The following is a 144179-nucleotide window of genomic DNA, read 5'->3' as shown; positions in this document are numbered from 1 at the left end:
TTTCTAATTGCTGTTTGGACTGCTATAGGGGGTTCCTTGCATCCATTTGTTATTTCCAGAATACATTTTATACATCATAGAAGAAAGGAAAGATTCTCTGCTATATTTTTTGTGTATGTTTTTACTACTATATTTATTGTGTGTTTTTTTTTATGCTACACAGAAGGGTTTTATTAAATGTGTACTGAATAATTAAACAAACATGTGATACCTTTTAGGTTAAGGCAGTGTTAATGGGTGGAAAGAGCTCTGCTCAGAATTATACTAAAATGTGCGTTGGTATCTTTCCCTGGTGACTCCCAGGCACAGAATTTAATGAGAATTTCTTTCTTGCCCTAGTAATAACTTATTTTGCATAAAATCCTAATTAGCAAGTATAGGGTGGTTTAGGCCTTGGGGGTCACTGAGATTATTAATTTTCTTCTATTTTATATTCATATTTTATTTCACTATATTCTCTGCTTCAGAAATTTTAACACTGTGAAGTTTCTAGACACTGGGTTTAATTTGTTGTAATAGAATCTGTAAATTAAAATTAAAATATAATTTGTGAAATTTCCTTTTTGTATTATATAAAATTATATATACACACACACACACACACACACACACACACACACACATTTTGTCATGATCTTTACTGATTTTAGCATTAATACATATTAAACTATTGTGTGTGTATTAGTGACAAAACTAATTTCCCATTACTTTATACAACTCTGTTTTTGTAAAAAAGAAAAAAGTTACTAATGATTTTACAACAAGCTTTCTCCTTGGGGTATTTTCTGAAGAAAATGGGTTCATTATATGAAGCATTCTCCAAGAAATAAAGGAAAGGTCATGCAGAATTCCCACTCCTGCCACTGCCTCCCCTTTGTGTGTGTGTGTGTGTGTGTGTGTGTGTGTGTGTGTTTCTGTATGTAGTGGGAACACATGCACATATGTATGCAGGTGAATGTGCAGAAGCCAGAATACCTATCACTTTCTGTTTTACTTCTTTGATACTTGGTCTCTTACTTTACCTGTATCCAGGTTTTCAGCCAGCAAGTCCTGTTGTCCTGTCTCTGAATCTAGTAGCTCTGAGATAAGATACTCAGAAGACACACAAACTTTTTACATGAATGCTGTGGATTCTTTTGTCAGGCAGTAATGTTTGTAAAACAAGTGTTTTTCCTGGTTGAGTCATCTCCTCAGCCAATACCCCCATTTTATTTTCCTTAATTAAAAAATCATCTTAAATTGTGGGGGGAGGGGTGTACATGTTTAGAGACCACAAATGTTAGACCACTTTGTAATCAGAGATATAAGAGTATAAGAGCCAACCAGCATGAATTCTGGGAATTTGACTCAGATCCTCTGAACAAACAGAAAGTAATCTTGACCACTGAGCCATCTCTCCAGGTTCTGCATTTTACTGAAGGTATTAAGAGCCTTCATATACATGAATATTAGTCCTTAAGCATTGGGTATAATCTGTCCTTTCAGTTGTAACTGGTATCTCTTTTCTACAAAACCTGTTTCTTTGGTATTGCACCCTTGTTGATAATTTGGGCTCCTCATTTGGTACTATATTGAATTCCTATTTATAGCCAGCATCAAGTATTCTGTTAAGTCTTACTGGAAACATATTGGTAGTTACAGTTATTTGTATGAAAATGGTTATAGATTTCTTAAGCTCTTCATATTTCTTTACTTTAAACAGTGAGTAAAATGACTCAGAATAATACGAGGTTCTCTAGAAGTATTAGAAATTAAAAGGCAGAATATGCTAAGTGAATACTAGAGTGTGCTATCATTATATTTTGAAATAAATTCTATAATTACATTAATATTGACTTTTTATTTAAGATCATCGAAGAGCTCTTTTAATATGCCTTTCAATTTAATAATTATACAATTTGAAAAATCTATATATCTTATAGTCCTATAAGGGTACATATAAAAGAAATAGAAATATTTGGGGTTTTCAAGTTGACCTTCAAATTACAAGTTAGGTTTAAGAAATAAAGCATTCTTCTCATTTTCTATGAATCCAGAATAAAGGATATAAAAAAATTGATTCAGGAATTGCCAAAATACTAGCTCTAGATCTCCTGATAACTAGAAAAATCTAACAAAAGGATATTGAATGGGGTTTGGTTTATTGTGATTGTTTTTGTTTTCCACCTGTTAACTAAAGACATATACTTACTACACAGAGAAGTAAAAACACTAGTAGTAAGGCTAAAACCTATCATTAGGGGATTCTTAAGAATTGAAAAGTTTCAACTCCCTAAAATGTTTTTCGAGTCACCTGTCTTGTGCATCTCAAGAACAGAAGGTAAAATTGGAGAGAATAGTTACTTGAAATTCTTTACCCTTTAATTTTCTGAATGATTCATAATACTTTCTAAGGTCAATTCCACTGTCTACTGCAAATGAGAGATATGTGAACATTTCTGCACCAGTGTTGGATAGATTTGAAAATACTGCAGGTGAGCTGTGGGAACCCAGATTCCCTTTTCTTAAATTTGGACTCCTCAAGAATATAACCACATTTCATTTTAAGTAGCTGAGCTAGATCTGACCTGCTGACATTTGACCCATTTGAGGCCAAAACAGGCTGTGGATGATGTTGTAGTAGCAAAGAACAGTAGTAGCAACTGGAGGGTCAGGAGGTGGGGCTGTAGCTTATTCAATACAAGAGCTGGGTTAGAAGAGTTTGTGCTGATTTTAAATTTTTCTTGGGGGCTGGAGAGATGGCTCAGCAGTTAAGAGCATTGGCTGCTCTTACAGAGGTCCTGAGTTCAATTCCCAGCAACCACATGGTGGCTCACAACCATCTGTAATGAGATCTGATGCCCTCTTCTGTCTACTATGTCTGAAGACAGCAACAGTGTACTCATATATAATAAAAATTAAATTTTTCTTGGGAAAAGTAAAAGAGAGTAAGTTTTTGTTCTGTTCTGGTTTTTTTTTTTTTTTTTGTTATTTTGTTTTTTTTTTTTTTTTGTTTTATTTTGTTTTTTTTTTTTTTTTTTTTTTTTTTTCTTTTTTTTTTCCATTTCAGTTCTTTCCACTCACAGGCATGGCCAAAAATGAGGAAAGAGGGCATTTCAAATTAGACTGAGTTTTACTGGTAGATCACTGCTTCTGGAATAATAGGCTATTGTAGAGAAATTCGAAGAGGACTTTTACAAAAAATAGTATGGGAAGATAAACATGGTGGGGCCCCTGTGTCAGTAATAAAAGCTAGACTGGATCTTTCTAAAAGCTTCCTATTTTATTGGGGCAGAATTAGACCCCCATGTTCACTTTTTTTTCTTTTTTTTTCTTTTATTTCTTTCTTTCTTTTTTTTTTTTTTTTTTTTTTTTTTTTTTGCTAGCTGTTTATAGACTGAGGGATTAGAAAGGAGAATCTAGAGACCAGCATAATACCCAGTAGTTTGAGAGCTAAGAATGGGAGCATTTCTTGTTAGGCATTTTTAATGTGCACAGTTGCAATGGTGTATAGAGTACAGTCATCTAGAGTTTTTCTCAGCTAGAATATGTTCAAAGCTGTGGCTGACAACTGACACTTGCTCTCAGTTGGGAGGTCAACTGGGCCTTCTGACCACAGCATCTTGCTGTGACAACTTCCTAACAAAATCTCAGGGTAGTCAAATTTCATCTTTTACTCCCAGCCTGCTTTAGAGAAAGCCCCTTAAGAAAATTAGGAAGAGGTAGCATTCTTTCAAAATTCCTTTTTCATAGTACATGTTTACCTTAAAAAAATCTAACCACATAATTCCCTTCCTGTCTTTTTCTTCCAACCTTTCCCCTGTTCCCCTTACTCTTTTGAAAGTTCATGGCCTATTTCTTCTTCTTCATATTATTACTATTATTATTGTTGTTGTTGTTATTTTGATTATTAAGGCCAAATTGGATATTTGAAAAGAGACATAGATATCATCATTTTGGTGGAATATGTCAAAGAGTCTGTTTTAAATGTTTCACACTACAAAAAGCCAGGGTCACCTCTTTAGTTTTATCAAAATAATTCACATTTTGACATAAGTATCACTTTCAAAGGATCATAGAAGGAATGGGGGAAGGAAAAGCTATTTCTTTCAATCCCAATATTGACCCCTGGATTTGGACAAGTTGTTTTTACCTTGATTTCAATTCACCTGTAAGTGACCACACATGCACATGATTTTTGTATTACTGAGACTTTAAGTGAGATGCCCAGTGAAAAGCATGTAGTACCTCCTAGGATGTTTTGCTAATAAGTAACAATAGCAATTAAATAATAAAAAATTATGTAATAACTCATACATCAATTTAATTAGCAAAAGGCTCATTTCTAATCTTATGTGGAAAAATAAACACCAAAAACCTTTTCAAGGTCTATTCTTAGGGTTAACCCTTACCCTACATACACAGAGATCAGCTCCTCAGAAGAAAAAATGAAAGGGGTGGCATATTGAGAGTAATAATCGGTGAGGCTCAGGAAAACTGCCAGCAGCTTGTAAATGGGAATGGTATGTTGCAGTAATAGAAATCTAGGTACACAGGCTGAGAATGTGGACATTTTCAAGCTAAGCTTTGGAAACAAGGAAATGTGTGATATGGTTATCTCACAAATAGCTTCAGAGAGGCTGTAGAGGGGAGCAGGAAATCAAAGTGAGCACTGATAAATACAGGCAGGACTATGTGTTGGGAAGCATTGTCATTCTTCCATTTAATATGAGTGCTGTGTCTGAAGCACTCTTATGAAAAGCCATCTTTTATGTTGAGAGGAGATCATGTTTTTGTGACATTCCTACTTGGTAGTCATATTTCCAGCTATTAAAAGCTGCATTGTGATAAAACAGTATTTTGATACACACAGCCAGTGAGGCCATGGGAATAGACATTTCCCACAACGTACTAGGGATTTTAGCATCCGAGATTCCTCTATTACTGAACAAAAAATATGAATGACCCTAATAATGTTACGAATACATGCCATTTAACTATTATTTAAGCCATTTGCATAGTCACTGTATGCTTGACGGTCACATTGCTGTTGTGATTCAAAGCATGGCATTCACACAAGCACATGTAACTATGACAGATAATAGTAAGACATTGTTTATTTAAAACTTTGAAATGTTTACATTCAATGATTCGGTGGCTTAACTTTTATCATTGTCTTTTCTTTGTGATTTGTCTGGACCCTGTTGTCTCCTTCTGACTCTTAGCTGTAGTGCAAACATCTTTATCATTTTGTTTATGTTGATCATATTATTGTGCTATTCTTTGGTGTGTTGCATAGAGCATAGAGCTTTGTTCCAAGTTTAGATTTGGTAATTTGGATATATTCATATAATATATTATATTGTATTTATTTGTTTGTTTATATAATATGTGTGCACTAAAGGGCATTAGTTCATGTGGCAGGGAATATTTGGATGTCAGAGGACAAGCTCTTCTTTGAGTTTGTGGGTTCCATGGATCAAATTGAAGTCATCAGACTGACAGTATACACTTTTTCACAATGAGCCATCTTTCTGGCCCTTACAGTAATTTTGTAGAAGTATAGATACATTTCTACTATATAAATTTCAAGCCTTATTTTATTAAACATTTATCTTTACATCTTAGACTTTGCTCAAAAATAAAACACCCTCCTTTACAAAATAATATATTTTGCTCTTTTGAATATTAAAAATAAATAAAAGAATTAGATTTGGTGTCTGCCCTCAGGGGTTTAAACAGTTAATATATTAGCTAAGACTTTTTAAGTGAGAAGAAGCCTACAGCAAAATTCATTTGATGTCTTATCACTAAGAATGCTATGAAGCCACTACAATCAGCAAAAAAGTGTGAATAACAAAGAGGAGTTTATGAGCACATCAGTCAAAGCAGTGGTCCACAGTTGTTTGAATAAAAGTTTCATCTATAACGCTAAAAATTATTGTTTGACAGGTACTTATATCTCCAATATTTATACTCTCAGTCATTCCCTCTTGCTTTCCCCCTTTTAATCCATATAATTTCCAGGCTTTTAGTACAGAGGGCATAGAAGTGAAAATGGCCAAGTTCTTTATTTATTAAAATTCAGTTTAATCATTGCAGGGGGGGTTGTAAATGAAGAGATAAAATAGCATTAAATGACAATATTTCTCAGTAGCTAAAGTGAGCCAGGTCATTAATTGGTTTCAGTTTGATGATGTATAATTTTTTTTTTTTTTGAGAGATGAGAACAATCGTCTCTTTGCCTCATGTAAGGCAGAGAAGACAGACCTGAATCCTGACTCCATTGAAGGCTAGCTTGGCAAACCAGGGTGTTTTGGGGTAACTTCCAGAAGGAGGACTAAGGAAAGAGTAACAGGATCATGGGTGATTCTAAATCAGCTCTGACACCAAAAACCTACTCTAGACTGACTATTAGCAGTCACTGCCAACAAGGATCCTCCAGCAGCTGCACAGGTTGGAGAGACCGCACTGCCCTACCAGTTGTCTGCTGCTTCTGTAACCTTCATAACCTGTTAAACTGGCAAATTTCAGCTTTCCCAGACTCTTTAGTGTGTTGCTTTCCTGAAGCTATTGGGCATTCCTTCTCTTTCCTTGAGGGAATGTTTCAGTTCAATTTGGATAAAACTGACAAACATCAATGGGTCCAGGAAAAGCACTTTGATGTACTTTTAAACCATGGTTGACAACCAGGTCTGTCTCTGGTACACAGTTGTCCCAGAGAAAGGAAGACCTAGGGAAATGTGGGAATGTGGGAAGATAACATTGTGTCAAGAACTGTGGTAATGGGAAAGTAATTAAGTTCCTTGTGAAGCCAATACATTCTCTGGTCTCATTACTGTGTAAACACAACTAAAAGTGTTCACTATAGGTTCCACGACCAGAATAATTTATCCCACTCCTGACCACTTTATTACATCTTCCCAAGGTACTTTGCCTATTCCAGGCCAAGAGAAGTTTCATCATCCAAATACCTGGATCAATATGGCTTAGTTTAACTGTTCCCCCCCACACTCATAAATACTTAAGCTCTTTAATTCTATAACAATAATTGTCACTCCCACATGTAATAATTTCCCCTTAGCCTCTGCATTATCTCCTTTAATCTTATTCATTACCTGATTTCTAAAGGCTTTTATTGCTTTACCATTAGGTCTCATCAATATTTGCTTGAAGCTGAATTTAGTGCATCCACATTTTTCTTTCTCTGTCCCTCTTCCTTGTGTAAGGACAAAGTGTTATGAAACCATGAGCAACTGGATGGTGATGAAGAACCATGGGCTTTTTATTTGTATGTTTGTTTTATGAGTTCTTTCACAGACGAATTAGTCATACAGGCCTTAGTTGCTGTTCTGATTGCTCTGAGTAATTACCCAAAAAAGTCAAGTTAAGGAAGGATGAATTTACTTTGTCTCTGGTTTCAATCTGCGGTGAAAGAGGCCTGATGAAAGGGCACACCAGTCTGTGCTGGCAGGAGATTGAAGTATCGGGTCCCATTGATGTGACTAGGAAGTAGAAAGTTTGAGCTAGAAAATGAAGTGGATGTAACTTTGTAGACACTCCCTCAGTGACCCACTTCTACGCGTTAGGTAGTCTAAGGTCCTCCACAACTTTCCAGTTCAGAATCATCATCTGGTGTGCAGGTGTTCAAACACATGATTCTCCCAGAAGATTTCACATTAAATCCAGATAAAAATCTATACTACTTGTTTTTATATTATAACATTCATTGCTTTATTTAAATGAGACAATGGAAGGGCAGTAAAACATTCAACAAATTTAGTGGTAGCATAGATGTATTCCTTGTCTATTCTAGTCTGGTGAGTTTCAACCCCATGCCTAGAAAGTACTTCCTGAAATACAAATCTAACTTCAGACTGTTCTGCTTAAAATGTAATGGTTTTCCATTTCTCTGGTAAATGTTAGGTCCTCAATTGTGACCAAGAGAATGAAAGAATTGTACCCAATAATTTGTAGGATCGACTCTGAACAAATTACTTTTCAGTGTTCTGCCTCCTCACTTATATATTTTATTTCATCTGAATATTCTTCTGGTTTTCTGATGGTGAACCTTCCACATATGCCTAGCCATGGGCTTCACTATCTTTTTTCTTCTTACCTTTTTTCTTTTTTTGCAAAATATTTTTATTGGATATTCTCTATATTTACATTTCAAATGTTATTCCCTTTAGCTTATTGATTACTCCCTGAGACTTGCCTCCTCTGGGTAGACTGCTCAAAACATTTTTAAAACCAAGATTTCTATATGGTTTCTCTCTCTCTCTCTCTCTCTCTCTCTCTCTCTCTCTCTCTCTCTCTCTCTCTCTCTCTGTGTGTGTGTGTGTGTGTGTGTGTGTCTGTGTGTGTGTCTGTGACTTTTTCTGTATCTATCTTTCTCTCTCTGTTGGAATGATATTTGAACCTTGCTGTTTCAATGTAAATCTATTTGACTAAGGGAAATCATGTTTAAATTAATACATTTAAAACCAATAAGCTGACTAAACTTATTTTTGGATAAACAGGATAAATATACCTAATATTCAGATTAGATACTGAAGAAAGAATTGCTTTTCAAGGTCATTAAAGCCTAACATTTTAGATCCAGGTAATGTGCTTTTCTGGTGTATTCATTCATTGTTCCATTGTTTTTACTCCAGAGAGATAAATGGAAGCTGATAACTTCCAACTAATCACTCTTATTTTCATTTCAATCACCAGTTTGCTCCAGAGCATTCTAATTTAATGCTCAAGATATTAAAAAAAAACAGCATTACAGCTATTTCTGGAGCATGCCAGGCATAATCGAATGGGCTATCCCTTAGCATAACTTATAATGTACACATTTATCTATTAAAATCAATAAACAAATATCTCTGATTCATTTGCACCATCATTGACTCAACCTGTCATTTGCAAGAAACATGAACACTTTCCTTCTCTTTTCTACATATTCTGCTGTAACCCTGGTGGCATATTTGTTTCTCATACTAGTGGACTTTATGACATGTTCTCAGCAACTTCATAAAGGAAGAAGCAATGTTTTCCTTTTGTAACAAAGCAAAATAGGCAAGTCATTGTCTTAGTGGGGATCACTGCTCTTCCCAGCACTGTGTTTTTCTTTCCTAGTGTGGTATTTAATTCTTATAATAGCCTGTGGGCTAATATTAATTAGTGTACCTATTTACTAGTGATAAAACAACTACTTTTATGAAGTACATTCTGATTGTTTAAATTCACACAGCTGCTTAATGGAAAGCTCGTCAGCATTCTGACTGTCATTACATAGCTTCATGCTCACCATTTTATTAAAACATCTTCTGTTGTAGTCATTTATATAAAACTCCTACTTTTTGATCTGACTTTCATTGTTAGGTTGATAAAACAAATCAATTCTTTGAAGGACAGAAGCAAATGTTCTATTTGTTTTGGGGTTGTATGTGGATGCTTTTTAATGTCCACAATATACTTGCTTGCTTTTATTATTAAGTATCAATTGAAATATTTTGTCTGCGTTTCCTCCTTTATATAAAAATTTTTTCTTGCATTGTTTTACTGTTATATGATATGACCCAATTATGTCATTTGTAGCAAAATATCCCTAACCAGAACAAAGCAAGGTAGCAGATGTTTTTCAGTCATCACTGGAAGGGATAAGTAAACTTGTTAGGACAAATGTGGCCTTGGTGGTCTATCTTATTAAGTATACTTGAGAATGGTGAATGAGGAATTTAAAAAACCTATTACTTTTCAACTGTGAGAAATAATTTATTTGATGAGATTTAAAAAAAGCCATTATTGTGAGTTGTAAAAATAGTTCTTACTTTTGATTAAAAAGTATATGTATATACATAGTTTTAAATAAAAGGGAAATAAGTGTAACTTGAACATTACTTTATTCATATTAATATTTGAGTATGTATTATATGCCAGATTATTTGCTAAGAATTTAAAAATGTATTCCATTTTATCACCAAAGTCAATTTAATGTGTGGAAACACAGAATGTGAGTGATTGGATTTTAATAATCATCTTTAAAAATAAATAATGGAAGGAATTGGATTACATATCTGTGGGTCTAAGTACAATGTACCAGTTTCTGTTTTTCTTCTAAAATTATGTCCAGTCATTATTTCTTTTAGTTCTCGTACATCTTCTAACGCTCTGGGAACAGCATTTATCATACTTTATATTTAGCATTCCATTATGCAAAATTATATAATATAAATGATAGGTATATATTGCAGATATACTGCCTGAATCATCTTGGTCTTTAAAGGCTTTAATAGATAATGAACATTCCTTTATCAACTGATTGAAAAGACTTCTCTTTCATTTATGGACACTTATGGAAACTTCAGGTATTCATAGCACCTGCTTCACTGAATAATGATTAGAATGATTAAATTAATTAAATTAATTACTTATTAAACTCCTGTAATAATGCCTCCCTCATGGTTTATGCCTAAATTAATATTAGGCTATAACTTATACCCATTAAATGTATAGAGTATATAGTTCTTAAAAATGTGTCCATCTTCTTGGGAATAGAAGAATTTAATTAGATAAGATATTGAGGAAGTCCATGTGAAATAATTGAAGTGCTTACATCAATAAGTCTTGGGATCATGTATGAACTCTCATGCAAAATATGAATGCAGAACTTTATGTTGTAAAAGGCCAAAAAATACAAAAAAGCAGGAGTGAGAAATTTAGCATAACATGGTGAGGATACAGTACACTCGAGTCTGCATTTAGGATTTGGAATATCTGATTTTGTCCTAGTCAGGATAACATAGCATTGGGTCTGCTGTGTTTTGTTATCCTTGACTCTACTGCATTTATTTTGTAGTGTTACTTTTGTCTTTTTCAGAACCCTAAATTGATTTTATTTCCAAATTATCATATTGTATTTATAAGCTATGTCTTATAAGTTTTTCTTTCCTTATGTTGAAAAATATGTTTCAACAGTGACATTTAGGACTTAATTTATATTTTGAAAATACGTTTTTTAAAACAAATTCATTTTCCATACTTTCTGGCTTCTTCTGTCTTCTTTGACATGACCCTGGACTTGAGAGAAAGCTGTGAGACCTTTATCACATGGTAAAGATGCTTTGCTTTCCCCTGTCATCTCTCTTTCTGCAGTCAGTAGTTTAACAATCACGTAGTATACATCCATGCTTGCTATGTAACTATAAAGCTTTGAGATTCAGCATGTGTGTCTCATTGTGCTCGGCAAAGACATGGACTGTGTAAGCTCTTCTGTATGTGTTGGTGGGGAGGAAGTAGAGAATCCTAGCTCCTTCCTCAGCTCCTGACTGAAACTCTTGTTCCAGTTTAAGAAGAGATAAAGAGCTCTTCAACATATTATGCTGAACACTTTATTCATTGGCTCTATGGAAATTAGGCTAGGGAGCAAATTAAAATTACATGACTCTATCCACCCCAAACAAGAAATACTTTGCTTACTGAATATGTATTTGGCTACTGCCTTCTGCAATTTTAACAATTTATATATTCTTCTTTTTAGTACATTTTCCTTAGGACTCATATAAAATTATTTTGAATTTACATACTGCATGTGTTAATTCTTCTCCCCAATTCCCACTGTGATGAGTGGCAGTGGATCTGGGAGCTGTCACGTTTGGAAAATACCAAGATGCCATGAGTTAATCCTGTACCTGTCAGGAGATACTGTGTGAGATCCCAGGGGCCCTTTTTCCATGTCACAGTCCCTCAAGCATCCTTTAGCTGCTTTCAAAGCAATGACCCATGGCTAGGAGATCTTGTTGTAACATATGGAGACACCTGTCAGCAGGCTTTGTTTTTTACATAAAATTAGCTTTTAAAAAAAAGAAATACAGTATCCACAAAATAAATGCACAGAAATTATATTCGGAAGTTTCCGACATTTAAAACTTCGTTGGTCTATTTGGTGTACTGGGCTTACCATTTTGTCTACAGGCCACACGCTGATATTTACTAAATGAGGTAGTTTGTGCATCTTAATGGCTATCTGGAAATCTTACACTGGAGGTAATGTTTTCATATCTGAACCCTCTTAAGATTAGAAGAATGCAAGAAAATATGCACATTTTTGTCTTTTCCTCTCTCTCTCTCTCTCTCTCTCTCTCTCTCTCTCTCTCTCTCTCTCTCTCTCTCTCTCTCTCTCTCTCTCTTTCTCTCTCTCTCTCTGCTTTTCTTCTCTGAGACAGAATCTTATATAATCCAGGATGTCCTTGAACTTCTTCTGATTCTCATGCCCCCATGCTCACAGTGTTGAGATTACAAGTGAGCTCTACTATTTCAAGCTTTAAATATGTGTGTGTGTGTGTATGCATGTACATATACATATTTTGAATCCTACAGAAGGAAGATCCAGTATGTTTGTGATTCACACATCAATTTGTATCAAACATTTGTTGGTTTTAAGACAAAGAGAACATCATTTTATCTCTTTTTTTCTGATGCTTCCATCTTAGCATTATTATAGGAGAAAGTAAAAGAGTGATTTATAAACAAAGGCACTCAAACAAATTACAAAAATGAGAAAGGCAGATTACAGAAATGTTAAAATCCTAAGCTACTTAGGGAATACTTTGAATCATAAATCGGAAAAAAGCTTTGTATTCTCAGCTTTCTACCTCAGTGTAATAATATATTTTATCAAAGTTACTTAACAATTGAGAAGGTAACTAGGTCCTCACATTCATATATTGATTTTAGATCATTTGCTTATCTTTTTGCATATTAGCAGCATCCTACGATGTTTATTTCAATTAAAGAGAGAGTTCTTTTCTACAGCTCTTCTCATCTTCAATGTCTCTTAGCTTCTGGGAATTCTGATATCCAAATACAGTGCAGAACAAGATGAATGTAGTTGTCTTTTCCCCTTTTCTCTCACCAATTCTACGGCTAAATGGTGTTGTTCTTCTCCAATCTGAGCTGGTTGTTCTGACTCTGGGAGTAATCAATTTCTCCTGGCATTTCTTAAATGGTCTTTATTATTCAGTGAATTCCCTGGGGGGAGTCTGAACATTTGTCCTTGTTCCGTGGTTTCAGATATTGATGGCCACCGCTCTCAAAGGATGACGGCTTTGGGATGATTGAAGGAACAGGGCACAGAGAAGGCTAAGTTAAAACAATGAAGGCCAAGGAAGATAGCACCAGAAACAGTGAGGGAGGTGGACAGCCATTGTTGGAAAATCAGGAGTAGGAACTGAAGACTTTAAGGCCTGCTCAGATTTGATTAATAGAAGCTATAAAAATGAAATGCTGAGCCAGGGGAAAATAAAATTGCACTTGAGAAGTTACTTGAAAATGTGTTAATGTCTTTAACTTACCATGCTCTTTTTTTTTTCTTTTAGCATAGATGTAAAAATCTCTGCATGAAAATGGAGATATCTCTCTTTTTAAAATACAATCTTTTTTTTTTTTTTAAACTAATGATCCTGGTTAGATGTAGAATAAAATCTGATTTTTATCAGCCAAAGTGTAAAGGAAAAAAAAAAGCAAATAAAAACATGGATGTAAGAATGCTATGTTCTGTCTGTATTTTGGGCCAGAGCCCTTTAATATATTTGCTAATATAAAACACATTTGTGAATGTGCCTAGTAGACTGAAGACATTTACTTGAATGCTAGCAATAGTGATGACAGTTGTGTTAATGACTTTTGCTGTAAAGATATAATCCAAATCTCCACTGCTCCCAGAAATGGAACCTAGAACACACCAAAGTATTGATTGCATCGAAGCCTGGCATCATAGCTAGTAAGGGTTACTCTCAGGCATATGGTGAGATGTTACTCACAGTGGCACAAATGCTTTGAATGCAGTTACATCACTTAGAAGCCCTCCCTAACACCAGGAGAACTCCTGGAGGCTGATTTTCAGGAACCCTCTTCATAGCTTACAGAGAATGGAAAACATCAGAGACATTGCTTTTTAAATTTGGGCTGCTCAGCATCCTCTGAAGCACTTGCTTGGTGTTTCTGTGAAGCGGGGAGAAGACTTGCATAATCTCCCACATTTCCTTCTTTTCATGCACATGGTATTTTTTATGATCTCTTGGGTCTCAGGATGCTCCCTCTGCCATCAAGAAGGAATATTACAATTTGGATGAAAGAGTCATAATACATGAAATTAGTGTTTAAACAGACTAACTGGGATTTAGAGGTCTCCATGAGACTGGTGTTGACATGGACAACATTAGGTATGGTTTGAATTTGTGTCTCTCAAAAGCCAATGCATAAAATATTTAATTTCCTGTATGTGACTATTAAGAGGCAATAGACCCTCTGAGGGGAAGGGGCTAATGGGAGTGAGTCAGTTCTTGGACAAGATTTCAGCACTTCTTAGTCTATGTCCTGGTTCATGTTGTAAACAACTTATTTGAAAATAGACTACCAAACATTGCCATCTGATGCCTCCATAAGATCCTTCCAAAGTAAATTCCTCAATTTTGGTCATAAACTTCTATATCCATTTGCTAAATAAACATTTTCATTAAGAAATTTATTTCACTTATTTGATTATAACTAAGCAATTTTGCTAAGTATCTAGTCATTTTAAAATAAGAAAACATAAAAAGCCAGTAGTTTTATGTTTAGTATTTTGAAAATTTCACACCATGAAATTTGTCCATATTTTAAGTAGCTTCTTGCCTGGGAGTTGGACTGTTTAGCCAGATCTCTTTTTGAGCTAGTGGTTTTTTTGTTTGTTTTTTTTTTTTTTTTTTCTGTCTTGTGACTTCCCAAATTTTAGGCATGTTGTTATAGTCACTGTGAATTCATATAACTGTTCTAATGTTTCCTAAAATGGTCGTTAACTTATAGCCTTCCATCTCTTCTAGTTCTTACAATCTTTCTGCCTGTCTACTGTCCTTAGTCTTACAAAGATGCTGTACTATTTTGTCATAGTTTTTCTTGTTTTCTGGACCCTTACCAATTGTAGATCTCTGTGTTAATTGCCATCAATTGCAAGTAAAAGCTTCTCTGATGAGGGTTGAGATACATACTATGAACATAGTGATAAGTTATTAGGACTTTGTTTAATTCTATGCTCTGTAGGAAGGCAATAGTAGTAAATTCCCCCTGTAGGTCTTGTGACAGGCCTAGGCATAGATTCTTGGCCATGACCATGGATCAGATGTACTTAATGTAAATTAGCCCTTATTTATAAGGAAAAAGTACTTGCTTCCTCCCACGATGGGAAAGTTACTTTTGGGTAAGTAAGTATTGCTTGTGTACCCAGGTAGATCATCACTGTATATCCCTCACAAATGGGGACAATTAGGGATTACCTTTTTGAAAAACTTTGGTAATGCTCATAGCAGTTTTAAGAACTATGACATGTAGACAGAAGGACTGGTGCTTTTAGGTGAGTATCAACTTGATACTTCCATATTTTATGACTCAAGTATGTGATGTCCTCAGTTATAGAGTTTTATACTAAAGTTATGTTGTGTAACCTAGATTAATGGCAATAACCTATATTGTTTCAGAACTTCAGTATTTCACTGGCCAACTACAAAATATTTCCCAAATCTATTCAAGACTCTGTGCTTTATCTTTGTTATTCTTTAGTACTGTGTAGGATAGTTGCTGAAGTGGTATAGGGTATTTCCATTTTGATTAATTTAAATATGTGTATGTCTATATTTTAGGAAGGTTCTACTAAAATTTTTCTGGCAAATTATTATTGTCAGCAAAACGAAAACATAAAATCTTGATAGAAATCAATTAATAAACTTTATTATTATTTTATGGTGTATATGTATTTTTGAGAAAAAGACAGAGAAAGAGACAGAGAGTGAGACAGAGAGAGAATAGTATATACACAAAGTTGGAGGCCAGAGTCAAAATTGGATATTTTCTTTAATATTTTTTTCTCCATTTTGCTTTAGTTTTCTTTTGAAACAGGGTTCAAGTTTTGGTGAAGCTTAAAAGAAAGGGAACAAGGAACAAGTAACTCAAAAAAAACATTCACTCTATTGTTCATTATTAGGTGGAGTTTCGAGGGAAAGATAGGAAGGTGTCTTGTTACTAGACAAGGCAGGGCTTTCAATGATGACATTAACCCAGAGCTGAATAATGATGGAGAAGCAAAGAAAGCAAAGATGGGAATGAATTATTCACTCATATTGACTTATTTATTATGGAATGCAAACAATTCATTTTAGGTGTGCATAGAAGGTCCCAGAGCATATCAACCTACTATGTACTTAAGCTTGTGAAAAAACACCACAGCACTGTATGGCCAGCACTTGTTCATCAACGGGTCTATCTAACCTTTTCAATGACTGTGTCATCTTAACGACATGTAGGTCTCTGGGCCAGTGAAAATCAAATATGCATAACTCAAAAAATTCTCTATAGCAAGAACCAGGAGGTGTTCAAATGACAAGGTAAATATGATTACAGTTTTCACAGCATGCAATGGCATTTGGGAAAATGGCAGTAGCTAGAGAAAACTGTTCACAGGACAACTCTAGTCTGATGTTTTGGAAAGAAACCAGAACAGCAGTGATTATCATTATTTTCCTTTTCCAATCTTAGTAGATCCACGGGCATTACTCAGGACTCCTCAACTCTTCCATAATTTTAAATAGGGCCGAGATACACTTTCAGAACATCTAGGCTGAGTGAATTAATTGTATTGTGTTTTAGATTATTACATGCTGCACATGGAAGACTAAAATCTTGTGCGTTTTCTGCAAATTTATAATCCTGCTGGAACTAGTTAAGAGTACTAAGTGCTCAGTACCACAGAATCTGTTTTAGCCTTCCTGAATTAACAAAATAAAGCATTATAGATGTTCATGTTTGGAATTTCTAGGGTAAATAGAAATGCCTTGTGTATGGTTGCCTTTAAAAATAGTTTTACCTTTTGTGGGTAAGAAGCTGTTTGATAGCATGATTGAAATGTTAACTTGAGCAATGGCTAGATCATAGCTTCATCTTTTATGGTATGTAACAGAACAAATCAAAACCAGAGTTGCAAGCTAGCCATCTTGATGAAGAGATGGATTTATAAAACAAAATAGTTCATTCTTAAGGAAGGCAGATGAAGTATGGAAAATGCCTTCCATGCTTTTTCTCTGAAAATTCCACTGGCATTTCAAAGTAGGATCACCAAAGAGAAGCTAATGTATATTTTTAGACTGTGTTTGAGTGCTTGAGTACAGAAGGCACATACTCAATTAAAGGGTGATCAAAGGGATGAAAGGAGTCCAGAGTAAATAATACTTTGTTTTTTTAATATTCTTATATACTAATTTAAAGTCAGTATTTACAAATCTCATTGTGTTCTTGATGGAAAGTAGACTACCTTACAGCTGTGTGACTGCATAAATGATTTACATGCTACCTCTATTTTACTTATCTGTAAAATGGGCATAGCAGTGTGCTTTAAAAAAAATGAGCTTGGCAAGATGAGTGCCCCAAAAATAATATTTTTATTCAATAATGATTACTTATCCCAAAAGGGATTAAACAGGAGATATCAAGGATAATATTCTAGTGTTTTCATTGCTAATTATGAACAATTTGGAATGTACATTGGTGTTTAAAATAGATTTAAAAAAGAGGTGGATGTTTCTAGCCTTGTGATGATTTATTTACTTTTTAAAGAAGCATTAGGTTTCTTTCTGGCCAACGTTTCTCATTATTATAAATTATACTAGTAAAGAATAAACTGATATCATCAATATAAACATGATTTAAAGTGCATTTAAAGTGTCTACAATCCTAATTCAACTTACATATCTCCTCGCGATGAAAATCAATGAAAAAGATCCAGTTGTGATCTGGGCTCTGGATGACGGGACACAATTCTTTCACATTCTTCACAACCATTAGTTGTTTTATTTTTCTTCCCATCATCATATTGGAAATTTCCAGTGGGTTGGTGCTGCTGTGTCCAGCTCATCACTGTGTGTATAGACACTAGCACAGGTAGATTTCCAGACTCATCCTGTGATAGTCTTCCTGCTTTCAGTACTCACCAGATAAGAAACAGGATAACTCTTTCATGTACAGGTGCCTTCTAGTATCTTTCATTCATAAAAGCTCCAGTATCCAACCTTTTGGACTCCATCCAGATTGTGCTATGTAACCCTTATCATTCCCCCAACATCTGACTTTTAATCTCTCTAGCCAGACTAAATATCCACTTGTTATTTTTTAAATATTTTATTTATGTGACTTGATTATACAGAACGATGGATTGCAGTAAGGTATATACACGAGTGTATGTAAGAGTTGTGATGAACCACTCTTTCCCTTCTTGCTGCTCTTTCCTCCACTCCTTTGTTGGACTTCTTCCTAACAGACTTCCTTCTGTCTCTAGAATCTAATTTCTACACTGGAGAGAAAACGAGGTGTTTCTTCTGGTGTTCTCTATGCCTACCACTGGGCATTGCGCTTACCAAGACTTTTCATAGCAATGGATGATATTGGATTCAGAGCAGGACTGGTTCACTGTTCCTTCAAACAGCACTGAAACTGCACTGTGGGCCAGGCCAATGCAGCCAACTGTTTTCTCACCTTCTTGAACATGAGTGTGTTCTGAGATCTAAGGGAACTCATGATTTTACGGTTGTTGGTCCAGAATTGTGCTTTGGAAAGGAGATTGAACTGCCTCTATGAAACTGTAAAATTTAGTAGGAAAAATTTCTCCTACATAGATTTTGAACACTGGTCTTCAGCTTGGGGTACTCAATGATTAAGTAACTAGATTTTAAAAGGAAGTACTTGGTTTAGTGATTGCATCCTACTTTCTAATATATATTTCAGGTTTTCTTTAAAACATTGGCTCTTAACATTCCTAATGCTGTGACCCTTTAGTAAAGATTTTTCTGTTGTTGTGAGTTCCCAGCCATAAAAAATATTTTCTTTGCTTATTTAACTATAACTTTTCCACTGTTACCAGTAATAATTTAAATATGTGGGTTTTTTTTCTTTTTTTTCTTAATTATTTTTAATCTTTTTCCCTTGTTTTAAAGTTTAGTCCTTATTTCCCTCCTAGCCTGCCATTCAACACTTCTTCATCCCATTCCTCCTGCTATCTCCAAGAGGATGTCCCCACCCGACCTCCTAACACCCTACCACACTCTAACCCTCCAGGTCTCCCCACTCCTCAAGCTCTCAAGTCTCTCAAGGGTTAGTTGCATTTTTTTCTCACTGAGGCCATATCAGACAGTCTTCTGTTCTATTTGTGTATGGGAGCTGGGGAACTTGTACCAGCCAGTGTATGCTGCCTGGTTGGTGGCTTGGTCTCTAAGAGATCTCAGGTGTTCAGGTTAGTTGAGACTGCTGGTCGTCCCATGGGTTTTCCCTCCTTCCCAGCTTCTTCCAATCTTTTCCCAATTCAACCACAGGGATCCCCGACATCAGTCCATTGGTTGGGTGTAAGTATCTACCTCTGTCTTGGTCAACTGCTTTCTCTGACCCAGAATTGTTCCTTGCCTGAAAGATCTGCAGGGACCAAAATGGAAAAGAAACCGAGGGAAAGGAGGTCTAGTGACAGGCCCAAATTGTGATCCATCTAAAGGGGAGGATCAAAGAGCTGACACTATTACTGATGCTATGGTGAGCTTACAGAAGGAGCCTAGCATATCTGGGTATTTTGGTGGTCTTAGTTGACTCCGGTGATAGTCATTTAAACCCTCAAAGGTGTCACAACTAATAGGCTGAGAAGCCCTGCTTTAAAGAGAAGCTTATACTGTTTCTGGTAGTGTATAGATATAGTGTTGAACTTATTCTTCAATAATCTTTGTTTTATGTGAATCTTGATTTAAATAACTCTGAAAGCATGACACAAATTAATAAAGGTCAAACAAAATATACCTCATGGTTACTACTTAATATTTGTGTCTTTATTTTCTATTGGAGGATATGCATTTGAGACTCTACTTTCTATAACTCTTACACTTGCATAAAATCTTTGCAAATTCAGGTACCAAACACCAAAAGAATTTGCATGCACACATGCACAATTTACATACACCCATGCAATTTACAATGCTGCCATAAGGTAATTAGCAATTGGTTACAGTTTGCTGCTAATGAGGTCAAGGTTACAGATTTACTGTTCCACTGAGTTTGTCTTTTGGCTCAGAGCCATTGCTTCTGTTTTTCCCTGGACCCCTGGGCTGCTATTTCACAAATGCTTTTTGTCACAGGAATGGCCTGTGTAGAGAGTATACAAGTGTTTTGTGGCCAAACTGCAGTCTAGTAGTTAAGGCTCAGCATTTTTCTGACAAGTGGCATATGTGGAGTGCACTCTATCTTTACATTCTGTGCGCCAGGTTTTGTCCACACAAGTTCTAAGTAAAGGATATAAACCCACACTATCAGAACACCCATCTTTATATGGTATACTGGCTGGTTTTATGTGTCAACCTGACATAAGCTGGAGTTACCACAGAGAAGGGAGTCTCAGTTGAGGAAATACCTCCATGAGATTCAGCTGTAGGCCATTTTCTCAACTAGTGATCAATGAAAGAGGGCCAGCCCACTGTGGGCAGTGCCATCCCTGGGCTGGTAGTCATGGGTTTTATTTAAAAGCAGGCTGAGCAAGCCAGGGGAAGCAAGGCAGTAAGTAACATCCCTCCATGGTCTTTGCATCAGCTCCTGCCTCATGTTCCAGCCCTGCTTGAGTTCCTGCCCTAATTTCTTTCAGTGATTGATTGTGATCAGGTCAGGAAGTGTAATCCAAATAAACCCTTTTGTTGGTAACTTGCTTTGTGGTCATGGTATGCGGTGATTCCCCGTGGGCTATAGAGCCGGCAGCTAAAAAAATATATGACAGTTGACTCAGCCCAATTTTATTTTAACCAGCAGTAGTCCAAGATTTCTAGAGTCTGGCCCAGATCATTTTTCTTTAGTCATATTTAAGCACAGCACAACTTTTAGGGAAGAATATATTCAGATTACAATTCCAGGTACACAACAATTTAAGACACATCTACATTAATAGTTTTTTTCTTCTTATCTTTCTTTTATTTTATTAAGATAATTATATTTATTTACATTTCAAAAGTCATCCCTTTCCTGGTTTCCCCTCCACAAAACCCACATTCCTTTGCCCCTTCCCCCTTGCTCCTATAAGGGAGCTCCCCTACCCACCCACCCACTCCAGCCTCACTCCCCTAGCATTTCCCAAAGCTGGGTGATCAAGGTTCCACAGGACCAAGGGCCTCCCCATCCATCAATCTGTCTTCTTTCACAAGAACGAGTGCAGTTGTTTTGGAGCTAGTGCCCAAGGTTTAGGGTCTATGGAGCTTGACTGAGGTCAACAACACACTTGTGGGGGGGTTGGGATTGCCCAGACCCTAACATAACACAGAATTCACTTAGGCATTGTAAACATGGCAAACATCATCCCTAAGAATGAGTTTACAGTCTAAAGCAATACTCATCGTTAAGGAGGAAAGAGTCTGGGATAAGTAAAAACATAAATTCTGGGAGACATGGGTAGACCCTGTCTCATCAGATAGCAAAGGATCGACCATGTTGTAAAATCCCATCTTTCTTGGCACTCCAGAAAGGGCAGTGGCACATGCAGGGGTAGGCTTTATATTTTAACTTTCCTGGAAGTTCCAGTGCACAGGGCATTGTATGCCCTCTACACAGAGAAAGCATGAAAATTAGACAAATTAAATACACTTTTCAAGGGCAACTGTTCACAGTGTAGGAGCTGGAATGAGAAGCCATCATAGCTTTCTTCATCTTCTGGGAATGTGTATTACACAGTGTAAAGTTCTGGGCTCTGAGTGTATGTGGAAATGGATGTAAACATGTTTAGGAAACCTGCTATGATGCCGACCCCTCTCTGTGCTTTTCAGGCTAAAGGAGAGGAAACACATTCCTGGTGTCACACAGGAAGCCAAAGGATAACCTTGGTTTTGTATTTCTTTTCATGTCTTGAATTTATTTGTTTAATTGAGTGACAAATTTTAATTAGTCGTGCCTGACTAGTATAATTAAGAAAAGTGTCCTGTCTTCATTTTTCTCCACTTCTTATCTCTCCTTCTATTTCTGGAGTAAGCCTGGGGTTTAAGGCTTTCCCAAGGAAGTGACTGAACTTTTCTCTCATCTGGTACTTTATGAAACTGGAAACATCATATTCCACAAAAGTGAATATGGTTAAAATCAGATGTAAAATATTCTGATGATGCCTTTATTTTTCTCGATAATATAACTGACATCATGAATAACACTCTATCGATTAAAAAGATTAATGTAGATCTTATTGCTACAAAACAAGTGTATTATATATATGTGTGTATGTCCATGTGTATGTATCTGTGTACTTTTATGGAGGCATGTATATATAAATTTGTGTGTATACATATGTGTATTCATTATATACATGTATATAGGTATTCATGTGTGTTGAATTTAAATGTAAATAATAAATTAGCAATTATTTTAATTCAAGTGCATGAAGAAGAATTTAGTTAACAAAAGAAATTGTATTAATTTTGCAATTAATAAATTAAAAGAATTTTACTTTTATCCCCAGGAAATATGTAACATATACACAACATGGTATTACACATATTGGATATATATACTTCCCTTATTACTATATTCATATTTTACTTATGACTTATTATTGTTACAGTCAACTACAGAATAAATCACATAAATCAATTCCCAGTATTCCTTGTGTTTATTTTAGTTTCAACTTTATGCTTTCTTTCTTAGAGGTGATCAAATATTTAGCATAAATAACCTTTGTACTTGTAAATATACACTTACTTTCATCATGACAATATTTTGGGGAATAATGGATTAAACTTCCAAATTAAGTAATATTAGTTTACTAAAAATATGTAAGTAATAGAACATATTAGTATTAATATTTAACAGAGTGCTGAGCTACAAATAAAATGATAACAAGTCACATTCTCATTCTCTCTCTCTCTCTCTCTCTCTCTCTCTCTCTCTGTTTTTAAAATAAATATTAGCTAATACATACTTGTACTGTGTTTGATCTGTAACTTTCTTTTCAAATGATTGTCAGTAGATATAATGAGTCTTGAGCCAGTCTGGCATCTTCTGACACATTTTACAGCAGTGGGAATTTTTTAACATCCTGCTGATTTGGCTGGTCCAGCAGAGTGTCACAGCTGGAAAACTGTCTTTTGCAGTTCCTTGCTTAACTGTAACCTTTGCATGTCTGGAAATGTCCTGAGACAGGACTTAAGTTCTTCTTTGAATTCAAATGGTCGTTTTAGTCCTAGTGCTGAGCAAGAATAGAAATAAGTCAGAAATGATTCGTCTTGCACTTTTTTAAGAGTTAGGAAATGGCTATTATTTCCGTCTCAGGCTTTATTGCATTTTCTGCCTGTGCACAGGCTTTGGAAAGCATAAATGTGCTGCAGACACATTGACACTCTGGAAATGCTGACTCTGTGTTTTAAGACCTGTGAAAATATCCAAGTGACAGATACATTGTTTCCATTAAAGATACTTAAGTCAAGACTGTGGGCACTTATGTTGTCCTCACAGAGGGACTGTTGCTTGAATCAGGCTTGATCTATGTAGGTACTGAGGAGCAGTCTGGGTTATCTATATTTTATTTAATCAAGAAGTTCAGCTTGGCTTTGCCATATATATGCTTGATGCTATTTTATTTGTGAAAACAGAGTCATTTGCTACAGGCATTCATTAAATCTTTTTAAAAACAAATAATTTCTTCTAATTTTTATTTTATCAAAAATAGTAATCATAAGATCACAGTGAAAATTAACATGTAGCACATAATTGGTAAATTTGGCTTGCTACATCATTTGAGATAAATGCTATTGGGAGAGAAAATTGATGTTTTACCTAAATTAAGTTTCAGTGGTTATTGTCAATAATTTTTAATCAACCTGATTCATGCATTTGCAGTAAAATCAAATGTCTATTGACTGGCTGTTTGGATATATGCATAGATATATTGGCATTTATGATTATTTAATACAATAAATACTGTTTTTATAAAATAATGATGGGTTTTATGCATGTATTAAATTTTCTAGATGATGTTACAAAGTAATAAGAAAATTCCTTAGCTGAAAGATAAATAGCCTGAATTTAAGACTGTGAATCTTTTCTCTTTTCCTGAAACAAAAAAGAAATGGAAATACATTGGAATATGCCCTCAAGAACCAAAGAACTAGCTGTGTAAATGCTAGTTTGTTGAGACTCTGTCCACTCCCCGATTCCTTTACTTCCCTTTTCCTATCATAGAATCCACAGGAGGATTCTGAGCCACTAAGACTTGAAGATATTCCTGAATATACTTTGCATATTAAATTGCAGTCTGTAAAGTAAGTGACTGATACGTGATAATGGATTTTCATCGATTTGATTGAAAATGCTCTGGAGACCCTGTGTATGTGTTAGGGTAGAGTGGGGGGGGGGTGTGGAAAGCCTTCCAAAGAGGATGCAGGTAATGCCATCCCAAGGAGAAATGTGCAGGGCGGTGTGAAAGGTGAAAAGGGAGATATCCAGATAGGATAAGCATTCTCTTTGTCTCTGCTAACACTCCATAATCTCCTAAGATAGTTTCTACAGTATTTTTCATAGCAGTGGAGAGACCCATGCAAAGCTATTTTGCATTGTTTTTTCTTAGATGTATAAAATATATAGTACAATGAGTAACCACGTAGCAGTTACCTTGTATTATAGATTATGAGTACCACAGCGAGAGCTGGAGATGGACAGAAGAAAAGCAAAGGTTATATGCATATATTATGGAGACAGAGGAAATAAAAAGGTTATATGAATGTATTATGTAAATTTACAGAAGAAATGCACTGGGGTCTTGGTCCCAATTCTCAGTGGATACATGAAGGATGGCTGTGTTTAATTATATGAGCTTTATAAACTACTCTAATTACATTGAGACTATGATACTAAAATTAGACACAATAACATTTCTTCATTTTCTTCTCTTTTTTTGGATTCACTATTTTTAGTAGCTGTAGAGGGTAGACATATTCCAAATCATGTTTAAAATAGAGTCATTATTTCACTGTTCCTATAAGATTTGTTTCAGGAATCCTTCATTATACAAAACACAAAAATGGCATAGTATTTACATATTGTATATGCCCATGTTCTAAAATTTCAGCAATCTCGAAGTTCCTTATAGAAGTTCCTAAAAGAATGAAACTTCTATGAAAGTAATGGATATTCTATATTTAAAACATTAGGCACAAAATGTATATTTTTAGTATACATACAATTTTCATTTCCCTCCAGTACATTTTATTTTTAGTTAGATATTGCACTAGTTTGCTTTTTGTTGCTGTGTTAAACACCATGATCGAAAGCAAGTAGAATGGTAACCTTTATTTTAACTTCTATTCCTCAGTCTTTCATTAAGGGAAATAGCAGAAATTTTTGGGATTGGGGGAGGCGTACAGCAGAACTTTATTGATGGTATTCAAGAGAATAGGGATGACTCCTTAGGCCTCTCCTCTTATTACGAAGGTGTGGGATGGAAATTGTGAGGGAGATGCTCAGTGTTGGGAGCCAAGTTGGGATGGGACACCTCAGCAACTGAGGGCCTCTCTCTCTTTCTCTCATTGTCTTTGCTGGGAGATAAGTGATCCAAAGTTTCTTACTTCTCAGAGGCCATATAGGACATGAGGTCCACTACCCCACCCTGTTGCTGTAGTTGTATGCATTGTTATACCAGTAAACGAGATTTAAAAAGTTGTCATTGAGAGTAATGCCAGATCCGGCATCAAAGGTGGAAGAGTGGGAGTTGCTTTTGAAGTCGCAGGAGACAACCTGGTCCTCAGTGTAGCCAACGATGCCCTTAAGTGGGCCTTCGGCTGCCTGCTACACCACCTTCTTGATGTCAACATACTTCTCCAGGCGGCATGTCAGATCCACAACAGATGCACTGGCAATAGGAACACGGAAGGTTATGTCAGTGAGCTTCCCATTCAGCTCTGGGATGCCCTTGCCCACAGCCTTGGCAGCACCAGTGGATGATGACCATTTTGACCCCACCCTTCAAGTGGGCCCCGGCCTTCTCCATGGTGGTGAAGATGTCAGTAGACTTCACAACATACTCAGCACCAGCATCAGCCCATTTGATATTAGCGGGATTTCACTCCTGGAAGATGGTGCTGGGCTTCTCATTGATGACAAGCTTCCCATTCTCAGCTTTGACTTTGCTATTGAATTTGCCATGGGTAGAGTCATACTAGAACATGTAGACCATGTAGTTGAGGTTAATGAAGGTGTCATTGATGGCTTCAGTCTCCACGTTGCCATATCCTGAGCAGATTGCAGCTCTGGTAACCAGGCACCCAATATGGCCAAATCTGTTCATAGAGACCTTCACCACTTTGTCTAAGGGACGAGGCTGGCACTGCACCAATTCACAGTTTGTTTGTTTATTTGCTTATTACTACTTAGGACCATCGTCCCAAGAATAATACCATCTACAATGGTCTGCACTCTCTTACATCAGTCACTAGTCAAGTAGACACACTTGCAAATTTGCCTACAGACCAGTCTTATGAAGGCGAGTTCTCAACAGATTTTCACTCTTCTTAAATGACTCTAGCTTATGTCAAGTGTTATTTTTAGTTTTTTTTCTTATTTCTTCTTGTGTGTGTGTGTGTGTGTGTGTGTGTGTGTGTGTGTGTGTGTGTGTGGAGAGAGGGGTATTTACACATTTTCCTGGATATGAATATGTAGAGATCTGTGTAGATCTTGTCAGAAGATATTTTTCTTTGTTGGTCTCTACCTTATTTTGATTTTATATAATCTCTCTCACTGAATCTATAGCATAAATTAAGCTAGACTAGCTGTCCAATAATCCTAGACCTTCTCCTTATGTCTGTCTTCCCGAAACTGAGGTTATGAAGATATTAACTGGGGTTACCCTTACATCTGGCATTTACATTGGTGCTGAGGCTCTGAAGTAATGTTCTCATGCCTGTATGGTAATTAGTTTATCCTCTGAACTATCTCCCTATCCAAAGCCCACTCTGTCTAAATGGAAAAAAACAAACAAAAAACAAAACAAAACAAAACAAAACAAAAAAACAGTGTGTTTGCAACACTATGTGTGAGGGCAAACCAAAACTGAATCAGGTAACATAACTGGGAATTCACTTTCATTCCAGGATGGAACATGTTTTTACGTCCAGAGTAAGCACAGAATAGTATATTAAGCTTTCAAGTTATTTATTAGTGAGCAAGCAGGGATCTTTATGCCTACATGGATAGCATGGTTACACCTCACTATTTTATCATATCTTATCAGTAAATGAATATTTATTTGGTGCCCACATAGTCATAACCTTCATGTTATAGGATGTGTTAGATTATTTAAAGATGTTTGCTGAGATGAGGATAATTTGTAGAGTTTAACTATTTACTCTTACCTCTACCTTTTCTTCCTTCACTTTATTCCCAATTCTCTTCCTTATTATGTACATAAATATGTTTCTACCTCCTGTTTCAATTTTATAGGATACACTTTATCTTCTATTCCCCTATCTCCCTCTTTAACACCTCAAATCGAACAGGGTTTAGGAAGGGAGCTAACTTGGCAGTTCTTGAGAAAGAAATGGTGAGGCGATGAAGATTTATAGAGGTTTGTTTCTTACATGAACAGTCACCATGCTCCAAAAGCTAAGCATGAGGCTAAAAAGTATATAATATTTAACTCTGGGAGTTCCTAGTGCCCCAGTGGCCTGGAAGGAGCAGCTGCTTAAACATTGCTTGCCCTTTAACTAATGGGTAAAAGCATCGACTAGGAAGACAAACAGAGATTAATGTATAATACTTAAGGAACAGAAAAACTATCATCTTAGAAACTACTACCAAAAGGACATCAGAAAGAAGGAAGGGGTCCTGTTGAGAAGAGGTGGTAGATGCAAAAATGATAATGTTTTAGTATTTGCAAGCAATTCACACAAAGATATAATCATCCATCTTTAGATTAGTTCCAATAAGGAATATATACAAAGTCAAGTGTTAGCATCATAAAATACTTAAAGATCAATTCTGTGCCTTTGTATATTTAGTTTGAACTGTAAGCATCAAGATACCAATTAAACACTTTTCAAAGAAGATAAAGTCTGATGAAGGCAAGCAAAGGCTGATTTTTCCTTCTGTATTTCATTTATTATTAACCCTTTGCTCTGGACATTGGCTGGATGATACTTATATCTGAAAGGGTGATGCTGTATTCTACACATTTCAGAATTACGTTTGTCTGAGCATCTATACTGTAAAAGGTTCCAACTATATTTGTGTCATTTTTTTGTGTTTAGAATTTGAAGAAATGTGAAATTGGCATACAATTCCTCACCAACGTAATAGTCTTTGTAACTTGCATTCCAACTACTGACCCATTTATTTTTTAATTGATGTGAGAAGTCAGGTTCCCTCTTTATAATAGTTGTGATTCATGTGCCATGTTCATTAGAAGGCAGAACGTGGCAATAGATTTTGCCTCCTCATCCCATGATATAATTGGTTATTAATTGGTATATGCTTATTGATATTTCTTCCTGCCTTAGCACTTATTAAGTTTATATCTCTATTTCTGTATAGTATACCTAGTCTCATATCTTTTACAAATTTAAAACTTTTGTTGTAAAGTGACAAAATCTATGTCAGTTTAATTAGTAAAAATAGGACTTATTTCACATATGAAAATTGTGCAAGCTATGGGTGATTCTAGCTTTGGAGAAGCTGATAGAAGATAAATCTTGCCTTTCATACCCTTCCCCCTCCCTCTTTCTTGTGTTTCTTTGTTTCTCTTTGTGGATATATCAGCTTATTTTTCACTGTTCCAGGGATCTAGATTCATAGTCACTGGGAAATTCTGACTCATGATTATGTAATTTCATGACCACAAAGCAAAAAGAGGCTTTAGAAATTCTCAAAGAGTGACTGTGGTTTCCCACATGAGTCCAAGCTAATCTATTGAAGCCATCTTAGTTTCTGAGAAAGGTTAAACACAACAAATGCCTGATTAGAATCATAAGCTCCCATCTGGAATAAAGTAGGTGGAAGAAGGGATAAAGTTGGAGGAAACAAAAGATGTGAGAGACAGAGGAAATTAGATGTACTTAGTTAATCTTTATATCATAGTCTACATATTATGTAAATATAACAATAAATTGAAGGTCTATATTTAAATCAGAGATTCGGTAACTAATAAAAATATATTTAACCATATAATTTTGTCAACAATGTAGGCAAGGAAGTCAGGATGATACCAATAAGACACAGGAATGGTGAGCAAGAAATGTGAGGGTCAGAGGTGGTGTGGACAATCTGAAGTGTTTGAGGATGATGCAGATAATAATGTCTAGCATAGGCCCCTGCGTAGGGATAAATTGTCATATATCAAAGCAAGGGAAGTGAACTTGGGACTGCTCAAAAGGAAAGTGCTGGCTTAGCATGCCCAAATTGCTGCCTTTCATCTCCAACCACATGTGCATATATATATATATATATATATATATATATATATATATACATATATATATATATATATATATATATATATATATATATATATATATCCATGCATATGCATATACACACAAACCCACACACTGAAAAAAAAGACAACGACATTAAGAGAAAGTCTGATGAACAATACAGGGAAAAGAACAGAGAAAAATAAGGGGTAGAAAGTGTAACTTTTTAACTTGAGAGAAAAAAAAAATGGAAGGGCCAATATTGTTACCTTTGCATTCAGTCTTTTCAAACTGCTAGGATGGTTTAGGGTTATTAGGAGCCATCAGGTAAAATGAAAATTGTGGGTAAAATGGATGCCTGGCTTAAAATGGATTTCAGTTTGGTCTGAACAAACAGAATAACAATTTTCGAAGAACAGTGCTATTTAAATCAATGGGAGAAAGAAGATATTACGCTTTATAATCACTGTGCTTCAAACACAGTGGCCAGAACAGAGGCTCTATCGAATAATGAATGTACTACAGAAGTGCTTCTCCACTCAAGCACTTCAAATACTATTTAGCTGCTCCTTCTGTTTGGGTTTGCTTTGTATCCCATGGAGATGATCTGACCTTAAGCTTTTGTTAACTTCAAAGAGAGCTCCAGTTTTTTTGCCACATCTCTGCGGGGCTGAAGAAACAGACCTTGGTTAACTACAGGAAGCCAAATTGATTTTAATATTGTGAATTCTTTACTCTGATGTTGGGAATGTTATCTGGGCAATCTCAGTGGGCTAGTGATTATAGAGCTGGAATGGAGTGCAGTTTGCTGACCAACTGCCTAGGTCTGGTGTAGCTTTCAGGTTTACCACAAGGGTTTCCAGTAGTCAGGCTATGCTGATGTATTCCTAAGTTCACCCCACTTCCTCCTGAGTATACATAGCTATTCTGCCCACTTCTCCATGCTATTCTCTAGAGAGTGATCATGTGTCAATGTGTGGATGTTGGTTGGCATGTTAATTCTTCGTTACTATAGCAAAATACCTGAGATGATTAATGGATTACATAACAGTTTTATTTTGACTTGTGGTTTGAGGGACTCAATCAATGCTGTACGGAGCATACCCTCTGCTTTGGTCCTTTCATGGACACTGGAGCTGGGGTGAGACTACAGAATTGGAAATCAACACAAGAGGATAAATTATGGTAGCTTTGCTCGTTGTGAGTTAAAGGGCTTGACTGTTAAAGATTATTATTCAGATTCATTTTAGAAAGTAGACACAAACAAATCGATCTGGTCCAATTAAAAAATTGGACAAAAGTCATGGATTAGGATTATTTATGTTTAAGAATTTGTGTTAGAAAACATCTTGAATAACAAGGATTTTGCATGTACTTGGAACACATTGCCGCTCATGTTTTATTGTCACTGTTTAATCATATTTTTCTCACATAGATTCTGTGCATGTACAGCAAACATATTCCATGTTCTGTTTCACATCAGTAGCACTGCAGACTTAAAGATTCCTAATTTTGAGATAGCATGTTTTCATGTCAAGGTAGCAGTGGCATATCTTGCACAGAGAGCTTGTTCTAAATACAAATTCATTTTTTGATTTGGGCCGATCTTTTCTTCATAGTCTGGAGCTACTTATCTGGGCCACTTTAATGTGCTTATACTGTACACAAGTTCAGTTGAGGCCAGGTATAGAATTTTCCACTAGTGACATTATATCAGTGCCAAAGATTATTTAATTCTGTAATCTATGATTTTTCTGTAAGGGGCATCCCAACTGACTGTGACCTTAGTTATGAGTACATAGTGCAAGGCAGCACCTACTAGCTTTTGCTATCATGGGTGTATAGTACAAAAAAAAAGATGGGCAGTTAGTAGGGATTTATAATGCCAACTGTAGATAATTCCTTTCACAAGACTAGTCTTATTTTATCCAGAAAACATTAAGAGACTGATAGAAAGGCTGGCTAAGGAAGTGGAGGAAAATTGGGACCTGAAGGATAAAGGAGTTGTTATCAAGTTGTAAATAGACAAAAGGAGAAATGATGGGACAAGGTATATGACAACACATTGCTCAGAGTAGTTGGGAAGTATATGATGGGTAGTTGGAACTCCAGGGTAAGGGATGGGTAGGGGTTAGAGATGTGTCCTTGGAACCACTGAAACCTAGTACATATTCTGATCAGTGTACTTATGAGAAATGAGATACTGTTGTACACTGTTATTTTAAAATGATTATTCAAATAGATCTTTGTCTAGATGATAACAGCCAGAAACCGGAGTGATAAAAATTAGGACAAAATAGGAAAAGATGCATTATCTCCATGAAAGTCTTTGTTGCAACAGATGCAAGCCTCACCAATCTTTTTCCTTACTAATTTCTTCATGCAAAGATACACACATCCTGTTTTACATGTACTTTTTGCTCATTGTAACTAGTAAGACCTTAATGGAGAGTATCAAACCTTAAAAAAAAAAAAAAGAAAAAAAAGCCAAGCACTGACACAATTGTATTTGCATACATTTATGCAAAAATGTTTAAATTTTTTTCTTTTATCTTTGTTTTTTAAAATAAAGTTTTAAAAAAAGATACACAGTGTGCAGACCACAAATTTGGAGACAAAATACTTCAATATGTATGTAACAAACACATCTGTGGGATAAAAACAGATACCTCTGTTCCTAATGAAGAAAAACACAATAAGATGGAAAAGAACAACACCAACAAAAGCTTACCAGTTTTCACTGCCAAACCCCCAAACAACCAATAGAGATTTGCTTGAGTCAGCAGCTCCTGCTCAAATAACTTCAGCCTCCACTTAAAGAAAAAATGATCCCATCAGTGAGAGTGATTTTTTGGTTGTTGAGAAAATGAAGTCCTTTTGCAATTATGCACACCCTTGCTGAGATTCAACCCTATCTGGCTGAATGTCTGAGGACAAATGTAAAAATCTTGCTGCGAGAATGACTTTTCTTCAAAAGAAGGTGATCTATTGTACATAGTTGTTGCTTTTGCACAATTACTGTATGGAAATTGTCTCCCTGGCTATAGCTCTTCCTTCATAAAGAAGTTATTCTTTAAGTGACCAAGAGAGCATTCTTTTCCTTTGTCAATTACCACTTAATAAATTATACTGCAATCTTGTCTGGTCATGGATAAAATTTATTCATTTTTTTTGACTGTGTTAGCTTCGTTGAATTTAAATTACATGACACACCACAATACTCATGAAAACATCAGCTCTCAGTACTATAATTTATTAGTGCTAATGGCATGCTAGTAGCAAAAAATGATAATTTGAGTGCTTCCATTTAAGGGGAAGATCCCAATTTCAACACCACAATTACCAGGATAAACGTTATTTTGCTCTACCGATGGTCTCATGAAAATATTTCTGGAACACTTTGTACCCTGTCACTGACTAATTTCAGTGACTGTGGTATCCTTTTCCTATTCATATAGATTAAAGAGAAATCTTCCAACAATAAGGCTGAATGATCGTTGTTCTTAAACATCAAATGAGGAATTAATCCTGGTAAATATAGATAAACTCTAAGAGAACTCACAATATTTCAGTGACCTCTCTTTTAAGTTTAAGTTTTAACTATAGAAGCTATATAACTACAGAACTAAGATTCTTGACAATGTTCTTCTCAGCCATTCTTTTCTTAAGTAACAAATAACTCTGAATTTCCAAAGAAAAGCCCCCCGCGATCATTATCTGCTTGTTCTGTGTCCACCACAGCTGGCTTTTCTCCCTTAATAAAATACCATAGATATATGTAGCTTACTATAAAATACACTATCCCTTGTGTATAATATTATAGATATTATAATATTTAAAAATACTCTGTAACTTCTTGCATTTTCTTGTTAGAAATGGGAGGAAAGGTGTGCTTTCTTTCAACTTGTTCTTAACTTCCTTTGACAAGATTTTTTTTTACAATATTCTACTTTATTTTGAAATTAAAACAGATTAAAATGAGATATGATATAAAAGAAATAATCTTAGCAGTGGAATCAAAAGCCAGGGATCATTAGACCTATGCAATTTTGTAAGTGGTTATGTTCTAGCCGAGAATGTTGTATGTGTCATCACTGAAATAAAAGAGGGTGTTGATTTTAAATGACATATAAGCTGGTATTGCTTTCCAGTTGTTATTTCTTATGCATTAGAAGAGAGCACAAGATACAGAGCATTTGGGGCTCTAGGTCATACCCCACAATTCCACAATAATTCCCCTCATAAAGGAACTCAGGATGATCAATCAACTTTGTCAGCTCTGATTTCATCAGCCAAGCAGAAGATGAGCCAACTGAAATGGTAAAGTCTTTATAAATTTCTTATAGGTTCCTGAAAATCATACTTTGTCATATGGGGCTTGAAAAGGATAGCCCTCCTTGACCATTTCTAAAAAGACAGGATAAAAATTATTTAAAACATATCTTAGCATTTGGCTACTGAATATAGAGTATGCAAAACAAAATTTTACACCTTCTGTATAAATTTGCAAAACTAAATCCTATTCAGACACCTCTGGCATGTGGTTATGCATAGATATTATTTATTTAATGTTCTCCAAATCAATTTGATCACAGTTGATTTACTTCACCATGAGTCTCCTGGAGGTTTGAAAGTGACAAGAGGAATATATTTATAGATTATGACTATTAAACTTTAATTAACTTATATTTAATTGATAAGTAATAACTCTACATATTTAGGGAGTATACTGTAATACCGCAGTAGATTATGCTGCATGATTATCAACTGAAGCAAAGTCAACCTTCATCTCAAACACTTGCCATTTATTTTCTCATTGTAATTCAAACATTCCAAATCCTCCATTCGGGTTATTTTTAATCTGTAATATTTGCAATCATTCTTTGATAGAACAATACACTAGAACTTATGCCCGCTAGTTATTTTTGTTCTCATAAACACATCAATCCATATTTTCCTTACCTCTCCAGTCTTTAATAAATACAAATCTCTTCTCTAAACATTGTTTTATTTTAATGAGAGTAAATTGTAATAGGTCTGACAAAATTAAAGATATTCTAAAGATACACTTGTGTCTCTTAGTCTGACTATCAAACTATCGAAACAACTAGCTGCAAAAAATAGTATTTCACTTATTCATAATTCTAAAAATAACATTTCAAAGTTTTATTTCTCTAAATTCTTACCATGTTTTCTTTTGTTGATGTAGTCCTTACAATAGTCATTCTTACTTGTATGATAAAACTTCTAATGAACACTTCATGTGGGTTTTATTTCGGTTTCCTGGTGATCACTGGTATCAACATATTGTATGTTCTTATTAGCCACTTAATACATGACTTCTTGTTTATCCTTTCAACTTTTCTTTTCTTTTTGTTAATTTAAATTTTTATTGGATGTTTTATGTATATACATTTCAAGTGTTATCTCCTTTCCTATTACTTTCATCTCCCCTCTCCCTCTACTTGCTTCCATGAAGGCTCTCCCTCTCCCAGACACCCTCTCCACCTCCATGCCTTGACCTTCCCCTACACTGGGAAAACATGCCTTCACTGGACCAATGGCCTCTGATGCCAGACAATGCTATCCTCTGCTACATATGCTGGAGATATGAGTCTCTCCATGTGTGCTCAAGGGTTGATGTCTTAGTCCCTGGGAGATCTGGGCAGTTTGGTGGGTTGATAATGTTGTTTTCCCCATGATCTACTTTTCTTTTTAAACCATTTTCCATTTGGATTGTTGAAGTGATGAAGTACCAGTTATAGGAGAATATAAGTCTAAAGACTTTCCTATTAATAGTTTAAAATTATTTCAGAGTTTGAAAACAAGAAAGTTCTTTTAGTACTTTTGCTTTGGAGAAAAAAAACAACAACCCAAAGGAAAACAAAACAAAAAGAAACAAAAAACAAACAACCCCCTTAAAAATGTGATTTCAGCTCGCTGCACTGACGACAGGCAAGCAAAGGCGATTACCAGTTAACTGATCAGCAGGCAGGCATGGTCAGGTCATCATTGGGTGAAGAGTTCAGAGGTTAGAAGGTCATAGGTTAGTTGCCGGTGGCGGCTCGGTCTGCGGTCACAATCCTTTGGTAAGGATGGACACGCATATCGTGCCTTCGAACTTTAGTAGCCACCGCACCTAACACACCACTGGGTTCAATGGGGTACTCAAGGATTGATGTAGCTGGTGCCAACGTGTAGGGGTATTCATAGGGTGTGTAGATTAACCCAGCTTCAGGCCCTGGAGGGACTATTGCAGCAGTTGGGTGAGGAGTTCCGTTTGGCATGACAGCGGTCTGTATTTGTCTGATCAAAGGCATTATGGTAGGGCCAGCTGGCGTAGGTGTACGCAGAGCAGCTGGTGGGAGGACAGGCGCGGGCCCAGTGATGATCCTTGGAGCAGCCTGGGCAGTTGGTGATTTAATGTTGGCGTCTCTGTAGGTGCCATTCAGAATTGCAAGCTCCATCAGCTGCATCTTCTTCAGGCTGTCTTCTCCTTCAGCTGCAGGTACCAGTAACTTCTTCACTTCTTCAACTGCTCTCTTCAGCTTTATTTCTGCTCTGTTCTGAGCATCTTCCACAGTGATTAGTACATGTAAATCTTCATTTAGATGCTCCCAATTGGGCTTGCCTCTATTTTGCTCCTCCTTCTTTTTATCCCTCATTGAACCTTTGCCTCGGACCATTATTTTACATCCTGTTTCTGCTTCAAGTTGTTTAGCTGTAAGTCCTCTAGGTCCAAGGATTCTCCCAACAAAATTAAAATCAGGATATTCTTTTACAGGCACATAAAGTTTCTCTTGTAACTGAACAATGGGTCCCACCGCATCAGGCAATTCTGCACTCCTTTTCTCTGTACTGCCGTTTAATGTGTCATTGTACATGTCTTTCCGTACTCTGCTAATTTCTTCGTCCAGCAGCCGCTCCAGGTGGTTGAAGATCCCGCAGAAGTTGGGCAGGCTGCTCATGAGCTTTTTGTCGTTCATCAGCTGCATCAAGTAATCTGGGGTGGGCTTCGGCTTCTCCTTCGTTTCCATTTCCCCGACCATATTCCAGGCTCCGCAGCTCACTCCACCCGCCGAACTTGTCCATTCGTCTTACCATCTAACCAAACAAAAGACAAAGAAATTGTCCTCCAACTCAGCTTTTCCCCCCCTGTTTGGGTGAAAGTGGTTCTAGAACCTGCACTGAATAGTAGTAAAGCAATAAGGCCCGATTCATCCCACAGCACTGATCATCTCTCAATGCCCCGCCCCCAAGCGAACGGTAAGAAGGGGAGACAGATGGCCCTAACTACTCAGTGACAGAGGCAGTTACTGTGAGAGACTTGTAGGAATCTTTTTCTTCTCCTAGCGAAGTCAAAGCTCTCTCTCTGAATGTACTGTGTGACAATGCATCATGCATGAACCTTCGGTCAGGGATGTCATTGGGGAAGTGACTTCAAAAGTATTCAAAATTTGACATGCTGTTTGTTTAGTCACTACAGTGCCCTCAAAGGGCAGACATTGCAGCCTTTTTATATTGCCTGCCAAAATTTGAAGTATTAGAACAAAGTGTGCCATGAGAGAAAAACTTAAGGAGTTTTGAAAAGTAATGCAAAGAACAAAACTACAACACTATTTTTAAAAAGTTGAGTATCTGAGTTAAAATTTCCAAATCTTTATTTTACACCACCTTAAAATTATATGAGAACAAGGTACATGCATTATGTGTCACATTACTGGGCAAACTGTTCAAATATTTTTTTTTAAACCTCCCTGTATAGAAAATATCATTAAGGATGTAAAAGCCATGCTTGCCTATTTGCTGTATACATGTAATGAAATTGTAGATAAAGTGTAGTGCATTGAAACAAATGAACAAAAAGTAGATACTTTTACTATACAAGGGTGCTGGTGCAGAAAAAAAAATATATATTTTTGGAAATGTAGCATTTTATACTTTCAAGTGTTATAAAAAAAAAAAGAAAAAGAACAAAGAAACCCTTTATTTCATTAAATGATTTTTTCTGGTGGTTGTCAAGAAACAAAAGACCAAAAGAGCCTTTTTGTCTTTCTTTTATTTTTTAAGTATTGGAATAAGTCTAAAGAAAAAGAAAGTGCCTTATTTTCCTTCATGGTCATTTAGTCAAGTGTCCTGTAAGATCAGCTCCTCCCTCAGAATAAAGTTACTGCATGTTCCTCCCTCGCCCAGTATGTGAAAGGAGATATGAGGAGAGATGAATGAGTTGATGGTCTATAAGATTTGTGTCACGTTATCTTGATGCCAGTTTGCCAAATCTGATACTGTGAAAAAAATTTGATAGCTTTTCTAATGTCTGACTAGTAAATTTTAAAATGTCATTCTTTTACAAATCATAATTGAGTACTTTTGGTTATTACTGTCTTCAGTGTTAGCCCAAGGAATTCTGAGGTTTAGAAAAAAATTATGTGAGATCTGAACATCAGTTTACAGAGAAAATTAAATTAGAGCTTTATTTTATTTGGAGAAGAGGGATACAATGGATTTTTTTCTTACCAATTAGAAATAATCGTCATGCCTAAAACTTTTCCACAAAAATGAATCTTTGAAATTTTTTATTGTTGGAAAAGTGTAAGTAACCTAAATGTAATCAGCTCTCTTACGTAGTCCATCTCTGCTGGCGTTATTAACTGTTCCTAAACACACCCTTTTAACAAAGGAATGAGGAAAGCCTGCGTCACAGTCACAGTGAATGCTCAGCTCCATTCCTTTCCTCTTCAGTTTCTCGAAAGTCAAATAGTTTTGTAGTTGAAGCAGTTTATATGCAAAGCCTGAGTTTAATAAGCCATTAAACTCAGTACCAGATGTGGCAAATCTCCAGTGATTGTGAACTCCTGGCCCATCAACTCATGCCCTCTTCCATACCTTCATGGCTTCACAGTCAAGGTCAGCAGGAAGCTCATTGGTCACCTTCATGGTGACCTCCCCATTATTCTGTCTCACTCGGAACCATTTTCAGTTTATTTACTATGCAATAGACAGTCCTTGTTTTGTACTCAGCTAGCTTTGGTTAATGTACCACTGCTTTGTCTTTCTGTTACACATGTGGTGGTTTTGATTTATTTACAATATATGCTGTGCCATTTTGATTTCTGATTTTGGTTGGTTGGTTAAATAAATATGCGACACTCAGAACACTTGAGGTGATAGTTTAAAAAACATGAAACAGTACCAGTATTTGATCCAGTCTCATCTCAGCTGTGTTATACCTGGACATTTTAGATGTTTATCAAAGGTCTTTTATGGGGAAGAAAGTAAATGTGTAAACCAATAGACGTGTGACGTTTATGAGTAATGCTGGCTCTGAACAAACTTTTGAAAACTTAGTTGACAGTGTTTTGAGTCAACTGAAAAAAAGCATGACTTTTGGAATCTCTGAATGCCTTGGTTCTCAGTATTATCACTCTATTGAATTTTTTTTTCTTATTAAAGTATGTAGTTTTTAAGACTTTTTTCCTGACAGTATTATGTAATTTTTTAGCGTGGGTAGATGGGAGTGTCGCTTGTATGTTACCATACAGCTGACATGTATTTTTTGTCTATTCTTTATTATCTTAGTAGTTTCATGCTATGTATGTACCATAACCAACCTATTGCCTATGAGAAACATGTAAGATAATGTATTTACAGCCATTGTTACAAGTTTATAATGTATTTTTCTATCTTGTTTTATATGTATGTTATATAACATTCAAAAGAATTTTTTTCTTGATTGAGAAAAGGATACAAAATGCAAAATCCACAATTTTGATAACTGAAAATTGCCAATTGTTTTGCAGTACTTTATTATATTGGGTGTCTTGTCTTTCTTGGGCTTTTAGTTAGCTGATGAATGAATACATTAGACACTTCTGGGTTTTAGTTGGGATTAAACATAGCTTGCATTTTAATTCTTTGGTTCTTTGCTGTTTCTATTAACCCATAGCATTATTTTAATAAATGTTATAATACCAACCTAAAAAAAAAAAATGTGATTTCAAAATGAAAGTGATTGCAACAACATGCTATCTATAAAATAGCATACATACGGAGAAATTGAAGTTATAGGTGCCCACTCAAGTTGACACATACAGACTCAAACCCAAGCACACAAACACACATTTATGCTGGTGGATAAGATATAAGCTTTCTTTTACAATTCCAGCTCCATGCCACGGTATTCATGAGTTCACTCCCTGAATCTCTAACTCCTAATAAACTTCTCCTATAAGTTTCATAGTCCATGGTGTCTCTTTATCACAACAGGAAAGTATCAAAGACAATGATGTATAGCTATTTCACATTTATAAGTTTTAATTCTGATGATGACTCTTCTGTAGTTTTATTATAGCTTATCACGATTTATTCATATGAATATCTTGCTCTTATACGACTTCTTCATTTTTCTGTTTAAGCTCTTTCGGCAGGTGTTGGCCATTCCTATTTATCTTATCAGCGGACCACCCATTTTAACATTTTCCAAAACAAAAAACAAAACAAAGCAACCCCCAAAACTTGTGTTAGCCATCATATGTTCATGTGTGCCTAAGTACACATATGTATTTTGGGGTACACACATGCCCATAACACTACAACAAATCCCATATCTCAGTGGACTGCAGCTGTTAAATCATTGCAGCTTTGTGACAGAGCCTTGGAAGGCCACTGCTTTAGGGGTAGAACAGATAATGTCTGGCACCAACTACTCTCTAAATAGAGTCAGAAAGCTAAGTACTCAATGAAGGTCCAAGTAGAATCAGAAATAAAACTAAATCATTTTCAGTTTGTATACTCTTTTTTGTCATTCTTCATACATTAAACATTTATAATCCACTCTGAAACCCTCTTCTAACACCTGTTATCACTACCAAGCCACCCAATATTTTTAAAATTAAATCATGTAGTTATACTAAATATATGCTGATTCTGCTATATTTAATGGATGATTATGAAAGTTTAAACTGACTCCTTTCAGATTTCATATCATTCTACTTATGAGGTAGATTAAAGTGCAGTACCATCCACATAAGTATTCCTTCTATGTTAAAGTATTTGAAAGCAAATCTAAGAAAATTTAATACTTTGAGATTGTTGGCACTTGTCAGAATGACTAAATTCTATGAATATTGTTAACCTTAACTAGATACTGATAAAACTAATGAGATTCATTGAATTCTATTTCTGCTAGCTTTTATGAAATTATTGCTTCAAACAAAGCAATGTGTAGCTCAAATATTTTAGTCATTCGAAGTCATACTTTAACAAGGATTTTAAGAGAAACATTTTGAAGTTATTTTTTGTGTGAGTGCAGAAAATATTAAAAAATTAATTGATATTCTCTATGAAGAATATATATATTTAAATTGAATAACTTTATTTTAAAAAGCAAAGAAAAATATCTATTGCATGTCATATTATGGCAGATACAGTAATGATGGGTAGATACCAGCCCTAGAAAATGTCCCATGTTTCACAAATATGTGAATTGATTAGATGCAAATTTATCTATGAGAGCTTGTTTAAACTGAATCTTTTTATTGAACATTTCGTAGAATGAAATTCTGTCAAAGAACCACACTTTCATCTAAATTTTATATTTATGAGTACAGTATGCCCATTACAAAATTTCATTTATGCAAAGACATGGAAAAATATTAAACTGCCATAACTTAAGTGAAGATTGTCTGATCACTGTGCTAGTACTATTTGTGACATTTAATTAGAACCAATTGTTGTATGAAATCTACTACAATTTTTTTCAAGTTTCAAATTTATCTGTGATTAGTTATATGATTATGTTTCAGACATAATAAACATTTTGATATTTATCAATAATCAAAACAACTTTTTCCTATATACAGTATTCTTTAAGTTTCTTGCATGATATTAAGCAAAGTTCAAAAGTAAGGGAGAACAGCGAAATAGGACAACAAAAAAGACTACTTAAGAAAATAAAAAATTATTCAACATGAATAATAATGCACGCAAAACTTGTGTGATGAGTTTTCTGTGATACATTTTGGCATGACTCTAGATCTAGAAAGTCTTTAATTTAATAATGTATTTTCTGAGCATGGCTTATTTGCAATATAATTGAAATCGGATAGAATTGTTAGGATTGTTATTCCCTATACATTACAAAGCTTTTAAAATAGATTTCACTTTAGAAAAGCTTTTAGACTAACAGAAAAATTGAACAACAGGTAAAATGTGATCTCTGCCCCCACCCTCCACCACATACAAAGCACTCCCCTATTAACAGCCCTGTAAGAGTGATACTCCTGTTGTAGTTGAAGAGCTAATCTTAATCATCATCATTGTTACCCATAAACAGATATGTATGATGTGCTCTTGGTGGCCTTCAGTTATATATAGTGGGTTCTGTTTACTACTGTATTTTCTCTGCCCTTCTTTTCTCTCAACTCCTAATCTCTGGAAATGATTGATGTGTGACTATCTTCCAAAATATCCCACAATTAAAAGTATAATCTAAAACCATACAAAAAAAGTCTATAGTACATAGTCTCCTTGTCCCCAGTTGGCTTCCTTCACTAAATAAAATGCACTTACCTTTTTATCATATTTTTATTTTTCTTTTTAGCTTGATCATTTATTTCTTCATAGCAACAATATTCTACACAATGGGTGTACCATAATGTGTTTGATTTTCATTTACCCACTTCACTGATTAGTGTTAACCTCACAGAAGCTAAAATCTTCTAGGAAGAGGAAAGTTGGTTTGAGCGAGAAATGTGTCAATAAGTTTGGCCTATCGGTCGTTCTATGGAAAGTTTCTTGATTGATGACTCATGTGGGACAACCAACCCACTGTGCATGGTGCCACCTCTGGGATACAAATTGGGTCATATATATATACAGACACACACAAGCTGAAGGAGCTTGGAAAAGAAGCTGGTAAGCAGCTTTGGTCTGTAGGTTCTGCCTTTGTTCCTGCTTCAGTTTATTCTTAGTTTAGCCTTAATTGTCAACTGTGATTAGGTCTTCTAAGCTAAATAAACCCCCTTTTCTCCCAAGTTGCTTTTAATTATGTTACAATAACATAAAACAACCAAGAAATCCACCTTTGTTGGCTATACGAAGTAGCTGTTTGGTCTACTGCTTTTTTTTTTATTTGTTTATTTTATAAAATATTGTTATAGCCCACAAAAGTTGTTATATAATAATATATGATGAATATAAGTTTTTTTTCTAAAAAGGAATGAGGCTCCTTAACATTGAGAAGTTGTATGCATATGGCCCTGGTAAACTTCATGTGCTGTATGAGTTGGATGTTTTCAAGGTCCTGTAGTGAAAATTAATGAGTACAAACTCTGGATTGTGTAGTCAGAAATGAGTTTTATAAGAATCCCCAAATGCTTTCAAAAATGAGTTAATAGCAATGCATATGCAACATCATTATTTATTACACAACTATTGAACCAAGTAAATTAGAGCACAAGCAGATTTATACATCTGGAAATATTTATGAGCTGTGCACTTATGTTTAACAATTACATATTCCTATTAAAAATACCCTGTAGATGGTTACCAAGACTACATAAAATATTTTGTAAAAAATACTAGGAAGATAACTTTCATTTTGGGAAGTTCAATTATTTTCTATGTCCCTGTATTACTTTGATTTGGAATAGTTTTTTTCCTAATATCCCATGAAATAAAATACAGACAGCTTTATAGAATGCTTTTTTTGTTGGATCTATAGGAAACTAGCTTGTATTTGTTTTGCGTATTATATTCCAAGGTATGCTTATCAAAGCTAAACCACATTATTTGGCTACTTAAAATAATTTATTAATGGATCTCACATAATTATGAACTATGACTGACATTTTTTTCAATAAAATCAATTGGTTTGTAATAGAATCTGCATTTTTCCTCCACTGTATGAAAACATGCCACCTCCATAGGAAGGATGAAATAACAACACTTCGAGCAATTCCTTTGTCTTGTCACTTTAGTGACATGAAATGCAGTCTGAACGGAGACAGCTTTAATGTTCAGTATTCCCTTTGTTTTCCCAGAGAAAAGCCATTAACAGTTATTTCAGGATTCCTCTGTTTATGGCACGTGTAAATTGATTCATGATATGAGCCAAGCAAGTGACTGAACAAAAGCCTTTTTAATTTTCTGTGTGTTTATCCTTTCTCGCTTTCAAAGCGTTGGATGATTCCAATCACACGTCAGTCTTATGGAAATTGCTGGACCTCCTACCCCAAATATGACCTGATTTCAAACCAGGGGAATCTTTTACTGCAGACTGAAAATTGCATAAAAAGAAATCTCATAAAGGAGCATTTGAGGTCAGAGGGAAGTGAAGGTGACTTCCCCTTTATCATGGATGTGTCAAATGGTTTTGTCTACAACAGCTTGCTAGATGCAGTTTGGTGATTTTTAAGTGCTTTTTATGTGCAGGGAGAGTAAAATGCACTCAATTACAAGTTATAGCAGTGGCTCATACTATAATCCAAAACTATTGTGTTCTTTATTTGGATACCAGTACCATGTTATGTTTACTTCTGCTGGCTTTGAAAAAATATTGTGTTGTATTTCAAACATCCTGAATAGAAAAATATTTAATAATTTAGAATATACAAAGTTATTTCCAGTGTCTGGAATTCTTGGTGTCAGTGACAACTGGGTGCTGGTCCTTGGAGAAAATTTTAGTGTCATACAGTTCCCCCCCACACACACACACTTTTTGGTTGTGTTGTCTTCAAGATAAAGGGCAGATGGAGTGTCATTGATGTTTTCAGCATTGTGTCCCAGGCCTTTTTGTGGTAGCCACATATCCTTTTTCAGAAGGATCATAATAGTTTTGCTTTTCTTTTGATACACCTTATTCTATTTTCTCTTTAGAAATTTGTTCTGAATAGGTTTGTGAATAATTGCAAATAGAAAATGGGAAAGGTATAATGAAAGTATCCTTGAGGCTAAACACGTGGTCTCAGTCTTGCTTGTTTTCTAAGGTGGCTAGTTATTACTCCCTTCTTAAGGATGAAGTAAAAGCTTTCTGTCTTTTAAATTCTAGCATACCAGTTTCAATAGGTTTTATTTTCTAAGTGAAAAAAGAGTGCATTTACAATTCATGAGGAACATTAGAGGACTCACAAGCCTCAGGTCAACAGTTCTTAGTAAACATGACACCATTATTGTTAAGTGAAGAAATACAAGATTATTAGGGAATGGTCATTATTCATAATACATCGACAGCAGCCAGAGATGTTGAGATTCATTAGAAATGCTTTTCTCTTATATTGGATTTATAATGATAAAAATGGGTGTGTTTATGCAAACTGGAAATTCTTTATCTTTTCATCTTTGTTTCTATTGTGTTATAAAATTTAAAACAGACTCCAATAAAAACCATTGCTGAATTAATAAGTAAAATACAAAATAAAGATGAAAATGTATCCTGAGTGTATTCAAAGCTGTCAGGACTTAAATGATTACTGTGAATTGGACTTATATTTCCCTTTACTCTGCGGCTTTCAAACATCTTAAACCAATAGAAAATGCATTGCCTCACAGTATTTCCTAGCTTTGTAAGTGATGCTGAATGAGTCCTTTGATGTCCAATGGGATTAAGTAAGAGATGAACTGCATGGCAACCTTAGAGTGCCTGCCTTTTTGTTCTTTTTGTTTGTTCTGTTTATTTCCTTGTTCATTTAAATAAATGCCTCTGGGCTTTAAGATTTACAAATTTGTCTAATGTATGTCTAAGAATATTGACTTACTACTACCAAAATATTTTAGGCTGATTTTGACTATTCAGGGTATAAATGAACTTTGGGAAGTGATCATTATTAGCCAAACTCAGAAACAGTAAAAATGACTTGGTCACAGAAACATCAATGTATATACCCTAACGAAAGGGACAAAATTAGACACATTTTCTACCTTTAGCACTTATCAATATTACACCAGTTTGTTTGTGCTTTTCAATTTGGATAACACAAAATAGCTATTTCTACATAGCAAGCCAGCCTAAGGCCAATGGAGTTGTCAGTAAGAATAGTATATCATTATTCCATAGTCTATTTTTCTTTGGAAGAATCTCTTGTCCTCTGTTAGCCATAACTACTAATGACAGAGCTTTTCTAATGACCAGTGGCTATTTTAGATGTCTTTACTTTTACTGTTTGTCTGGGTGTTAGCTAGTGTATTCATCAAGGTTCTCTAGAGTAATAGATCTTATAGATTAGATCTCTTTCCATCTATGAAACGGAAATTTATCGGATGGCTCACAAGCTGCAAACCAACAACTTCAATAATGTCTAGCCATAAACGCAAAGTTTAAGCATACAGTAGTTGCTCATTCTGCAAGTTCAGAGTCTCAGATGGCCTTTTGTATATGCTGGAATAAAAAGAAAAAGACTCCCATGCCAGTGAAGGAATGGATGAGCTAGAGTTAACAAGGCAAGGGCAAGTAGACAAAGAATAACAACTTCTTCCTTCTATGTCCTTATATAGGAGTATAGCAGAAGGCATGGTCCAGATTAAAAGTTTGTGCTTTCCTAATTCAAAGGTCAGGACTAGAAGCAGATTCACCACTTCAAACCAGGCAACAATAATCTTTCACAGGTGTGTCATCCATATCTGCATTGTTGTTCATTCCAGATGTTGTCAAGCAGAAAACCAAGAATAACTATTGCAGCTCAGATTGTTTTCATAATACATACAAAGGCTGCTAGAGAACAGATCTACATTGCTTCCTAAGACCTTGACTCAGAAGTCATCCAATGGGCCAAAAGCCTACAACATTCCAGTTGTAAGAAGGGGACTTCTCAGACAGTGATCAAAGCTAAACTGGAGGTGTAAGAATGCAAAAACAGAGATGACTTTCTTTATCATTTTCTTTTCTATAATATTTCAAATCAACTGATAGTCATATGTCAGTAATGTTTTAGAGCTTATATTTTTATATTTGAAGGTGTGATATAAATAATTCTATAGCTCCAAGAGAAACTGGCTGTAATCTTTAATTCTTGTTAGTATTAATAAAATAATGCCTTCACTGGCTTTGGAGCCCACTTTTAGTAAGTAGAGATAACTGATCCTAACCCTTGCAGTAACACCGTGCCCACCATTATCAATAGTGTTAAAGTTGGTTGTCCTTTCTAAAGGTATAAGGTCAACTTAAATTAAGAGCATAATTGTTGTTTAGATTTTTTACCTTAGAATTTCTAAACATGTCAGAGGAAACTGAAGATGTAGCTCTGTTGCAGGGCTCTTGTCTACCATGTAGGAGTTCCTAGCTTTGGTCTGTAGAACTATAATCAAACAAAACATGCCCATATAGATCAGTGAAATCTCCTTGTAGTTGGTACATTGGAAGTAACATTTTGGCAAGACTCTGCTTGACCTTGTCTAAGCTAATACCTCTAAACTAACCTGTTCAGAATTCTTACCCAACTAGTTGTTCAAGACATGGTTAGCCAATTTGAGGAGTCAAATGTATAATGTGATTTCTAGGTCTCTGCTTTCTTCTATTCTGTCATAGAGAAATAAATCTATTTTTTAATAGAAAGAAATATATTTGCAAAAAATGTGCTTGAATTATAAGAGAGTTTTATCCAACTTTGGTACCACAACATTGAATTGATTTGTCTTGTATTATATTCAATGTCATAAAGCTAAGCTATTAGAACCTGTCTTTATGTAACTAGATCTCAAAATACCTTTGTAGATCTTACACTTGTTTTATATGTCAGTTCTACCCTGAGCTTGAATAATTGCTTTTATCTTGGAGGTCTGGCATGAGTCATTAAATTCAAATTCTTTTAAGAAAGATAAATAGGATTTAACTCTATTGCTGTTTTCTATTTCAAAATAGAATTATCTAAAAATGAAATTAAGTTTTATATTCTTTCTCAGTCTGGTAGCTATTTGTGGATTCCGACTTTGCTATTAATGGCTTGCTTAAAACCTGTCACATATTTTACCTTTTAAAAATTTTGATGTCAAACCTTATGAGCATGAAAACTTCAGGTAAATGGAAGGCATTTCTATAGAAGATATGAAGAATGAACAACATTCTGGAATTTGATCTGCATCAGAGCATGTAGTTTTATTGTAAGACTAACATTTCATGTACTACCATTTTTGTTTATTTGTTTTGTAATATTATCTATGTAGCTGTGACTTGGTTGGAACTTACTACGGACACTAATTTGGACTATAATCATTTTTCCTATGCCTCTAGCATGCGAGGTTTACAAACATACAATATCATAATTCTTCCATATCCTTTTATGGTATAGGATGTCTTGGTTGACCATTAAACTTCCAAGTCAGATAGATGCTTCTGAGTAATAGGCTTTTATGAACTACTCTACTGGAGTAATTAGAGAGCATTCAATTCATTAATCTAAATCAGGAGAATCAATAAATGAGTTCTGGCTTAGTTGGCTGGCCTTAATTCTGCCCTTAATTTTGCTTGTGATGATATATTAGATACTAAACTGGAAATGTGACCTCTTATCATCATGGCTTAAAAAGCTTTGCTCCTAACAAATAGAGGGCAATTCATTTAGCACATATGTGAGACGCCATTGAAGCATTTAGTAATGGTATAATTATTAAGTACTAAATTAAATATTAAATTAATGAATGATATTAAATATTAATGTACTGAGCACCAAATAAAATAATCTAAGAGTGGTATGTCACTATAAGTAGTAGTAAGTTCAGATTATTATCATCTACTCTCTAAGATGGAAGGAAAGGAAAATTCAAAGGGAAAATGTTAAAATTTAAACAAAACTTGAAGTAGATGGAGTTTCTTAAAACTTTATGGTAAAGTGTGGAACTCAGATGTTTTTCTAATAAAAGTAATGTTCTTATTTAGTCATTTCACAAGGAAAATAGCTCTCATTAAAGTGATATTTCTGTAAGTTGTTATACTAGTAAATATTCTTAAGCAAGGATAACTAGTTTTTAGAGTCCCATTTTTTCAGATGGGCAATTAAATCTGACAATATTGTTTTGCAGTCTGTGGTTGCCATTTTGTCCTATTGACAGTGTCTTTTGCTTTACAGAAGCTTTTCAATTTTATAAGGTTCTATTTGTTAATAAGTCATTGGTGGTTTGTTCAGGAAGTTTTCCCCTGTACGCAAGTATTCAATAACCCCGCATTCTTTTCTATTAGATTCAGCCTATCTGGTTCTATATTTAGGTCTTTGATCAACTTGAACTAAAACTTTGTACAGGGAGATACAGATGGATCAATTTGCATTCTTCTACATGTAGATCACCAGATGAACCAGAATTATTTGTTGAAATGCTATGTCCCCCACCCTGTGGATGGTTTTATCTTATTTGTCAAAGATGAAGTGACCATAGATGTGTGGGTTCATTGTTGGGCCTTTAATTCTATTCCATTGATCTACTTGCATGTCTCTGAATATTACCATGCATTTTTTATCACTATTGCTCTATAGTAGAGTTTGAGGTCAGGGATGATGATTGCCCCAGAATGACTTTTATTGTTGAGAATAGTTTTTGATATCTTGACTTTTTTGTTTGTTTGTCTTGTGTTTGTTTGTTTTGTTTTTTGTTATTCCAAATGCCTTTGCAAGTTGCTCTTTCCAACTCTATGGAGAGATGAGTTGGTGAGTTGGGAATTTGATGGGAATTGTACTGAATCTGCTGATTCCTCTTGTCCAGACGGACATTTTTAATATATTAAGCCTGCCAATCCATGAACAAGAAAGATCTTTTCATTTTGTGAGAGTTTCTTTGATTTCTTTCTTCGGACACTTGAAATTCTTGACATACAGATCATTTACTTGCTTGGTTACAGTCACACCAAGGTATTATATACTATTTGTAACTATTTTGAAGGGTCTTGTTTCCCTACCTTTTTTCTCAGCCCTTTTATTTTTTGAGGAGAGTATGACTATTGATTTGTTTGAATTAATTTTATATTCAGCCACTTTGCTGAAGTTGTTTTTCAAATGCAGGAGCTCTCTGATATAAATTTTGGAGTCATTTAAGTATACTTTCATAGCTTCTGCAAATAGTGACATCTTGACTTTGGCTCTCCCAATTTGTATCTGTTTGATCATTTTGTTTTTGTCTAATTGCTCTTGCTAAAACTTCAAGTACTATATTGAATAGGTAGAGAAATAGAATAGGGAACCTTGTCCTTGATTTTAATGGGATTTCTTTGAGTTTATCTCCTTTTAGTTTGATGTTGTCTATTGGTTTGCTTTATGTTGCTTTTATTACATTTAGGTATGCACCTTGAATTCCTTATCTCTCTAATACTTTTAACATGAATGGGTATTGTATATTGTCAAAAGCTTTTCTCCACATCTAATGAGATTAGTCATGTGTTTTTTTAAATTTGTTTTTATACTGAATTACATTAATGGATTTTCATATATTGAAACATCTCTGCATTCCTGAGATGAAGCCTACTTGATCATGATGAATGATCGGTTTGATGTGTTCTTGGATTCAATTTGCAAGAATTTCAGGTTTTCGTCAATATTCATAAGGGAAATTGATCTGTACTTCTCTTTCATTGATGATTCTTTATGTGGCTTATGTAACTGTGGCTTCATAGAAAAAAATGGGTAGTGATCCTTCTGTCCAGTTTTTCAGTTTTGTTCAGTATAGTCCTTTGTAATAGGATCTGATAATGTTTTGAATTTCCCCAGTTTCTGTTGTTATATGTCTCCCTTTTCCTTTCTTATTTTCATAATTGGATACTGTTCCTGTGCTCTATAGTTTGTCTGGTTAAGGATTTATCTATCTTGTTGATTTTCTCAAAGAACCAACTCCCATTTTTTTTTTGTTTTGTTGTGTTTTTGATTCTTTGTATAGTTCTTTTCGTTGCTACTTAGTTGATTTTGGCCCTAAGTTTGATTATTTCCTGTTTTCTACTCATCTTGTATGTATTTGCTTTTATTGGTTCTAGAGCTTTAAGGTGTTCTATCAATCTGCTAGTGTGTGATTTTTTTCAGTTTCTTTATGGAGACACTCAGAGCTAAGAGTATTATCATTGCTTTCATTGTGTCCCATGAGTTTGGATATGTTATGCCTTCATATTCATTGAAAACTGTTTATGTATTCAGTATATTAGTCTATCTCTTTTTATTGGGAAATTGAGTCCATTGACATTGAGAGATATTAAGGAATAGTGATGCTTCCTGTTATTTTTGTTGTTAAAGGTAAATTTATTTTTGTGTTTTTTTTTTTTTTTTTTTTTTTTTGTTTTGTTGTGAAAAGATTTGATTCTTGCTTTTCTTAGATGTAGTTTCCCTCCTTGTGATGGACTTTTTCTTTTATTATCTTCTGTAGGGTTGGATTAGTGAAAAGATATTGTTTAAATTTGGTTTTGTCTTGGAATATCTTGGTAATTGAGAGCTTTTCAGGGTATAGTAGCCTGGGCTGGCATTTTTGCTTTCTTAGGGTCTATATGACATCTACTCAGGATCTTAAGGCTTTTAGAGTCTCTGTTGAGAAGTCTGGTGTGATTCTGGTAGGTCTGCCTTTATATGTTACTTGTCTTTTATTCCCTTAGTATTTTCAATATTTTTTCTTTGTTATATGCATTTGTTTTTTTTTTTACAACTTTATTTTAAAAAGAGAGATACATGTATAGATTTTTTAAAAGCATTTTGGCATAAAACTATATTAATATATTTTTGTCAGTACTTGATTCTTTTAGAGGTTTGATAATATGCATTGAAATCTTACTAGTTACTATAAGCATAAAATACATGTAGAACAGAATGTATCATGAAAACAGTCAGAGTTTTCTTGGTTTATATAGATTAAACATAATGATTTTTGAGTACCAAATATTGCCACAAGGCTATATTCCAAGCTCTTGAATTTTTAATGGTTCAAGGTCCAGATGTACCACACTTTGAGAGGGTGCTATATACTTTTTTCCCCCTAAAGACTGAGGTTTTCACTTTTTGCCCATTTTTTTGAGCTTCATATGGCCTGTGAGTGTTTCTGGGACTAGTATCCAGTTATTAGTGTTACCTCACTCAGGATGATATTCTCTAGATGCATCCATTTTCCTAGAAATTTTGTAAAGTCATTGTTTCTAATTTGGTGTTTTAATTTTTATGTGATGAGAGAAATTTCTTTTCTGGTTCCATCTGTCTGGTGTTTTATAAGCTTCTTGTGATGTTTATGGGCATTTCTTTCTTTAGGCTACGAAAGTTTTCTACTATAATTCTGTTGAAGATTTTTGATGACCCTTTGATTTGGGAATCTTCACTCTCTCTATTCCTATTATTCTCAGGTTTAGTCTTTTTATTGTGTCCTGGATGTCTTGAATGTTTTGAGATAGAAGCTTTTTGCTTTTTTATTTTTATTTGACTTAGTCAATGGCCTCTATTCTATCTTCTGCCAGAGATCCTTACGTCCAACCTTTGTATTCTGGTGATAATGCTTGCATCTATGATTCTTGATTTCTTTTCTAGGCTTTTTATTTGCAGGGCTGTCTCCCTTTTAGTTTTTTTTAATGATTCTATTTCCACTTTTAGCTCCTGGACAGTTTTGTTCAATTCCTTCACCTGTTTGATTGTGTTCTCCTGTACTTCTTTAAGGGATTTGTGCATTTCTGATTTTAGGACTTCTATTTGCTGTGTTCTCCTTTATTTTCTTAAGGAAGTTATTTATGTCCTTCTTAAAATAGTCTATCATCTTCATGAAGTGAGAGTTTAAATCTGAATCTTGCTTTAAAGGTTTGTTGTGGTATCCAGGACTTGCTATGGTGGGAGAACTGGATTTTGATGTTGCCAAGTCAAATTGGTTTCTGTTGCTTATGTTCTTATACTTGCCTGTTGCTGTCTGGTTATCTCTGGTGTTATCTGGTGTCCCGTCTTTGACTGGGGCCTATCCTTCCTGTGAGACTGTGGTCCTGGATGTATCAGAATATCTGCAGAGTCGAGCTGCAACGTGTGGTTTCAGTTCCTGTGCAGTACCTCTGCACCTGGCATAGGTGTGAACTGAGAGGCATATGGGTCTCTGGCTGGGTGGGGAATCTGCTTACTTGGGAAACAGGGGTCCCAGGATGCTGTGTTTAGGGGCTGGGTTTGCGGTCCCCCTTGTGAACCTGGATGTGTCAGAATACCTGGGGAGAAGAGCTGCAATTAGGGTGTGGGCTGTATGAGAACAGGTCCAACACAATGTCTCTGATCCTGGCACAGGTTGGAACTGGAAGGCCCTAATTTATTTTTAAATGGAAATAAACTGATGAATTTGTTTCTGCTTGAAACAACAACATATTTGTAAATTTAACTTAAAATATATTGCTTTTCTCCATTTGGTGTGTGTTTATGTGTGTTTGTGTGCTTAAATATGTATAGATGTGTGTACATGTGTTTTACATGCATGTGAATAGGTGGAAAAGAATGCTTGTATATGTCCATGACTGATTGTTTTTTAACATGTGTGCATATGAAAGAGTCAACACTAGATATCTTCCTTCATCACTCTCTATGTTGAAAGTTTTTATATTTTATGATTTGATAATTTTGGATATGAACACAATAAATTTCCTATGTTTCACCCCATTTAGATATACCTAATCTTGCCAATGTTACTTTTAGAGACAGAACCTCTCATATAAGTAACTGATCTGCTGGACTAGCTAGTCAGTGAGCTCCAGGAACCCTCTTTCTGCTCCCTAGCATTGGTTTTGTAACCAGGCCCAGCCACACCTGCATGTTCCTTTGCTTCTTGAGATTTACAAGCAGAGCCTCATGCTTGTATAATTAACTCTTTGCTGACTGATTTTAATCTCCTTAAGCCACTACACTATATTCTTACTTTTCCTTCTCTTTTTTCTAGAAATACCATCTGATTTTGTAAAATTTTAAAAATAAAAAATACTTTGCAAGAAGAGTCCAAGATTTGTCTTTATAATCTTTGGTACTAACCAAAAGAATTGTGACAAAACTACTTTATGCTTAAAATTAATGAAATTATCTCCATGGCGATTGACTCACTGAAGTGTAAGAAACAGCTTTCTTTGTAAATCTTAATCAGACTTGCAAATAGGATTCATTGGGATAGCTCATGGTTTACAATATATCATAAATTAGCTATTTTTTCTTATGAATTGTTGTGCTATAAGATAATAGGTTCATTAACTTGTTAATAACTAGTGTGTTGAATTTCTGCTGCATTCACATTTTTGGTAGATTAATAAATATCCTGTTTACTTGTCTTTTTCTCACAGGTTTCTCCATTTTCCCAGTGAAAAGAAATTATTAGAGATCTTTTTCAATCTTTGCACATTGCGTCCTTTCCAAGGAACAATGGGGTTGCTGCTACCTGGAAGAGGACTGATCCTGAGCCTAATTTTCCTCCTGTTAAAGTTGTCAAAAGCTGAAATACCACTCTCAGGTAAAAGCACAAATTCCCTGTTATGAAAGTTTGTGTCTGTGCTTTTAGTAGAACATATGTGGATTGAAGATATAGTTTTTCTATGTAACATATGAATTATCATAAAGGTTTGGGCTATAATATTTAACTTCACTCATAACTTTTCAACTAAGTTATTTTGCTTTTCAAACAACCTTAGTCAGTTACAAAAAATATAATGTAGATAACAAATATTTGTCATATGTCTAAGCTTTCACTTTTATGCATTTAGGTTAGTTTATTTTAAGGTGAAACATTATCCAGAAATTACTAACATTAAAAGTATATAACAAAAATGAATCAATTACAGTTTTTAAATCTTTGATTTATTTTCAATTATTTACATGTGTATTCAGGTGGGGGTATATGCATATGAGCGAATGTACCCTCAGAAGCTAGAAGAGGGAGTCAGATCCTCCCAGAGCAGAGATAATAGGCCTGACACTGGAGCTGGAAACTGATTTGGTCCCACTGCAAGGGTCGTAGTACATAGTAATAACTGTTAAGCCATCTCTGCGGCCCCAGAAACCTCAAATTCTTTCCTGCCCCCCAAAAATTTAATTTAAAATATAGTAACACTGATTTATGAAAATCACTTAGAGTTCAAAATCTTTTTATTCATATTGCCTTCCAATCCAGTGCATTCTAGAATATAAATTATTTTAAGTCATTCATCAGTAGTCTAATGAATATATATTTATAATACCTTGGTAAAACTGCATACAATAGGTTTATCATATATTTCAACAAATTATAGTGGTATTAGTTCTAAAATAATGCAACTGTAAACATGATTTGTGCAATGGTCTATAAATGGTAGAATATAGATAATTTGAGGATTCCCTACCTATAAAAGGCCTTTGAGATGTGCATCTATTAAGGTGAAATTTTTCTTTTGAAGTACTTAAAGTCATTGTGACTAGAAAGCAGGAGAATCACTTGTGATGTGTTTTAAAATCCTCTCTGAATGTCACTCTTAATTACTTTGAATAAGCTTTTTAACAGCACACAATGTCCTGGTAGTCAGGTGAAAGTCCACTCTGTTCTATTCATACCAGATGATTTAGCCCCCTGTTTTTGTATTTTCTTCTACTAAGGAAGTTCACTACCCTGTTTTGTATACACATGCACTGATGTATACATTTACAATTCTTTTCACATTTAGCTGAAACCTTACAACTGGTACAAGCATATCAAAATTCACATTGAACATTTGTGAATATAATATACCTTCACATTGACTACATTCCCACTTTAAAAGAAATGATGTCATGTTTACTGGGGGGGAAGGTGCTGTTTGTTTTGGCTGTATGTGTGTCTGTACACCATGTACATGTGTGGTGCCAAGTGAGGCCTAAAATGGCACTGAATACATGGTGCAAAGGCACACATGCAGGTGCCCTGGAAAAGAGCAAGAGCTTTGAACTGCTGACACAAGGCTCCATTGCCTTTAGATTCTCTTGTATGAGAGTGCAGGTCCAAGTTAAGGATGGGAAAGATGCATGTGGCATTCCAGAGTGCAGCCTCTGACCTCACTCTCTAACAAACACATTCATATTCTGTGGTTTTTCAGTCATTATTCAGTAATAAAGGATGTGAAATTTTGTATCACTTCATGGCAGTTATTATTATTCTGAAAGTCTCTGTTACTTATAAATGGCCATGGTGTAATGTCCTCAGACAATTGTTATAAAATATTAATAGCATGTTTTCATAGCAGCTGAATATTGCCCATTTATTTTGGCACTCTGGAGCACTCGCTAGTAAATGCGACCAAGGCAGGTATCCAATTTGAATGTCAACGAGTCTGGTTTCTCTGTAATTGGCCTAATTATAGAGGAAAGGATTTGTAATGTGGAATATATATTCATACAAACACCCAAAGGTTATTAGCTCCTTTCCCTGAATAATTAGTTATTGCAGAACCTTTACAACCTTAGCAAATTTAAGAAAGAATAATGTTCTAATAAACAAGTTGTTCTCAAGTTATTAGCTGGTATCTGTGAGATTTCTGTTGTTCTCTCTCTCTCTCTCTCTCTCTCTCTCTCTCTCTCTCTCTCTCTCTCTCTCTCTCTCTCTCACACACACACACACACACACACACACACACACTTACCAGTTTTAAATGCAATAGAATTAGAGCAACATGAACTTGCAACAAACTCAATACCCACTCTGTTTAGAAATGGCATTAATCAGAAATAAGGCAACGGCCAATGAGCATGTGGATGCTCTTAGCAATTACTAAAGTGATGATCGACATCTACTAGATAATAACAGAATTTGAGTCACTATGGACAATGTTGTGACAATGGCTTATTTCATTTATTAAACAAAAAGAAAATGAATGCATTTTTTTAATTGAGAACTTTGGGTTATTAAGTCTAAGCTGGGTTTTGACTCTTAAATGTGGCTGGTGGACACTTCAAGATACATTTAAACGATGTGTGAGATCCAAATATTGTGAAAAATAATACCCTAGTGCCTGTTCCTCCGCTCTACACTGCTATTGTCATCTGTGCTGACTGAGATATGTACTAGGACAATTTCTGTTTTCCAACATGGAAGATTACATGAACACTTAGCTGTCCAGCACAGGTGTATTTCATGCGCAAGCACTTATAATCTATATACCCCCAAACCAAAACAGTTTTAATTATGCTTAAAATAGTTGAATCCATAGAATTGAATCAGTTTCTGCCTCTGAACAACTCCAATCAAGACATGATTGACAGACAAATTATGGTTGGCTAGATGGTGATATGCAGATATTTTATCATAGAATGAACCAAATCATTCTGAAACTTCAAGATAAACTGGCAATATAAATGAAAGCTGTCAATGACAAAAATTGAGTGTTCAAGCAAAAATTAGTCTTATATAAGACTTGTGTCCTTTACTATAAGCCTGAAAAAAATAGCTCTTAAACATCAATGACTTTCCCAATTGTAACAATTCTAAGTTTAAGTAGAAGAAAAATTTGATTGTTTGTTGCAAAATGTACAAACATTTGTCAGATATACATTGCTCAAAAATCCTGTATATTTCTAAAGAGTACATAAAAATCTTACATAAGCCAAAATTAAGTAAAATTGTACAATGTAGAAAAATATTTCAGGTTTTAGATTTCATATTGGAGCATTTTAAGAAAATAAAGCAAATCATCTGATTGAAATATATAATTTCCTATTTTTTTTATTTAAATATTTATGGGAAACTGGATTAGTGTTGGGTTAGGGTTAAGGTTATAATAATGCAATTCTTCCTCTAATGTTCGGGGTTTTTCTTGAGGTGCTATTCATTTCAATATATTATGGAATTGACTTTAATATTTTTTAAGTAAATAGATTAAGTTTTAACTTTTGATGTTTTTAATGTTACTTATAGTCCAGTTGAACAGGAGCATTTTGGTTGGCTAGTAATTTTTAAGAAGGCAAAAAAGTCCAGATTGGCCAGTGTCACAAGGTTGCAACTCATGTCTATACCTTTATAGTTTAATTGTAATCAGTAATCACTTCCTTGTCTACAAATTGCATTTTACAAAAGCATTATGTCCAAGTCAGTTAGTACTAATGAGTGATTTGCGTTTTCTTACAAACCAATACTATAAATAAACAATTGTCAGAATTGTACTAAAGAATGATTTAATGTTAGGATTTACTGCTCATCTGCAGTACAGCATTATGTACATCATTATCTGTGATGGTCATCAGCATTCTGATATCTTGTGTTCTCTAATTTTAAGTTGATTAATAATTCAAAGTGGAATAAGAATTCAAGTGGAGAACAAAAAAACAAATCAACTCATGAGCGGGAAATGTCAAATATTTAGGAAGAGTGGAAAAATGTTTTTCTCAAAATGAAGCAATAAATAAAAATCAAATAAACATCTTTTGCAATAAATATGGATTTTTAACAGGTTTAAAGAAGCCATTGATCCTATTTAGCTATGAAATCCACTATAATAATGCACTGGTTGTGAAATAATTTTAGCTTTTATTTAGAGTCAGTCCCATTATAACCATATCTGCAAATTTATCATACACTGATAATCTGATAATAAAAAGTTTGTGATGTGGAGGATACTTAGTGAAACATATTAAGTGGAAAGAGAATAGAAAACAAGCATGCCCTGTAATAGAAGAACTATCAAAAGACACATAGGATATCATTTGGGTGAGTGATGCTAAATTAGTATACTATAATGTTTAAATAGAAACAAGTAAGGTGACAAAGATACATTTTCAAGTGACAGAAACTTGTAGAAAAGATTACAACATGCCAGCATAAATGCAATGCCAATCATTTTTTAAAATAGATGCTTTAAAGTTTCAATAAGTTGGTTTTCTTCTGTTAAAAATTGTCACATATTTCTGTGGTTTATTGAAATTTATATGTGAAGCAACATAAAATGATGGTAAGGAGTGTTTTATCTAGATAAAAATATATGTTACAAAGAAGTCAAATTCTTTGATTAGTCTTTTACTTACTGTCATAGTTTCTCTCCTCAATACTATGGTAGAGTACTGCTAAAAAAGCACCAACCCGAGGGAGGGATATTTCTGGTTCACGATTTGATTGGATGGACTCCACTGTGGCAGGGAAGGCAGTGAGAGGCTGATGTAGTCAGTTCATAGTCAGAGTCAATCCATAGTCAGGAAGTAGAAAGGGATGAATGGTGTTCAGTGGGTTACTCCATTTTCCTCAATTCAGGTCTCCAGGGCCTTGGATGGTGCTGTTCTTTTACATTCTGGATGACTCTTTTTTTTTCCAGTTAACCCTTTAGGAAAATACCCAGATAGATGCTCTCAATCATGTCTCTTGGGTGACCCCAAAGGCAGTCAAGTTGACTCTGAAGATAAACCATCCCACTTACCAGTATAGAAAACACATGTTCTTTAAACATGTGTCAGGTTGAAAACCTCATTACTCAAGTATACTGTATTGACTTTCAGTTCAACAGGTTCCAACAATCGTAAAGCAGTCATATGTGCAAGTGGCTTTTCCCTTTGATGAATATTTTCAAATTGAATGTGAAGCAAAAGGAAACCCTGAACCAAAGTAAGTGTATATTAGTGAATACATATTGGATAGAATTTTAATTTTAATGCTACCTAATGAATCATTAGGTCTAATACAAAGCTGCATGTGACTGAAGCCCTGATTTTCTAAGTAAATGGTAGTTAAGTCTAAATAATTTAAATGTATTTATTTCATACAGGCCACAACAATATGGTTACATTATTATCATGAAAGATTGATACTTGGGCAGAACTTAACTGTGTACTTTTTTCCCTCAAATACAGCTCTAAAATATTTTTCAAAAACTAAAACCTCTTTTTATCTACTAATGTATTTTTAATATTTACAAGGAATTTCTCTGCAGAAAAAAATGAAAAATAAATTTATCATCATTTATAATAGGAAAGACATTGAAATGGAGAACAATAACAGCAAATGTGACAGATCATCATAAAATTATTTTAATGCTATTGTAATACTGACAACATTAATCTGGAAAGTCTATACTTAACATGTTATCAAATATGTCATATAGTTAAAACAGTTAAAAATTCAGATAAAAGGGGATTAACAAAATTCACTTGAGTGTGTATATGCTGTGTTTGTGTGCTTTCTATGCACAGACATACACACAGAGTTTCACCTTCTATGTTTATCTTACATTATGTGCTAAAATATAGTGATTGTCTAATTATATCTCTAATGGAAAACATTTTTAAAATAACTTCAATTTAAAAGAGAATAAGATTACTTTCCACACCTTTTGCTTTTCATGCATTGTCTTAAAAACTTTTAAAATAAGAAATGTCACCAACACTTACGTTGAACTTTACTTTATCATCTAGATTTTCATGGACTAAGGATGATAAGCCTTTTGATCTTTCTGACCCTCGGATAATTGCATCTAACGATTCAGGCACATTCAAGATCCCAAATGAGGGCCACATCTCTCACTTTCAAGGAAAATACCGCTGCTTTGCCTCTAATAGACTAGGAACTGCGATCTCAGAAGAAATAGAGTTCATAGTCCCAGGTAAGTGTTCAGGTAGAGATTGTATTGACGGTTGGTCCCATGAAGTGGTAATTGGACATAAAGGCATCTAAGTCGGTGTATATTACATTTACTGTAAAATTCTCATCTGACTCTTGATATTCACATTCTAGATTTTGTGAGAAAGCAGCATAACCTTCGACCTAACATGGGAAAAGTAACTAGTCTCCATATATGATGATGGGTAAATCTATGGTTAGATAACCGCACCTCAGTTTCAGTAACATATAATCTGGAAACATCTTCATCAACACAAAAACACTCTTTGATAGTGCAGTTTAGTCTAGTTCTGCCAGCTCTCCTGAACTCATAGTCTTCATGAAGGTTTCTCGTGGATAGAGTGATACTATATGCTGCTACACTCAGGTAGTATAAAACATAAGCATATGTCGTTGTTGATAGCCTTTTAAATGCTTTGAGAAAAAGAGTGTAGGCATTCAGCTACTGTCACATGGAGAAATGCCAGCTGGATAATTCCAGTTAGACAGTCATTTCTCTGTAGGAGGGTATAACCAGCCACTGGCAGTGTAGACAATAAGTGGAAGTCATGATGGACTATAAACTTGTTGCAGTAAAAATTGTCATTTTTCTAAAATAATCACTGATTTCTGATTATGGAAGGATTAACATACTCTACCCATGTGCCTGAAATACCCACTCATGTATTTTACCTGACCTATGGTTTCTAACTGCACAGAACGCTGACCCAAAGTTTCACATGGTAAACTCTAACATGGAAAAATACCAGTCAGCCTCCAATAGACAGTTTCTTATTGTAGAATCTTATGAAGGTAAAGAATTCAAGGAATGTTCTAGTCCCGTTAGAATTTGGAGGTTTGCTAGGACTGTAGGGAGGACAAAACTTACAGAAATGTTAAAGAAACAAATAATGGTGAATTCCTTATTTTAAAGTTGAAGGAGAGATAACTGTAAATTGTTGTTTACTTTTTATTACATTCTAGAGCAATGAATATTAAGCAAATTTATACTCTTATAATTAAGGTATGTTCCTTTAAATTTATAATAATCCTGGAAGTACATAAGAACAACTACCTGAATATGTGGTATACAGAAAGAAAAAAAAAATGAAAAAGCAAAAAAGGAAAGATATGAAAAAGATTTGAAATAAGACAAACACAAAAATTAAATCTAAATAATCCCAAATTAAAGATTAGAGTGTGGGGCTGGAGAGATGTCTCAGCGGTTAAGAGCACTGACTGCTCTTCCAGAAGTCCTGAGTTCAAATCCCAGCAACCACATGGTGGCTCACGACCATCTGTAATGGGATCCAATGCCCTCTCCTGGTGTGTCTGAAGTCAGCTACAGTGTACTTATATGCAATAAATAAATAAATCTTTTAATAAAATGATTAGAGTAATAAAATGAAAAGTAATAAATGCTATAAAATATGTAAATTATAATTATATGTAGTAATAATATGAAATATATAAACCCTAAAAATTGTACCTGTTAAACCAACATTTGAAGATTTACTATAAATAAGGTATTTGAATGAATATGCTAATAGCAGTCAAAACTTACTTTGATACTCTAGAAATTAAGTAATAAATCATGTTTGATATTGAAGCAATTATATTTGATGATGGGACACAATAATAATGGAACTGACAAGAATAGATAATTACATCATAATAATATCATTCAAGCAGAACAGAACGTTACTCAGGACATGCGAGACTTAAGTCAGAGAGATGCAAACTGAAGCTGAAGTATTGTATTGGATATCATGTCTAAACTGTAGAATGAACTATTGTGTGTGTGTGAACTACGTGTATGTGAAGAAAAGGCACATTTGCTGATTTCTTGAGCTATAAAGAAAATATGAACAAAATGTAACTGAACTAAAAATCCATTGCAAAAGTTTAATTGAAATCTATCTTTTAACCTATTTGGGAACAACCAGATCAAGAGAAAGTTGTAATTCATTATAATATTCACATCAAAATAAAAAGTTATCTCAATAAAAAATCTATTTTGAAAACTAAATAGTGTATTTCTAACTCACAGGTAAAATAAGAAATGGTAGAGAAAATAGTGAAAAATACTGATTTGAAAAGTTTACCTGATTAGATATACTTGCTCCCATGAGAGCATTATTGAGAGGAATATTCAACATCTTATAAACCAATCAATATGAGAAGAATGAACAATAATGATAAAGACTTATTTTGTAACATAAACATAAGATAAAAATTTATGAGATAAGGTAATAGAAGGTTGATAAGAGTTAAGAATCTTTAGGGTTTAAATGTATATGTGTATAGTATACAATTGGAAAACTAAATCCAACACTGTATAACCTTTACTATGAGACCTATACATCTCACTAAAGAGGAAAATAGGGATTGCCTGGTTGTAGAAGATGGCCAGTTCCAGCTCTGTATTCCCCATTGGTAGGAGAGTTTACTAGGATCAGTTTCATATATTCTAAGGAGTTTCCACTGCAGTAAGTTTCTACGTTGCTCCCCAAGAGCTCCCAACTCTATGCATCTCTCCCAGTACACTCTCCCTATATCTTTCTCAACCCTATCCACACCTGATACCTCCTGTTCCCATCCCCACCCACCCCAAGGCTACCTGCAAAATCTTTTTCCCAGGGAGATGCATGCCTTCTTTCTTGTTGCTTGGGAGCCCACATCTAACAATACCTAACTGATTAGGTACCAGAGGCAGGACAGCGCAGAGACACAAGATAGAATCACAACTGTCAAAAAAAATGTCAATTATTTTCCACCAGCCGATGGGAACAGATGCAGAGACCCACAGCCGAGCACTAAGCAGAGCAGAAGAAGGCGGAAAAGAGGAGCTAGCATGGCTAAGGTCACCGGGGGAACATGGATAACCCCCAGAATCAAAGCATCTTACAGAAACTAAAGCAACAAAAATGTGGATCTGACCTAGGTCACTTGCGTATACCTTATGGCTGTGTACCTTGGTGTTCTTGTTAGATTTGAACGATAAATGAAGTGGAAAGTGTCTCCGACTATTTTGCCTCATCTTCCAACCCTTTTTCTTCTACCAGCCAGCAGTGATGCATTTGTGTTCAGTTGTGATATATCTTGTTCGGCCATGTTCACATGTTCGGCCTGATCATCTTTTTCCCCTTGAAGGGAAACAGAGGAAGAGTAAATCTGGGGGATGGGGTAAGGGAAGGGAAACCGTGGTCAGAATGTAATGTATGATAGAAGAACAAATGAGAGAGAGAGAGAGAGAGAGAGAGAGAGAGAGAGAGAGAGAGAGAGAGAGAGAGAGAGAGAGAGAGAGAGAGAGAGAGAGAGAGAGAGAGAGGCTGAAACAGAGAAAGGAAAACAGGGCCAGAAGAGATGCCGATTCAGTACTGTGCTTGCCATGCAAGCTTTAGAACTGACGGAGCCCCCACCATGAAGAAAGCTGCCACCAGACTGCCTTGTGCCTCTGGTGTCAGTGTTCTATTTTGGAGGAAAAGACAGACAGACCCCTGGAGCTCACAGCCCAGCCACTCTAGTGCAGTGAGATAGCCTGTCTCAAAGCATATGGTAGAGAAATATAGAAGAAGGAACTATATCAATTTTTAAAAAGGGAAAAAAGAGAAGCTCAATAATCTTTACTGCTTGCGCGCGCGCGCACACACACACACACACACACACACACACACACACACACATACACCATATAAACAAAATTTTTGAAATTACTGAGTAATCAACTTTGTGTTTTAGAATTTCAACAGAGTTAAAGTCTATTTATCCTTAATTGACACTGAGTTATTTTGCTCAGAATTCTTATTTGCCTGTTCTTTTATGGCAAATGACCAGATGAATGATAAATATACAGACTAGAAAGCACAGTTTAAAATGGGTGGGAGGGGGAATATTCTCATAGAGGGAGGGGAGGGGGAATGGGAGGGGGACCTGGAAACAGAGATAACAGTTGAAATGTAAATACACAAACTATCCAATAAAAAAGAAAAGAAAATTCTAAAAGTTGAAATATATAGACTTGGCTGATCTGATTTCGAGTTCCAATAAAACCACGAATGAATAGGTAAGTGTGTGGTTTTGCATGGGGTTAGACCAGGTGGATTAACTATGTGGACGTTTAGTAACCCAGAGGCAAACCCTGCTTACTCTAGTGAAGACACTGAAGAAGTTGAGTTTCTCCAACTCAGTCTTTCCCCACACCTTCATCCCTCCTGATTCTCCTCACCTTTTTCTTTTTCTTCTTTATGCCCTTTCTTTGCCCTCCCTTTCTTGCTCCCTCTCCCTCTCTCTCTCTGCACCTCTTTCACTTTCCCCTCCTTCTCATTGCCGTTTCTCCCGCCTTCATTTTCTTCCTTCCTTCCCCACTGCAACACTGGCTTCTATGAAACACTTCCTAAAGGACCTACACTGTCTTCCATCTGACATTCTACATCCTCACAGTGTAGCTTAATTCTTCTACATGTTCTAGATGCATTTATGAATTAACTGTTATGAGGAAAATATCTTAATATATTCTGAAATGATAAATAAATTTTCAAAATTAGAGAGCATGTATTTATTGCTTTAATCGGTAGCTTTTATTCAGTTTGAAATAATGAAACCCGAGGCTTTAACGTACTCCAAATTTAAAAGAGAAAATAAAATGAACTGGTTAGTGGAGGTAAGAATCCACCAATCTGGGCCTGTATGGGTTTCAGCTTCATTCCTCTGATAGGTATATGTGGTATGGTACCTTTCTTCCTTCTTCCCTCTCCTCTCCTCTCTTCTCCTCTCCTCTCCTCTCCTCTCCTCTCCTCTTCTCTTCTCTTCTCTCTGGTCTTTTCCACCCTCCATTCTCTCCCCTACCTCCCCTCTGATGTCCTCATTCATTCATGTCTTTTCATCAGTATTAGCTTCAGTTCAGAGGTTTGTGTTGTTGTTAAACTCACTAAGTTTACAAGTGGAGAAAACACAACACTGTAACAACAAAAGTGAAGGGTCCAAGAGTCTCTCTTTAGTTTCCTCTTTCCTTTATCATAGGTTCTTTTGTCCCCACTTTCTTAAAGATTCCCACACTTAAGATCCCACATTGTTTATTTATTTTCTTGGCCAGGTATATGCAATTCTGTTTTTGCTTAACAGGAATTATTTTGGGCACTAGCATCTATGTGTTTTCTTTATATGTATATATTTATTTGTACATGTATATAGTGCACGTATGTGGCAAATTTAACAATTGACTTACAGTGGAACATACTGTTTCAAAGGCTTGGCTTTTGTATCACAGGGAGAGTTTGTTCTAGGGTCAGTTATGACTGGCAGTAACTTGACAGCACAGATTCAGGTTGCCCCAAATTCCACATTCTAGCTTGCCAAAAGTTCATGACATTATTTATAGCAAAGAAAGTCATAAATCAAAAATAAACTTTAAAAATATGCTAGTGGGCATATCAGAAAGATAGATTAAAGTTCAGTGAGGAAATCTCTGCTACAAGCATCAGATGCTGTCTGATGATGACATTCATAATCTTTGGTTTGAAGAAAGATAAGGATCTTTTTGCATAACTTACACAAATGTTCCTGATAATCACAAAGGTGCTAGAGGAAACACAGAATTGGAGGATAAAGTGGTGTAGCTCTGGACTTGCAATGCCCCCCTCTCCAAAGTTCTGAAGTTCTAGTAAGCCATTCTTTCAGAAACTTTAGCATACTTTTAACTTCTTTTTGAGGGGAGGATTCAGTGTATAATATGATTAAATTATCATATAATCATTCAAAATATTTTTCAGAAGCATAGAATCAGGAATACTAGAAGTTAGAAAAGTAAATCTTACAAAAATGCATATGGTATGATTTTACTTCAGTTTAAAGTTTTTAAACACACATGAGACATTGATTAAGAATATAATTTTGCTTGGGAAATTTTTAATGAAAAACAAAAAAAAATACTAAACGTTAATGGAGGGGTACATGCAGGAGTCAGCATCCGGAAGATAGTACTGTTCTCGGTTGAGTGGACAATATTTAAAGGATTTCCATTGTCTTTCTGTCTTCCTTTGTAGCATCTAAATTAATTTCACTAATGATCTCTTTATGTATTCAAAGCAAAGCCATGTAGCAGGGTAATCCTGCTGAACGGGCTCCTGGATTGAGGTGATCAGCAAAAGTAATGGGTAGAACAATGACACATATATTTCAGAACTGCATTTAAATGTTACAATTTAAAATGACATTTGGCTATAAATGTCTATAAATGTTGGATCAGAGAGTATTGCCAAAAACTCTGTGCCTGAGCTTCATGTAAACATTTAATATAGATACAGCTATCTCTTATCTTGGCTTCTGCTCCAATGGATCCAGAAAACCTCAGAAAGAATCTATTCAAAATTAAAATTTGCATTTACATTTTTCCAAACATGTAGTTATTCTTTGCTGAAGACTATGTGTGTGTTTTCATATATCTAATGTTGCTATTATACACATTTTAACTAAATAAGGTTAGAAATATAGGATGAAAGACAGTAAATGTACATTGTAAAAGACAAGGCATTTGGGTAATCCTTAACCTGAATTTGAGTGGTTGCTACGGAAACGAAGGACGAGGCAGTAGCTATACCTACTGCAGAAAAAGAAATGGGACAGTTGCATGGAAGATATAACAATTAATAGGTTTTGAAAATATTTTCTGTTATTAACTAGGCATTATCAGTGACATCATTATTTTATGAAGATAATTTAGGCCACAATACAGCAGTGTTGCAGTTAAGTGATAGTGGATCAAAGATCAGCGCTTTCATGTAGGTAATTGTTCTCTTTCTCAGCTACTGTAGAATGAATAAAATGCATTAGATGTCTCACACATTGTTCCAGGCTGTTGTGAAAATACTTCATGATCCAGTTCCCATTCTGGTTCTTTGGAGTTCATGAATAAGAGCATTTTAAGAATATTCATTTAACAGATCTTAAGATCTAAAGAGTTCTCTTTATTTTTATATTTATAGAAACTGGGTGGTTCTAGTTTTAGAGATTTTATCTCTCAGTTATCAAGTTGTTACCTAGTATAATGGAAAGTTTTTTTTTAATTTCTAATGCTTAGATTTATTATGATTATTTTTATAATATCCTAGTTGAGATAGGTAGGGAAAGGATAAAAGAAACAGCCCAAAAAATAGATTCACTGCATCCATTATGAATGCAGACTAAGTCCAATAACTAAATGAGATATCTATGGCACTGGGTTTTTGTCAGTGAATTAGTCACCAAGCCATAATTAGGCTCTTTCCTTATGCTAGCGCTAGCCATTTTCCTAGTTGTACTCATCAGATTTCCAGCACTGTGACAAAACCCCTGAGATAACCAATTTACAAAATGCAAAAGGTTAATTTGGTTCACAGTTTTCTTTGCCCAGCCATGATGGGTTGTCACTATTGCTTTGAGCTAGCATTATAGGAATAATTTGTGATAAGAACCTGTGGGAGAGTAAACCCTGCCTGCTTTGTGAACTAGGGAGCAAGGAGCAAGAATGACAGTCCTGCATTTCCCTTGAAGATCACGTTCCCATAACCTGAAGACTAAGAATTAGAGACCATGGAGACTTAGAATTGAACAGTGGACATATGGCGATATTTCCCCACAACTCAGCATTAGTAATCGGGGATAGTATTAAAAACACACTAAAATTGGCTTTATCCCTTGACTACTGTGACTAGGGTGTTTGTGTGTGTGTGTGTGTGTGTGTGTGTGTGTGTGTGTGTGTGTGTGTAGATAAAAATGCTTTTCTTATACTTTTTCATCACTGAAGATATAAACGCCTATACTTTGGCTCTCTAATACTAATCATCCTTCAGGTTGCTGATGAACTTTATCCAAGTATGTTCCTGTACTATACTGAATATATATCACCTATACTGAATTTCTGCTTTAATTAAAAAAATTAAGATATCAAATTTACATATGATTCAAGCATTTTAAATGTAAAATCATTATCTAATAGAATAGTTCCAATTTATTCTTCAGTTAGTCCTAGAGGAACCCTTAGATCAGTGAGTGGTTCTCAATCTCCTTAATACTTTGACACTTTAATACATTTCTTTATGTTGTGGTGATGACAATCATAAAATTATTTTTTGGTACTTTATATCTTTAATTTTGTAATTATGAATCATAATGTAAATATCTGTTAGGTAGGTGAGCTATCTGACATGTGACGCCAGGGTGGGTCATGACACATCGGTTGAGAACTACTGTTCCAGATAAAATATTTTTTGTCAGATATTTTCTTATTTAAGTAAGAAGAGTGTTTTTTTCTGAACATGGAGAGAATGTAGTGAGGTATTTTCAAACCTTGCTGGCAGTACCTAAAGTTGCAAGGCTCCAGCAAAGAGTTTCCGTTTCTAGGTTAGCTGTAACTTGAATCAAATGGGTAAGTTAGTTTTTGTTCAACATACCTCTGGGAAAGGTTTTTCATAGAAACCTTATGACTTCAAGAAACCATTCATGAACTCACATTCTTAAGTAAGCACTATATATTGATCCACTGTGCAGAACAATAGACACAAAGAGGATCCTTCAGAGAACCGTGAAGAGGAGGACATTGTCAGCTGCATTACTGCAAATAGATCTGTAGCATCATTGCATACATAAAAGGTTGACTTCCTCTAGACGATGATAATAAGATTTCTGGACATGCTTGAAGCCCCACTTAAGTACACAGGGATGAATGCGTGCGTACTGATTCCTTTATAGTAAGACTACACAGAGTCAAGCCCACATGACTGAGGTTCTGTGATGATGGGAAGATCGTTGGAAATGTAAGACAAAGGAGTAGAATTGTCTAACATGAGCATGAGCTGTTGCTTAAGACTAACCATGTTGTATCTTTCTTCAATAAATAATGCTATAGGTCAATCAAAACCAATCAGTCACTTTCAGGGTTGTTCAAAAGTAGCCATTTCTTTGTGAGTTAATTGTCTCCATGACTGCTATTATTTTGTTAAATTTAATTTAATATTGTACTCATTTGTTTTCTTGATACACTTGATACAACCTAGAATCATCTGGGAAAAAAGAACTTCAACTGAGCAAGTGCCTAGGTCATATTGGCCTGTGGCCATGTCTGTGAAACATTGTTTTGAATGGTGATTGATGCAGAGAGGTGTATTCCTACTGTGGGCAGCACCACAGGTAGCCAGGTCTAGGCTATAAGAGAAAGCCAGCAGAGCATGAGCCAGAGATAAGCCAATCAATAGCATCCCTCCATAATCTCCACTTCACGTCCTGCTTGACTTCCTGTTCACACTTCTTTCAATAACAGATTCTGACCTGAATGTAGAAGCCCAAGAAACTCTCTTCACCAAATTGTTCATATTGATGTTTTTATAGTAACATAAAGCAAACGATAACATTTATCATATGCATAAAAGTGGTCTTGCTCTCCATAGAGAAGACTAGAAATTTAGGGTCATCAAATAATAATGAAAAGATCCATATTAATTAATTTTTCTCTAATATTCCTAATATTCCTCTGAGACCTTAAATTAGGAGATACATAAGCTTCCCTGTTTCCTGATACTTGTTTCATTAGTAACAATTTCTTTGAAGATTTGCAGTGTGTGTTTAAGTGTTTAGTAGACTTGTGAATTGTCTTTTCTTTTTCTTTATATGATGGATGGATTAGATGCCCACTGAACTAACTACTTGGAAATGGCATTTCATAATGTAGACTTAATTAATGTAAGGATTCTAGTACTTCCCTGGCTGTATTATCTGTCTGAATCATTATACTTTTATACACACTTTGAGAGAACAGATTTCCAACTAATGATTCATATATCTTATTAATTTTCTACTTTCAAGCAAGCTGGATGCTCACATTAAGCACAACATTTTCCCCATATGAGATAGAGAATCATATACCCTTTCATTTTTCTCATGTGTGCTTCTCCACCCATGTTGTCCTTTGGTTCTGATTGTAAACAGATTCATTAAAGTGCAAGCGTACTGCTAACTTTCATACTAGTGCACACTGGTTCTCAGTCAGGAAAGTGGTAATAAATAACAGGTTTGAGTATGTAACACATTTATTAATTTTGCATATGGGTAAGGACTACTTTCTGTCAATCAATGCCAGGCATTAGCTGGCATATTATTTTACCCTTGACATGTTAACAGTGAAGGTATGAAACAACTTTCCTCTCTAAGATGTCATGCTACCTGTAATAAATGCATGTTTCAAGGATGACTAGAATTCATATATCCAGCCATGTCAAATAACAAAATATTGCAGGAATGTGAGGACCCAGAGGAAACCACCAATGGCTGAAAGGATAAAGAAATTGAAGCTTCCCTCCCCTGCATCTGTGTTCCTCTAACAGTCCATCCCCCCTAGAATGCTCACCATAGAAAAGTCCTTGAATTTGGACAAAACGCAATTCCTTGTAAACAGCTAGAAAATGACTATGACAAAATGTCAGCAAATTATCCCCGAAGCCTGAGGGTGGGGCTGGGAACAAAGGACTTCACAATAATACAGAGAAAATGGACAGAAGTTCTCATTATAAATCTTGTAATGACTGGCCAGACATGTGCAAAATTGAGATTAAAAAAGAAGATACTTCACTTTCCTAAAAATACAGTAATTGCTTATGAATCGCTGCTTAAACATAAAAAAGTAGAAAACTCATTTAAAAGTCCCAGAAGGCCAGGGCTGTTTGGTAGATGTCATCCTCCAACCATCATCTAGAATCAGAACGTGTGTGATTCCACAGTGCATGTCTGAAAATTCCCCAGAAAAAATGTAAGGCAGCCATATAACGTTCAGGAAAAATACAGCTTGAATATTCATACATATGTAATTTTTATATGAAACACTGCTGTTGGCTGCCAGTCCTTGCAGTTCTGACTTGTATTCTTCTCATACTTGCTCCTTGGGGAAACCATTCCAGTGTGAGGAGGAGACAATAGGATGAAATATTGGCAACCTCCCATTCCAGTATTGTTTTCACTTCATTTAAAGGGAACTTAATGGATTGATCCCAAGGTGGAAGTTCTTTTTGAAACTTGGAGTGATCAAATTTGTTCTTCCTTGTCTGTTTCCCACTGCTTCCTGTGTGCTCTGATATTTCTGTTTGGTTGTTTAGCATAGCAAGTGACCTGAATAGGGTATTTTCCAGTAATATTCAAAGAGTTGGCAATAAAGCCAGGGGTAGGCAACATCAGACTAAAAGAAGAAATCACAGTGTTTGGAGAAAGATGATTTTATGTCTGTGGGAAATAAAATGAGCAAATCCTGTGGTTTGCAATGCATCTCAGAGAAACATGCATGGCACCGAGCAGCAATATCTTGGTTCAGAAATATCTTTCAATGATTCACTTTTTTACATTGGGGGTGGGGGTAGGGGGGTCAGGCTCTGGCTCAGAGAACAACTTCAGAAATCAGTTTTATTCTTCTATCAAACGTATTCCAGGGAATGAATTCAAGTTGTCAGGCTTACCCAATGAACCATATAACATGTTCACAAATTATCTTGGAAGTATACAAAAACTCATGCAAATTTTTTTCTCTAATGAAAACAAATTCTTTTCACAATCACTGTATCTCCTATTTTTTTATTTCTCTACCCCCTCTAGTTTCCCTATGTTCTCTCCTCTCCTGGATACACAATCTTTCTCCTTTGTAATAAATAATGTAATTATTAGCTAAAAAAAAGAAAACAACAAAAACAAAAACAGGCTGGTAATAGATAACAACCAAACATGACAAAATAAAGTATAACAAGATAAAGCAAAACCTATCATATAAAAGTTGGGCACAGCAACACCACAGGATTAAGAGTCCTTAGCACAGGGACAAGAATGTGTGCCATACTCATTCTCATATTGAAGAATCTTATAAAAACATAGGTATATGACACACACAGAAAAGAACCAGGTGCAGACTAATGTAGCCCCAGTGATTGCTGCCAAACTCCTTCTGATCTAATATGAACATTGATTTGTTGACTCAGATGGTTTTGTTCTCCTGATAGCCTCCTCATTTCCTCTGGCCCGTACAATTCTTCCTGTCTCCTCTTCCACAGGATTCTCTGATCTCTGAGAGAAGAGATTTGATGGAGACCTCTCTTTAAGACTTTCTTTATATATAATGTCTGGCTATGGGTCTCTGCATATTTTCCCAGCTCCTGGTGGAGTAAGCCTTGCCGATGATGACTGGAACAGGCAGTGATCTATGAGTAGAGCAGAATATCATTAGAAATCATTTTAATGAGATTGGAGGAAGATGATTTCATGTGTGTGGGAACTAAGATGAACAAAACCCATGGTTTTCATTGCATCTCAGAAAAACATTTACAAGTGTTTCCATTCCTTATTCATAGCACATAGCAACAATATTTTTATTCAGGATTTTAGAACAATAGTATTTGGTGTTACCCTAAATCTCTAGGATGTCTAGTCCCTGCTTCACAATTACACAAATAATATTGAGTATGAGTTACTTCTGAAGTGGGCATTAGCTATAATCAGACATTGGTTGGCTATTCTCACAAGTTCTGTGCCAATGTTGTCCTAGTATGTTTAGCAGGCAGAACCCGTTGTAGGTCATCAGTTTTGTTCTTTAGTTGCTTTCCACAATTCTCTTTTGGAAGCCTGCAGAGTACCTCCTCACACAAAAGAAACTAGAATATAGGCATTTTGTGTAGGCACAAGCTCCACTACTACATGATAATTAAATGAAGTAGGCATTATCCTTGGCAAGGGGGCCTCTCTGTCATTTTCCAGAGAACAATATTTTAGCTTAGCAAAAGCCTGAGTTGTTTTACCTTAAGATGAAATCAAGCTGGTTCACCAATATCTTTCTTTAGTTAAGGGTAACTTCCTTTAATTATTTTGTTGAAAATGTTTTATGGGCCTTTGAGCTGGAAACCTTCCTCTTTTACTATTCCTCATATTTTTAGCTTTTGTCTCTTCATGGTATTCCAGAGTTCCTATATGTTTTGTGTCAAGAGTTTTTTTAGATTAATATTTTTTATCTCTACTGCCTGACTTTCTTTCTACCATATCTTGCATTATGTTGGAAATATTTTTCTCTAAAACTTCTGTTCAAAATCCTGAGGTTTTTCTCTTCAGAATTCCCTTTGTTTATGTTTTCTTTATTGATTTTATTTCTATTTTTATGTCTTGAAAAGGTTTATTCATTTTCTTCAACCATTTGCTTGTGGGTTGTGTTTTTAGTTTTTGTTTGTTGATGTTGCTGTTGTTTTTATTTCTGTAAGGGGTTTATTGATTTATTCATTTCTACCAGTATTTTGTTTCCATGTCTTTCTTTAAGGAATATATTTAGTCATATCCTCAAACTTTGTGTTTTTCTAGATTTCTTTAAGGGACTTACTAATGTCCTCTTTAAGGATCTCTATTGTAGTCATGTAGTTAGTTTATGATATTTTACATGTGTTTCAGCTTTGCTGAAATATTCATGGCCTAATGTGGCAGGGTACCTGAGCTCTAGTGGAGACATATTGCTTTGGCTGGTCGTGATAGTGTTTTTATGCTGTTGTCTAGGCATCTAGATCTAGGATGATTATAGGTCTAGCTGATTTCTGAATTTGTCTTAGTTGGGTATGTATCTGGTTTCTTGTCTTCTGTTTCCTCCCTGGATTTTCAGTGAGTATGATGGCACATATTTATTGTTTTTCTGTCCTGCTCAGATGTTATATGCACAGGACATGGCTGTTGGTGTTGGAGGTTGCGGTACTGGGTGAGTTTAGAGAAGGAAGGTTGGAGTAGAAGATATTGTGATTCCTTGGAGATGGGATCAGATAAAAAAGGGAAACCAAAACAAGTAGCCTACTAAAGAGCTGGAGGTGAACCTGGGGTCCGGATCTCAGGAGTTATAGAAGAGTTATGGATTTGCCTTCAGTCTTCAGCCTAGTGGCCCTAGGCTTAGCATGACATGCCTTCCAGAGTTCCAGTCTAGGACAAAGCAAGGAGTTGGGGGAAGAAGATTTGAAGGAGAAGATCTGTGGGATCCATAGGAGATGAGAGAAGGGAAGAAGCAACTGTTTTCTGCTTCAGAGCCAGGGGATTGGAATGGGAGAACCCAAGGGAGAAGAGAAGGTCTTCAGGAAGCCCTATCATGCCAGATTCTGTATTTTCTTCTGTAGGGTAGATGGGGGAACAACACCATGGGATTCTCAATTTCCTAGTTGCTCATGTTTTTTTATAAGAAGAGAAAAGCCATTAGTTATTTGTAACATAGACCATATTAAGGTTACATTACAAGTAAATGTTTCACGGTGATCATTTTAACAGGTGTTCCAAAGTTTCCAAAAGAAAAGATTGAACCCATTGATGTAGAAGAAGGGGATTCCATTGTCCTACCCTGCAACCCTCCCAAGGGCCTTCCACCTTTGCACATCTATTGGATGAATATTGGTAAGTAGTATTCTGTTCCATCAACCAAGATCACTTTAATTCAATGAACTATGTATATGACATAGTGAAACCAATGAAAGCAACCATTCATATATGATTGATTATCCGGTAGCATGAAATAGACTTCAAATTAAATATGTTCATAATTCTACTCTTACTCCTAAGCACAACTGGAGTGTCTATGTGAAGGCAACAGAAGATCATCATATCTCTTGACTGTACAGTATTTGAAGAGGAGGAGAGTAGTCGTATGTTAAAGCATGCTGGCAAAAAAACAAAAAACAAAAAACAAAAAACAAAAAAACTGTCTTCTGCAGTCTTTACCTTTGGCACAAAGGCTTGGTCAGTGTTGAAGTAATTTGGGTTATATTTTTGGTTTAGTATTAATATTTCAACTTAATTTTTACTGCTAAAATCAATGACCTACAAAATGTTCATGGTAGTCTTTGTGTTTACTTTTCTTGCTTTGGTGATTTCTAACATAAAGCCTCTTCTTGAAAAGCCTATTCTATCACATAATTTCTCGCTGACCTCTGGATGTTTTCTCACTGCATTACATAAGAAAATAATATCTATGAAGTATCTAAAGGAGAAAGGGTGAAGCCGCTTTGGCTGCAACCAAAATAAAAAGCTTTAGCACATCTTAGAAGTACATAGCTGCACCCAATGCAGGGTGATCAATGATGCAGGCATCAATTTTGAGGAACCCAGTTTAAAGAAAGAATCATCCATAGAAAATAAGAGCTGAGCATGGGGTCCCCAATGGAGGAGTTAGAGAAAGGACTGAAGAATATGAAGGAGTTTGCAACCCCATAGGAAAAACAACAATATCAACTAACTAGAATGTGCAGAACTTTCAGGGACTACGCCACCAATAAAAAAAAATACACATGAAGGGACTTATGGCTTCAGCCACATATATAGCACAGGAGAGCCTTGTCGGACTTCAATGGGAGTAGAGGCCCTTGGTCATGGGAAGGCTCCATTCCCCAGAGTGTGGGAATGCCAAGGCATGGAGGCAGGAGTGGGTAGGTAGGTGGGGGAGCACCCTCATAAAAGCAGGGGGAGGGAGGATAGGATAAGGGGTTCCAGATAGGAAACCAGGAAAGGGGATAACATTTCAAATGTAAGTAAATAAAATATACAATAAAAAGAGAAGTAATTGGTATGTGAACTGAACACTTTTTAGATAAGCAAAAGTAAAGAAAGAGACCAGTTGATAAGGAGAGATGACTATCAGACTGGCAGTCTGTCAGTGAGATACCCAGCCTCCCAATGATTTCAATGTTGCTTTTTTTTCTGACTGCTTGCCCACAGCAGGAAGAGCAGACAGGAAACATCACAATACAAATCACATAAAAGAAATAACAATGAAACAGTCTGATGCAGCACCTTAAGGAGAGGGATGCCATCTCAGTGACAAGTTGTGTTTTCTCCTTTGCAGAATTAGAACACATTGAACAAAATGAAAGAGTGTACATGAGCCAAAAAGGAGATCTATACTTTGCAAATGTGGAAGAAAAAGACAGTCGAAATGATTACTGTTGTTTCGCTGCATTTCCAAAATTAAGAACGATTGTACAAAAGATGCCAATGAAACTAACTGTGAATAGTTGTAAGTCCAAATAATTCATTCTTCTTTCAGTCATGCTGAATGCAAATCTGTGTGTCATTTCATTCTTCCCTCTGAAGCCATGTAAAGCTGGTTGGTACTTTCCATCATTGTTTCAGTTTAACTCTAGAGATTTCAGACAGATGATCTAGAGACATCTGCAGCTGCAGATCCACAGTAGCTTGTCTCTGGCAGCCAGAAAACCAAATCTCAATTCACAGTACAAATGTGTTTTCATTTCATGTCTGCAGGATCTACTCATTTTCAGTGATCTTTTAAAGCACAAACTGTGCACGGGCTCACCATGACCTTGGATAAATCAGCAGGCTGAAAATGAAGGGGACCAAAATTGAGTCAAAGGAAAATTGCCATTTATATTCTTTTTCTTTTTAAACCACATCAAGGTTTCTTTGTTCTTCCCAAATTGGCAAAGTTATCTGAATTGATTTTCTGTGTCCTTCTCCATGCTGTAAATGCATATCTGGGTTCCCAAAAGGGAAGGAGTAATTAGTGAGAGACAACATCATAAGATTCAAAGTCAAAGGATAAGCCCAGTAACTCTCAGACTTAGTAATTGACCTTGGTAAACCAGAAGGTTGGCATGATCATTTCATTGTCTAATTTGTTCCATTATTTGTGTGCATATGATGTGTGGGGTCTATTTTATGAAGCCTTTAAGTAGCCTGAATATATATATATATATATATATATATATATATATATATATATATATATATATATATTCCATAGACAGTACTCAAATGGGCATGGCTATATTTCATCTTGTAATTTTTTTCAGAAAAACATGGATTTTCATACTTTATTGATCAGCATCTACCATTATGTTTGTATTAGTTTCTCCATCTTTTTTATTTCAGTAAAGCATGCTAATGATTCAAGTTCATCCACAAAAATTAGTTCCCAGGGTAAGTTGGCCATATATAGAATTTGAGCATATAGTTTTAGCTTTAGTCATTTATGGTCATTTCATTTTATTAGAGTAATTATTAGAAAGAATTGCAGTATTTCTATTAAGTAGTATTTTAGCGTAGAAGGTTTTATGATTTGTAGTCATTTAGAGTTTATGCAAATGGATATGTGTACGCGTATGTGTATGTGTATGTATTTATATATGTATGTGATTTGTAATTGTAACATACAATTATATCTAATTAACACACATATAAAAGTAGCGTAGTTAATTAAGCATCTATAATTAACATATAAATGTATATCTCTAGTTTTACATACAGCTATAAATATATGTATGTAATAGTGTATTACTTTGATTTTTCTAATAGCTCCTACATAGCATAAGGAAAAAGAAAATAAATGGTTAATATAACGAAAAGTAGAAAAACTCTGGGTTTAAAAGACATAAGTAAATCGTTTTTACTTGCAAGCTTTGTCAGAATAGTTTGTAACACTATGCAATCTGACTGAGAAAGAATGCAGTTTTTAGTATATCTCCAATACTTTTGTCTATGGAACCCTTTAAATTTTATTTAGTTTTTGTATGAAGCATATATCAGAGTTTGCCCCATATATATAATGTTTCAGTTTTATCCTGAATTACATAGTTGGCTTGTTTTCTATATTACAAACCACACTCAAATAAAATAAATACTCCTTACATTATGTGGGCCAGGGGCTACACTTCAGTTTCTAATATACTGGTGATCTCATCAGAAGGGAATGAAGCACTCCACTTGCCAGCTGTCTCATGTATGCTGTCTCATTCCCAACATCATTTTCTGTAACATTAATAATCTACATATATGTCTTCAAGTACTTAAAAGAAATGTGGCATATGCAGTATATATTTAAAAATAATTTCTAATATATAAATACAAGCAAGAAAATGGAGAGCAGACTGAACATATATTTTATACTCCTGTCTTCTGATAAGAGAAAGTAAACTATTTATTTGATTTCATAAATAGATAAAATCACATTGGTACTGATTTTGAAAAACAATTTATGTTCACATTTGGAAATAAAATCAAAATATAGTGTGAATTTAGTGTCCTAATTTGCCATTGTGTTTTAAAATTACTAAATAAAAGAATAAATAAAACTTTCCAATCTATACCTTCCAAACTTAGATATATAATGAATCAATTTTTAAAACATTAGTTATCTTTAAGGATCTGAGACTAGAAGAAATTTACTGAAGAACTAAATAAATTTATGGCTGCCTAGTATCTAGAACAATTTTCCTCAGTCTGAATTCTCAATAAGTACCTGAGAATGAAAGATGTATTTTTACAATACTCTGATCTAACTAATACTTTGATCAATAAATTAAATAAACATCTAATCATTAAAAATGGCAGTTATGGTAAAACAATAGAATACAAAGTCAGACTATCAGTTAACTTGAGGGTGTGTCATAAAATCCCCTTGAGTAAGGCTTCATGTTCTAAAACGGACAGGTGATGAACATCCTGACATTTAAATACATTGTTAGAGAAACTGAGAGAATCATGTTTCTTTGGATGAGAGAAGTCTGCTTAAGAAACACACCAAAGTATGTGAAAAGGATGTGAAATCATGCTTTGAAAATGACCTGATAACAGAGACATTTTACAATTTTTGTTGGGGAGGAGACTGACTCTTCTTTTTTCTTTTCTAGCAAATTCCATCAAGCAAAGGAAACCCAAACTTCTGTTGCCTCCTGCACAAATTGGCAGTTCATCCACGCAGACTGTACTCAAAGGGAATACCTTGTTGCTCGAGTGTTTTGCAGAGGGCCTGTGAGTACTTTGGCCTCTGCCCAGTCCTTATCCCATCTAGTGTTTCAAAGACTGAGAAGTAAAGACTTTAATGCATGCCTGCTCATCACTTACTACTTTTGTAAATATATAAATACCATTCATGTTTCTCTGGAGAATCACATTTTTCTTCCTTGTACCAAAAGAAGGTTACAACTGAAATTGATTTAGAGGTTCTTGTCTTCATTGTGCACAGGCAGTGCAGGGACCAAGGCCAACCTTAGTGAAGTGGATGGTCTACTGCTATTCTTAGAGATGTGCATTAGTAGCCACTCATCTACTATAAGCCATGCTTTTTTTCCTCTACTCTTTTGTACCACCCTGCTTTGGGGGTGCTAGCCCCACTGTTACAGTACTAGGAAGGTTACAGCCTATGCCCCAAGCGAGGTCCAGCCACTTATACTCAATGAGTATAGAAGAGTCAAATTTAAAAACTAAAACAGGTAAAATTTAATTCAAAATGTTTATATTGGGCAGAGGGATAAAACAATCTGGAGACCTCCTCCAAGGTCTGCTTTCTGACACTGGAGTAAGGTTAAAGTTTAAGTGGAGGTCTAAGAATTTGCACAGTAAAGAAACCCCAGAAAGGTGTGTTCCCACATCCCTTTGCCTTATCCCTCATTGCCTGGACTTCAGTTTCTTCCAGTAAAGCTATGGCATGACAGGTTGTTAAACTGTGTGAGATCTCTTTCCAGAGAACACAAGCTTCACCTCTGCCTGGAATCTTTCTCTTTTCCCAGCATAAGATTCCTGGAAAAATTTCTAGTTCTTTGGGCTCCACTGTTTTGCTGGTCTGATAGCCTTATTAGAATCTGTTCTTTTACACTACCCTCCTTTTAATTTCCAATGGTCTCTATTGTATGGGACCAGCAGTTCCTGAACACAGAACATGGAGACTTATATTTATTATGAATACCTAAGATTTACAGCTAGGATTGTTATCAACTAGCTCATAACTTATGACCTATTAATTCTTTTTTTATAGTTTATATATTTACATTTCAAATGCTAGCCTGTTTCCCTTTCCTCCCCTCTCATTTCACCTCCCCCAACATCTATGAGAATGTTCCCCCTTCTACCCACCCACTCTCACCTCAACATACTGCATTCCCTACTTTGGGAAAAGGAGTCTTTACAGGACCATGGGCTTCTCCTCCTATTGATGCCAGAAAATGCCATCCTCTGCTACATATGCTGCTGGAGCCATAGGTCCCTCAGTGTGTACTTCTAAACCATGTGGTTTGTTCCCTGGAAGTTCTGTGGGGTCTGGTTGGTTGATATTATTTTTCTTCCTCTGAGGTTGCTTTTTTAGTCCTTTATCTAACTCCTCAATTGGGGTCCCAATACTCAGTCTGATGGCTAGCTGCAGGCATCTTAATCTGGACCAGTAAGGCTCTAGTAGAGCCTCTCAAGAGACATCCATGTCAGACTCCTGTTAGCAAGCACTTTTTGGCATCAGCAATAGTAACTGGGTTTGGTGGCTGCATAGGGGATGGTTTAGGTAAATGGATGGAACTAGGAAATATCATCCTGAGTGAGGTAACCCAGACACAAAAGAATGCACATGTTATACACTCACTGATAAGTGGATATTAGCCCAAAAGCTCAGAACATCCAAGATATAATTCACAGACTATGTGGAGCTCAAGAAAAAGAAAGACCAAAATGGGGATGCTTCAGTCCTTCTTAGAAGGGGAAACAAAATACGGGAGGAAATACAAGGGCTAAGAGTGGAACAAAGACTGAAGGAAAGGCCTTCCAGAGACCTATTTATTCTATTCTAAGTTCTTTTACCTGCTTGTTAACTTTCATTAAGTTTCCTGGCTGCTTTTTCTTTCTCTCCCAGGCAATCCCACCTTACTCCCCAACACACACTCTCTCTGTCTCACTTTTTCCAGATTTCCTACTTTCTCTCAGAAGTCATATTTTCTACTTCCTCTCTTTGCTATTGGCCATCATATTTTTATTTTACCAATCAGAAAGGGAGAGAGGGAGTGTTTAAAAAAAAAAAAAAAACATTTAAACAGGTGATGCTTAACAGTACCAAAGTTCAGCTTGCAATCAAATATCTATCTGCTGATTGAGAAATCAGCATTAATATAATAAAAATTCTTTACACAGCAAATTAAAACATCACTTCAACACTCTATTTTTATTAAATAAAATACATTTTAGTGCAAATGTATGTCTAGATTATATTTAGGGAAAGCACGCATAAAAAGCTGGTCCACTGAACCTTCGTCACATCTCCAATAGCAGAGTCCTGCTACAGTTCTCTGACCTAAGGGTTGACATTTTATCACTTTTGAAAATACTTGCCTTTGCTTCATGCCTTGTATATTCATGTAACTGGGGCTATGGTCATACAAGTTCAGTGTTTCTACAAATACTCCTGCTGACTTGACAGTCTCCCATCAGTGAAGCTGTGCCCAAAGGCATTCCATCTCCCAGTTGATTCATTTGGGAAGCAGATATTTTTATAAGTAATGGGAGTCTTTTTAATCATCTATATCTTGAAATGTATTAAAGAGAAATTAAGAGTAAAAATAAAAAATAAACACCTTTGTTCATAATTCAGTGAAAAGTTTAAATGAATTGTTTTCAAATTAGATTGTAAAGGAAAGGAGAGGCTTTAATTATTGTACAACTTCTATATTTGCCCATTTCTCTTTTTATTCAGGTTGTTTATCAGTTTTAAAACCCAATGTTCAGTGATAAATTATGTCAATATGTTGTCACATGACCTTTATAGAAAGAGTTTGGTGTCTGTGTGCTTTTTTAAGATCTATTTTTATTTTATGTTCATGAGTATTTTGACTGCAGTTATGCCTGTGCACTTGTTGTGTGCAATGCTCACAGAAACAAAAGGAGGCATTGGAATTTTAGAGTGCTGGAAGCCACTATGTGCATGCTGAGAATTAACCAAGGTCATATGCCAGAAGAGCAAGTGCTCTTACCTGACAAGTTTTCTCTCTAGTCCCGATCTGTCTTCTTATATGAGAAGGTCAAACCCTTGCCATCTGCTATAACTCATGAATAACCAACTGGTATCATCATGAATTTGTAGTAGTGGACATTAAATTCTTTCACGCTTTTTCACTGTTCAGATTAACTCTTCAAGTCTGTCAATTCTTGAAAGAATTTTCCAGTTACTTACTGCTAGTGCTGTCATTTACTTCTGGAAGTGACTGCCATCTGTTTAAGACTGTCCTCAACTTACAAAGATACCCCCACATGACTTGTAGAGACTAGAATGTTAGGGAAGGCACACAGTTAAATGAAAACCAGCATCTACAGAGTTGTTCTTCTATTAGACACAAGATTCCTGATACTCTGATAGAAGAAGAAATTTGACCACTGCCCCCTCATAATTAGATTGAGTTGGGTTATTCATTCTGTCTAGTTCCTCTTTGAATTTTCATTGTTGAACACCCAACGATATTGTTGAAAATGTTTTTGAAAGGGCTTCACATATACTTCAAGGACGTTTATAAAGTAAAACATCACTAATTATATTGGTGTTCTTCTTTAATCATTACAAAACATCAATATTATGTCATTTTCCACATCATTAACTCATTTCCCTTCTGACATTCCCTGGCTTTAAGTATTTTCACACGTAGGTTAGGCAAATGAAACCCACAGAGCTCACATGTAAGCACAGGTGCTTTTCCAAGTATAATTGAAGCTGAAGCCCATTCATCCCATTCTGTTCCCAAACATTAAAGTCCTCTAAGTTTAACTCACATCAACATTATATTATGCAAATGGACCACGTCAGTTTAACCTGGGAAAACTGTGAGGAGTTTGCAGATATCTGCTCTAAGGTGGTTCCATTTATCATACATTTGAGTAAATATGATAATCCAAAAAAAAATGTTTGGGCTGTTTGCTAAGTATATTTTCTGTGGAAGCTTGAAGACTTCAGTTTTTTTTTAATTGAACAACTTTATTTTAAAAAACAAAGATAAATGTACAGATTTTAAGCACTATTGTATAAAAGTATATGAATACCTTTTTGTCAGTGCTTGGTTTTTTTAAAAAAGTTTGATAGTGTGCGTTAAGATCTTACTAGTTACAATGAGCAAAAAGTACATGTAAAACAGGATGTAACCTGAAATTAGTCAAAGTTTTCTTGGTGTGTAAGGATTAAGCATAGTGGTTTTTAATTTTCTTTTTTTTTTTTCTTGAACTTAATATAGTCTGAGAATTGTTTCTGGGGTGTTCAGAGCTTTCTCAGGTTAATATCCAATTATCAGTGACTGCATATTATGTCTGTTATTTTGTGACTGGGTTATCTCACTCAGGATGATATTCTCTAGATGCATCTATTTTCTTAAGAATTTCATAAAGTCATTGTTTCTGATAGCTGAGCAGTACTCCATTGTATAAATGTACCACAGTTTTTGTACCCATTCATCTACTGAAGGACATCTGAGTTCTTTCCAGCTTCTGGCTATTATAAAGCGGGCTGCTATGAACATAGTGGAGCATGTGTCTTTGTTGTCTGTTGGAGCTTCTCTGGGGAATATGCTCAAGTGGAATAACTAGGTCTTCATGTAGTATTATGTCCAATTTTCTGAGGTATCGCCAGACTGATTTCCAGAGTAGTTGTACAAGTTTACAACCTCACCAACAGTGGAGAAGTGTTTCTCTTTCTCCACATCCTCGCCAGCATCTGTTGTCCTCTGAATTTTTGATCTTGGCCAATCTGACTGGTGTGAGGTGAAATCTCAGGGTTGTTTTGATTTGCATTTCCCTGATGACTAAGAATGACTAAGCACTTCCTTAGAAGCTTCTCAGCCATTTGATATTTCTCAACTGAGAACTTTTTATTAGCTCTGTACCCCATTTTTAATAGGGTTGTTTGATTCTCTGGTGTCTAGCTTCTTGAGTTCTTTATATACCTTGGATATTAGGCCTCTATCTGATGTGGGATTGGTAAAGATCTTTTTCCCACTCTGTTGGCTGCTGTTTTGTTTTCTTGACAGTGTCCTTAGCCTTACAGAAACTTTGCAATCTCATTAAGTAACATTTGTCAATTTTTGACCTTAGAGCACAAACCATTGGTGTTCTGTTCAGGAAATTTTCTCCTGTGCCTATGTGTTCTAAGGTTTTCCCTGCTTTCTCATCTAATAGTTCCAGTGTATCTGGTTTAATGTGGAGATCTTTGATCCACCTACACTTGAGCTTTGTACAAGGAGATAAGAAAGAATCTATTTTCATTCTTCTGCATGCTGAGTGCCAGTTGGACCAACACCATTTGTTGAAGAGGCTATCATTTTCCCACTGAATGTTTACAGGTCCTTTGTCAAAAATCGAGTGACCATATATGTGAGGGCTCGTTTCTGGATCTTCTATTCTATTCCATTGATCCACATTCCCATCTCTGTACCAGTACCATGTAGTTTTTAGCACAATTGCCTTGAAATATAGCTTGAGGTCGGGGATAATGATTCCTGAAGATGTTTTCTTGTTGTTGAGGATGGATTTCGCAATTCTAGGTCTTTTGTTATTCCAGATGAAATTGCACATTGCTCTTTCCAACTCTATGAAGAACTGGGTTGGTATTTTGATGGGGATTAAATTGAATCTGTAGATTGATTTTAGTAAGATGGCCATTTTTATAATGTTGATCCTTCCAATCCAAGGACTTCAGTTTGAAGTCTGAAAACCCTAAAAAGCTTGACAGGATGCAAACCCATCTAGCAGTGGGCAGGATTATGGTGGGGTGGAATATGGTGGAGTAGCAAGTGAAAAAGCAGAAGACAAGACGCAGATGTCCTTCTCTGACCTCTGCTTTTATACAAATATGCTCATGCTAACACATACAACCCTGCATACACACACATACTCATATACACACACATGCACACACACACTCATACACACACACATACATATGCTCATTCACACACACATGCACACACACTCATACACACACTCATACACACATACACACTCATATACACACTCACACACGCCACACACAGCCATACACACACATACACACACATGCACACGCTCATACATATGCACACATACACTCATGCACACTCATGCATTTATTCATACACACACTCACACATGCTCATACAAATCCATACACACTCATACACATACATACATGCACATACACGCACACATGTACAACCACACACACACACACCAATGCTAATACTATTACTTAAGTCAGAGAAGCTTCCAGAGACATAAGCATATTGGAAAGCTTAGAGCTTATGGATTCCCTGAAAACAAGAGTTAAATGACATTTTGACTCTCATTAGGCAAAAAATATACTCACATTCCATTCATCTTATTGATAGCAAGAACATGCTGTTTTAAAAATTCACACTCACACAGTGTGGAATGAAAGCAGGATGAATTTAAGGATATTTGCTTCCTATAGATCCTACCTTTTAAACCAAGAATCAGAAGAAAATTACTCACATAAGAACTAAAGAAATATTTGCAGTTATGAAAACAAAAGAAAATCATTAAATAACACTATTATTCCCCAGCCCATCATTTGTTCAGATTCTGTTAGCAAGCACTCCTTAAGAATAAACCACAGAAGCAAGTGAAATTGAACTGTCCAGAATAAAAGAGACATTAACCTAGCTGAATAAACCATCCCTACATGTGATTTTGTGTTAATCTGATTTATATCATCTGTTTATAAGAAGCGAAGAGTGTTAGACAAATGATTTCATTCAAGAACAGAAGCAAAAAAGAAACTGAGGAAAGTAAGGTGCTTGCTTTGCTGAAGCACAGACTTGTGAAAATCTGTGTGGGAGGAACTGAGGTCCAGGGCAGTCATTTGGCAGATTGCCATTTTGACAGATGGTATAAAAAGCAAGCAGGTAGGAAATTTGGATTCCAAACACCGCTTGGTGTCACATTCTTTAGAGTTCAACAGCTAGTCAATATATTCTCATATGTGTCTGTCTGTGGTGACCATTTCTGAAGGATGTCAGCCATGTTTGCTGGCCTTGGTTAAGAAGAAGGTTGTTTTTACAAATCTTTGAGGTTAATCCATTTAGCCTTGAGACAAAATAGCAAATATTTGTAAAAAGAACTTTATATTTACCTGCAATGTAATTATTCCTAATAACTGAGCCATTTTATTCATTTTCAGTGTGAACAAGTAACTTGAAATAATGAAAACAAACAATTGGAGACATTTATTTAATTACAGAGGCTGAGCAGATATGATAGTTCAGCGGCCAAGATCACTTGTAGATGACATGATTTGATTCCCAGTACCTACGTGGGGATTCACTACCATCTGGAACTCCAATTCTAGGGGAAAACATGCCTTCTTCTGGCCCCATGGTCGTAAGACATGTATGTAGTACATGTACATACATGCAGACAAAACACTCATAAACATAAAATAATAATATATCTGGAAAAATGATTATATACTTGATGCCCAAGAGAAAGTTTGACCACAAGCTTAAAACTATGCAGTAAGGAAAGATGGACTCCTAAGAAAAGCAGACATCAAATAGATCTCACTAAGAAAAAGTGTAAATTCGAATCTGATAAGTTTTATTCACTTAGCTTCTTGGAGCATCAGTTTTGATAGTGATAATATTATAACAGTAATTCATGTCACCCTTAAATCATTCTTGGAGCAGTGACTAAAAAACAGAAATAGAATAAGTACCAGAATTATGTGTTTTCCAATCTTGTAGGAGAGAAAGAAGAAGAAGCTGTCCTCACAGCTGTTTACCAACAACACTATGAGGTCAGTGTAGTCATAAGATATCATTTTCCACCCACATTTTTAAGAGAAGGGATTTTTTTTTCTCACATGTTGTCCCTAGATTCTGTTTTCCTTCGTTGTAAGGCATGTGTCAAAGTTATCACTGTGTCTTGTTTTGCTTTTGTTTGTTTTGATCTTGTTAACCTATCTCTGGAATGCTCCGGAATCAGGGAGATTCCGGGGCCTCTGTTCCCTACAGAGCAGGAAAGAAGGTCTCTGCTGGGCACTCCAAGCTGCCCTGGAATAAAAGAACTGCTCCTCCATCCAGCCCACACACTTGGCTCCACTCCTCAGCCACTTTATCCAAAATTGGCTTCATTTGCATTCAAGGGGAAGTTGTTGCCTGCCTCGATACTGGCTGCTGGGCCACGTTGTTCAAAGTCACACAGGGAAAGGAGCTGTTTATCTCTGACCATGGGGAGATTTTCACACTTGACAAATGCATCGCAATAGTATATCTCTGGACTTTAGTTATCCATTGAGCCTGCAGTTTCATTGACTCAGCACTCACGTGGAGTTAGCCTAGTTTACAGAAAAGAATAGGATTCCTAGGGAGTAGGCCATTCAAGGAACTTATGATAAAACACGCTTGTTAACATGATGCTTAATATGATGATGTGTCCATTGGTAAGGCTGATAAAACTTGGTGAATATATAAGGTCAGCATGATAATAGCTGTACTATGAGAGATTTGTTTTTATAATTGATAGTTATTTTTCTATGTATTCATTCTATTTCTCACAGACCGACTCCAGAGATCGAATGGAGCAAACGGGGTAGTGAATTACCAGAGGGAATTGAAACTCATAAAAAGACACTGAAGATAGAAAACGTCTCCTACCAGGACAGAGGAAACTATCGCTGCACAGCCAACAATTTGTTGGGAAAAGCCAGTCATGATTTTCATGTCGTGGTAGAAGGTATGTCCCCAATAGGATGTGAGGTTTTACTTTTAAGACAAAAAAAAAAAAAAAAAATCTGTACCATTATAGACTTTTGCCTCAACAATGAACTCATCAAAGGTGATTAGTTTATACTTTTTGTTGTAGTGTAGGCACTAAATAACAGTATACTTAATTAATCAGTCTTGTAATTTATCTCACAAAACCATATGGAAGGCATAAATGTCAAGAGGAGACCTCACGTAAGGCACTAAACATACACCACTTCTTTGGACAGTTTAAATTGTCATTAAACCTACCCTCCTGTAAGGATTTATTGCATGGAATGATTTTTATTATAATGCAACATGATACTCATAAATAAGGTCATGTTCATGGAATTAAACATTATTGCAAGAAGCCTGGAAGGGTGTGTGGAGTGCTTGCTAATCTTGTCACTCAGCTTCTGTGTCTGTGATCACAGTCAGATGGATTGTCTCACATTATTCCTCATTCTAAGCCTCTTTTGTTCTGTAACCTGGTATTCGGTATATCACCCAGGATGAAATACAAAGAGACAATATGGTGCAAATGCTAATATTTCTATCAAAGAGTACCAAAACAAACTACTTCATCTGTCCATAAAATCTACACTCTTTTGATCAACTGAGATTTTCTGCCCCCTCCCCTTTTTGTAATTAAGAAATTTGATAATGACATCATTACTCTCATGAGTAGTATTCACAGTAATTAGATATCCAGGCTGTGGCTGCAGGGCTGGAGTTGAGGTTGCTTGATCCTGCTGTAAATTTTAATTGGTACAGCCTCCTTCCTGAGGATCCAGTCGCAACCAGGCTTTTTCTCTAGGGTTGAAGTAACTGTGTCATTCAAATACATGCAATAGTCAATATCTTGTACCTTAATATTTACTTAGCACTGTGTTGGCTTACCTATGGAGGGGAATCATCTCTCCCGGGCTGCCAGTTCATGAACTGAAGCTGTAAGGTCTCCGTTAATATTCTGATAAAGGTCTCTTTTAAAGCTTCACTTTGTGTAAGGAGCATGTTCGTGGTGGCCTTTTGTTTTAATTAGTGGAAAAAATAAGAATCTCAAACACAAATTTTACTCACAAGTAAATGTTCCAATCATTGACTGAGTCAAATATCTGGACTGACACAATTTCTCAACCCTTTCTATACTATTTTCTTAGCTAAGGAGAGAACAGGAAAATTAATAAGAGGGAATTCATTTTGTTTGGATCTACAAAGCAAATCTTTATAGAAGAGAATGCAATGTTAGACATTAACATGAACATATATCAATAATAATCTATACTTCTGATAATAAGTTATTCAAAAAGGCACTTGGAGAAGAAGTTTGAAAGATGTGGTTATAATTTTAGACATTATTTGACACTTGTCTCTAATTTGATTACATCTGTTGATGGGGATATTTTTTAGCCTCTGGTGCCTTTCAAGCACACACACAAACACACACACACACACACACACACACACACACATGCACACACAAACACACAAACACACACACACAAACACACACACACTTGAACCAGACATAAATACTTATTAGCTGATTCTACTCTGAGTTGCTGACTGCTAGAAATTTTTTCCAGATGGTGGCTGTGTTGTTACGGTAGCTGAATATATTAACAATCTGGCTTCAGTTTTTTGACTATTAAAACCAAAGTGTTCAAAAAATGCAAATGGTGCAAAAATATTATACCAGTAAAATTAATTATGCAACTTAAAATGTTGACTGTAGGATTCCAAAGGGATATAGGTTTCTGAAACAAATCATCTCCAATATTTGTTAAATAGTTGTTAGTGGTTCTGAGATGTAAATATTATTTTTATGAAGAATATTGAATTATTTTGCTTTTTTGAGAATACAGTAAATATATACTCAGAAGCATATTTCAGCTTCTCCTCATACCTTCATGGAATCAGTGGAACATCATCAAGAAGTGTTTGTCTTGCTAAAGGGTGAAAGTATAAGCTATAAACATCACTAATTATCAGGAGATTGAAGGTTGTATTTATTATGTTTTCTTTGCCTCCTTGGATCTTCCTCTTCCTTTCCTTCTTTTATTTAAAAACCCAAATTAAATCAGGACTGTCATGTGGCAGACAAACAGCTCTCTCATGTATTTTGATCTTCTAGTTCATTGTGAAAATATCCTGTGTGACTATGCACAAGCCTTAGTAACCTATCCTGGCATATTTCTTCTCTATTCTGAAACTCAGGTTTCATGAACTTGTACTTTAAAATAAAATAACCTAAATTTGTAATCAGATTGTAACTCAAATACTATATTTTACATGAGGAAAACAGCTGATATAATTATTAGATGTTACCATATTTTCCTGGCAACTAAAATATGCATTATTATATATACAGTAACAACTAAGATCCAGTGAATATAGCCCAGTGGCTAAAGGGGCTTTCAGCAAAGCTCAATTATTTGGAATCTACATAAAAATTAAAGAAGAGAACTGACTCTCTAAAGTTGTCTGCTACAGGTTCACTGTGGTATGGATAGACACTCAAATAATAATAATAATAATAACAATAACAATAATAATAATAATAATAATACATAAGAGTATCCCATAAAACATAATTTTAGACATCAGTATATCAGTACCATTTAAAGTGATAAGAAAAGAAAAACATGTCCCATGAAAAATTTTATGTTGTCCACATTAGAATCATTTCAGGCTGTTCAATTTCAAAAATACAATATGAATCATTTTTTATGCCTATGCAGTCTTTAATATTATCCAAAGTACCCTACAGTATCTAAATGCCACATGCTGAAACTCAGTCCAATCATTGAAAGCATGAATACCTTATTTTGAATTAATAAATTGGTAGAATGCTTACATAGTGTGCACAAGACCCTTAGTTCAATCCCCTGCATCACATAGACTGGGTCTGGTGATGTACATCTGTCACTCAGCACTTGGGAGGTAGAGGAATGAGGATCACCAGTTCATGACTACACTGGAAGCAGAAGCCTGCCTAATGTAATGAAATCTTATTCCATGAAAATCAAGAATGCAAATTTGAAGTAGATCTTTGTGATTTAAAAAAATTACCAAAAATGATCACTGTGCTGCATGTTTCATAGATACCAAACTTCTTTTTATATTTGGGTTTTGGTTTCATAGTAAACATTTTTAGTTTGCTTATAATGTCAGAATTCATGCACTGCCATCTCCAGTTTTGGATACTATAATTTAACTTATCATTTTGTTTTTTTATTGTGACAAATTGGGTGAAGTTTTAGAATAAGCATCTTTTATTAGCTATCACATATCTCAGGCATGTGTAGAAAAAAATGGGACCCTATTGCTTCTTCTATATTTCCAGGCTTTCCCATCCTCTCTTTTATGTTTGGTCTCTTCTCTAATCCTTGACATCTGCTTTCTTTCTTATACTAAAATAATTTTAAAGATATTTTCACTTTTTACATGTACATATCTTTTAAAATTTTCTTTTTTTAAAAAAACAACACAAAAACCCACCATTTTCTGGGTGAACAGAATAAGGTAAAGTTTATGGGAATTACCACTTTACATTTTCAGTAATGCTACTTCTGTGATTAATCATCAACTATGCACATGTTTCTGGAGAAATGGCTCAGTGGTTGGAGAGCACTGGCTGCTATTTTAAAGGGCCTTGGCTTAGTTCACAGATTTTACATGGTAATTCAAAACTCTCTGTAACTCCCACCCAGGTGTCTGATATCTTCTTCTGTCCTCGATGGGCACAAGGTATTCAGGGAGTGGTGCAAAGCTCTGAATGCTGGCAAACAACAACAACAATAATAATATTCATGCACACTTCTAGTCTTCACTGTTGTCATAGTGCTACCCCGATGGTGACAAGATGTGACAGTAATGTTTGCGGTGAAGACACTTGTCTTCCTCTGTTCTGAGACTCCAATTAGAGTTACACATTTGAAGTTCTGTGCATCAAAAGAAGATAATGTGTTCCTGGTTTTTCTGCTTTGTTTCCAAAGATAAAAGTCAAACGTTCTTAGGTTCCCTTTCTGCCCCTTTGCAAGAATATCTCTTGCATATTATGTTTTCCAAGTGGGTAAGTTATGCAAATTGCTATACGTACTACAAATAAATGTTAGACCCACTAATCCAGGAACAAGGTCTTATTTAAAAAGCTCTCTGAATCTATGTCCTACATATCCACATTTTCAGCTACTTTGCTGCAGCTTGAGTAGAAACAGTAGCCACCCCTCAATGAGTTACCATCTGCTTAGCCCTCCCTCGTGTTTCAGTAAGAGGAATGTATACAGCTAAGTCGGCTGTGTATTTTTAGTATGTGAATCTATATACGTATCCAGAGTGTAATGTAAGTGCTCTCTCTCTCTCTTTCTCTCTCTTTCACACACACACACACACACACACACACACAAAATGGGAGAGAGAGAGCGAGAGAGAGAGAGAGAGTGAGAGAGAGAGAGAGAGAGAGAGAGAGAGAGAGAGAGAGAGAGAGAGAGAGAGAGAGAGAGAGAGAGAGAGAGAGAGAGAGAGAGAGAGAGAGAGCTGCTATGGAATCCTTTGTAGTGTCTGCCCTCTGCTGGTTCATGGTAGAAATGCAGACCTGTTACAGCAGTTGCATCTTTTACTGTGCATACCAGGTCTGGAAATGTCTTTGTTTTGTTTTCAGAACCTCCACGCTGGAAAAAGAAACCCCAGAGTGCCGTGTACAGCACAGGAGGCAGTGGCATCCTGTTGTGTGAAGCAGAGGGAGAGCCTCAACCCACAATCAAATGGAGAGTCAATGGCTTGCCAATTGAAAGTGAGTTAAAAACAACCTAAGCAAACACCTGAAAGTGACATGGGAGGAAGTAGAGCAATGGGATGGGATAGCATATGGTCAGACAGTTTGGTGATGTATGACATCGATGGCATGGGCTGTGTTACTGTAATGCATTGCCGGAAAATTATACGGTGCTTCCTTACGTGCAGTTTGATTGATGACAACCAACAGAGTGGAAGAGTCATGGATAGTGTTTATGCATATACTAACTTAATTATACATGTCATGTTACATACATTTATTTAATTAATAAGGCAAATAATGACCTAATGACTGAATTAGGAATCGGATTAATTGATTAACAAATCAACCCTTGCTTCTGCCCTTGAGAAGGAATGATAGAGTAAACAAGTAGATAAATGAATAAGTTGGAAGTTGATATTTCTTGCACCCATGCAACATCCTCAATCCATGGCTCTCCTCCTTCCCAGAATATCTGTTGGTCACACTTTACCTCCATGCTAAGGCAGGGCACACATGTGATGCCCAAAACTCTGCATCACACAATAGCTCCCAAGCTGCTGTTGACAACATTAGAACATCCTCTTGAGTTTTGTCCACATTGGTTGGCCATAGAAAAAAGGAAATGGAACAGACATGGGGGCCAGTTTTCTTACTGCACCAGTCTCCAAACCCCAGAGCTTTTCATTTGAACCCAGATCAAAGGGAATTCTGAAAATATTTGTTCAGAAAGGAGGACAGAACGTATGTTGTACTCCTTTTCCTGGTTCCCCATATTAGTCATGTCTCCTTGTGGTTCACAAACCAAAGCCATCCCAGTGCTGTGGCCTCAAGCTGGTCCCAGGATCATCTTAGCTTCAGTTTCCCAAGCAGAAGACTGGAAGCTGGGTAGTTTTTAGTGTTAGAAGGAGGTTAATGAGCCAGCTATCTAAGGTCCTCATTTATCTCTAGAGTCCTTGGATGGTTTATGAACTCTGGAGCCACACTGCCTGTGTTTGCATGGTCATCCTAACACTGGGAGCAGTGGGACTGAGAATGCAATGGAGCCTCTTAAAACCTGTTTAGTTTTTTTTTTCTTTTTCATAAGCAAAACAGAGATGAAAATAGCTGTGACTTGTGGGTATTTTATGTGGCTGGAGAAGAACACCATTCAGAGAATGTTTGGCACAGGAACTGGCATGAAACAGCAATCGTGGAGGATGGATACAGGAGAGCGAGGAGTCCAAGCCCTGCTTCTTGTATCACTGACCTGATAGTGAAGTGCCATAAGGGTGGGCCAAGGATGCCACATTATGAACCTGCCAGATTAGGGGTGCTCTCTGGCTTGGTCAGAGAAGTTTCTGTTTGCTGTGACAGTGGTTAATATAGAGCCCTATAACTGAACAAAGCACTGAGAGTAATTGACAATGTGTCTTCAGCAGTAAAAGGGCCATCTCTATCCTTTTTAGAAGTTCGGGGAAAATTACAGAAGAAGAAGCTGAAGCAATGCTGGAGGGTGGGGGAAGTGTTAAAAAAGGCTGTCTTCTGCACAGGAAGTAGCCATTGCACACGTAAACTCACAGCATGAATTTTAGCTGTGTAAGATCTGTCCATCAAAATTCCAGCATTGCTGAGTGTGGAAGATTTATGAGGCACCAACCCAAGCTGAGGAGTTATTGGTATTTGATAGATGCTAAAGGAGAGAAACAATGGTTCTTTTGGTGTATGGTAAGTGGCAGGCTGCCATGCTCCAGTGGAAAACCCTTATGCAGGTACAGACAGCACTCATTGGATTCAGTGAGTTATAAAAAGGCCATATATATATATATATATATATATATATATATATATATATATATATATATATATATATATATATATATATATATATATATATATGTATATATATATATATATGGAAAAGTCATGATGTTCTGAAAGTCATACCTTGGAAATAAATAGGTATGAAGGAGAGCATAAAGTTCTAGATGCTAGGTAGATTTAGATTTAGATGCAAAGGTGGATTTATAAAAATGCATGCTCTGCAAGATGAAAAAGGTAAGGAAATCAGCTGCCATTCACTGACTGTGATTGCTTTTGGAGTGGAGAGAAGAATACATAAGAAGCCTCTGCAGGTGTGTGTGTGTGTGTGTGTGTGTGTGTGTGTGTGTGTGTGTGTGTGTGTGTGTAGAAATAAAAGAAAACAGACCAGATTGGCTTAAGCTTCAGGCAGGAGGAATGGCCATGTGGAAGGACATGAGTTGGCTCGTGAAATCATTCAGGAGATGAAGGCATCAGAGGATAGACAATGACAAGGTCTGCTTAAGGTCTTGGAATATTAATGATGACAGATGAGCAGTCAGAGGGTTTTGATAGAAGAGTTTCGGTAAGAACTGTTCTGGTTTGTTTCTTTGATTTTTATAAAGTGCTAGAGTTTGAACCACAGTGCTCCCTACATGCTTGGCCGGTACTTTACCACTAGGCTGTATCCCAGCCCTTGTAATGTATGTGTTAAAGGCATTTTCTGTTCCTCAAATGCAGACTTTAACTCTATGACAGCAAAAAGGTGACTGAGAGACATAGAGTCCTTGGGCTAGACGTGTTGTCATAGTGGCCAGATAGTGGATATTTCAAAGCCAAGCCAAAACCTTTGTTGGTGGATGAGACGGAAATGGCTATATTCCTGAGTAACCTAGGAAGGACTGAAGGCAGTCAGGCTGGGAGAGATCAACCTTGGCAGTTTGTACAGCTCCTGAGCAGAGTATTTTTTGTATTATTTGCGACAGGGCCACTGTGTGATGACAGTTTGGCTAACAAGATTGAAAATTTCACTGGTCATGTTTTTTGGAAAATCATAATCTTTGTGAATCTTATTTCAAAATTACATAACAGTGAATACGGAGGTTGATTATCCATGTCACCCCTTAGATGGCATGTAGTATTTCTGAGAGCACCGTGGAAAAACAGATTTCTTTATCCTTCATTGCTCAGATGCAAGGATGAGGCTCACTCAAATGACAGCATGTACTTTATCACAGCACACAAGTAAATTCAGAGTCAGAGTGGAGTGTAGATAAAAGAGTAAACTTGAGTAGAAGATTCTCTGACTATATTGTCTCATTTTCATTGAACTTATGAAAGATAAACATCTAGGAAAAATAATGGGATTATGTCAGGACTAGTATATTTTAGTAGATACCTATTAAAAGTTAGATTTTCTTGAGATGTTAGAACAATTCCTGTCAGAATCCTAGCTCCAGGATGGGTACTCACTGAAGATCATTGGCAGAGGCAAGACTTAGTTGTGTGAGAGAGTAGGGTTGCTTTCTCTAATAACTGATTCCTATCTTGACTTGAGGTTACTCTGAAGCCAGAAGCTGCAGGCCTCTAGATCTGTTTACATTTGTTGCTAACAGCAGATGACTAGCTAAAGGATTTATTGATAGTTCTGCCTTCTCTGGCCAGAGAGCCAGAAGCCTTTCATTGGCCTGGCTGGTTAATGCTTTGTGAACCAAAGAGGAAGGAAAGAAAAAGAATTAAGATGCAATACATAGGCAAATATTCATAGACACATATACATTCATATTTAAATTTACATTAACATACAGATTTTCACTCACACATTTAACACATTCACATTTTCTTGGGCCCAATCATCTGTCTCATACACTCCAGAATATTCATGCATGCTTACATACCTACAATACATATACATGTACATACATATACATTTGTATGTATGTATGTATGTATGTATATATGTATGTATGTATGTATATATGGATGGATGAATGAAAGGATGGATGGATGGATGAATAGATAGATAAATAAATGAGGCAGAGCTCCCTAATCCAAACCATTCAACCAACAACTTTATTTTTCTTTTCTGGCCCTTATTAACCTTCTTAGAAAAAAACAAAAGTTCTTTAGAAAAATTACCTGAGAGATACAATGTTACATAAAATGGTAGTCACAGAAGGATGTTGATAAGAAGTTCATTGTTTCTAATATGCTCATTATAAGTTCAAAGCAACAGCTTTCACAAGTGTGCACTATGATAAGCCAACGCTTTATCATATGTGGATACTTCCTTAGATATAAATAATTTTCCTTGAACACAAATTTGTCCCAAGCCTATTTCTCTTTATAGTGTGATTATGAGATCTTATTTTATGTCTTATTTTGTAGCCTTTACTTATGATTATGAGGATTAGGCATGTTCTATTCTTGATTCTAAATTTATTACAACTTTTTAGTAAAACAACCATTTAAGACCATCTCTTAAAACTACATTAATTCATGAAAGTTTATCTTTATGTTGATCTGTAGGAAATCTAACCAATACAGTGGGCTAATGCCTGGGAATTACTATATCAATTTCATAAAGACAGGAAAGACATATCAGCTGCAAGAAGTAATCCTGAGACGAAGTCTCTTTGGAACCTTGCCATTGATCTGATCCATTCCAGACCATGCAAAAACAGAGGGGCACCACCAGGAAGGCCACCAGCTAGCCTCAGACTAGATGACTCCTGACAAAGTTTCTTTTGACAATGTATAGTATATTGTTCAATTTCTACCCTTTCCTAGAATGAAAGCTGAGTGTGGGCTAGTTGTTTATTGTCTACTCAGGATGCTGTGGTCTTAATTCTTCTTTTGCAATGCTATGTTTTCTGAAGCTTATCTTGGAGCCTGTGATGCAAGGTCGTACAAATTGGTGGTAAGGTTAGCTCTGCCAACCTTAAGGTCTGTGTAATAATGTAGAGATAAAGGATGAGATAGGTGATTCAACCACTTACAGTGTCCTTTGTGGTTGGTCATAAAGAACTTAGAAGTCTATCCATCATGTTAATCCTAAAGAAGTAGGAGATAAATTATCTTCAAATTTTGCATTGGCTTTCTGGTGTTATTATAATAAAGTTACCAAAAATTTGGTTGCTTGAGCCTGTGCAATTTTGTTGTCATATAATTCTGTAAGGTAGAGAGGGTCAGTGCAAGACTCGCTTGAATGAAGTCAAAGGCTGTTTCTTTCCCTCTCCTCCTTTGGCACTCTCCTAGTTTCAATCTCCATGGCCTTGTCAGTTGTTACAGGCTGCCCACATTCTTCACCCATCACTTTTTGTCTCCATCTTTATGGATTACATCATCATAACCATGACCGTTTCCTCATCATAACATTGTTCTATTTTTATAACCTGATAAGAGTTTCAGATCTTCACAACACAGTGGAGTTACACTGAGCCAACTTAGACAAGACAAGAGCATAACTTCTCTATCTCAAAGTCCCTAGGCTTACCTACATCTGAGTGGTTTGCTTTTTATTTGTTTGTTTTGGGGTGTTTTTTGTTTTTTGTTTTTTGTAGGTGAAGCACACAGAGAGTTCTGTGAGTGACTTTCAGAACCTATTTTTTATGCCTACTGGCAGAGAATGACGATGAATAAAATATCATCCAACATCACCTTATTTTCCTTATTTCAGATGTTTCCACAAAAACTTAGCCACTCTAAAGAGTTCCTGTCTTTCCAAACAAAAAGTTCAAACTTAGTTGTTATTTTGTATGGTGGAAATACAAGGAAAAACAAATTATTTATTGATGGGTTTTAAACTAAATTTTTTTGTTTGTGGTCCCTCCTCTCAACAATTCTAGCCCCAAATTATTTTTGTTCCTACTACCTTTCTGTTGTGCCATAGCAAATGTTTGGGATTGAGAGGCAGATGCTCTTGGATATTTATTTTTATTTTGAAGTTGATGTTTACAAAGATTTGTAACTGCTTATGTTGTAGGTTTTGAACAGAGACAATAATAAAATGTGTGGGCCATCCAGTGTAATTCTTTGGCTCTTAATAAGTGGACTAAAATTTTAGGTGCTCCAAAATTTTCCCAAAAGATAATTTCAGGAAAAATAGTAGCATATTTAAAACATAATTAGATAATTTCCTTTTAATTTTTATTGTCCCCTCCCCCTAAATTCAAGGCTGTTTTAGTTATTATTGTTCTTTAGACATTAGGTTTTAGCCATTAAACACATACACACACACACACACACACACACACACACACACAAACTCTAAGCATGTAAGCTGTGTGTTTAATAAAAAAGAAAAAAAAAGCCAGGGATATGTTTGCTAGATGTGCAGTATAGTGCTGCAGGGGGTAGGGGGAAGGGGTTGCTTCTGCGTGCCCATGATGAGATATCTCTACCCCCTGTCGTATATATAGTATAGAATAGATTTTATTTAGAAATGAGGAGGGGAGTTGAGAGGGTAGTACAACAGAGAAAGCAGAGCAGGTTGGGGGGGGAAGAGTAGTAGTGGCTGGGCTATGAGCACCTGGAGAAAGAAGGGGAGGGTGAAGAGGGTAAGAGAGCAAGAGTGAGGAGAGGGCAAGCATCCCCTTTTATGGTGAGTCAGACACACCTGGTTGATGACAGGTGACTGTGGGGTGGAACCTAGAAGAAATGCTATCATAGGATGCCGAATCTGTTCCCTGAGTGAGTACGATGTTTTTAGAATTGATCTCTAGTCACAAAGAGATTGAAAATGGAAACAACCTAAATGTATTCATGTAGTTCAGCTATTACATAGATGATGCCACTATATGCCATGGAATAGTATTAATCTGTAAATAAAATGAAATATGAAACTTGTGGGTACATGATGTAGCTAGAAAATCTGATATTTAGCAAAATAACCCTGACCCAGAAAGACAGACTTCACTCATGTCTCCTCTGTTGTCACTAGCTCCAAATCTTCAAATGTGAGTAAAAATCCACCAGGGTAACCAGATACCACTGAGGAAAAACAAAAACAAACAAACAAACAAAAAAAGAGATCATTATAGAAAGGAAGAAGGTAGGCTATAGATTTCATTGTTAAATTGCCATATGACAATTACCCTGATGAAAAAGAGGAGGAGGGAGAGAAGGAGGAAGAAGTATTGCACCTTGTGAATTACCTACTCAAAATGGCTAAATGATAATGCAAAGCACACAAAATAATAGTGTAGATCCAAAGCAGTAGAAAACTGGGAGTTCGAACCAGGGGGGGAAACATTGCTAAGAGAGAAATGGGGCCCAGTTACAGCCTATTGTTTTCCTCTCACTGGTTAATATGAAGGCAGAGGATGAAGTGTGAGTCAGCTCACAGTAGGACCCAGATATCAGACAGGTCACCACCAATCTTATTATGGTCAGAGACACAGACAGGCAGTCAGACAACACGGGTTTTCGTATTTATTTGAAAGAATCACCTGAAAAAATGTGACAAACGCAAAAGGGTCTGAGAAGTCACCCCAATAGATTTGAGCCAAATGTCAAAATGATACCAGTGAACTATTGTTCACCCTAAATTGGTCTTAAAATATAGATACTGTGTGACACAGCTTATAAATGGTTCATAAATATTTTATATTCTGTCCTTTGTCATACTGACATCCCCTCTTCTCTTTCAGATCATCCATTTCCTGGTGACGTTATGTTCCCCAGGGAAATCAGTTTCACAAACTTACAGCCAAATCATACTGCTGTATATCAGTGTGAGGCCTCAAATGTTCACGGAACCATTCTTGCCAGTGCCAATATTGATGTTGTAGGTGAGTATACCTGAATAGTGGCTTCTTTGGTTGTTTTCTGAAGGAAATGTCTCAGTTTAGTCACATGTACCTGTCTTTTTAGGGGATGGGGGGTTGGTTAGATCCAGTGTGGGATTTCGGGTGTTTGTGTTCATGGGGAGTCCAGGGGACAACCTCAAGTATCATTCTTCAGGTATTATATGTTGTGTTTTATAAAATAAAGGGGGGGGCGGGATATGTTTGAAAAAGAGCAGTGAGGTGCAGTGGGAGGGTTGTCTCAGTGGGCCCATGCCAGGGACATGGGGTAGAGAGTTAGATAGGGAGTTGACACTGTGTCTGAGAAAAGAGATGGGGGAGGGGAGAAAGGAGGGGGAGAGAGAGATTGAGAGGAAAAGAAAGAAAGAGTGAAGAGGAAAAGAAAGAAAGAGGGAGGAGAAGAGAGAGGAGGAGAGGAGAGGAGAAAAGAGGAGAGGGGAGGAGAGTAGAGGAAAGAAGAAGAGAGGGGAGGAGAGGAGAGGAGGAGAGGGGAGTGGAAGACAGGAGAAGCTGGCCAGGAGCAGGTGAAGAGAAAGTAAGGAGGGGGAAGAGGAGAGAGCAAGAAAGGGGTCGAAAGAGAGGCGAGTCCCAGAGAAAAGGGGCACAGAGAGGGAGAAGCCAAACAACCCCTTTTATAGTAAGCCAGGTCTACCTGGCTATTGCCAGGAACTTCTTGGGAAGAGCCTAGAAGGAATGCTAACAGTATCTTATTTTTGAGACTTTGCCGTCCACAGCCTGAAATTTATCAAGTATTCTTCTATTGTTTGCAGTGAGTCTCAGGGATTCAGGTGTTTTTTAATCACCACTGGCAAGATTACGAGCTTAATGCATTTTTTTGAACAGGTTTCAGGGAATAAACTGATACTTGTATATCAAGTTCTTCAGTGACTGGGCTATTTATCCAGTTTAAAGTACCAACTGAATTTTAGACACAAAAATATAAGGAAGAAAATCAAAGCATCATTCATTTTATTTATAGACATTGGATCTAATACTGAAATTACACTCTCGGAATGTGCTGATTTTGTATAATATTGAAATTCAGGAAGATGCACAGAAATGTTCAGCAGTCTTCAATTCTTATGAATATGCTAAGGACACAGAAAATATCCTCTGTACCTAAAGCTTGCAGAAAGGTTTAAAACTCATTTTTGTTATTTTTGACTAGATGTTGTCCCGCTGATACAAACTAAGAATGAAGAAAATTATGCAACCGTGGTTGGGTCCAGTGCTTTCTTACACTGCGAGTACTTTGCCTCACCCAAGGCCACAGTGGTCTGGTAAGATGCTTACTGTTGTTTTAAGGGAATGGATGTGAGGGATTCTTGAGCCATCGTTAGGCAGCCTGAACTGCATCTGTGTTGCCACAGAGAGCCAATGCCTCGGAGAAATAAGGAAAAAAAAAATGAACTACTCATCTATCCTAAAAGAGATGGCCAGAAAAATATAGGATTTTTTTTCACATGAAGAACTTTACAGAGCCATTTGTGTTCATTAAAAAAAAAAAAAAAGTGTGTGTGGGGGGGGATGAAAATGATTCCTATGACGATTTTAGAGATTGCTTTGTTTTGTCTGTGATGGGTCTGTCTATGGGTTGCTATGGCCTCTGGGCTGTTTATCTTTACCTATATTCAATTACAAACATGCTTAAGACTTAAGACATTCATTTTGACCTTGAAAATATCCTTGTTGTTTAATCTAAATATATCACCATAAGCATCTGCTGTGTTAGTTGCTTTACTGGTAAAATTTGGTTAGTTTAGGTGAAATCAATGCTCTCACAATTTACGGGACAGAAGTCGTGAGGTCAGGCTGTAGAAATTCAAAGTTACAACTTGTCGACCAAACTGTGATATTTTGTCCATTATTATTTGATTTTAATATTTGATTAAAATATTGTTTGATTTCTGAAATGCTTGTAAATTTTACATCTGAGGCAAGTCCCACACCATTCTCAGCTTAGTCCCCACTTTGTAAGAAATGGTGCCAGCAGCCCATTTATCCTCTGAACTGGAGAGCCATCACTTACTGTGAAATGCACAGGGTTAATCAGACAGTGACAGGAAAAGCTTGGAGAATAGATGAGTGTGGAGGAAAATGAGCCTGAGGTTGATAGGGTAAGTGTAATACATGTCCACAGGAGAGGCCAGACCTCCTGGCTTATAATATTTCTGAATGACCAATGTTCCCTTAGGACAGCAGGAGGTTAGGAAGGTTCATTATCTGTTTCAATTACTAGCTCTCCCGTTTGCTAGCCCAGAGCAATCATTAATGAAAAAGTTCACTATAAATAAGCCAGGAAATATTTAGTAAGCTCGGAGGACACATGTAAAGTTGTGCTAGGAGTTACTAGACAGACAAAGGCAACAGCATAAGGGGAGAATTGGGCTCCCTTTAGTTATAGTCTGTCAGCCAGCTCTGATATACGTCCAGACAGGTCTAAGAGAGAACTTAGTCTCCACAGGAACAGTTCAGAGGTCTATCAAGCATGCAAGAAACATGCAATTCTGGGTGATGTCAGTGAGCAACATCTGAAGCTACAAACATTGTGTCCTTAGCATAAATGACTCATGTCTCCAACCCCCAGGGAAGTGGCTGATGAGACACATCCCCTTGAAGGTGGTCGGTACCGTACACACGAAAATGGCACACTGGAGATCTCCAGAACTACGGAGGAAGATGCAGGGTCATACTCCTGTTGGGTAGACAACACCATGGGGAAAGCCGTCATCACCGCGAACTTGGATATTAGAAGTACTATTGTTTTTCTTTTGTTGTCATGACATCTCATGGGGGTTCAGTTGCCTCTTGTGTCCTGGGGTAAGATAGTGTCATTTAAGTGTGAGCACATGGTGAAGTTTCTTGGATCATTTCTCAAAAGCCCCCCCTTGCATTTTGTGTCAAAGACTACGGCTGGTATGGCGACATGTGATATTCGTGGCTTTGGGCCTGCTTAGCATGTTGCTATGTATCCTTAGTGGGAGTGAGGTTGAGAAATATCTGTTTTGGTATATATTATTGTCATTCTGTTTTATTCCAATAGAAAACTTGAGATGTTAACAAGTATCGGTTTCTGTCCGAGCATTTAACAAAATCATAGAAATTTGATCTTAGACAAAATGCATCTTGACAACCTGGGCTGCCTTGTTCTCTTTCCACCAGAAACATAAACAATCTTGCCAAGCAGCCTTTCCTCCTCAGTGAAGGCCTGGGAAGCCTCTGATGGGTTTGGCTGTCACACTTTTATTTTCATACTCATTAGTCTTAGAGCTTTACAGTTTTGATAGTAGTAATTGCTTCTGCCCTAAATCATGCTCCCTGACTCATTCACCAAGAAACTCCACAAGTAAATAATAAATGTTTATAATATAATCCCTTGTAAGCTCTTGAAACACTTCTGAGTAGGGAAGCCCTTTCCAGGACTTACTCCTCAATTCCCCAATTTTGTGTGGTTAGTACAAGTATGCAAGGACTTCCCCATTTTAGCTCAGATTTCTAAATTAAGAAGAATAGAATATTGACTAACTTGCTATTTCTCTTGTAACATGGTTGTATATGTGGACACTGAAAAATGAGAAATTTATAACTTTTGAATTCTGAAAACATTTGTTAACTGATACTTTAGTTGTTTGCATTAGCAAACAGTAGCAGGAAACATTTCTAACTTATAAGTTAGTGCATATACTTAAGTTTTCTCAGGTTCAATGTTAGATACAGCTGTAGGACACATCACGTGTGAATGACAACTTTGGTTGGTTGGGCTGCAGACATTTAATTACAGTGCGTGCTGTGCTCTTTAGTTCTGACTAATTTCTCTCTCTCTCTCTCTGTCTCTCTGTCTCTGTCTCTCTCTCTCTCTCTCTCTCTCTCTCTCTGTCTCTCTCTCTGTCTCTCTCTCTGTCTCTCTCTCTCTCTCTCTCTCTCTCTCTCTCTCTCTCTCTCTCTCTCTCTCTCCCTCTCTCTCTCTCTTACTGAAAAAATATACAGATGCTACAAAGGTCAGACTTTCCCCTAAGAATCCTCGAATCCCCAAATCGCATATGCTTGAACTATACTGCGAAAGCCAGTGTGACTCACATTTGAAACACAGTTTAAAGTTGTCCTGGAGTAAAGATGGAGAAGCTTTTGAGATGAATGGTACAGAAGATGGCCGGTAAGCACACTGCTATGTGTGTGTGTCTGTGTGTGTGTGTGTGTCTGTGTGTGTGTCTGTGTGTGTGTCTGTGTGTGTGTCTCTGTGTATGTGTGTCTCTGTGTGTGTGTCTGTGTGTGTGTGTGTGTGTGTGTGTGTCTGTGTGTGTGTGTTTGTGTAAGAGAGAGAGACACAAAGAGAGAGAGAGGGAGGGAGGGAGGGAGGGAGGGAGGGAGAGAGAGAGAGAGAGAGAGAGAGAGAGAGAGAGAGAGAGGGAGAGAGAGAAACAGCCTACATTAAAAAATAGCCCTAAAATTATCCACACTGCAGTAAAGTATATATATATATATATATATATATATATCATTCAGTTTATTTTTTAATGTCAGGATAAGGGGTTTAAAATACTAGTTTTATTTTTGTTTTTTGGTTGGTTTTTTGTTTTATGTTTTTCTTCTTGGTTTTGCTCCTTAATCTTTTAAAAAGATTTATTTATTTTATTCATATTAATACATTGTAGCATTTTCAGACACACCAAAAGAAGGCATCAGATCCCATTGCAGATGGCTGTGGGCCACCATGTGGCTGCTGGGATTTGATCTCAGGACCTCTGGAAGAACAGTCAGTGCTCTTTAACTACTTTATAAACAAAGAGCCATCTCTCCAGTGTTTATAAAGCATGGTTTCCTCCTCAGTGCAGAGAACAGAAGCCAGGTGTGAGATGCAGATTAACTACATAGGGTTAGAAGTATCCTGAACCATTGGGACTGGAAGATCAAGTTGTCAAGGATGTTGCTAACTGTTGTTGTTTGGGGTTCTTACTCATGAGCATTAGTCTGTCAGCCAAGTATCTGAAAAAGTGTGTACTCCCCAGAAAGCCTGCTCCTATGATGCTATAGGAGAGACCAATTGCTGGTACCCTATTGTCTATCAGATATATGGTTCATACTTCTTCCTGAAAGTCAATGGCCATTCAGTTCTTCTACCTGTCAGTATCACATGAATCCTTCTCACCCATAAACCCCCCAATTATGACTGGCAGTCATTCTGTTATAAGGTATTGTCAACATTAGCTGGCCTGTTTGGAGGTATAGTTTGCAGAATCCTATGCAGATACCAAATCTGTGTGGTAAATTATGTTCTATAAAAGAGCATTCTGTTTAAATTGCATGCTTTTATTTTTGATGTAAGATGCACTCATTACTTTTAATACTCAATCTAGTGTGATTGCTCATAAAATAGTCATTATACAGTGTGATTTAGAGAATAATGACAAGAAAAATGTACAGTTCAGTACAGATGCAAGTTTAAAACATACTATTCATCTCTAATTGGTTAAATCTGTGAATGTAAAACTCAAGTATGCAAAGGCTGAAGGTTCTGAGTATCCTGAATATGAGATGGAGAGAATATAATGTATAAGATAGAAGAAAGCTTGAGTGAGGGTTGAGAATCACAGGAGTTAAATGCATCAAAGAGCAAAGGGATCAATAGAATCCAATAGAATCAAAAGAGTCCGAAATCCTGCTTGTTCTTTTAAATCACAGGAAGGTCAGTTCTGCTTCTTCTTGTATTGACTTTGAGTGAGAGATAGGAAGTGATCATTTCTGAAGTAAAAACTCATCTGAAGTCACATAGTAACTCTGAAGGTCTAGAAATTGCACGAGCCCTCCTTAGATGAGAGCACAGCAGAGTCTTGGTTAAAAGAATGGACTCCAAGTTAGTGATACTCACATTCCAAGACTGGTACTCAATGGACTGGTATCCTCCCACTGTCTGCCTCTTTCAACCACCACTTTTTATAATGTGACTTGATGAGAAGGAATAAAAGTTGGAGCCTAAGATTATTGTGAATTGAGATCTGATGACCTTAGAAAATATAGGAAACAAATCATTGTTCACTATTCCTTTTGAACCATTCAATATTTCTTGAGTTAGTTCCTTTCATGACTGTGTTGGCCTTTTTGATAGTATCTCTGTGTTTGCACATATGTCATCACATAATGTGAAGGCATTAGTTTCAGCTGTGTCCCCTGAGTTATTATAGTGTAATTCTTTCCTGTCAACAGCTAGTAGTGCTGGCTGACAACTTTTTATTATACGAATTGATGTAAGAATGAGGGGGCACCACCTCCAGTCAAAAGGCAGTCACATATGATTTAATTTTGTCATCTATTCTTCAAATTTTTCTGATTTTACTTTAGTATTAAAATTTTCATTTATGGAGGACTCTTACCGTTTACACAAAGAAAGCATTATGTATATTATTATACATATTACCTTGAATATATTTTAAATATAATGAAACTTAATGTAAAAATTGTGAAGATTCTTGTTGATAAGATCTATATAAGTATAGATTTTAAAATTGATAAAGGATTTATTTTGTGTAGCAAACTATTGTAAACTGGCAAAATATACAACTGAGTTTTAATTGAAATAATTTGAGGAATGAAGTACAGGACTGCCACCTAGTGTTCAAACACATTAAATGCTTTAATTATTATATATCTTGGAAGCTAACTTTTAGATGAAAGGCAAATATGAAAAAGGACATTGTCTGACTCCACTATAATATTCCGGTTCTGTGGAATTGTGTAGGGTTCTAGAATCTTCTTTTCTCATAAGCATCCTCCTTGTTTCTGTATAAGGTTCCCTGCTTACATCATAAGAGTTCTGTTAGCACATCCTAGCTCCATTACCTGGGTGTGCTTCTAAGCTATGGCAGTCAGCCCAGAGTGCCTCCACAGCCCATGGGTGACAGATGGTTCAATTTTGTAATTTTGGAAATTGTGATCCCATTTAATACCGCGTAGTCATGTGTGCGCACTGTAAGACTTTATTCTCAGTCTTCATCGGCATCCTTCTCCAGTAACATCTGTAGGGTATGAAATGGTTTCATCACTTTGTTAAATCGGTTTCTATGAAGGAGATGGCATCGTGTGTTGTTAATGGACTGTATTTCTGTCTTTGCAGCTGTTCTTACCCTCATCATGTGCTTTGTGTTTGCCTCCTCCCTTTTCCCCGCAACAGAATAGTGATTGACGGAGCTAATCTGACCATATCTAACATCTCAGTAGAAGATCAGGGTGTTTACTCCTGCTCTGCTCAAACTGCTCTTGATAGTACTTCGGAAAAAACTCAAGTAACCGTTCTTGGTAAGTGAAAACAATCGAAGGAGAAGGAGATCTCTACTTATGCTTCTTCCTGTGAGGCTTAACTTCCCTTCTTCCTGGGCATTAAAGTCAGTGGTCCCTGAAGCCTCTGCTCATATTAGTGAATTTACTGTCATCATTGTTTAAAGGACTTCACTTTCAAATTATTTCTACTCTTCTCGTATAAAAAATGAATTCATAATTTCTTTTCCCTTCGTGGGATGTTTGCTAATAGCATCAAGAGAGAAAGGATGCTCACAGTGGAAAGACAACCAAGGGTCTCAATATACCTGTTCCTAGTGTTCAGAGAAGGTGGGCTCAGCGAAAGACTGGGGAATGGGAGTGTTCAGTGGTGGATGCTTGAAGTTCAAGTTCTATACCAGAAACGTCTCTGAGCTCTGAGGGTCCCGTGAAGTTTAGTGCGGACATCAAGTATTCTTTAAAGGAATATGTTTGAAGTTTTGGAAGCAGTAATTGGAAGAGTGTACACACTTCACTGCTGCTGCCAGTGCAGTTAGCCCTGAAATCACCTGCATGTGTAGCACGAAAACCATCTGCTGGCTGCATTTCCATTGTCTTTCTCCACTGAATCTCCCCCTGCCCCAGCTCTTAGACCTGCAAGCCTGCCCTGTGAAGAAAGCACCAGCAAACCATTATGTTGTAGCTTTCATTTGATCCTACAGATATGACACTCTGATACTGTGGAGTGTGTTCATGGCCATTCTTCCATGTTGTGCAGGCTTGCTGAGTCACACCGCCAAAGTCACAGTTCCTCCACAAAAGCTTTGCCGACACAAGTCCTTCTGAAGGGATTCTCCTACCACTAGTATTCCAAGTCTTCATCAAAAACAGGCTCTGGACAGTCTTCCCACATGTCTTTGAGAAGGAGTTCCTGTTAATACCTTTTGACATTTCCTAGTGTCATGAGCTAAATCTTATCTGAGACGTCACCCACTACAGATATCTTAACAGTTTCTATCTTGGAAGAGTGAGTAAGCTGATACTGGAGTCCTTCTATTGAAGCCAAAGCTACTAACATGAGTTCAACTAAGTGCAGCCTACATGGTAGCAGGTATAGATTTGGCTCAGTGGTTAGAATGTTTAGTTCTATGTGAGTGAGCCTCTTTAGGATTCTGCAAATGGAAATATTGAATCTTTCAGTAACTACTCCAACAGTATCTGCCAGATATAGAAGCAGAACCTGTGGTAATGAGGCTGCATTCAGGTCCCATTAATAGAGGGAACCCAGACACATGAGCTTTGCACCTCCGTATTTTGAGTGATGGCAGCAATAAAGGATTGGATTTCTGCTGGTTGGTACCCAACTTCTGTGTTTCCTTGCAAATTTTAAGATTCACCCTTATGAATTGTCCTTCATTTTCTAGCACCATGAAATTTCAATAATTTAAACAATGACTATGATATAATTTTATATACACGTTAACCTGCAAAAACTATTGTAATATTTAAATGTTTAGGTAAGATAAGATATATTTTTAAAACTGATTCATTGGTTTTAAATTATAAGTTTTTATTGTTAATATCTAATTAAAACATCAATAATTGGACATAAAATGATTTTGGATACAGACATAGGTTCTAAAATATTTTGTCCTGGATAACTATTTTTAAAACATAGACACAAACTTACTTAGAAATTATTTACAGAAGACTTAACATAGAAATACTTTGAGAATTGGTTCGTACAGCCCTCTCTCTGCTCTTCTGGGTCTGTGTGATAATGTTCCAAGAAATTGGATTTTCATCTCAGATGAAGCCTGGTTTACTTTTTACCATGGAAAATACCATATTTTCCATTCATCCATAAATTTCATTCATCCAATTCAACGATTCATCCAACATTTTACAAATGCTGTTAATATATGTAAAACTGACTACAATTAATTAGAAGTAAAAAAAATAATATAAATTGCAGAATAGCCATGTAAAGCTCACTGCCCCTGTCTTGATTGCATAAAGCCATAGGATATTATTTTTATTAATTTCATAGGATAATTATTGGTATAATTGAAGCAACTATAGTTTTTACTTTCTCATTTAGTCATAAAACACTTATGTGCAATACACTAATAACAATATAAAGATTAATAAGACATTTCTTCTCTGAAAAATCCTTTAGTCCTAAAGAGGAGAAGCAGCTAGCAGTTAGTTCAGGATGATCTGGAGGAAATTAGTGATCCACTAGAGACCCGTCATATCTCCTAAATTTGCTCATGCATAATTATCACATTGCCAATAACTTTGCAAGTGCACATTCTGGGCATCTCCACTTCAGTAAGCCAGAAATAAGGAGAACGGATAAAATTTATTGCTAACTGTCACTCTTCAGACAATTCTAATGCCCTGCCAGCCAGACATGGTCTTTTGAAACCTACCATGGTCAATAGGAATAGGTATGGAAAGGAGCACATTTGAAACAGAAGTTCAACCGAAGATGACAGACAGGCTGGTCTGGGGCCCCTGACACATATGTAGCAGAGGGTTGCAATGTCTGGCCTCAGTAGGAGAGGATGTGCCTAATTCTACAGAGACTTGATGCACTAGGGTCCCTGGATACCACTGACGGTTGGGTACCTTCTCAAAGGTGAAGGGGAGGGGAGGAGGAGGGGAAAAACTCTTTGAGGAAGGAACAGGAAGGAGGGCAGCATTTGGGAAAGAAAGAAAGAAAGAAAAAAGAAAGAAAGAAAAAAGAAAGAATGAATGAAAGAAAGAAGAGAGAAAGATAAAAGGAAGCAAGAAAAATGAACGGAAAAATGAAGAAGGAAAAGGAAAAAGGAAAAAAGGAAAGGAAAGAAAAAAGGAAATGAAAGAAAAGGAAGAGGAATGAGGGGAAGAGGGGAAGAGGGAAGGAGAAGAAAAAGAGAAATGGGGAGGGGGAAGGGGAAAAGGGGGAAAAGCAGAGAATGGAGGAATGGGAGAAAGGGGAAAATGAAGAAAGGGAAAGAGAGGAAAAGGAAAAGAGAGGAAAAGAAGAATGAAGAAAAAAGGAGAAGAAAGGAAAAGGATAAGACAGGAAAGAGGAAAGGAGAAGAGAGAAAAAGAGGAAAGGGGAAAGGAAAAAAGAGGGAGGAAGGGAAGGAAAGAAGAAAGGAAGAAAGGAAGGTAGGAAAGAAGGAAGGAAGGAAGGAAGAAAGGAAGGAAGGACAAACTAGAAGCTCTCGAGTTGCTGGAATGTGTATAGCTTGTGATCACAGAAAGGAAGGAAACCTGTAAATGTCTCTGACCTTGGAAATCAGGGCAAGAAAACAGCAATCTCCAGTTTCTTCATTGCTGTCTTTTGTTTCTGCCCCAAGTATTAAGATCATGTTAATTTATAAAGAAACCCAGTGGCAGCAGGTCATGCACAGCCGAGCTTAGACAAATTCTCAGGTAGTTTCTTGAAAGATTATTTTAATGTTATTTTTGTGAATCACTGATGAAAACTCAAATATTTCAAAGGCCCAGCTTCTCTTTGAGCCACTGCCCAAGAGACACAAATACTGTCACCAGATGATAATACAGATAAAAGTGCTTCGTGTGAAGGTTAAAGAAGCCTAAGTGTATAAATAGACATTATTACCATCATACAAGTGTTTTCTTTAACAAAGGATTTATAGACACACTGGACGCTTTGAGTATTAAGTCATCTCAGGAAGCAGAACTTGATTGTTGACAAATGATCTGTAAAACCTCCGAAAAACTTGGTGCCTGTCCCTTGGAACCATCTCTGCTCTGACACCGTTATTGCTCCTGTAAGCTTTTTGCTGTCCTGTTACAGCTCTCTTTCATTACCGATTAGGTGCTCCTGATCCTCCAGCAAACCTCCTCCTCTCAGAAAGACAAAACAGGAGTGTCCGACTGTCCTGGGAAGCAGGAGATAACCACAACAGCAAAATCAGCGGTAGGAGATGATTTTGATGGTGATTTTTGATTACATAACAGATAGTAAATTGCACAATCAATTGGATTTATGTACTATCATTATCTTATGCATGTGTGTTTATCTGCTTGTTTGTCTGTGCAGCCCATAAGTGCAGTATTTGTAGAGGTAAGAAGAGAACACTGTATGTCCTGGAACTAGAGTTCCAGGTGCCTGTGGGCTGCTGTGTGAGTGCTGGAAACTGAACCTGGCTCTTCTGTAAGAGCAGCAAGTGCTGCCAACTGTTGAGCCATCTCTACAGCCCCTGGATTAGCCTTCTGAAAATGCTCTTATAAACTGCACTTAATTACTTACATAGTTCTAAGTCTTTGCACAAATATGTTCTGTATCTTGATCATACATCCCCTCTTCTCCCTCCTACTGCCTTTTTCCTGCTAGTATGCATGTCCTGTCCAGCTTGACAGCTGTAATTCAACTTTCATGTTTCATGTATGCTCATGATTATGTGTTTATATAAAATCTAAAAATCACTCATGAAAATGGACAAATAATTTTGTCTTCCGGAGATTTAATTAAGATGGTTTTCTCCAGATTAACTCATTTTCCTGGAAATGACCTTACTCTTTGCTTCAACTTTGTTACTGTATGTTTTGGTGTATGTGAGTTTTTGTGCATACAGATGTGAGTGTGTGTATGTGAACATGAACACTTGTGTGTGTGTGTGTGTGTGTGTGTTTGTGTGTGTATGTGTAAGTGAGTATGTGTGGGTGTGTGCATGTGTATAAGTGTGTGTACCCGTGCATGTGTATGTGTGTGTGTGTTTGTGTGTGCATGTGCACACAGGTATATTTAGGTCAAGAATTATTTTTAGGTGTCCTTTCTTAAGCACTGGCTTCCTTTTGGAATTGTTTAGTTTTGAGACAAGATGTCTCATGGCCTGTGACTTGGTAAGTAGACTAGGCTAGCTGCCTAGGAACCTTAGAGATTTTATTATTTTCATCTTTCTTGTACTAGAATACGAATACATACTACCAACTTGTTTTTATGTAGGTTCTGGGAAATTACCCCAAGACTTTAAGCTTTCAAGAAAATACTTTACTCTTCTGTCTCCTCCAATATAGTTTTCTTTCTTTTACAGTAGCTTTTAATATTGCAAATAAACTTTAATAAAACCCTCAAAAGACTCAATATGTCCTAATGGCTGGTTCCTGTTCTTCCCTCAGAGTACATTGTAGAATTTGAAGGGAACAGAGAGGAACCCGGAAAGTGGGAAGAGCTAACTAGAGTCCAGGGAGAAGAAACAGATGTTGTGTTACCTTTGGCTCCATATGTGAGATATCAGTTTAGGGTCACTGCTATAAACGAAGTCGGAAGAAGTCACCCCAGTCAACCATCAGACCATCATGAAACTCCACCAGCAGGTATGGAAGGTCTAACATCAGGTTTCTAACAAAATATTTTATGTTGGCCAAATCATTGTTTTTGGATGCATTAACAAAGATCAATTATGTAATGTAAGATTTTATATTCCTCAAAATAATTTGAAAAGTTTTATAAGTTAGCAATGTATAATGTTAAAAGTGCATTCATTTTAGAGTTGTGAATTTGTTTGATAGTGAAAAGGAGATTGGAATTGGTGCATGGTATGTGATTAAATACTACTCTGAGTAATTTTCAGTGGATAAATATCAATATCATGTTTGAAGATTTCACCATAGAAATTCTAAATGGAAATTCAATAGGTAGAGAAAACAATGAATTGAATTCCCAAAGAAACACCCTTGGCTCAAACAAAGATCCTTCAAAAATTTAAAACTGTGTACTAGTGTTACTTTCTTATGAATTTAAAATTTATGTGTTTTGATACCTAATTTTATCAGGTCAATTTTATAAATCACCAACAGAGACAGTGTAGAAACAATATATAGGGTGGCATTAGCATCAGGCAGTATCATGGTCATAATATAGTATTTGCTTTTTCCTGAGTAAGATAAGCGTGCTGGGGCATGGTCAACATTTTTGACTAAGGAAGCAGCAACAGAAAGTAAAACTTGAATCTGGTGCTTGTATGTTTTTAGTTTATACTGGATTCAGTGTTAAAGTCCTTGTGAGGATGTTACCAAAAAATGTATCTACATAAGTAGATTTCATGCATGTATTACATGCTACTTTCATTTGATATCTATAAAAGTTACTTGTTGATATTGATACATAAAGCTCAGATTCATTTTTTTCTATGGACGTATATTTACAGCATATACTATCAATAATTGTGACAGACAAGTACAGTTGGAAAGAAATTCTTAAAACAAACCTGAAATATTAACTCACAGGCTTAATTTTAAGATAACCTATAGCAAATCATATACTTTCTACCAAATTGTCATTATAGAACCCTAAGAATCTTATCTAACTCCTCATAATAAAATTTATTCTGCAAAGCTATCATAAATCTTCCTAGAAACTATTGAATTTAATAAATATTTTTAAAATATTTAATTATTTGGCTTTTGAAGGGTTGTATGTTGTATGATATTTAACCAACTGATTACTATGAAGTAAAAGAATAATTTTCATGCTTGTCATTTCTCAGCTCCAGACAAGAATCCATATAACATCAGAGTTCAAGCTTCTCAACCCAAGGAAATGATTATAAAATGGGAGGTATGTAGTAATTTGTTAGTTAATGTTTCTCTTTGGTATTTGTTTATTCATTTTAAGTTGGCTTGTTAACTCTAATGGCACAACAACATTTTTTAAGAACAATGAAATAAGATTAGAAAATCAAGCTAAATCTTTGGCTTATTGTCAGTGTTTTAGGGCCGCAATGATTGGATTTGTTGTAAATAAGGTTAGAAGTTTAGCTCACTGGTAGAGTGCTTGCCTCAAATAAATGAGATCTTGTTTTAAACCCCAAAGAGTAAAAATTAAACAAAAAGAATAAGTAGACCCTAGGCGCCATATGTAAGCAGATAACTACAGTTGGCTCAGAAATGCTGAAATTGAAAGAAGAGTCTTCCCCATGAAGAAAAACCTTAAATGTTATTTAGTACTTAGTGGTCAGTCTTAAAGTCACATACATACAATTAAAACTAAACAAACAGAGCAGGTTGTGTTTATATATTTAAGTATATTTGGTATGTGTTTGTGTGTGTGTGTGTGTGTGTGTGTGTGTGTGTAACAATAGCAAATAAAGGATGAAACAAAGCATCAATGTTGAGAGGAAGCAAGGCAGGATTCCATGAGAAAGACTGGAGAGAAAAGGAAAATGATGTTATTCTGTATTACTTAAAAATTTATAATATTAAAGGGTGGATTAAGTCATAGGCAATGCTTTCTTAAGATAATTCTTACTTGATAGTTTCTGCCCCTTGCTTCTAAGCATATTTAAATTAATTTTAAAATTGATGCCAATAACATTACTAATTTGGAAGAAAATGCATGACTAACACCTAAACAACAATCAAATGATAAATTCATCCACAAATCAAGATAAAGTAGATTATGAGAAAGCTCTTTGATTACCATCATAAATGGTCATAGCCAAGGTATAAAACTCCCAAATATGCACTGAAATTTTCAAAAAAAATTTTAAAAAATCAGCCCATAATTAAAATGAAATTAAGGAAAATTAAATGAAAAATTAAGGAAACAGTAAGGTAAGCATATTTAGAAAATGTGGTATTTTCTTAAAAATTTGTAGAAAGGTGAATTTAACTACACTGACTCAAAGATACATGACACAAGGCAAACTTATATGATTTTTTTTGCCTGTTTTATATTCTACAATATAAACATATTCAAAACAGCATGTGAACTACCATGAGTACATATGAATGGATATAAAACTTTTGGTATATTTACACAATGGAGTACTACTCAGCTATTAGAAACAATGACTTTATGAAATTCCAAGGAAAATGGATGTATCTAAAGAATATCATCCTGAGTGAGGTAACTCAGTCACAGAAGAACAGACATAATATGCAGTCACTGATAATTGGATACTAGTCCCAGAAAGCTCTGAATACCCCCAAAACAACTCACAGGCCATATGAAGCTCAAGAATAACAAAGGCCAAATAGTGAAAGCCTGAGTCCTTCTTAGGAAAAAAAATAAGTGTATAGAACCCTCTCAGAGAGTGGTACACCTACGCCTTGAATCATTAATAATCCAAGAGCTAGAAATATAGCCTTGTGGCAAATTTTGGTATTCAAAGATTATTATGTTTAATCTATACACACCAAGAAAACTCTGACAGTTTTCATGCTACATTCTGTCCTACATGTACTTTATGCTTATGGTAACTATTGGGATTTCAATACGTGCTATCAAACCTTTAAAAGAATTGCCAAAATGATTTTAAAAATCTGTACATGTATCTCTCGTCTTTAAATAAAGTTGTAAAAAGATAACAAATAAGTTCAAATAGGTTTTTAAAAGATAATTATGGCACATTGTCAGGTTCTTGGATGTCTACACTGATATATACAAACTTGCCATATGTGTGTATTCCTCTGTTGCATGCATAGACTACTTTTGCAGAATATTATATGTAAGAAGTGTGGCTAACACTAACAAAGGTATCCCAGGCCCTTCAATGAACATCTATAGATTCCTAGAACTGTAACTTAATAAGATCTTTCTGGAGAACATTTCCCTGTGGACAGGGCTATAAGAGAAAGGGGAGACTCATAGCCTCTTCACCTGCTTCATTTTGCTCTTTTGAGACTGTGGTTTTGTTATGTTATTTGAGAATTATTGAAGTCCTGTTTGTCGACTAGCAACATACAAAATTCCTCCAGTAGCCCAGAAAAAAAAACTTGACAAAATAGCGATTTTTCTTAATATCGGCACAGTATATATTAAATTTGTTAGAGAACATTAAGCTTACTTCGTTCCTTGGAGCAAAATATGAGCAAATTGAATAATGTTATTTATACATATTTATTGTCATTAAGGATTGGAAATGTGTTTTGTACATGGCATCATTCTCTGAACACATTTGTGGTTATAAAATTAGTAAAACAGCTTACATTTATATTTATTTTCTAGACCATACTCTGTACCTCCATTTTTTTATCCTTCAGGTCATTCCTTTAAAAATATATCTATTGGAGATGTAAAAAGAAAACTATGCTCAATATTTGAGTGCTTGGTAACAGGGTCTTAGGTAAAAACACACACAGGACCAAATTAAAAAAAAAGTGGGTTGTATTTGTAAAAAAAAAATGATTGGAAATGTATGATTCTTTTTGGAGTTTGGAATTAAAACTCTTGTATTAAGGACTAGAGAGCTTACTCATTGGATAAGAGAAGAGCACACACTGTTTTATGGAAGATTGAGGTTTTTCACAGTATCCATGATGGGTGCACCATTATCTTCTAAAACTACGCTCCAGAAGACCCAGTGCTTTCACTGGAGTCCATGGGCACCTGTGCTCACAAATCAACATGCACATAATTAAAAACAAAAACAAATCTTTAAATAATTTTCATATCTTAGTGATTTAAAATATTTAGGACTCTAGTTATTAGAAGGACTTAGACACTCACATATTTGGTACTGAAATATTTTGCATAATACTTTGCAGCACATGGAAATATAAAAAGTAGTTTTAGAAATTATGGTCATTTTTGGTCTTTTTTTTCTCTTACAACTTTACTTTTAAAAAAGAGGATACATGTACAGATTTTTAAAAGCATTTTGGCATAGCACTATATGAATATATTTTTGTCAGTACTTAATTCTTTTAGAGGTTTGATGGCGTGCACTGAAATCCCACGAGTTACCATAAGCATAAAGTACACGTCTTGATGAATATTTTTAGTTAATGTAAGTGGTTACTTTGAGATAAAAATAAAACTAAAATTACTTATTGATAAATATTGCTGTTTTCAATATTATCCAATCGATGCTTCTAATAAGTATTTTACCAGCTGTACTGAGTGAAGAAATAAATGCCACAAGAGCATTTTAGATGACGTTTAATCATCCACATACACAAACAAAATTACCCTCAATATAAATCACCTTCCGATCAAGCTTTCCTAAGATGGAAAATGTATTATAAGTGATGATTTTACATAGCTGAAACAGTTCAATGAAGTATCATATGTGAAATTAAATTAGTTATTTTAACCACATTGTTTTTGTTTCGAGTTTACCTTAATTAAAAACTAAAATAGATAACCAATTTGTAATTTTAAAAAATTAGAAACTATTCCACAAAACCCTTTTAAACAACAATATAAAGTACGGTACAAAAAAAAAAGTCATTTTGTGTGAAGGAGCTGTGGAAATATTCAATAGAAAGATTCAGTTTTCTCTATAAATGTGTACATTTTCCAGAATAAAATACAGCCCCATCTTTCTCTTTTAGTGGAAGATAGGACAAAAATCTTAGGGTGAAAATCTCCTTTCTTTGGTAGTTAAAATGTAGAATCTAGCAGAAGCCCCAGAAAACCCAAAAGACTATTTGCAATTAATTAGTTATTTATTTTATATATCGGCATTTATAATTTACCATATTGTATATAATTCTAAATTTGGATTATGATGATGTTCCCTTAGAAGATGGAGACAGTAGAGACTGTAACAAAGTGGATGGAGCAGAAGTCATGCCTAAGGGACAAATCCCCATGTCCAGAGGGTACACGTTTTAGACATACTTGACAATGCAGACTATTGAGTCCACAGTGGGTCAGAAAGCTAACCTCAGAGATCTGCAAGAAAGCATTGATACTTTGATTGGCAATCTGGAACGTGAGCTCAACAAAAACAAGCTGAATATGAGTGTTTGAGATGGAGAGGTTGATTTATTTGTGATGATGTCATCATGTTTCATGTCAAACCTTCTTCCTTGCTCTGTCTCTGTCTCTGTCTCTGTCTCTGTCTCTGTCTCTGTCTCTCTCTCTCTCTCTCTCTCTCTCTCTCTCTCTCTCTCTCTCTCACACACACACACACACACACACAATATTGGAACCTTGAGTTAATTCCTAATAAGTTCATGTAATTCAGTTATAAAGGCTATTCATTAATATGGTCATTTTACTTATAAACTGTTCTGGACATAAAGGTAATTTATTTTGGGTATATTTTAATAGACCTTGCCAGGTGCATGGAGGAGACATGCAGGTGTTTGTAAGGCTTTGGTGAGAACTGTTCTTTCGTAGGTGGAGACGTGTTCTCTGCAGAAGGCGCTGAGCTGGACAGGCTGATTTGCAGTCAGGGTCCTTGTGAAATGTCATTTGGTCATATTTCATTTGCAATATGAATGCTGCTATAAGAAAAAATTTTATACACATAACATTATACAGGTGTTAATGTATTTTGTATTAACATTTAGTAATTATTTAAACTTATAAAAATTAAATATTTTTATGATTCTGAGAATATGTATGTATTTATAACTTCACTATGCATTTAGGTTTTAGAATGAGGGAAGGGGTTGACTATAGCATTCCATGTACTTTAAAAATAAGGCCAAAATTAGCTTTAAAATGTCTTTTTCAGGGAAAGAGTTTAAGTTAAAGGGTAAGTTCCATAAGCACCACTTGAATGAACACACACTAGAACGATCTATAGCCTTTTCATTTTTGCTCTGTAGATACAGCATCCCTGTGGAAAGTTATATTTTATGTTGAGGTCCTTCCGCTTCATACAGGATCAAGTGACCAGATGCCTGCACTAGTGACTTCAAAGGACGTCACCTGTTCTATGCAGTTTTGTTTCCTGTGATGCTTTAAGTATTTATTTATAGTGGTATACTTAGACTGTTGACTTCACTAATTGCCCTTATTTCTAAAGAAGTCACCTTGCCAGAGTGCCACATGTTCCAAATTTTTTAAAATGTATTAAAAAAAACTTTTGTGCTTACAGAATGTGTAATATTATAAGGGAAACTTGAGTTTCCAAGTTTAAAGAGTGACAGTTATTTAAAAAAAAAAAAAAACCGGTTTCTTACTGTTTTTCTAAATACTAAAGTACTTAATGTAACCACTTCTATGCAATACACATAACATCCAGGTAATTTGAAAGCCCATTAGTATGAATAAAGATATCTATTTTTATATGAAAAAAGTGTTGGCATTCCATGTCTCAGGATAGTGGAAGATTGCTATACAAAATTAACCTAATAAAACGACAAATCTGCTTCAGAGTCAAAGGAGCCTAGAGAAGATCTCTATTTTTTTCCAATTACTCTAACACTCTGTAAGTTGGTCTCTGCCATCCTTAGGTCAATATATCAGCCGGAACTTCCACTGAACTTTGATTTCTGTTTTAGCCTTTGAAATCTATGGAGCAGAATGGGCCAGGACTGGAGTACAGAGTGAGCTGGAAGCCCCAGGGAGCCCCCGAAGAGTGGGAAGAAGAAATAGTTACAAACCACACACTACGTGTGATGACACCTACTGTCTATGCTCCTTATGATGTCCAGGTCCAAGCCATCAATGAACTAGGCTCTGGACCTGAACCTCAGCCAGTAACACTCTATTCAGGGGAAGACTGTAAGTGATTTATCCGTAAATCCTTAACACACCGAGAACATTTTCATGTTACTAATTTTTGTCAACATTTCTGAGTACATACTACTTGCAAAGGGAATGTATTAGCTGTGAGACTGAACAAATACATGCATGCCTGGCAGTGAGAGTTGATCTTTGTTGTAATAGAATGGTAGAGAAGTACTTTGAATAGGGATGTAGCTTGATGATAGAGTACAAAGCTCTGTATTAAAGCAATAGCTTTACAAAATGTTAGATGTGATGGTAAATGCCTTTAATTCCACTACTTAGAAGATAGGGGCTGGAGGATCAGAAGGTTATAGTCATCCTCAGCTATGAGAAACTGGAGCCTTTGGGACATATGAAACAGTGTCAAAAAACGAAGTTGTAAAAACAAAGAAAAACACAAATCATAACAATAAAATAAGTGCTCTTAAGGTTTCATTCTCATCAAAGAACCTATTAAAGTTCTTGGTATTTTGAAAATCAAAGACCTGGAACCTTCACCACAAGACTCAGGGAAGGAACATAATCATCATGGAGTTTTCTAGGTTTTGTTAGACTTATGTTTCTTGTCAAAGACTTCTTAGCAGCATACTTCTACAGTTCCCTGGGCATCATTTGCATGCCTGGAAAACTGCTATTACAGTAAGATGTGCAGTCACATATTACCATAAAATTCTAACCATGTGCACAATTTTGAAGGAACTGTTATGAGGTTATATAATTAAGAATTAAAAGCATAATAACTGCTGTAATTATACTTCTGAAAATAAAGGATGGCACTGGGCAACTTTGCACATTAGCACACATTCTTATTTTCTTCTTGCATCTAGATTCATGTTGTGAAATAAGAGGGAAAGGTCAAGAATGACAGATAATTTCTCATTCTACCAGTCTTCAAATTATTATACTCAAACAAAAGGACACAAAGAACATCATTTATGATCAATTTCTTTTGATGTCTTACTTTTAGTAATCTCAGTTTTATAGAACAAAATGGCAATGTAAGATACTAAAATGTATGAGTTGATTCTGGTAGAGTTTTTTTCATTAGCCATGAAGGAGTAGAGGCCATGAAAGATTGATGTCTACTTGCTTATTCTCTTGACTTGCTCAGACTCCTTTCCTTTGTACAACCTGGGACCACCAACCTAGGGGAGGCAGAACCCACAGTGAGTGAGGGTTTTTATGATCAGTAAATGAATCAAGAAATTTCCCAACAGACTTGCTGAAATGCAATGTAATTTCAGTTTGAAATTCCCTTGACCCCGATGACCCTATACCATGTCAAGTTGATTAAACAAATATATAAGTAACTCAAAGTCTGACCGGGACAACTGTTAGTATTAATACTAAGCTAATTCTGAAATTATTTTATATGTTACTGGACCTGATTTTTTATTATTATACAAAGACCATTCCAGTTGACATGGCTTTAAATTTTTATTTGCTTTTGTCCTAACTCTTGCCACTATATCTAAGTAGGATACAGTAATCCCTGTGGCCCTAAAAAGTCCTCAGTAATGGGAAACTGTTGATAGTATTTGGAACAAATAGCACACAAATGATTTCCCCAGGATAAATGTTCTGAAGATCACTTTGGGAAAGAGGTTATGGTAGGTTTGCATGCAAGTCATTGAATGCTAATCAATCTCAAATGCTTTACAGATCCTAGTACAGCTCCTGTGATCCATCATGTGGATGTTATGAACAGTACATTAGTTAAAGTTACCTGGTCATCAGTTCCTAAGGAAACAGTACATGGACTTCTCAGGGGGTACCAGGTTGGTGCCAGATTAATTTTTTAAAGTAATATTTGTTTTGATTTTACTTCCTAATTGATACTATTTAATTGGTTTCTCACCTGAGATTTTAAACTGATTTCAAGAGGGCAACTGAGTATCTATTATTATAGTTGTTATATTAAAGGGTTTGCCTTTGTATTGCAGATAAATTGGTGGAAGACAAAAAGCCTGTTGGACGGAAGGACACATCCTAAAGAAGTGAACATTCTAAGGTTTTCAGGACAGCGAAATTCTGGGATGGTCCCTTCCCTAGATGCCTTTAGTGAATTTCACCTCACTGTCTTAGCCTATAATTCCAAAGGAGCTGGTCCAGAGAGCGAGCCGTACATATTTCAGACACCAGAAGGAGGTGAGAGAATAAATATGGAAGCTGACATTTTGCAAATTGCTTAATGACTACGTTAAATTGTCCCTTAAATTTTGATATTTAATGTGCAGCCCATAGGAGTTCACGTCTGAGTTTCTATAAGTGTATAATCTCATGGAAAGATTTTCTGTATTCTAGGATTTATTAGTTTTTAAGTGTCTATATATGGTCTTGTGTTTTCTAGTACCTGAACAACCAAGTTTCCTCAAGGTCATCAAAGTTGATAAAGACACTGCCACCTTATCCTGGGGCCTTCCTAAGAAGCTAAATGGAAATTTAACTGGTTATCTCTTACAGTATCAGATAAGTAAGTACAGATTTGAACTGAAATTAACCTACTAATGATTCAATTTTTATTTGAAGAACTAGCTTGCCCTATATTCAATACTTTTTCCTATAAGCACAAGGAGTAGTAAAGTGTCTTACAGATAAACTGAAGCTTCTATGTGTTTCAATAATAAATTCCTATTGGAAGATGTTTATGCACATTCATCTACTTATTACATGTATCTTTTTTCGAACAAGAATGGCAAATGTGCCTTAGGCCAATAGGGACTACATGGGTCTCATAATATTAAGTGTTCATAGTTTATATTTACCAAAAGTTTAAAGACTCCTATATTGTTTTTATTAATTATTATTATTATTATTATACTTTTTTAGTGTCTAGTTGTTATCCCCTCTCCCGGCCTGCCCTCTAACTGCTCCCATCCCACTCCCCAGACCTCCCCATTACCTGAGTCCTCAAGTCTCTAGAGGAATAGGTACTTCTCTTACTGACGCCAGACCAGACAGTCCTCTACTGTATATGTGTCAGGGCCCTCATTTCAGATATTATATGCTGCCTGGTTGGTGGCTCAGTGTCCTCAGGATCTCAGGGTGTCCAGGGTAGTTGAGACTGCTGATCCTCCCATGGGTTCATCCTCCTCTTCAATTTCTTCCATCTTTTCCCTCATTCAACTATAATGGTCTCTGCCTTCAGTCAACTGGTTGGGTGTAAGTATATGCATCGGTCTCTTTCAGCTGCTTGTCCGGCCTCTTGGAGGACAACCATGCCAGCCTCCTGTCTGTAAGCACAACACAGCATTAGTAACAGTGTCAGGTCTCAGGGCCTCCCCACAACCCCTCTACCTAAGGTGGATCCCAATTTGGACTGGGCAATGAATCTCTTCTTCCCCAGGCTCTTCTTCATTTTGGTCCCCACAGTTCTTTGAGACAGAACTAACTCTGGGTCAGAGCTCATAACTGTAGGATAATAACCCTATTTCTCCATTTAATGCACTGTCCTTAAACTGGAGATGGACTCCACAAGTTCCCTCTCCCCACTGTAAGACATTTCATCTAAAGACCCTTTGAGTCTGAGAGTCTCTCACCTCCCAGGTCTCTGGTACATTCTAGAGGGTTCCCCCCACCTCCTACCTCCCAAGGTTGTTTATTTCCATTCTTTCCGCTGGCCCTCATAGCTTCACTTCTGTCCCCTCAATACCTGTCATGTTTCCCCTTTCACCTCCCTGTCCCCTCTTCCACTCAGGTCCCTCCTTCCCTCTGACCCTGTGATTGCTTTCTTCTCTCTCTCAAGTGGAAATGAGGCATCCTCACTTGGGCCCTTCAGCTTGTTAACCTTTTTGAGTTTTATGGACTGTATCCTGGGTAGTCTCTATTTTTTGGCTAATACCTTCTTATTAGTGAGTACATATCATGAATGTCCTTTTGGGTCTGAGTTGCCTCGTTCAGGATGATATTTTCTAATTCTATCCATTCGCCTGCAAAACTGCTGATACCCTTGTTCTTGACATCTGAGTAGTATTCCATTGTGTAAATGAACCACATTTTCTGTATCTATTCTTCTATTGTGAGACTCCTATTTCATAAATGAAAACAATGGATACTAGGGAAAGCATATTTACCATCCATCTGTAAGCAGAGATAAGAATTGTTGAGCATGCCAGAGGGCAGGGTTATTAAATAATGTAATGGACATTCAATACCCAAGTTGCTCCATAATAAGACTAGCTTTCCATGGTCAGTAAATGATTCCAGTGTCAAGCAGAAGTATATTTATCTGTGAAAAGCCTTATTGGTAGCTTGGTAGTCAGGTAGATCATGCTGAGAGACACAGGAATCTCTCCCATACATAGTTCTGTATCATTAGATGGAAAGCAGTTGAACAAATGTAGAGCCTTTTAAGTCATCATATCTCTGACCTGTTATCAATCTTCCAATATAAGCACCATTTCAAAATCAAAGAGACGGCTTCAGTCACAGCTCAACAATAAGACTTTATGGTCATGAATTGGTAAGTATCCCACACACTGGGACTACAGCCATTCAGTCTATTCTGCTCACAAACACCAACTTCATCATGGCCATGGTGTAGTACTCTGATGCTTCTTGAGCTGCCATGTCAGGGTCTCATATGAAACTTAGGTTCCTCTGATCCCTGCTCAGCACAGCACACTTATTTAAGTAAATGCAAATGAGATCCAAGAGAAGTGTCTCAATGGTTTCTGCTGCCTGTTTGCTTTGCAGTCAGTACTTTCTCCATGTTCTTACATTCGACCTCTAAGTGCATACCGTAGTGTGTATAGGTACTGTATTGTGGATGATGGAATTGACACACATCGCCTCCTCTAATTTAGTAATAGAACATTAAGTTCTGGGTCAGGATGCAAAATCTACTCTGACTATATCTGGATTCTAATTTCCTAAGTCATACTCTTCCAAAAACCGATTTTTTAAAAACTGTGGACAGAGCTGAAATAATTTAAGAGTTTTCATTTTTCATTTGGTTTAGTGAAGCTGTATCTTATCTTTGAAATTCTATCAATTCAGACACTTGTTTGATCTGTATATAACGTTTAAATTTGATTTAAAATTAATTATCACAACAGAGTAGTTAAAATATTAATACTTAAATAATTACAGTAGTTCTTAAAAATCACTAAAATTAAATTATTTATTTCTCTATTAATATTAAATGTTGGATGTATTTTATGTAGTATGTCTGTTTTGGTCTTCTCCATTCTAATTAATTGCTGTTTGTATATACTATAATGGTATATACTTTTCTCAGATCATGTATTAATTTTACTAATTTTCCAATTGCTTTGTAGTGTTTAATGATGATAAAATGACCAACATATGTCTGTCTGTACAATGTTTAGATTACCACATGGCTTATTGATGTAATTGCCTTATACAGAATAAGGAAGGTATTTTTATGTAAATAGAAGATGTGCTTTTGATGACTACAAAGAGGCTTTGTTTTTCTAGTTGTTTTCTTGCCATTAGCATCTTCACACTTTAAGCATGTCCCATTATCATTTAACCTTTTCTGTTTTGCATTTAATACTGTTCAGAGCACAGTGATAGTTAAAACTCATAATTTATACACCAGTTCAGTTATTTATTGGTTCTCTTTATGCTGAGCTCTGAAATGTCTTGATTTTCAATGAGTGAACTGCAAGTCTTGGTTGTATGAGGGGAAAAAGGGTGCACACTCAGTATATTCCCCACTTTACGTTTTTAATGTGTTCTTACTTTTCTGATATGTCTATAATAAAATTGAGTCCATCTTAATCATTATCTTCTCTCATCCCTCCTCCTTCTTCTTTGGAATCCCTTTCTCAAAAAATCCCCTTTCTGTTCCCAATGTTTTTGTTGTTTTTTAAATGTATATGGTCTATTGTGTTTAGTTAGGATTACTTTCATGAGCATTAGTAGAAGGCTATTTACAGAGAATGGAAAACTTATGTATTTTTTTTTCCACTGAAATAAGTGACAGCCCTTTCTCCAGTCACTGTTGACTATCAATATCCCCTCAAGGTAAAGTGAAAACTAATGAGTCCATTTCTGTTCTGAGATATTGAGAAGTGGATCCCTGAACTTGTAACCATCATTCCAGTGACTTCATGAGTCCACTGTCCATGTTATATCTAAAAGTCACAATTTCAGAGCAGCCTTCCTCAACCTCTGGCACTTAAACAGTTAGAGTTATTATTTTTTTCACAAAATTCACTGACCATTCTTGGGGAGACCATGCCATTTAGATATCACATTTAAATTAATCACTCTCTAGTCACCTATTCACTGCATTTTGACTTGTTCAGAGTTCTGTATGAATAACTTTCCATGCAACAAAGAAGCATCTCTGAAGAGAGCTGAGGATTGCATTACTCTATGTGTGCGAAGATAAATATTTAAAAGACAATTTCATAGCATGTTCATTTAGCAAAATAACAGTAGTATATTATTCTCTAGGGCCTATAACCTTCTAACAATGGATTCTTGGCCAGGTTTACAATGAGTCACTGTGGTGTAGACCTCAAATTTTTTAAAAAGAAAAGTTGATTATTTCCATGATATTCTTAGCATTATTGCAAGAATGGGCATATAAATCACCAGGTAGATTACTTACTATAGTTTACATGGTTCACAACTTGATAAAAATGCTGTGTAGTTTTCTCCTCAAGCATCTGGTGTAGTACTTTCAGGTACTATGAAACCTAACTGTCAGAGGGAAATCTGCTGAGTCATTTCCAGCTTGGTCCCACCCCCCCATGGCTCATGATCAAAGCTTTTGGTGTCTTCAGTAGTAGAATCATGCCAACATTTTCTGATAGGAATATAAGGGAAATAGTAAAAGCTTAGATTGGTGCTAGGATCACACTTTTTTTTTTTTTTTTTTTTTTTTTTTGATCATCTCCTAAGCTACCCGTATGTAGTTCTGGACTCTCTGATGGGGCTTTGCAGTAACAGATCTCAGTATCTAGTCAGTCAAACAATAACAAAAGTCAATCACAAAATTTCATAGCATATTGCATTGCTAAGTTATATTCAGGAGACGTGGAATATTAAATGTGTTTTCTGTTTATGATCTCTCCAATGCACTAAGAACGAAGAATAATTTTGTCACCAATTCAGGAGCATCTATGCCCACCTGAAATTACATTTTAAATGAGAATCCCTAGAAAACAAAACAACCACTGTGCTTTATTGTATATTATCTTAAACAATAAAAATGGAATGAATTTATATCAAGAATCCAATGAACATACAGTAATGAAAAGATGTCTAATGTATGAAACAAACTGTTAAGGTCATTGTCTCCATTTTCACATGGTAATTCAGAGTCAAATAGCTAGATCTTAAAGCCCTAGCTTACCAGCCACTGAGTGTCATTTTGGGAAGGATTTTACCATTGCTATAATCTAGTATTCTCTTAGAAGATATAGTAACAATAATCTATGTTCCTAGAAAGAGTTGGTTGTGATGAATAACAAAAGCAACATTTTCAATAAATAGAAGCAATAAACGTACTAGACACTGTAACTTGGGTTGTGAAGAGCCTTGCCTCACTAATTCCATGCTTATTTCCTCAGTAAATGACACTGACGAGCTTGGAGAGATAAATGAGATCAACGTTACGACTCCATCTAAGTCCAGCTGGCATCTCACCAATCTCAATGCAACAACAAAATACAAATTCTACCTGAGGGCATGCACCTCAAGAGGCTGTGGGAAGCCAATAAGTGAGGAAGGTGCCACACTCGGAGAGGGGAGTAAGTAGACAAGCCTTCTGCATGCTGTGCATTCACACAGTCACACTGAAAGGCCAGAACCACCTCTCTATACATGAGAAATAATGGACCCCAATCTTTCTGACCCCCTTTATACTACTAAAACAGACACAGAATTTACTGATTTTGTTTGTAAAGTTCACATTCATGGGTTTATGAATAACTAACCATAGCTCAGTGTATAAAAATATCAGGGACATCTACTCAAGTAAAATAAGTGGACCTGGCTCATAAAGTTTCTCCCAGAGTTAGATGAATAGTTTTCAAATAACTTTACCTAATTTTTTTATATTTTACTTTGATATATATTTTACAGTAAAGGAGCTATTATATACCATTTCCACGACTTGATTCATAGTACATGAATTCATTTGTCAAATTTAATTTTGTGTAGTGATTCAATCTAAGTAAGAATTGAAAATGACTTACCAGTCTCTGATCACATATGTAGTACATCTTTTATTAAATTGTATGTTTCTATCTTTTTCCCATAGTGTAACTATATACCTTGCAAAATTATTTCTCCAGTGATAATTTTAGGATTTTTCTTGTTGATCTATAATATCGACAGTGCATCAAGATTGAAATAGGAGATTAAGGAATAAAGCCAAATATGTTCAATAACTGATATTTGCATAAAGTGAGGCCAGTGAGACTTATGTGGAATTCAAGTTGTTAGGCATAGGAGGGTTTGAGAGAAGAGAAAGGAGTGATGGAAGAGAGTAATGAGAGAAATAACATCATACATTTACAAAGAGTATATGGCAAATATACTGTAGATTGAGAATGCAATTAAATCTATGGAAGAAATACCAGGAGTGGGAGAGAGCTGAGGAATAAAATCAAATTGTGCCTCATTTATTAATGAAACATTGTAATTTACTCAAATGTGTGAATTACTATCATTCATTGTGTTCCTGAGAGGAATGTTAAACTTTCAACTTCACTACTTGTTATAATTCCCATCCTATTTACAAGACTTTGGGTCTGTGATTTCTCCTCCAACCTAAAAGTTTCTTTCATAGAAAGAGTATTCAAATAATACATTTTAAAAACCTCACGAGTTGAGCATAAGTCAAATGCCAAATAAAATAAAGTGTTTACTAATCTAGTAAAAATGTTAGGCTTCAAGATGGTGACAATGGTCTAGTCACTAAGGATGATTCTTTCTCAAGGGTGCAAACTGGCATCAAATGCTAAACTCATAGTAGAGCCAAGAGTAATGGTCTAAACACTCAATTTCCATCTTGTTTGTTCAAGATGGCAAGCCATAGAGAGGTTGCTCTTTTTGATAGAAGCAACAATTTATGGGGAGAAATGTTAGCTCCATTCTTGACACTTTGGAGCATAAAAAACTGTCCAGAGAAATGCCTTAGCTCTGCTGTGCATTTTACTATATACATTAGCAAAACAACACTCAGTTGCATTCCTGCTTCACAAAATTTTTTGGAGAGTGTAAATCTTGATGGAAGATTTATGCTACATCTTTGTTGCATACTGAAGTTAGAAACAACATGCTTCAGTGTATAAAGGCAAATTTTTTCACTTTCCTATTTTGGTTGTTTAAAAAACTGTGCCATACTAAGGTGTTTGTGTTCTTTTCCAGGGATCTGCATTTTTAGTATTGTAACAACTGTCCTTTCCCCTGATGATACTGATTTCTCTTCTGTAGATATATATATTGCCATGCTGTAAATTACAATTGCTTTTTCACTAAACATCAACAAAATCTTTGAATATTATACAGTTCTATAGAGGAGATATATCCCAGCTTTTCTAAGAATGCTGATAATCATAACTTTTAATATTAGAATCTATTGAATCTATTGCTATAAATATTTCTTCCCCCTCCTTTGGTTGGAGAACACAAACTGAGGTATTAAAAGTTTGTGTATTACTACTTAGACTTTTGTTTTCTGGTTATCACTCCAGTTCGAAGATGGTTCTCTAATTAAAGAGGGCAGGATGGAGTTAGAATGTGCTTTTGGGTCATTTCTGGTTTGAAGGCATCACTTGTGTTTATGTTTTTCAAAAGCTTGCATTAAGTAGCATACTAATATTTCTGGGTTTTAAAGCAAGAATTAACTCTATTCTGTTATGGTAATTTATTCTGAAGGCTTTGCTCCTCTGTGTTCCTGGCTTTATTTCTTCTGTGCCACCCTTTTAAATGAGATCCATTGTTGTTCAGTAGTCATCTACCTAGTTTTATTCTGTGTTAAAAAGTTGTGACCAAGTGTTGCTGTGTCCTGTGCCCACTTAACACAGTATTTCATCATTTGTCATCCATTATATTTTGATTAGGGGTCCTATTTCATTTCATGTGTAAATTGTTAACATTTACCAATTTACATTTTTATGTTGAGTTTATTCATAGAGAAATTATACATTCAATGCCCATATTTACACATTTAATTGCAGGATCAGAAAGTAATGTTTATTAATTAAAGTGGACTTACTTTTATATGTTACTCTGGGGTTCCATGATTAATTTCTTGACATATAATCGATAATTCCTCTTGAAAAATTGTTCATTTTTATACATGTTTCAAATCTCAGTGAAGCCATTCCATTGAAATGTACCTATAAACCTGCACTTAAATCTAGCTGAAGATTCTAATTTAAAGTACTTCATATTTAGATATTTAGATACATTGTGATGCCACCTTACAAGAATGAAAGCAGACCAAGGCAAAAATGTGTCTATATATGTAATGAAAATACAGTTAAAATCATGATGTTATAAGCCAAAGAGGCTGCATCTAACTTTTCACTAACTGTAAAAAATTCAAACAATACAAAATTTTATTGAAAGCTTTTTGTTTTGCTTTGTTTTTTGAGTCTGTGTTTGGTATTGAGCCATTCACATGGCTAGGCAGATTTATAGTACCATTTTATCAGTAAATTTCACGAGCTGACATCATTGTATTCATTCATTTTTCAACATTTTAAGAGAAAAATCTTGAAATGTTATTTCCTGGATTCATCAATAATTCAAGAGCTATTTAAAATAGAAAATGACAAAATAATTTTTTTCATCTGAAAATATAATATATATATATATATATATATTTACATTTCTTTCCTGCTTTTCAGCAACTGAGATTCACATGATTTAACTGTGTACCTTTCTTAGGTAAAGGTATCAGGAAGATAACAGAAGGAGTAAATCATACCCAAAAGATTCACCCTGTAGAGGTACTTGTGCCGGGAGCGGAACATATTGTTCACCTAATGACTAAGAACTGGGGTGATAACGATAGCATTTTCCAAGATGTAATTGAGACAAGAGGGAGAGGTGAGATATTAAGTTGTATGGGCAGTAGTCTTAGGCAATTCACCATGTCCCACAGTTTAATTTTATATATATGATATTAAATGATAAAAGTATAGAGTGCACCAGCTATAAAGGTTCTAATTTCAGTTTTTTGTTTGCATACATAGCCATTCAAGATAACCAAAGAGAAATTGTATCACAATGACCCCAAGTTTTCCTTACTGGGTATGCCTGATTAGTCACCTGAAAGCATTTCCTGCTTATTAACACCTGTTAATAACAGAAACTAAAAGAGAAACTGAAACAAATCAAAGCTTACAGAGGCACCATGGTGATCTGCTTGCAACCAAGGCAGCTTGTGCTGTGACTTTGCTTGCTACTGCTTCTGCATTTAACTTGACTATCTTTTCTGAATCTCATCTTCAAAGCTCAATGCAACTAGACAAAGTCTCTCCCTTAGGAGGGAAGTAATGATTTCTTAGTTTGTCACCCCTCCCCCAAATGCCCTTCAGATTACTTTATTTTCCATGGGCTCATGGAACATTTTTTAAATTTATTTATTTAAATATTTATTTATTTATTTATTTATTTATCTATTTATTATTGGAAAATGATAGCTCATTGTATCACAGTGTAAATATAATATTATGGACTGATTCTAGAGGTCAATATTGTGCCTTCTTTCCATACAACAGAGTATGCTGGCTTATATGATGACATCTCCACTCAAGGCTGGTTTATTGGACTGATGTGTGCAATTGCTCTTCTCACACTGATATTGTTAACTATTTGTTTTGTGAAGAGGAACAGAGGTGGAAAGTATTCAGGTAACACTATGGTTTAATGTAATTTTGAACTTTGAGTCTCATATACTGGGAATCATTCTTTGGAAGCTTTTATAAAAGTTACACAGATAAAACTTTATAGTGATTTATATATAAAATATACTAAAGACAAATATTTTAATTCACTAACCAATGGAAATATGCATAGTCTACAAAATTAAATTTCCATGATTATTCATTTGAAAGACTGTTTCACTATTAAAACTGGCTGGCCCAAAACTCACAAGGTAGAATAGTGTGGCTTCAAACTCACAGATTCATCTGTTCCTCTGACTCCCAAATGCTGAAATTAAAGGTCTTCACTACTGTACTTGACTGTTTTTAGACTGGCAACGAAACAATAGGGACTCAGTGGTGTAGAGTGCATATTTCAGGTCTTGAGTTTGATTTTCTGAAACCATACTGAGAAGTGCACAATAGCCTGTAACTCCAGCTTCAAGGGCATCTGATGCCTCTGGTCTTCTCAGATACCTACATGTACTCACACAAACATACACATACAAATAGGCCAAATGAAATAAATGTGAAATGTAAAAAAGTTAAAATAGATTCTCAAGGATCATTATTCTAATAAATTTATGTTTTCTGTTCATAGATATATCAGATATCTAGAGGGTATATTACCGAGTCTCATGTGTGTTTTAATGCCTTAAGAAGAAGCTCATTTATATGAAGTATGCCTCTACTTCTATGCTTCTTTGCATGGCTCTGGTGTTCTGTGCTGTTACATTTTGATAAAACTGCCTTCAATACTCAGCTTTGTTACAGGTCACCCTTGCTGGAGTTGCTTTTCCTGTTATTGTACAGAACAACCTGAAATGAATATATTATCTATTTGAAGTAATGGTACACTAAATAAAAATAAAATCATCTCAGGTGTTAACGTGATTATTTTTATCTTAGTTGCAATCAACTTGTTTTAAATGAACATTTTTACTTGTTTTGTTTCCTATTCATTCTGCTTTTAAAAGAGAAAAATACTTAAACTCTGTGTCATTTGTATTACAGTATTCAAATTTAGGAACTGTTTCTGATTGGCTAGTGGTTTACCAAGTAAATATTTACTGAGAATCTGTCATATACATAAAACCATGAAGAACATGACTTAAAATATTTTATAACATATAACATAAAATAACCCATTTTACATTTCAATTTTTCTTTGAAATCTGAACTCTTATTAATCATGTTCATAATGACTATAATGGATATTTCTAGTTGTTCATTAGAATCGTTGAAGAGATACAACATTCTTCAATGTCTATCCATTTAAAAAACCCTATACATGGTCTGAAGCCTTCCCTCAATTCACACCTTTTCAAACAAAACAGACAACTTTTCATATTGAAGAACAGCTAAATCAAAGCAGTGGTGAGAAGCATCTTGAAGGGGACTTGTTTGCTCGAGTGTTACAAATAAGAAAATCAAGAACCCATCTTGTATCCCAGTGTTTCAAATAAATTTATAATGCCGTCTCCACCTCCCCAGAGATGGGATTATAGCTGGTTGTCGTCGAGTTTGCCTTATTCATGTGCGTGGTTGGATACAGCATTAGATCCATATACTTGTCTGACAGACACTTTTTCCTACTGAGCCATCCCCACAATTGCTCAAATAATTATTTATGAGGCTTTGGTACTCTTGATTACTTTGATTATTGAAGTAGTTTTGATTAAATATTGATGTAGAACATCTAATGATTGATTTTTTGAGGAAAAGGCAGACTAGTTTTCATGTCATGGATCAGTTAGGAGGTTCATTTAATTGAGGAAAATAGGAATATTGAGTAGTTTATGTTCATAAACAGAATGCTCTAATCTGGATGCTTTGAGTAAGGTAAGTACCAATTTGATATGGAGAAATAAAATTAAAGATTGTCATAACTGCCTAAAAACCCTGAAAGTCCCTTATATTTTCTGATTAAATGAAAGGTAATATTTCAGAGAACTAGTAATACTGGAATAAAATTTGTGGACAATTTGTATCCACATTTCAGCAGCCATGCTGACATGTCTTTACAATGTCATTGGATAGTGTTAGACTATTTTCAACTTTCTGTTTCAGTAAAAGAAAAGGAAGATTTACACCCAGATCCAGAAGTTCAGTCAGCAAAAGATGAAACTTTTGGTGAATACAGGTAAGTGTAACTTTACATGTTGTGATCAGGTGGAACATTTTCATCACATTTGTCAAGTGGAGAAAGTGCTTTGTTCATACTTGAAGTAGAGGAACTACACCACAGTGACTTTATAAAGGATACTTTACAAAGTATCTTCCCTCTCTAACCCCACTCCTACCTGTTCTTCTTCCTTTCTCCCTCCCTCCTGTCCTCCTCCCCTCCCTTTCTTTCTCCCTTCCTCCTTTTCCTTTCTTCTGTCTTTCCTTCCTTCTTTTTTATCTTCTTTTCGGTCTATCGTTACCTATTTTGTAAGACCTGAATTATGATATATAGGACTAAGGTGTGGACCACAGTCTGGAGAGCAGTAGACATCAAAATTCCTTGGTTGAAGCACAGTGAAAAAACACACGTCACATTTGATGTTCTCATAAACTAGAGAGCAGAAGCATTTGACATCCACTCTTACTGTTGCTATTATGGACCTGATTACTTTAAGTTTTCATCCACAGATACAAATTATAATTCTGCCATCTCACATTTATAAAAGTAAAATGGTTTCAAACCTGTAAATGAGTTTTGAAAAGGAAGTATTTCTTTCTCCGTCTTCACCTAGCTCATAAATAAGAGACTGAGACTACTAGATTTATTTAATCAGCTTTAGTACAATTACTAGGAGAATTACATATAACGTATATTTTTATATGCTACACTGGCTGATTCCCAGCTGTGTTCCCCAAACACTTGCTGTTTCAGTCTCATTGGGATTGTTCCTGCTCCATTAGTCTGTCCTTAGGGGGCGTTTCACTTGGCTATGTGCTTAGGGTCCATTTGTCTAACCAAGACCTCCTGTTCTCTCTGCCTTCTCTCTCCTCCCTCCTTCTTTCTCTCTCATTCTTTTTCTCATGTTTCCTGCCTGCAACACCCAGCCCAATAACTGGAACCCCATCTACATCTATTCTCCTCAGTAACTGGCGGTAGCCACTTTTATTTAACCAAAATCTGTAAAATGGGGAGCAAAGCATACACAACAAAGGCATGTGAGGTCAGACTCATCCATGGCAACCAGATCCTGCACCTCTGAGTTTGACATTTGTAAACACAGCACAAGATGAACCCCCAACACAAACCCAATTCTATACATCAAGCTAGACTTAAAAAAAAAATCAAAACAAAACCCCTCAGCAATGTTCAAATCCCATTGATTAATCAATTAGAATTTAAGACCTCATAGGTAAATTGCTATTTCTGCATGACAAGGATTCTGAGAAAAGAACCATCTAAGAAATAAATTAGTACTTAAACCACAAGGCTCCTGACAGCCACTTGGGAAAACATGACTCAATGTATGAGTATAGAAAAGGCTATTAACAGAGGCAATGTGACAAAAAGTATAAAAGCAGCACTTGAGGTGGGATAATTCCCAATTCTAGAGTTAGATATATCTTAGGCACCCTATTTTTTTCAAACTTCCTTGGCTTTTCTTTCTTAGATTGTCATTGTTCTTCAAGTCAGATTATCTATACCCTTTCTATTGTAGCCAAGAACATTATTATAAATTTCAGACTTATATTGATGATGATATATATGATACAGCAATTTCTATGAAATAGAAAAATCTTACTACCCCTCACTGATTAATCTCTGAATCTGCATGATCAGGGATGTGGAATCCTTTGAGAACTGGGCTGGCATCGCTAATATGGATCTGAGCACCACTACGCCTTGGCTTTGCTCTATGCGCAGCACTTCTCTCTCTGCTGGTTAGATGCTCTCTTTTATGCTTTTATATTTCTCAACATGGAAATTGAGCAGAAAAGAGTGGATTTGCTGTAAGAAAGAAAAGAAAGAAAAGACAAGGAAGTAGAGAGAGTAGGAACGGAAGAAAACAGGAAACGAAAAAGATAAAAAGACATTACCTTAGGAAGTTGTAAATTGTGTTTAGTGCTAATTAGAGTCTGTTTCCTCGTTATTTTTGAAATTTGAAACCTAGAATAATAATTGGGTATTATCTTGAAGCCCTAAGTGAGATGAATCTAGGCATGATCCTCTGGCTTATGATCTTCAGGAGACAGGCTTTTCATTAGAGCTGTGGTCTCACCTGGAGGTTTGGCTGAGAGCAGATACACTTCCTTTGTTTATTTTTGTTCTTGTTTTTCTCTCTTATAACTTTACTTTTTTAAAAAGGAGAGGTACATATACGCTTCCTTATGTAAAGGTTGACAGTGTTGCTTCCTTGAGACCTGTGAATTACAAACTGATTTTGGCAAGCCAGAGTCATCCTCAGTTTCAATCCATGTGGACCTGTCTTGGGGCACTTAAGGACACCTCGCTTCAAACAACGTAGAAATACCAGAGCAAGTAGCCAAGTTGCAAACCTCAGTACATTACTATCTCAATCCTAGAACTTATATTTCACTGCTCTAGCATATTCTAGTGACTCTGATGTGCTCAATCAGTACACAGCTAAGGGGCAAGCATTACACGATGGCTCAAATTCCATTTGGCAGTATTCACTGAGGTCCTCTAAGGAGAAAGAAAACAAAACTCCAAATCTAGTTTATTTGTCTAGACTCGGCAGTTCCTTTGAATTGATAGATCACATTTCTCTACATTGTTAAGTTATGACTTGTTATTATTTCTAGAATTTTATTCCAAAACTTTATGTTCATCAGCAAACAATTTTTTTTTTGTTTTTTTGTTGTTTTTTTTTTCATGTTTCAAATGTTTTCTTACATTGTTTTCCCTGGAAATATGTCTTTGTTACTCACTAGCTGTTCCTTAAGCCAATATCACCTCTTTTTTTTTTTTTTTTTTTTTTTTTTTTTACTTTATTTTTAGAACTGAAGTGTTCTAACTCTGAAGCCTGGTCCCATACCACACAAATATGGGTTGTGCTGATGTCAAACATGGACACTCAGAATTTTCTCTCTCCTGGTGGTGTGCCAATCATACATACACAGATAGTTCATGTCATCTAGTCACTTGGGAACTGGTACTTACAACTTTTAAACTCAGATATTATCAAAATTAGTGACTTCATATTTGCTTCTTATAATGAAGAAAAGCACAGCAGATACTATATAAATAGCATTCATAATTATTTAATATTTTCATTTAGAAATTTTTTATTTTATAGTTCTTTATGTGTAAATACTTTGTTCATACCTCTCCATTATCTATGCAGTCTTACCTTCTTCTCCTCTGAGCTCCAGCCTTTTATCTTCATAACAAGTTTTCCTTCTACTTTGATGTGTGTGGGCGGGGGATGTGTGGAAAAAACCTATTGTATTTAATCATGGTGTTTTAACAATTTTAATCAAAGAAAAATTTTACAAGAAACTAAATTTGTTTGGTCAAATTAAATAAAAGTGAAAAATTTGGAAGGATAGGAGAATTTATATGATCAAAAGAATTTTTTTAAATGGGGCCAAGAACAATAATAACAGCGCCTAAAGCAGAAAAGGTAACAATGGCTTCTGTCTTCAACCATGGGGTAGAAATTACTATAAGTGTCTTATAAACAACAACAAAATATCTCTCACAATTCTGGCGTCCAGACAGTGAGATCCAGGTAAGGACAGAATGAGTGTGTGTGTTGTTTACTCTGGTTCTGCCCTTGAAACATCAAGGTGTCTTTCTGGAGGACTCAGATCTGTGACTTGTAACTTCCAATGACTCAGCCCCCAATGCCATTATTCTAGCGTTTAGCTTTTCAGCATGTGAATTTAGGGGGTACACCGGTGCTCAGACCGCAATCTTAATATAAATTAACATGTGGCATCTTCATACCCCCAACGGAAGGCTTCAAAGGGAATCAGAAGTGTGGAAAGCAAACAGTAAAGTGCTCCTCAGTCACTCAGAATGAAGAGAATTGGTTATTCTGTATTTGTGAACGTGTTGTTTCGGTTGTATAAGTCTGGCACTTGTGTTAATATGAATAACCAGAAAAGTGTAGAACCGATTAGACCTTTTGAAGTCTTGTTTTGTTTTCTAGTGACAGTGATGAAAAGCCGCTCAAGGGAAGCCTTCGGTCCCTGAACAGGAACATGCAACCCACAGAGAGTGCTGACAGTTTAGTGGAATACGGAGAGGGAGACCAGTCCATATTCAATGAAGATGGATCATTTATTGGCGCCTACACCGGAGCTAAGGAGAAAGGATCTGTTGAAAGCAATGGAAGTTCAACCGCCACCTTCCCACTCCGGGCATAGGCACAGCACATTCATGCACCAGGGCTGGCTAACCCGGACCTCCCCAGTCTCTTAAGGGGAGCAAGGCCTTTTACACAGGAGTGGAAACGCGTGTCCAGAGGTTGATATTTCACAATTTTGTTGAGAAAAATAGCACTGCCTTCAAAAAGAAAAAGAGAAAAATCAGATGCCAAGTACTTCAGTCCTGTGTTTCATTTTGGGTTTGAATTTCGGGTGCTCAAAATGCAGAACACAATACAAATCCTGTACTTAGATCTACTTTGCCTGAATCCAAAGTTCTCATTCCAGATACTTCACATCTGCCTGGTTCTCCTGTTCAGTGGGTGTGCATTGATGTTGCTAACTGTGTGGGTTTCTCTCTGGATGCGCAATTATACATAGTTTTGAAGAACTGTTTTAGTGACTTCGATTCACTAAACGTTAAAAGATTGTAAGCAAGCAAGCTGGTTATTTAAAATGTAAAAAGGAACATGAATGTCTTATTAAACATTCCACCGAATCTATACACTCTAAAGTTATTATTTAAAATTTTAGTAGCAAAAGTCTTAGATGATCATAACACTCATATTTACTGAGCTCCTGTTTGCCCAGACACTGCCATCTTCACACCAAGTTATAACGTTTTCAATTTCTAGATGATTGTCCTTAATTTCTGTGAACATGGCAACTCTGCATCTTCCTTCCTTCCTTCCTTCCTTCCTTCCTTCCTTCCTTTCTTCCTTCCTTCCTTCCTTCCTTATTCCTTCCTGATTCCTTCCTTCTTCCCTCCCTCTCTCCCTCTCTCTTCCTCACACCCTCTCTCTCTCTCCCTTTCTTCTTTCTTCCTTCCTTTTCTTCTCTCTTCCAACTTAGACTAACTGGAGCTGCAAAAAGAGTGGTGGTCAGAGGTTATTTTAAAAACAGGAAGATGTTGATGTTTCTATTTTATATCTTGATTTGTAAGTTTAGGGCTTTCAGCCTTGATGTTTATATACTGGAACCCTTGAGTGTATTTCATGAATGCATTGTACATATTATGTTAATATTTACACAGTTTAAAACATAGTGTTTTATTTTAAAGTGGGAAAAAGAACATTAGTCGGCATGGTTGTACAGCTAGAATATGTATAGTAAGGTGCCATTTTTAATCCTTCTGGGGCTAGCACAATAACATGGGGTTCCAAATTCAAGACTATATTAAAAATTGGATTCTATTATTATATTTCTCTCCCTCGTGTGGTCTCAAAATAAAATATTATATAATCATAGAGAGAAATGCATTCATATTTTTCAAAATAAGTTTGGGAATAAATTTCTACCCCAACACTACAAAAAGAAAATGATCTGCAGTAGAGATTCTTATATCTTGTTCGTTTATATTATATTGTAAATGTATTTGTGGTGGTATGATCATTTTTTAAATGTTTTCCTTCTATCAAAGTTAGTACAGATTCAGGGACTTTAGTTTCTGGCGTGTGGGATACCAGTCCATCTAAAAGGGAATATAGGTTTAGAGAATTTTAGAAATCCCATGAAGGACACTATATACATATGAATACATATTAAATATTAGTGTTTGCTTTCACATTTAATGGGAATATTTAACCTCACCATGAAAGTGACTGTGGTAAGTGATATCTGTTCAGAGATTTAACTTTAGTTTGCATAATTACTGGCCATACTGTTGATTCTTCATGTTTCATTGGTATGATGCATTATGTTGCTTGAGGATTAAAATTGTGGACATGTAAAAGAGACAATGCAATGATAAACATGAAACATCCTCTTCAACCACATGCAGCTTCCAGAATGCACAGGCAGGAGAAGCTTGTTTTCCTTTTTTTTAAATTTTTGTTTTTGTTTTGGTTGGTTTTTGTTTTTGTTTTTGTTTTTACAAAACCCAGGGATTTCAGCATTCAGTTACTCTCTTGGAAGTACCAAATGAAAGTACCTGTGTAAGGATCCAGAAGTCCAACTGTACAAACGGAGCATCAGTCCTTCTGATTACTAGCACAGCTTTCTGGAAGCACCATCACTGTGTGCTATTTTTATGGGAGGACCTGCAGTGCTGAACCCCAGAGAAAATAAAGGATGTGACTGATAGTAACTATGTCATTTTTCTGCCTCCTCTTTTTTGTCATCAACACTTGGTTTTGAAAGGTGCCTGTAAGTTGAAACTAATATCCAAAAGTTCAGAATGGATTCACTAGAAACCTAATACTCTTTGAGTCAGAAATTGAGACTAATAGTCATATGTTTGTTGTAAATGGATCTCATCATTCTTTCCATAGCTGTTGGATTGTGAGATTGACTTATAAGACCTTTTGCTAGCCCCTAAGAACTTTTAAATGCTATTGGGTTTTGTTCTGTTGTAACTCTTCAGCAAAGGAGGCCAAGGTTTATGGACCTTTTCAATTTTAATAATAGAAGTATATTATTCAGTATGCTCAAATGAAAACAAATCCAGTTGGTTAAAGTGGATTTTATTCTTTTTCTGTCTCGTACAATGGGTGGCCAAGTCTATGATGTGCAGTGCTGATTACAAATGGGCAATAATTATTTGGAAGATGCCCACTGAGTCATAAGGCAGCTGCTAGTTTGTACAACTCTGTCCTTAATTGGTTTGCGGTAACATTCCGTAGTCTACTGACAATATGATTTTAATGTAGTGATTGTATATAGTCTAAAGATTGTCAATGGGGATGTCTTCAGAGGGAGATGTACGAGGGTCAGGAAAATCCATGTTCTCTTCCAGGTTCCAGCACATACTATATAGAGAAACTTTAGGCACAATGCTGAACTACTTCATTTCAAACCATGCTACAAAGTGCTAATGATCGTTATCACAGGGTGTTCTTTTGTATGAAGGAAAATTTACAAATGATAAAATCGAAGATGCCTTTTAACCTCATCAGCCAACCTGTAATCAAATTATGTATCAAAAAGTCACCCCCACATACACCAAGTCAACTTTTCTTCCCCTCAAAGCACATAAATATATTTTTATAGAAGACAGATCTACAGAAAATAAACAAAATCTGCTGTTAAGAGAGGAATACAATTTGCACATGCCATTGAAAATTATTAATCAGAAGAAAATTAAGCAGGGTCTCTTTGCTATACAAAAGCATTTTCCAATAATTCTGCATGCATATTTGTAAGATGTGAACTCAGTGGATATATTCCCTTGGTATAAAGGCATCTGATATTTTAGATGTACCCATGTTTATAAAAATAAAATGTAGAGCACAACGGACTTATGCTATTTTATACTGATGGAAGAGATATAGGACAATAAGGAGAGATGTCGGCTGCTTTTCTAAGTATTTAAAACATATTTGCCAATTGAAACCCTAAATATGTTTACATGCCATGAAGGCGTAACTCTTGTAACAACTTTAAATTGGTTGTAATAGGACTGGTTTGTAGTCTGTGGTAGTAGATGTACCCTAGTGTTCCTATAGTGAGAGAAGTAGTATTAAGCCAAAGCTTACTTTGTTTTGTATCTTCAACTGACAGCATTGTCAAAAAGACAAACGGTATGGGGAGCAGGTTCACCCAATTAGCTTTTCTGTTTTCCCTGAGATTAATGTTCCCAGTAGATCTTTATTGAAACGTGTTTGTGTTGTAGATAGTGTTTGTATTATGCTTATGGATATGTATGGGTCAAAACTATTTTCATTACACATGGAATTCAGCTTTCCAATAAAAGTTTGACTTCGTGTACTGTGAAGATGTTTGTGTCCCTTTCTATCCTGTTAAGAGCAGAATTTTCATTTCAGGATTAATCTTGGTTCCTGCTGATTCTGCAACTATAAACGAGGCATAAATTAGTTAAGTTTAAGGCAGTGTCAGTAAAACATTTGATTCATGTCACGCTGTTTACAGACAGACTACTTGAAGTCATCAAGGCCTAGAAAACACATCAATCAAGTTCACAGTCAACAATGAATACAAGTGTAGCATGCATATGGTTTTAGTCAGCTTAATTTTCAGGAAAAAATATAGAATGTGTCTTTTTAATAATGTCTACAATGTCTTATACATTCAAAGTGGTTAGAAGATGATGTTGACACATTCTTTTAAACAGGAGATGCCTAATTTGCTGAGTCTTTTGATATTTAAGATAGTTTGTTTAAAACCTTAGATACTTTATCACATTTGACCTGAAAAATTTTCCTCTTTAGGTTGTGTAATTGAAGAACAAGGAAGTCATGTAAATCAGCTGATGTTAGAGTCATTCAGGCCAAGAAATTAAACAGTCACTTGAGTAATAAACCCAGTTTTTTCACATGGGCCTATGGTTTTATTTCCCCATGCCTTTGTGTTCTCTTTAAAATGCTGTACAAAGGTGGGTTGAACTTAATGTGGGCCAACTGAATGTGGTGACAGTGGCTTGGTTTGTCATTTGTCGTAATGTTCTGTGAAGCCATAGAAGAGAAGTGCAAAAACAAACAAACAAACACTATTCTATTGTGTCATATTAAGTGACTGTATGGGACCTTGAGAAGAAGCAGACATCCAGAGAAGTCAGTTATTGACAAGAACCAAGACAGCCAGGTTCCACAGCATTTCTGAGAACCTGAGAAAGAACAGAAGCTCCTCCCAGTACTGACATTCATGATAACTGTCTTGAATGATTTAAGTTGGCATTTGGATTGCCCTATTGGAAAGAAAATTACAAGGGAGGCTTCTTTTTTTCCTTTCTTTTTCTCACTTCCTGTCCTGTATAATATCACCTAGAGACTCATGGTTTTGGCTTTAAGTCAGATAAGTACTGTGTCTTAAGTTCTCTTAGTGTGCTGTGTCTGTAAGATTGGTGTGACAATCATGTGAGAATCCTTCTTACAAGATATATATAAGCTGAGAAAGCCTGAAGGAAACATTTACAAACAAGGTATTGTATGTCAATTAAATATATAACATCTATTTACTGAGGGGTATAATATTTATTGGCTAGCCTGTTTGTAACAGAATGCAAAATTCGAGTTTGCCATGGCAAATAAATGCATATATATATTACTGTATATATAGATATATATTATATGTTTAATATAATATATTTCATTTTTATAGTTATGTAATATAAATTTATATAATATATGAATTATTTTCTACAAAATTAGTAATTTGAGATTTCTTTGTTACAGATTTATAACATGTTATAAATATATACAATCATTTATGTTATAAATTAATTAATATATAAATTAATATAAATATGATATTTATAACATATATATAACACATGTATATATAATCACTGTAACCTGTATATAATTTCTATAAAAATAATTTTGTAGAAAATAATAATTAAATCAAAAATATTTTGGAAATGCTGATACAAATTAATTAAATTCCAATGTTTTGCACATTTTCCTAATTTTTAGGAGAATATGGCATTCAAACATATGGGAGCCAAAAATTATTTTGCAGATTCAATCAAATGTTTTCTCACTCTATATTCTGCCTAAAATACCTTGCCTGTCCAAGAGTTTGAATGCCATGTGCAGACAGATGATTTTAACTTACTTTTCGTCTAGTGTGTTTTTGAATTAGGAAGTTTTTACCTGTAACTTATTCCATATGAAAGACATTTCACACTGAAATATGAAGGTTTCATTTTCTGCTTCCAATCATGTTTCCATACCCTGTACTGTTTAGTGAATGGTGTCACTGTCAGCGTTCATTCAGTGAAGCTGATAGTGCTGATGTCATCCTCTACTAACAGATGTTTTCAACACCTGCATTGCCGGCTCTGTTCCTGTTTTCCCTAGGAGTCCCCTGGATCTTCATTTTCTTCCATACCCTGAATACCTTACCTGGACCACTCTTTGCTGATGATTTTTTGTCTGTTCTGACTTCTAATCTGATGCTCACCATCCGCACAAAGTAATTTTTGTTTGAAGAGACTTTTAGTTTTTCTTTTATATGTATGTCTGTATGGATATGTGGTACACGTGTGCACATGCCCATCCATAGAGGTCATAAGACGGTGCCTGATGCCCTGGAGGTGAGATTTAAAGACACTAATGAGCTACTAGCATAGGTTCTGGGAACCAAATTCCATTTTCCCTAAGAACAGAAAGCACTCTCAGCCAGTGATCTATATCTCCAGTTCAGAAGGTGGTTTTTAAAGGTTCAGATCTACTCACAATGTTTCTTTACTATGAACATGGAGGAAAGAGACTGGTTTTCTATCTTTTCATTTAAAAACCAGAAATCTTCCATGAAATTTCAAAGTCTGTACTTAGTTCTTATGTTCGCTCCTCTTCCACCTAGTTTTGAGAATTATAACAATCGCTGCCAAGTTTTTCCTGCAGTTGGAATCTCTAGGCTTCCATCACCTTTGAGTCAGTCTGTACGGAAGCAAGGAGTGGTGCATAGTCTGAGATGCACTGTGCTTAGGACTTACTTATTCTGCCTAATATGATAGCAGAAGATGCTGTGATGCTGATCAATGACCAGTGATGCTCAGCCCAGAAGTTGTCAGTACGTTCATCTCCCACTCAGGAACTCAAGCAACGTACATGAGGGAACATGAATTAAG

At 35.8% G+C, this 144179-nt stretch overlaps 2 protein-coding genes across 4 annotated transcripts; one reads left to right on the top strand and one right to left on the bottom strand.

The window, feature by feature from the left end:
* Positions 1-35390: 35390 nt before the first annotated feature.
* Positions 35391-36515, bottom strand: LOC308419131 (KH domain-containing RNA-binding protein QKI-like). The gene has a single exon (XM_080914716.1). It carries the CDS (start codon positions 36491-36493, stop codon positions 35492-35494), a length of 1002 nt encoding a protein of 333 aa, XP_080770842.1. The 5' UTR covers positions 36494-36515; the 3' UTR covers positions 35391-35491.
* Positions 36516-53752: 17237 nt separating this feature from the next.
* CHL1 (cell adhesion molecule L1 like) lies at positions 53753-137650 on the top strand (the record flags this gene model as incomplete). Of its 3 annotated transcripts, XM_080914182.1 has the most annotated exons (26): positions 53753-53840; positions 58814-58919; positions 59726-59913; positions 74199-74321; positions 75766-75936; positions 76812-76859; positions 78569-78689; positions 87223-87398; positions 92073-92204; positions 99617-99757; positions 100941-101052; positions 102360-102526; positions 103760-103925; positions 106938-107062; positions 110859-110960; positions 112163-112360; positions 113533-113603; positions 119228-119450; positions 121119-121234; positions 121400-121604; positions 121807-121929; positions 127004-127183; positions 130335-130496; positions 131171-131302; positions 133385-133457; positions 137434-137650. In XM_080914182.1, 26 exons carry the CDS (start codon positions 53753-53755, stop codon positions 137648-137650), a joined length of 3666 nt encoding a protein of 1221 aa, XP_080770308.1. The 3 variants fall into 3 exon arrangements, with proteins under 3 accessions (XP_080770308.1, XP_080770309.1, XP_080770310.1); XM_080914183.1 differs by lacking the exon at positions 76812-76859; XM_080914184.1 differs by lacking the exon at positions 130335-130496.
* Between the last annotated feature and the right edge of the window lie 6529 nt (positions 137651-144179).

The sequence above is a fragment of the Micromys minutus genome (genome assembly GCF_963924665.1).
Source record: "Micromys minutus genome assembly, chromosome: 3".
Classification (NCBI taxonomy): Eukaryota; Metazoa; Chordata; class Mammalia; order Rodentia; family Muridae; genus Micromys; species Micromys minutus.
This window is presented reverse-complemented; position numbering and strand designations above follow the sequence as displayed.

Bases quoted from the DNA above. Each gene is read 5' to 3' on its own strand.
- LOC308419131 (XM_080914716.1), bottom strand. From the start codon at position 36,493: ATGGTCGGGGAAATGGAAACGAAGGAGAAGCCGAAGCCCACCCCAGAT.